General features: G+C 44.7%; 2 protein-coding genes and 1 non-coding gene across 12 annotated transcripts; 1 reads left to right on the top strand and 2 right to left on the bottom strand.

The window, feature by feature from the left end:
* Positions 1-27,908: 27,908 nt before the first annotated feature.
* ARHGAP40 (Rho GTPase activating protein 40) lies at positions 27,909-124,504 on the bottom strand. Of its 8 annotated transcripts, none has more exons than XM_059733211.1 (16): positions 124,080-124,504; positions 123,061-123,187; positions 65,661-65,863; positions 60,790-61,010; positions 50,575-50,653; positions 48,897-49,090; positions 47,813-47,978; positions 47,341-47,432; positions 47,131-47,208; positions 46,694-46,853; positions 45,549-45,631; positions 44,137-44,343; positions 43,138-43,278; positions 37,766-37,926; positions 36,758-36,813; positions 27,909-31,361 (listed from the first exon to the last, which is right to left on the bottom strand). In XM_059733211.1, the coding sequence occupies exons 2-16, from the start codon at positions 123,147-123,149 to the stop codon at positions 31,255-31,257; spliced, it is 2,037 nt and encodes a 678-aa protein (XP_059589194.1). In that variant the 5' UTR covers positions 123,150-123,187; positions 124,080-124,504; the 3' UTR covers positions 27,909-31,254. The 8 variants fall into 8 exon arrangements, with proteins under 8 accessions (XP_059589194.1, XP_059589193.1, XP_059589195.1 ...); XM_059733210.1 differs by having other exon boundaries at positions 124,134-124,504; XM_059733212.1 differs by having other exon boundaries at positions 124,362-124,504.
* Positions 109,434-120,997, bottom strand: LOC109282488 (uncharacterized). Of its 2 annotated transcripts, none has more exons than XR_009464336.1 (3): positions 113,963-120,997; positions 111,542-111,837; positions 109,434-109,796 (listed from the first exon to the last, which is right to left on the bottom strand). It is a non-coding gene; the product is annotated as an uncharacterized LOC109282488 (transcript). The 2 variants fall into 2 exon arrangements; XR_009464337.1 differs by lacking the exon at positions 113,963-120,997 and adding an exon at positions 113,507-113,951.
* An 89-nt stretch (positions 124,505-124,593) lies between the features above and the next one.
* On the top strand, positions 124,594-142,135 carry ACTR5 (actin related protein 5). 2 transcript variants are annotated; one of them, XM_019484420.2, is made up of 9 exons: positions 124,594-124,986; positions 126,505-126,734; positions 127,938-128,107; positions 131,738-131,955; positions 132,326-132,508; positions 135,447-135,569; positions 138,421-138,560; positions 140,220-140,352; positions 141,477-142,135. In XM_019484420.2, the coding sequence occupies exons 1-9, from the start codon at positions 124,609-124,611 to the stop codon at positions 141,732-141,734; spliced, it is 1,833 nt and encodes a 610-aa protein (XP_019339965.2). In that variant the 5' UTR covers positions 124,594-124,608; the 3' UTR covers positions 141,735-142,135. The 2 variants fall into 2 exon arrangements, with proteins under 2 accessions (XP_019339965.2, XP_059589199.1); XM_059733216.1 differs by lacking the exon at positions 132,326-132,508.
* The last annotated feature ends 2,044 nt before the right edge of the window (positions 142,136-144,179 follow it).

The following is a 144,179-nucleotide window of genomic DNA, read 5'->3' as shown; positions in this document are numbered from 1 at the left end:
CAACGTTTTTTTGGCTAGAGTGCCGAAAAGAACCACAATGCCTACCTTCGAAGGTGCCGGAGTGCTGGCATGCTAGAAAAACAAAACGAGGGCAGGGTGTACATGGCAGGGTGCACTGCGTATTAGTATAGTTACTAATCATAAATGTTGCCCTTTTTTATGGTAAATATCAGATTGTCTAAAAATTGTAAACCTGGTGACAATAAATAAAACTTGATACTCCCTTTGATCTTGTGTATTTGTTTTGTGCGGGTCCCCCCACAACAGCCCCCCCAGCCCTGCTCGTGCTCCTTGCCCCCCACCCAAAGCCCCTGCCTCCCAGCCCTGCTCATGTCCCTTGCCCCCCACCCAAAGCCCCTGACCCCTAGCCCAGGCCCTGTGGCAATCAGCAGCTACCCAGAACCTGGGCCAGCTGCAGCCGGGAAGCTGAAAACAGCTGCTGCCTCCCTGCCTCAACCCCAGCTGTCACCCAGCCCCAGCCCCGGCCCCAGCCCCAGCCCCAGCCGCCTCCCAGCCCCAGCCCCAGCCCCAGGCTCGGGGGAGGCAGCAGATACCGATGATGCTCCCCGCTGTGCTACCCTCACCGCCGTTTCTGCAGAACAGTGTGTGGAACCCAGCATGGCAGGGCACTGTGGGGGACACAGAAAGCTGCCCGCCGCTCCGAATTCCCCGCTGCCCTGGCCACACTTCCCCTGCAGGCGGGGGTAGCAGTGAGGGGCACAACCCTGTGTGCTGCCCATGCTGCTCCTGTGCACACAGGAGAAATGTGACCCGGGAAGCACGGAGCTTGCAGCAGGAGGCAGCTTCCCTATGTGGCTCCTCTGTGCGCTGCCACTCTGGGTCACACACACTGTGCTCCCAGCCCTGCTGCCCTCCCCTTGGCCCTCCGGACCACAGCGTGTGAGACCCAGCTGCTGCCTCCCTGCCCCAGCCCCAGCGCCGGCCCCAGCTCCAACACGTGCCAAGGAAAATGGCCTTGCATGCCATGCTAGGCACGGGTGCCGGGGATGCCAACCCTGCTCTAAGGTATATTAATGGAGCAACTCAGAACCTTTTACTTCACGTGAGGCCTTTAACGAATGTTTTCCCAAAGCAGTGGCTCTCTTTGGCTCTATGTATGTTAATGTTTCCACAGCATTTTTCATATTTAATAACATTGTTTCAGGACCAAACTCAAAATATTTCTCCTTGCCTGTTACAGTGCAGCATCACTTATGGCATATGGCTATCAAATACTTCTCTCTCATCCACCCCAGAATTGGTTGCATGTCTCTGGCAAGTGAAGAGATCCATATGCATGTATCATTTTACAGGTTTCACAATGCTTTTGATAAACCATACAACATAAATGTAAGAAAACAAGAATATAGGCCTTGCAGTGGAGAAAGTTTTAGGAGTCAGAGACTTTCTCTCTACTTTCTAAATGGACATGTGAATCAGCCAGAAGTCACAAATCCAAGTCAGAATTTCTCCAGAGTGTAGTGAATGGGTTTGGAGCCAGAGCTTCATTCAGCTTCCCTTCCATTGATAAAAATATTTCTTCATCTTTCAGCTATAAAAGGGATGAAACAAACAGTTGTAGAAGGCATGTGGATTCCCTGTTTTAAGAGGCTCTTGGGGTCCAGTTTCTTCCCATTACCCAGGTAATGTTCCTCTTTTATCCTTCAATGAAAAAATTGTTTCAGCATCAGAAATTTCTCCAAATGAAACTTGTTACCATGGTTTTCAGAGCAAGGAACCTAGTTTTACTGCAAGCAGCAACAAGCAACTTGTTGCAGCCTCTTGCCATAACTTCTCAGTTACTGTGATGTAGACTATAAAGACACTGTCCCCTGTGTCTCTCTATAAGCAAACTGCCTGGTACACTGGGAGTCCTGTCTCAGGTACCCTAAACACTTCCAGCATTCCAGGTTTTGTATAGCATCTCAAAGGTTAGCCAGAGTTCAAATGAAAACAGAAGTTTCCTAGAACTTTTTGCTTTAGCAAGACTTATATTTTCTGTCAGTGGTTTATTGACTTTGTGAATGTGATAGTAAATGAATATTCAAGAATATTTGTGGGGAAAAAGTTTGAATTCTTTAATACTCATGCAAGAAATTTAATTCAAGGAGTAATGTTCATTCAGGCAGAAAGGCAGCAGTGGGACCATCTTGTGCAAGCAGCTCAGCTTGATGTTGAATTAATTGATATGCATAATTATTGGCAGACATAGTCTGCAGGTGCATTTTAATAAGAGTAACCCAGGTTAGTACCCTAATAAGCTTCTCCAAAACCCATAATGAGCCCCAAGTACTCTACAGAAAGGAAACTGGATTTCTCTTCTCCAAGCAGGCCCCACAACCAGGGAAGATTTGTAAGACAACTTCACAAAAACTAGTGAGATTTCACAGCACCTACCTACCAATAACCAGTGTAAGGATGCACTCGAAAGCCTTTTATTTGAGTTTTGCCACTGATTCATAATACATGTGCTAACCTCATAGTGCTAGATATGGTGCAGGTGCAATAGATACTCTCTACTCTGGGGATCCTATGGTCTAAACTTGCCTGAGGTCCCAATACCAGTATTGGCAAGACCCTTCACTTCCATGCCTCAAGATCTTACATATTCTAAAACGGAAATATTAAAACTTACAAATTTCATTGGAGGCGGTGGCAACAGAGGCTAAATTCATTAATGTCTCTGCTTGGAGATGCACATATAGAAGAAGGACTGAGGTGCTAGTTGTCATAAATTTCCAACAGACCATTACAGGCTCTTGCATGTCCCTTACGGCTTGCAAAAGCTGTTTCAACTAATGGTATCAGATCCCTTTATGCTCCCTGTGGGATGCTGATCTCAGATTTTTTTTTTTTTAACAAGTGTTTTAAAACATACTGATGTATTTATTTGCTGCTTGAGTTAGCATCAGGTCTCAGGTGCAAAGAGGTGCTAAAGGTTATATGCCTGGCTCTGAGAAGGACTCAGCTCTAGGAAGAATTCAGGCTCATACTCAGGGGAACAATTCCAGTACTACAGGAAATGTTTAGCTACAGGGTTTGTGACAGGGGAAGAATTTCCTCCCTTTATCACATACCAACCCCAAAACTTCCCTTTCTATTCACCCCCTTAGCAATGTAATATTGATTACAGTAGGATGGAGGTCAAAGGAGCCTGTTAATTCTGCGGAGCTGAAATCCCCATTATATTTTGCCCTGATAAGGCTGCTTATAACACTGCATTGTGGACTGAACCACTCAAGTCTTTTTCTTTGAAACAAGATCATTGCCATACAAAATCTGGCACCCTGGCTTATTTATTATTGACCCGTCACAGTTTGAAAATGTAGCTTAAAATAAATGAGTCTGAATGCCAGTGAATCTGGAATTATTAAACTGCTTGGCATTGAGGAAATTGCTTTTCATAAACATCCTGAGCTCTTATGGGTTTCTTTTAAAGTGTTTAATACTGTGAGAGTCCAAGTTAATCTGAATCAATCTGCAACTGTATCGCTAATGGAAAGAGAAAAATGCATTATTGTTTGATATTGAAGAACTGGAATTAAAAGAAAAAGACTGTGAGGAGAGAAAGGGCTGTGTAATATCCAGACATTACTCTCTGACTACTTGCAACTATGCAATGTGCTAACAGATGGATGGAAATAGGTTATTTCTTTTTCTTCATACCCTATATAAGGTTTATTTTAATGTAATTGCAAATATCCAGTGATTTTATCTTCTGATATTGGCAGTTAATCAAAGTTGTCTTCACCGGACAGCTGTTGATGAGAAATGAGGGCACAGTCTCCTCAAAGAGACATTTGAAAAATGAGGAGGTGATTTGGTATGGTTTGGAGTGGGTTTCTAAACCACAGAAATATGCCACTCCTTCACCTGAATCTCAGGAGTATAATCCACCTTGATAACTGTTAATCAACATTAAATATCTGTACTCTGATATTAACTCTTAGAGGCCACAGCAGATGCTAGAGTCTTACTCTGAGAGTCATCATTCCCACAATGGAGAGATGGGACCTCCTGTTTGGAGTTTATAATCTGAGTTCATCTTCTTTTTCTAAAAAGGGATAAACATATTCTGCCAAGAGCAAGAGGGGTGAGAAGGGTTGTTCCTACTAAAAGGGAAATTTTTTTGGACTATCAAATCAGACCACTTTAGGAGGATGACCCAGATGAGCTCAGAACTCTTCTCACCTCCCGGTCACTTAGTAGGCACAAGTCCCACTTCCACATCTGCACCCACAACAGGGAGGCATGGGCTTCCCCCTTCTAAGTGAATGAAGCCTGGAAAGAACCTCAGAAAGTCAGCATGCAATGGCTACTACAAGGCTGTACAGCAAAGTGGAGGGGATGTAGTGTGAAACCCAGAAACTGGCCCACAATCTACTTTCTAAGTGTGTGTTTTTTGTTTGTTTTTTTTAAATCTTGATGACCATCTGTTTCATAGTCTTACCGTACAATCACCACATCCTTCCCAAATCCTGGACATCCTCCCTTTGGGTAAAAATAATTTTACTCAAAAATCCTGGACATCCTCCCTTCACTCAGCCCACCCCTCCTGAATTTCTGAAGGAATAAGTAATACCCTAGAAGAAGTGAGTTGGTAGATCTAGTCTAGTTGCCAATACATGTAACTACATCATATCTGATGCTTATTGACAGTCACAGCAGAGGTGTCAGAGACCTACCGAGCTATAGAGTGACCTCTTCTATTGCTGCCTTTCAGGTCAGCGCTGAGATTCAATGACCAAGCACAATGCTGCACCTCCCACAGCTTTACAACCTGAACTGGAAGAATTGGCCACCTTGCACCTTTCCCCCTCTAATGAGCAACTGGATAGGAAAGTGAAATTCCTTAGAGGTGATCTTCCATCCAGTCTGAGGAGGCTGCCATTGTTCCCAGCTCTTGTCACATACCAAACCATCAGTGCAAACACGAGAGAAATGAAAAATACAAGTAAAAAGCACAAACAAGAGTTGACCCTTTTAACTTCAAATGTGTTCATGTGCATTATTGCCTATACACTGCTAATGTGGGGGTAGGACTCCTTAGCATCACATTAAAAAAAAGGTAAAAATGAAGAGGATCTGTAGTTAGAAATAAATTCTTGTTTGCATTACAGTTACATTGAAGAAAATGAGTAGTTTTTCCCTCCCGGAAAACCAGAGATGTAGCCCAATCTGGGTTGCTATGCAACCAAGGCCTGCACATGGCTGATAACACTCAAGGCATTATTTGCTTGCCTCACTGCACTGACTCAGAACAAAGCCTGGCTAATGAAGCTTTCAAATGCTGTTGGCTCTGCCTTTGACGGTTCAGCACAGGTTCTCCCTGCATGCATGTGACAGTTACAGCAGCAACTCGACATCCCCTCCAACCACCAATGTCTCCTGAGCTTGGACAGGAAAAGCCCAACGGAAAGTGACAGACAGGAGCTGAAGAGAGTGGCAAAATGTCTGACAGATGTAGCTAGTTTTCAAAATGGAGGATAACTATACAAAGCGAGAGGGAAACAAAGGGCTGAAGAACCATCAAGAAGCCATCATCTGAAACAAGGCAGTGGATGCACTGGACATCAAGCAAGGTGCCCTCCAGCTTCTGTTTAAACACCAAATTGAATAGTCATATCCCACTGCAGCCACAGGGAATAGAAACCTTTCTAATAATAGCCCAAATAGGAGGAGGAGGAGACGGAGGAAAGGGGATCCTCTGTGTTGTGCACTTCAAATAACCCTACAACAAAATATGCATTAATGCAGAAAGGACATTTACAAATAAAGTCTTGAAAAACAGCTATGTCAAAATTAATTTAGTTTTGAACTTACTGAGTCCAGACATGAATGAACTGCAGTTTTTCTGGACTATCCCTCAGCCAGAGGAAGGCATATGGCAGACAGAAGAACCGTTCCCAGCAAAATAGTACTTTTCTCCACACATGGTTTCTCTCCACATAAGGTGAACCCATCTTGCAATATTTACTGCAGTTCCTCTGACCTTCATTGCTAAGCCCATTGCTAGCAAAACAAAATTGTCAGGGTTTTACCCTTTTTTCAGAAAGAGCAGTTAGGTTCTCTCCTTTCCTTTTATCTCTCTTTCCTAGCTGCCCCAGCGTCTGCCAAATCAGTTCTTTTCACAGCAGAGCAAAACATACAGGGAGGAAGAAGAAGGTTTTCCCTGCCCTATTTCATTAGTTTCTCATCTCTCTTGAAGAGACCATGTTCAAATCAGCTGGGCATATCCCGCAGGATCTCCTACCTGCAACTGTAGGGCAGTCATAGCACTGATGTACTCAGCACTTCTGTATTCTGGCTGTAAAAAGTATCCAGATCCATCCTGGGGTTTTACACTGCAGTACATCCCCTCTTGTTTCTTATTGCTTTCTAGGTAATGTCCACATCTGTGCCCCTATGGGCTTGCCTGCAAAAGGGAAGCTATCGTGAAATAGGCTTTTGAAAATATAAAGTGCCAGACCTGTTTGGCACAACACCCAGCACGGGCACGTGAGGCCACACTTTGGAAATGGATGAAGCTAATCACTCCTGAGGCTCTCTCAGTCCATCATGGATTCATTCACATGGGAAGCCACTGCATAACAGCCATTCCAAGCTATTTCCCCAGTAGACAAGCCCTCTTCAACATCCAGGAGTGTCTGACTCTTCCTTTTCAGGAGATATTTTCTCCTACAGTCTAATGTGTGTGTGCAGTAAGGGCAAAGGGGTGTTTTGTTTCTATTTCTGTAAGGGGAAAAGGACTGATTAATTTGTAGTAAAATATAAAGAGGAGCCATGTTGCCTCTTCTGTCAGAACCATGGAGATGAACAGTAGAAAGATGAAAATATAAAACAGTTCTCCCAAAGCCTGCTATTACTGAAAGAATCAAGATTTTTTTTTGTTTTGGCTGACAACTGAATTGACTCACAAGGAAGCATGTTGCCTGCAGAATTGCCATTTTTGATAAAGCCTTTGGGTTGTTACGGGAAGTCTCTCTTGCAACTATCAACCAGATGTAACTCTGCTTAGCTCAGGAAAGTCAAGAGGGAAGCACAACAAAAGAGATTACGGCTGCAGGCAAAATTATATAGCAAGAGACAATTATATGGCTCTGCCATTAAAACCAATGCATGAAAAGCTCTAAAACGCATGTCATTTGTGCCACTTCTGAAATCTGCAAACCCCTTCCCTGTCTGAATAAGGCTCTTTGAGTCCGTTTTTCTGTCCCAGGCAGGCAAAGTGCAGCCAGGCTTGATCGATTTGTTAATTACAGTAATTTTACCTTAAATACAGGCAGCTGAGTGTTCATCAAGTCACAAATTTGCCGTTTAGTAAGAGACCTCCCCCCAGCTAAATAATTAGGGATAATAATAAGTGGCTCATAATAAATGCAACACACAACAACATGTGCTAAGAACATGATGCAGAGTCAGGAGGGCTATTAGGGAACCCCCGTGACTATTTCTCCTTTTGAAAAAAAACAATGCAATATCCTTAATTGTCTCTCTTGAAAACCAGAGCTGGCTCTGTTGGTTTGTTATAAGTAATACACAATTATTTCCTTTTTGGCTGCCTCTTGTTGTGTCCGGAGAACGGCTTACTACAGAGTCATCAGCACAGACAAGAATAACACCCTCAAGTTATATTGTCTGGTATGAAAAGCTGCTATGTGAGGCAGCAGGCAGGACATATTATTTATTTACTTTCTCTCCTCGCAGCTTTCCAAGCTTTGTTAATCCTCAGAGTAGCTGGTTTACACACAGTTATTTTGACTTCTATGTCCTATACCTGCCAACATCGTTCATCGATCTGAATTTGCATGAATGTAATCTGATCTAGTCTAGACCTAAAAATATGACCTGATTGCAAGGGTTAATATAGCTGTATGAATACAATAACACTAGTTGCATTGATGCAGTTTGCCCTGGAGTCTCAGACAAGAGTCAGGCCCACTGATACAGAGAGGCTTTGCCTTAAGTAGGTAGCCATAGATGAGGCAAAAATCGCAAGGCTTGAATAGGAGAACAGCTTTCCAGCATTCCCACTACATTTGAAGCCCATACCAAGTATAAGCCCCTGAATGATCTTTAAGTATTCAGTGTTACCACATATTTAGGCAGTTCAGTTGTTCTCCCAAGGTAAAACACACAGCTCATTCAGCCTGTCTTTGTATTTGCAGTTTTGAGCTTTGGCCAGAAGGGGCACTTATCCCCGTTACACCTCTCTTGTTACCACATTACACTTTCCCTATGTCCACATGACAAAAAATGCCATTAAGCTAGCTAAATAGCTATCCACATTGTCATCTGATTTTATTGTTTTAGATTTTTTTCATCGTGGTAATTTAAAACACCTCCAACATGTTTTATTTTTAGCTCCTGAATTTGTTCCATGAGGGTTTTTTTTAGCCTTTTAAATTTTCAACGTGGATCTGACTTACATCCAAAAGCATGATTTTCCGTGCTTTGCAACTATTACACTGCCAGGTGCCACTTGGGTTCACTTGGTAATCCATGGAAATACATTGAATTTCTATTGCAATTCTTCAGCAAGACTCCGGGTGCTAATCTTGCAAATTTTTACTGGTGATTTAGTTGAAGGTTCAGATTATGAAAAATATAACTTTTTTGGATTCCAAAAAATTTGTTCCCTGTGCTAGCATGTACTTTGTGGCAAAGATCAAATTGTTATGGGTCATGCAGTTCAAGACTCAGGTTAATTAAAATTAGGTTTTTTTGGACTGGGTTTTTGGTTTAGCAGGGCAGGGAGGGTAGGGGTAACCCAGGTGGTAAATGTAACCCAGGTGGTACTCAGAGGACGTACCCCCTTTCTAACTGAAGGGATTTAGCAGGTGTAGTGCACTATGGGAGGGGTAGCCACTTATGGGGGAGCAGCTCTCCTCCTATCCCCTATAGAGTAGAGCCAAGACCAATTGGAACTTAACCATATAGAGGTTTAATAGGGAAAGAACAGGGTAGAATATAACACATATGCAGGGGGAGGGCAAAGGGACCCTGGGAGATAATGGTATCACACCTCCAGGCACCTGGGGTGGGGGGGAACCATGGGAGCAGAGGGGAGTCAAAGGGATTTTAGGTGAACGTACACATATAATAGAGACAAATCAACAACAGGCTTGGGGCACGGGGTTCACAAAATATAAGACGCAGGGTTTCCCAAAATATGAGGTCCCACAAAATTTGAGGCACAGACACCCCAGTGGGGCAGAGTAAAAAAGGCGAGGGGAACCCGCCTCCCCAGTGGGGATTCCCTTTTGCAGGTAACTTAACCCTCTGGTGCCCTGGCTGGAAATCGAACCCAAGTCAGGCAAAAACTATACAATTAAGCAATCAATACCTGGGCAGCTGCTGCTGCAGGCTGTAGTACCTCCAAGATCCTCCATGTGCTGTTTGCACACTAAGCTACCCAGCTTCATGCCGGGGGGGGGGGGGGGGGGGGTCAGAAAGTACCCAAGCTGCACACCGCTCCTGGGAGGGTAGGGGGCTGCAGATCAGGAGTGAAGGGCCCCAGCAGTGTATTGTGAGGCCTGTACTAAACTGTTATATGTGGCTGTTGCACCCAGCTCTGGGGTAAATCTCAGCCCTCCCCATACACTATTATATGCAGCTGTTATACTCCAAAGCTGGGCTCATATCTGCCATTCCCATGTACTGTTATATGTGGCTATTATACCCCAGAGCTAAGGCTACCCCATGCCATGCCTCTGTAGCACTGAGGGACTCTCTTGGACCAGAGGCTTCACACCACATCTGTCAGCCTTGCAGGGGGGCTGCCCATTTGGGATGCCTGCAGTACAGACCCCTGATGCCAATCCAGACTTGTAAGAGGGAGGCAGGCAGGTTCACTCTTGCAGGCCTTTGCATGAAAAGATTTCCCACCCCAACCAGCAGTGCCCCATGCAACAAGTGCCCAGAAAAAAGCATGAGGCTTTGTCAGGGAGGTGGGCAGCACTGTTTATTGAACTCATAGCCCCCACAAAAATCCCACAGCTCTCAAGCAAAGCCACCAACAATCCCCCCCCCCCCAAAAAGCAACCCAGCATGACCCAAGAAAATAAACCAACCAAAATATCAAATCTTGTTCTAAAACACCACCTGGCAGTAAAGAAACGGCAGGAGGTTAAAATTGTTGTGATGTGCCCCCTAGCACATTTTACTAGTTATAGCATAATAAGCCATTATGTGGTAAATCACGTCCACATTACTGAATTAGTCATCATAAACTAAGAAAGGAAAATTAAGCCAGGAACATTTTTAGCGGGTAAATGCCAATTACGTAGACAAGTGCCCAAGAGGCTTCAGTACCACTTGAGCTGCAAGTCCTCCCAGCACCCTATGAACTCTTGGAGCAGAGTGGAACCCGGAGTTCAACCCCACAAGGTCACTCTTTCCTCACAATACAGGGAAGGGAGGTAGTGGAGATTCAACCCAAGGAAGACCAGAGCCAAGAGCAACTGCTGGAGCCTGCCAGAGAAGTTGGTATCTGTAGAGCAAAAATGGGGATGCAGGGTTCCAAATTCCCCCCCTGACAATGTTGTCTCCAGCCTCCAACCCACATGAATCACTTTCTCCCACCCAGGCCCACACACTGATTGTACTTCCTGAACACACTTCCTCACATGCTGAAGTTGCTTCCCAGTGCTGCCCTCAGCACTGGGCTTTTCTGCTTCAGCTCTAGCTGCACTATCCATTTGGCTCCTCAACATGGGAGGGCAAGGTGGGGTGGGGCAGCATCTCCTCCAATCCCCTGTTTCCCAATGTCACAAAGGAAGGAGCAGAAGGGAATTTCTTCCCCCCACACTACCAGTCCTGGCATAGAACCATAATGGAAGCCAGAAAGATGACAGGAAGAAACCAGCTATTGGGAGGAGGAATACTGCTTCATATACATTCCTAGCCCCTCAAGAGTGGTGGAGGTCTGCCAGATCCAGGTGTTGAAGGAGAAAGAAGGAGAAGAAAGCCATAGAGGACATTGTGCAGATATTATTTGCTGCCTCTTCCCAAGAGGTGGGGAAGTGAAGACCACCAGTCACAAGTGGTCTCACAGAGGCCAGCTGTTCCTTATAGGCTTTGCGGGTTTCAGGCAGACATGGTTCTTTGGTTAGATATAATATCTTTTATTACACCAACTCAGTAGCTGAACAAATTATTCTTTGCAAGCTTTCAGGCACAAACACTGTTCTTCAGGCCTAGAGAGAGTTTGCTGGTGAATTGTATGCTTTCCTGGGTAGAATAGAAGCCAATATGCAAAATGCAGGCTGTAGTTATTAGATGGCAGGCAGGTTACAATGTGCCATAAATCCAATGTCTATATTTAGTCCATGATTTTTTGTATTCAGTAGATTTATGAAATGAAGTTCATAAGCTGTTCTACAAAAGGTATTTTGTAAATTTCCTTTGAGGATCAGAACTGAGAGATTGAAGAGAGAGTGGTTGTCCTGTGAGAAGTGTGCCCCTGCAAGTAGTTGGGTATTTTTGTCTTTGCTAGATTTTTGTCGTGCATTCATTCTGGTACACAGCTGTTGTTTGGTTTCTCCTACATATTTTCCATTAGGGCATTTAGTGCATTGGATGAGGTATATTACATTTCTGAAGGTGCACATATAAGATCCAGGAATGCTGATGGTTCTGTTCTGGGGCATAGTTATTGTGGGAGTGTGGAGAGGTGTTGGAAGGTTTTACATTTCTTGTCCTGGCACTGCTTGGATTCATTCAGTGTGTTTTCGGCCGTAGGAAGTTTGCTCCTGGTGATGAGGTTAGTGAGGTTCAGTGCTTGTTTAAAGGCTAGGATGGGTGGTTCTGGAAAAATCTGTTTAAGACATGGGTCTTCTTTTAGTATGGGTTGCAGTTGTTTGAGGATTTTCCGTATAGGTTCCAAGGAAAGATGGTAGGTCATAACTAAGGGAGTGTGATTTGTGGGGATTTTCTTTTTGTACTGCAACAATTCTTCATGTGGTACCTGGGTGGCTGTTTCAAAAGTACAATCTATCACTCTGGAGGAGTGTCCTTGTTAAGTGAAAGCCCTTTAGAGATTTGCAAGGTGACGACCACAGGTATTTTCCTCAATGCAAGTTCGGTGGTATTGGAGTGCTTGGCTGTACATTACAGCTTTCTTGGTGTCTTAAGATGATTGCTGGTTCTGTGCAGATATGTACATTGGTCCATGGGTTTCTTGTATATGGTGGTTTATATTTTACTTTTCTGGATATTGATCATAACGTCTAAAAAAGAAATGTTGTTGCTAGAGTATTCAAGAGAGAGTCTGATAGAGGGGTGATGATTATTGGTGCTATGTGAAGCTTCGGTACTTGATTCAATTCAGCGGAGATTCAGCCTGATTTGGTAGCCAAATCTCTGAATTCAAAGCAAACCATAGGTCTCTTTAATCTCTCCAAATCAAATCGGAACCCTTCAAATCGATTTGGAGAGATTTGGAGATTCAAACATAGACACAACTTTAAATGTTTTTTCAACATACCTCTAAGTAGCAGAGGCTCATGATCACTGCAATGCTAGGATACATGGAGTGGCCCACAAAAGCATGAGGGCTCCCCAGCGCACTCAGCAGCAGACCCTGAAGGGGACCAGAAGCACTTCCAGTCCACTTCCAGGTCCACTGGGGAGCATGCTGGGGGGCCCCCAGTGCCCCCCGGCTCAGTGACTAGTGCCTCCTGGGTCTGGGGGGGCACCTAGGGTCCCCCTGTGGCCAATTGCCATGCCAGGGAGGCATGGGGGGGGCCCCAGCATACTCCCTGGCAGACCCTGAAGTGGACTGAAAGTACTTCCAGTCCACTTCCTGGTTTACTGCCGTGCATGTGGAGGCCCTCCCCACACTCTTGTGGGATGCTCCATGCACCCCAGCATAGCAGCAATCATGAGCCATGCCTACTACCTCAAGGTATGTAGAAAAAACATTTAAAGCAGTGCCTATCTCTGAAACGGCATCAAATCTTCAGATTTGGATTCGGCTGAATCAAATGAGTGACAGTGATCCGAATCAATGAATCAAATCACTATCCCCAATTCAGGCTGAATCCAAATCACATAGGACCCGCTATGCACACCCCTAATGGTTATTAAATTTGTGATGGTGTAACCTGGGTGGTACTCCAAGAAGTACCCCCTCTCCAATTGAAGAGATCAAAGCGCACAAGCACTGTGGGAGGTGTAGCGACTCTCCTCCCCCTATAGAGCAGAGCCAGACCACCAATGGGGCCTTAACCATATACCTTTTAATGAGAGAACAGTACTGGGAACATAACAGGCATAAACCAGGGGTTATAGGGGACACTACAATGCCCCAAGGGGGCAGGATTCAACAAAGGTTAGACACTTACAATCATTGACAAAAGACAGGGTTAACAAAATATAAGACACAAACAACAGAACAAACAATACTGGTTGGTGAAATGCAAAAAGGCACAAAATACAAAATGTCAAATAACAAGGAATATAGGGCCAAGGTACCTGGAGCGGGGGAAAAAGGGAAAACACAATGACCCCTTTCCAGGGTAGCATGTATTTCATGCTGTTATTTCACACAGCCTAAGTCAACCCAGCTAGGACTTAAACTCAGATCTCCCACATGACAGGAAGAAACTCTACCACACAACCACCAGTGCTGATACTGCTCTAAGCTACAAGGGGTCTTGACCTTCCAGGAGCCCCGGCCTCACATTGACCTGCCTGGCCTCTTATTGGAGGAGCTGGAAGCATGGCTGGGAACCTCTCAGGTCACTGCTCAGATCCTTGCTGGAGTTGGGGAGCCTCTCCTGCTGGCCACAGCCTCTCGTAGGCAATCCTGGAGCCCAGCAGGGAGCCTCTCCTGCTGGCCGCACGCTGCACTGCTGAGGGTCCAACTGCTGCCTGCAGGTCCCACTCCTTTAGGTGCTTCTGGGGCAACTGCTCCCACCCCACTGGCCCAGCTCTTGCCAGCTCTTTGAAGCTCCTTCCTTGTGGTCCCTCACTAGTCTCCCCTGAGTCAGCCACGCTGCCCCTTTATCCCCCTCCAGGTGAACCAAGGGACCAATCAGGGGACAAGGAGGGTGAGTCTCTGGGGCCTGATTGGTGAGTAAAGGGAATCCCAAGTCCTCCAATCATCTTTTAACCCTTCAAAACCCCTGGGCCAAATCATTGCCAGATTGGTGAGGAAAGGGAATCCCAAGTCATAGAATCATAGAAGTAGGGTCAGAAGGGACCTTGTAGATCTTCAAGTCTGACCCCCTGCCTAGGCAGGACGAAAACTGGGCTCAAATGACCCCAGCCAGGTAGCCATCAAACCTCCTCTTAAAAACCCCCAGGGTAGGAGCCAGCACCACTTCCCTTGGAAGTTGGTTCCAAATCCTAGCTGCCCTAACTGTGAAGTAGTTCTTACGGATGTTTAATCTAAACCTACTCTCCAACAACTTGTGGCCATTATTCCTTGTTATCCCAGGGGGCGCTAGGGGAAACAAGGTCTCCCCCAAACCCTTCTGGTCCCCCCTAGTGAGTTTATAGACGATCACAAGGTCCCCCCTCAACCTTCTCTTCTGAAGGCTGAACAGGTTCAGGTCCCATAGCCTCTCATGTAGGGCCTGCCCTGCTGTCCCCAGATCATGCGGGTGCCCTCCTCTGGACCCTCTCAATGTTGTCCACATCCCTCTTGAAGTGGGGTGCCCAGAACGGGACACAATACTCCAGCTATGGCCTGACCAGTGTCATATAGAGGGGAAGGATCACCTCCTTGGCCCTACTTGAGATGCACCTGTGGATGCACGATAGGGTCCGGTTAGCCCTGCCGACCGTGACCTCACATTGTCGGCCCATGTTCATCTTGGAGTCAATGATGACTCCAAGATCCCTTTCTGCCTCCGTGCTCTCAAGAAGGGAGTTTCTCATCTTATAAGTGTGCTGCCAGTTACTACTGCCCAAGTGCAGCACCCTGCACTTGTCCGTATTGAAACGCATCCTGATTTTGTTAGCCCACCCCTGCAACCTATCCAGGTCTTGCTGCAGTCTTTCCCTTCCTACTAGCAAATTTAAACAGGTTGCTTTTCACCCTGTTGTCCAAATCGCTATTAAAGAAATTGAACAGTGCGGGCCCAAGGACCAAGCCCTGGGGGACTCCGCTACCCACTTCCCCCCAGGTCAAATATGACCCAACCACCACCACCCTCTGAGTATGACCCTTCAGCCAATTTGCAATCCATCTGACTGTGTAGACATCAATGCCACAGTCACCTAGTTTTTTAATGAGGATGGAGTGGTCGACAATGTCAAAGGCCTTGCTGAAGTCCAGAAAGACTACATCCACAGCAACACCTGCATCCAATGCTTTTGTGACCTGATCGTAGAAGGCAATCAGGTTTGCCTGACATGACCTGCCCCTAATGAAACCGTGCTGGTTGCTCTTGAGCATCATCCCCGATGCCGGCTCATCACAGATGTGCTCTTTGATGATCTTCTCAAAGAGTTTCCCCAGGATTGAGGTAAGACTGATGGGCCTATAGTTGCCCAGGTCCTCCCTCCTCCCTTTTTTAAAGATGGGGACCACATTGGCTATCTTCCAATCATCTGGCACCTGGCCTGTGCACCACGAGCACTCATAAAGCCGTGCCAAGGGCCCTGCAATAACCCCTGCTAGCTCCCTCAACACCCTGGGGTGGAGAACATCTGGACCTGCGGATTTGAACATGTCTAGCCCCTCCAGAAGCACTCTAACCCGGTCCTCCTCAACCTTAGGTATGGAGGCGCTCCCCTCGAGTCTGTCTTGAATCCTGATGGGGGAGTCCCTGTCCCTGCACAAGAAAACAGAGGTGAAGAATTTGTTAAAGAGGTCTGCTTTCTCCTCTGGTGCAACCACCAGATTGCCCAGCTCATCTTGCAGGGGCCCCACATTTCCCAGTGCCTTCTTCATGCTCCCTATATATTTGAAAAAGGACTTTTTATTATCTTTGATCTTGGACGCTAGCCCTAGCTCTATGTCTGCCTTAGCTTTCCTAACAGCCCCCCTACAGGCTCGAGCAGTGGAGGTATACTCCTCTTTGGAGATAGCCCCCCCCCTTCCACCGGGTGTACACTGCCTTTTTGGCAACTAGGCATTCCCAGACGTCCTTGGTGAGCCAGGAGGGCTTTTGCCACCCTTGCTTCTTGTTGGGATCGTCACCCCTTGGGCCCTGAGTATCATCTCCTCAAGGAACGACCACTCATCTTGGGCACTGAGTTCCCCTGCCCTCGAGAACCCCAGTGCCTCTCTCACCAATCTCCTCAACTCATTGAAGTTGGCCCTCTTGAAGTCTAGGGCTACCACCTTGCTGCAGACCCTTGACACCCTGCGCTGGATGGTGAATTCCAGCAAGTGATGATCACTGTCACCCAGGTGGTCCAGGACCTGGAGCCCCCTTACCAGATCATCGCCTGTGGCCAAGACCAGGTCCAACAGGGCATTTCCTCTAGTGGGACTGTGCACCTCCTGGGTTAAGTGGAGGTCCTGTATCTCGGCCAGGAACCTCCTGGAATGGTCCGACCTGGCTGACTGCTCCTCCCAGCAGATGTCCAGGTAATTTAGATCACCCATGACAACTACATCCCTTGCCTTAAGTGCCTCTGCAAGCTGGCCTGAAAATTCCCGGTCTAGCTCCTCCCCTTGGTTGGGGGGTCTGTAGTAGACCCCCACCATTAAATCCCTCTCTCCATGACCCCCTTGTATCTTGACCCAGAGCACTTCAGCTTGCCCCTCCTCTGACCCCATTTTGCTGGCAGAGGATGTGTATTGCTCTTTGACATAGAGCGCCACACCCCCTCCTTTCCTTCCTTCTCTATCCTGCCTGTAGAGCCAATAGCCCCTAATGCTAACTGCCCAGTCGTGGGATGAATCCCGCCACGTTTCTGTAAGCCCTACTATGTCTGGGTTTGAACTGGCTATTCTGATGGCGAGTTCCTCCTGTTTGTTCCCCATAATATGAGCATTGGTATATAGGCATTGCATAGCTGCATGTGCCACCCCCCGATTAGGAAGACTATCTGGACCCCTGTTTCTTACCTGGGCACTCCTTGCATGTGTCACCTGTCTTGCTCGGGTGGTGTCTCTGCGTCTTCCTGCGGCCCCCTCCCCCAGCGAGGCTAATTTAAAGCTCGCCATACGAGATCAGCCAACCTGGAAGAGAAGACACTCTTGCCTTTAGGATAGAAGTGAAGCCCATCCCACCCCAGCAAATCCCCTGCCCAAAAGCATGGGTCATTATCTAGGAACCCAAGTCCTCCAATCATCTTTTACCCTTTCAAAACCCCTGGGCTAAGTCACTGCCAGCTAGCCCAGCACAATGGAAAACAGAAACTGCAGGTCTTTCCAAATGATGATATCATCTATATATCTTAGGTACAGTGTGGGTTTGATGGTGCAGTTCTTGAGGAGTTCTACTTCCAGGTGGGCCATAAAAAGTTTGGCATACTGTGAACACATTTTTGTGCCCATAGCTTTGCCCATGATCTGGAGAAAGTATTCATTATTAAAAGTGAAGTTGTTGTGTGTGAGGATGAAGTGTATAAGTTCAATAATATCTTTAGGTCTGTACTCTGAGTTGTAATCTTGCTCTTGTACATATGTAAGGCAGGCTTGTACGCCATCTTGTAAGGGTGTGCAAAGCTTCAGTTGCCGATTTGATTTGGCAAAGATTTTGCCCGATTCGGAGGCCAAATCACCAAATCCAAATCGAATCAGAAGACCAAAAAACCCCCTCCAAATTGATTCAGAGACTCCAAATCAATTCAGAAAAGATTTGGGAAAAGATTCACAGATTCGGAAGGCAGTCTTTCAGGGTAACAGGAACTGAGAAGAGGGAGGGGGAGCAGGGGGGAAAGACTGACATCTGTAGCTGGCCAGTGACTGTGATCTTTTCCTGAGTTCCCTTCTAATCATAGTGCTCTGGGGGAGGGACATAGAAACAGTATATAAGCCTCTGTTTACAACCTTTCTGTCCCTTTTGTGAGCGGCTTCTGCCTGAGAAACAGTGTTTGAAAGGTACTACTGGACTGGCTTGACTTCCTAGTCAGTCTCCTGCTAGTTTCTGTTCTTGGAAAAGATTAAATACAGCTTACTAATTACTCTTGCCTAGAATGCCTCTTCTTATCCCTGTCCAATCCATTTCTTTCAACTTATTCTTCCCCCAAAAACCTCTTATTTGTTTTTGTAATTTTTTTTCCCCACACTTTAAATGCAAGCTGTGTTTTCCCTGGCAGTTTGATACATCACTGTGCAGGAAAGCACATACATTACACACACACACACACACACACACACACACACACACTAAACAGAGAAGAAGAAGAGATATTAATTACACGCACATACAGTAAACAGAGAAGACGACGAGACAGTAGTCAGAAAGTAATCAGAGAAGAGATATTAATATTATTAATTATACACACATACAGTAAACAAAGAAGAGCTAGTAGTCAGATAGTAATCAGACAAGAAGATATATTAATACACACACATACAGCAAACACAACAGAAAAGACATAATAGTCAGATACATACAGTAATCAGAGAAGAAAAGATATTAGTTAGTTATACACACACACAGAAGAAGAGTTATTATAGCTGTGCGCGCGTGCGTGCACACACACACACACACACACACTTTCCAACACAGCAAAGATTAATATGAAGAGTGCTGGAAAGGCAGGTGCCAGGTCTTCTGGCAGGAGAGGGAAAAGGGCTAGAGGGAGAGCTGCAAGTCTTTCTCCCTCCCCCCCCCCAACATAGATGCACCCTCTTTCCTGGCAGTGATGAGTCTTTTGCTGCCAGTGGGAGCAAGGAGGTGGGAGCAGTACATGTCCCTGCACCTGCACCATCTCCCCTAACACCAGAAATAGCCACCAGCAACAGAATATCTGTCTCGTCCATTCCAATTTCATCTCCCATCATGAGTTTCCCAGTGCCAGAGGAGGAGCTGGATCTGGAAGCAGGGGACCTGAGCACCCTAACAAAAGGATGGGAACCAGATGAAGTTCAACACTCAGAAGTGTAAGATGCTCCATCTGGGGCAAACAATCCCCAACATACCTACAGGCTTGGTGGTGACAATTTGACTTGCACCATGGCTGAAAGGGACCTAGGGGTAGTGATTGACCATTGCATGAATATGAGCTGGCAGTGCAATGCTGTGGCCAGCAGGGGAAACACCAAGCTGGCATGCATTAACTGTTGCATCTCATGCAAAACTAAGTGATTCTCCCACTGTACTCTGCACTGGTAAGACCACAATTGGAGTACTGCATCCAGTTCTGGGTGCTGCACTTCATCAAGGACATGGAAAAACTTGAGAAGGTCCAGAGAAGAGACACCTGTATGATCAGGGATTTGCAAGGCAAGACATACGAGAAGAGGCTGAGGGACTTGGGCCTCTTTAGCCTACAGAAGAGAAGGCTGAGAGGGTACTTGGTAGCAGCTTACAGCTACATCAGGGGCGTACATCAAGAACTCAGTAAACAGTGTTCACCAGGGCACCCCTGGGGAGGACCAGGGGCAATGGGTACAAACTCCTGGAAGGCCGCTTCAGGTTCAATTCCAGGAAAAAACTCCTTCACAGTCAGGGTGTCCAGACTGTGGAATAAACTTCCTCCAGTGGTGGTGTAATCACCTACCCTGGAAATCTTCAAAAGGAGACTGGACAGTCACCTCACTGGGGTCACCTGATCCCAGTTGTCTTTTCCTGCTTAGTGCAGGGGGACTGGATGTGATGATCTACAAGGTCCCTTCCAGCCCCTAACAGTCTATGAATCTATGTATAAGAAATTCTAGGGAACAAGAGGGAATCTGAGCTTGTGCTCCACACCCCTTAAAATTCCCATAGAGCCAGGTCTCTTTCTCCAGAAAGCACCTCGGAGGAGGTTGAAGTTGAGGTTGAGGAGGCTCAGGCAAGTGGCTCAGCTGAGGCAGCTCCTACTGATGTTGTGCCTCAACCTGCTGAAAAGGGGGATAAGACAGGAGCCCCACCCTCAACCCAGAAGCGGGGGAGTAGTGTAGTGTGGGAGCATTTTGAGGTGGCAGATGATCCCAGGTTTGCTATCTGCCAGCACTGCCAAAGGCAGATCAGCTGGGGGAAGGAGAAGAAACACTTCTCCACCATGGCGGTGCTGCTGGAGGCAGCTCAGGAGGATGCTGCTCAGGAGGCAGCACCACCTTGTACTTGCTCCTCCTTAGCCTGGCACCAGTAGGAGTGTGCACAAAGGGAAGTCCCCCTCTCATTCCAAAGCCCTCCTCCCCACAAAGCAGAGGCAGGCCACCCTGGAGCAGTGGGGGAAAGCCACAGACAAACGGGGATGCATTCCAAAGGTGAGCGAGGTCACCCAGAGAATTGGGGAGATTCATAGATGCTGGGGTTGGAAGGGACCTCAATGGATCATTGAGTCTGATCCCATGGCAGGAGATGCTTGCTCTGAATGGTCAGCCCTTCTCCTTAGTTGAATGGCCAGGGTTCAGGTGGCTCATGGCGCTCATAGCCCCATCATACCAAGTGCCCACATGCACCATCTTTAGCAGGATGGTGGTACCCTCCCTGTATGAAGCATGCAGGGAGTACTTTAGGGAGGAGTTGTACAAGGGAGGTCCACAGGTAGCCTTGCACTTCACCTTGGACATCTGGAGCAGCCAGGGTGGGTATCATGCCTACCTCTCCCTCACAGGGCACTGGTGCCCTGATCAATATGGTCAAGGCCGTCCATGATGCCAACTTTGTTGGCATCTGCTGTGTGATGCACAAGTTCCACTTCATAGTCAGGGATGCCTTGGAGGGAGACAGGGCTGCCAGTGATGGTGCCATCACTACCACCCAGCTTATTTAAAAATGCAGAAAGGTGATGGGCTGCTTCCACTGCAGCATCAAGAGGGTAAGATGCTGCAGGACAAACTAGCAGAGCTGAGAATCCCGTAGCACAAAATCATGCAGGATGTGGAGACTCAGTGGAACTCCACATTCCCAATGCTGGAAAGGCTGGTAGAGCAACAGAAGCACATCCATGAGATGGCCTTGCTCAGGGAGATTGGGATCAGCGGCCCACTTAAAACACAGTGGGATATCATCTCCCAGATCTTGGTGGTCCTCAAGCCATTCCTTGAGGCTACTGAGATCCTCAGCGCTGGTGATGCCCTCCTTTCAAATTCAAACAAGCACTGAACCTCGCTAACCTCATCACCAGAAGCCAACTTCCTACAGCCCAAAACACATGAAATGGATCCAGACCATGCCATGCCAAGAAATGCAAAACCTACCAACATATCTCCAGTACCGCCAAAAACTGCACACCAGAATCTATTACAGACAAGAATACACAACTACCTGTAGGGGCACATTTCTCACAAGAAAACCACTGTCTCCAGTCTCTCAATCCTGATCCTCAAAGGGAATTTACAAACCACTTTTCATAGACAGGCCTATGAACTTCAATTAATCAACCTCCTGGATAAAGAAACTCACAGACTTAATCTAGACATTGGATTTATGACACACTACAACCTACTTCACACCTGACTCCCCCAGGTACCTCTCCACTTTTACCTGCTACATCCCCCATACCCCCTATGCCAGCCTCTCTCTCATCCCTGATGCCTCTATTTCCATTTTCACTGACTGGCTTCCTTGCCTGCACTGCATGCCAGGCTCTGGCTTCTTTACTATTCCTTCCATCCAGGAGGAAAACACACACACATACACCCTAGATGCTTCCTCAGCCTGATGAAAAGTTTTTAAACCTGAAAGCTTGCAAAGAAGAATTTCTCCAACTACTCAGTTGGTCTAATAAAAGATATCAGATTGATCCTAAGAACATTGTCTGAGCTATGTCCTTAAACCAACATGGCTGCAACCTACACCCCTTAAACACACACACACACACAGGACACGAGTTTTCATTTCAGCGGTTTGAGATGCAGTTTCACAGAAACCTCTGCACCACTCTGCCTGAAGCCTGACAGGCCTCCCACATGCCTGCACAAGGGGCTATGTACGTGGCAGGACAGGTGCTAATGAGGGCAGCCAGTTAATGCCCCGCTCCCAGACCTGGAGGTGGCAGTTTAGTTTCTCACCAGCCAGCAGAGGAAGAACATCTCCCTGCTGAGCTTCCATTCCAGAAAGAACTTGGAACTATAAAGACTGGGGCTATACGGGGAGGAGGAGATCCCACACCATCCCTGGCATGACCTAAAACTGCACCCTGACAGGGTAGAGAGGCCTAGGGTGGACTGCCAGTGGTGCAGCAGCCCCAGGAAATGCCAGGACCGCAAACCTCCCTGGTGAAAGGCAGGTAGGAGCAGGAAGCACCTGATAACCTCCAGCAACGGCACAGTCCTGACTGGGGAAAGCCCAGACCTATAAGATCTTTGAGAGGCCTGAAGCTTACTGGTTGCAGTGGAGTTGTGAGGATGAGAACAGGGGCTACTATCCCTGCAGTTTTCACCCCACTGCAACTAAGACACACACAGAGTCACATGGCATGAGTTTTGCTTGTCAGCACCTTGAGGTGCAGTTTCCCAGAAACCCCTGCACCCATCTCCTTGAAACCTGAAAAGCCTCATGCCCTCAGAAGGGGCTACCATCTCGGCTGTTTTCATCCAAATCTGTCAAAAAATGACAAAGTTATAAGTATTTCAGTGATTCCCCATTATAGTCTATGGCCGAATTGCCGAATCTCTTCAAATCAGCGCTGAATCTTCCAAAGGCGATTTGGCCGAATCAATTCAGAACAGTGATCTGAATCTCTGAATTGAATCACTGTCCTCCAAATCAGCCGAATCCAAATTGAATACTTCCCTATTTGCACAGGCCTACCATATTGGTATGGGAAGTTGGTATATAAGCTTGTAACACCCATGGCAGCTAGAAGAGTATTGTTGGGAAGGTAGACTGTTTTGAAGTTTTCGTAAAAAGTCCGTTGCGTCTTGGACAACGCTCAGTCTTTGGGTGACAAAAGGTTTTAGGATGGATTTGATGAAACCTGATATTTCTTCAGTTAGGGTTCCATGATTGGACATTACGGGCGTGTCCACACCAGCGCGCACATGTCTCTTGCAGCGCAGGGAGAAAATTAGATCCCTGGATATCCAGGGGTCTAAAAAAATCAAAGTTGAAAAAAGTGGCACAGGCCAGGACCGTGCCCTGAGGCAACGAGGCTGGGTCCTCAACGGAAACGTTCTGGCTGCCAGAGCATCTCTATGGTTGGCCCCTCACCCTGGTGCTGAAACATACAGCGGGCCAGACCACATGTTTCAGCACCAGGGCTCCGATGCTGGTGATTAAGGGGTCGGGGGGCTGGAGAAAGGGGGAGGGAACCATGGGGGGGACCCCCAATAGCTCTACCCATTCCCCCAGCCTCCTTGACCCCAGACGTGGCCAGCCCCTCCCCCCACCAGCCCCACCCAAAGCCCCTGACCCCTGCCGGCCCCACCCCCCCAAGCCCCCCCATCCCTGCCCCCCCCACCCCATACTTTAAAAAAAAACAAAAAACCCAGGACTTACCGGCAGTTGGAGCTGCTGTGTGGCCAACTGGGGCCCGCCCACACAATGCAGGGCAGGGTGACAGCTCCAGTGCTCCCAGCCCAGGCCTTGCTGCCCCGCACCGCCCTGTGCTGCCCAGGGGGCTCTGCCAGGAGGCCCTGAAGAACCCACCCCTGCTTCTAAAGTAAGCAGAGGCTCTTTTTTTCCATTTTTTCCTGTTCTTTTTCGGGGGGGGAGGGGGCGTTTAAAGTGCTGGTGCCTGGGGTTGTGGGGGTAACCTTGGGGGCTGGGGGTGGGGATGGGTGGGGCACCCATTGGGGGTCTGGGGGAGCAAAGTGTGAGGCTGGGTGGGGCAGCCATTGGGTGGGCTGCAGCAGGTGATGGGGGATGGGGCCAGGTGGGGCAGCAATCGGGGGGCTGGGGTGGGGCATGTGGGCCTTGCAGGGGGGGTAGTAGCCCCTGCGGGGGCCATTTGGCCCCCATTGGGGGGTTGTACCCATTGGGGGCCAAATCCCCTATTGGGAAGCCAAACCCTTTGTGTACGGGCCGAGCCCCTTGTGTGGGGGATGACCCCCCTTTTGGGGAGCCAAACCCTTTGTGTGGGGGACAAACCCCCTGTTGGGGGGGCCACAGCCCTTTTGCAGGGGACAAACCCTTTGTGTGGGGGCCATCGCCCTGTGAGAGGGCAGCAAAATATGTATTCATGAATTCATGAAACTTGTATTTAAAGTTCACTTTATTACTATGATAAGAGATTTGCTTTAACACTGTAGATATATCAATAAAACATTGTCCAGCTGATCACTGTCTCTGTCTCAGTCTCACTCTCTCTCTTTATAGTGGTCTTTTGTTTTACTTGTGGAGGAACATGGATTTGGGGGTATTTTACAGAGTGATTTTGGGATTTTTTTTATCAGGGATTTTTCAGTTTTCCAATAGGGAACACCAGAATTCCTGCTAGGGAGGCCTGTGGCAGGATCCTGCCTGCTCAGAGCTGGCACCTTGGACCTATCTGGCTTGGCTGACCTCCTGGACAAATGGGGCCAGAAGGACATGCTTTGACAGTTCAAAGCAGGCCACCACACCTGGAACATCTTCCGGGTGATAGCTGCCCAGATGGCCAGACAGGGGGCACACATGGCAGTAGTGCCACACAGAGGCCAACCCTGCAACCACAGTCCACTGGCAGCTGACCCAGAGGGGCAGATGCATCTACTGGCTGTGCAGTCCCCATCTGAGTCTGGCAGGTGCATAGCAGGTCGAGCCAGGCAGCAGCCCCCACTGTAGACTGCTGCAGTGAGTAGAGGGTGCAGGGAACTCTCAAGGCTGCTTCCAGAGTCCAGCTGGCACAACAGGTATTGTCCCCAGGTACCAGTTGGCTGGGCCCCAAAAGCTCCTGAGAGCTAGTAGCCCTGCGCTACTTGCCAGAGTAGCTTTTTATACTGCTGGGGCCAAGACAGGGTAGCTTTTTATACTGCTGGAAACAGCACAGGTGCTGGCCCCAGGCTCTAGCTCCCCCTGGCTGCAGATCCAGGAGGAGCCAGGCAGGGTTATTTTGCCTCAAGTGGCACAATTTGTTCCACAACAAAGTACATGTCCGAGCACGTGCACTGAAGCAAAAAGCCCTGGCTCAAATTTGCACTGCTTCTATTTGAGCTGCTGCAAGCGCACATGCTTGCATGTGTAGATGCGCCCTGCAGGTCTGCCTGGGTTTCTGTGTATGTGGATTTTAGGGAGTATGTAAAAAGTCCCTGAACTGGGTAGTAGGGGGGGGGGATCAAGTTCTGTAGTTTTTCTTGTAGTTCAGATTGAAGTGATGTGATGATGGTTTTGAGTTTCAAGGTGAAGAGGGGAGTAGGATCTTCTTTTAGTTTTCCATAGTAGGTGGTGTCAGGCAGTTGTCTCTTGGCTTCTTTTATGTAGACTTCATGGTTAAAGATAATTATTGCAAGTTTCATACTTTCCTATTAGGAGAGTGGAAGGATGGGATAGAAATATTAGTGCCAAAGTTCACCCAACTTGAGACAGGCCTTATTACAGAAGATGTCAGACCATCCATCTATCAGCACTACCGGCTATATTACGAAGTTACCACAATGCTGGCTTTGTTTGTTTATATAGAGCTCCCCCTTCCCCACCAAGGGAGCTGTTTGAGACCACAAGATTTCCCAGCACAAGAAGCGCACACATTTACTTCAAGCTTCCACAGACATTGCTTTAAAATGTTGGGGTGGGTAGTAAACAGAAAAGACCATGGTATCTAATGAAAACCAACCACCACATGTTCAAGAAACATGCACTTTCCCTAGAATCATAAGTTATTTGGCACAACAACAAAAAGCATAAAATTGAATGAAAACTCCATGGAAAAAAATACAATTGATTTTACTATGAATTATTCTGCTCTAGCTGTGTCAGTGCTATCAGGTTATTTTTCCAAAACATGCAGATCTGCAATGTGCTAAGGAGTTATTGAATCATTAAAACTTATCCTTTAAAAAAAAAAAAAAAAATCATTGCATTTCCACACAATCTTTGGTCTTTGACAAGTGTTCATTTTAAATATGTAACATTTAACTTCTGTAAATAAAGTGGAACTAAGTATGCGTTTAACCAACATTTTGCAAGTCCCTTTCTTACTATTTCACATCACCTCAGTGTGCTTCACTTTAAACCGTATACAAAATAAATACCAGGCGTTTGTTCAGAGCAGACATGTAATGATCAATCAAAACTGCCCTTGAGGGTGGAAGAGGTTACTACTTTGATAATGTGGAAGATAAATGTACAGTCCAAGTTTGATAAAGTGGTGTTTTCCTCAGATAATCACTCTGAAACACTTACGAGAAAAACCTAAGCCTCAAACCTCTCAAAGTCTTATTTTCCTCCTGCTTGTTTCTGGACCACTTGGTGAATACCCATGTTGGTTGCAATCTGGTATCCAACACCATTACTACTCTTTAGACACAAGACGGCATTTGGTCAGTGCCTTACTTCAATACCCAGGTAACTGCAGTGTGGAATAGCAACCAAGTATAATTTAATTCTACCAAAAGTATGGGAGCCTTTAGCTACCCATCATTTCAGCCAGTCCTTAGCCAACTTCTTCAGAACAAGACTTGCCCTGATGAGTGAAGGTTTACAGAGATTTTGTTTTAAATTGGGAGTCTACTTGGTGGGTGAACATGAACTGCCTTTTTTAAGCCTGAAGATTTTCACACCCTCATTTATCATTAGGACAGGATGTTAAGTGACACCAGTGAAGTCTGGCAAGGTTTTGTTTTCAGAAAGTCCTTGGGAGAAAAAGTAGCCACCGCCAAGGAGAGGGGACTAGTATGCAAGTAGCAGGAGATAGAAACACTTTTAAAATTAAGTTATGGAAGCATCATCTAAGTTATGCTCCCCGTCTCTCCCTTCGGCTTTAGATGAAGAGGGAAACTGTAACAGGCTAAAAAGGGCAATGGGACTCCGAAATGGAATCGCCAGCCAACAGTCAGTTTTTCCCACCCTGTTAGAGGGCTCCCTTACCCGATGTCTCATCACCTGTGTTGTGTCTTATATCCCCCATATGACCCAGTCATATCCCAACTTGTAAGATGCTTTGGCTATTTGAATCCACCATCCAAACCAAAAGAATCCTTTTCCATAATAAGGAAGCAGAGTTCTTCCTGTCAATCATGACTTCTAGCCGGTGAACTGGACCACATGGGATTGGAAGCATTTGTCCTGTTCAAAGTCCTGACATGGACTGCAGCATTCAAAGGCCTTTAGCCAAGGAGCAGTGGTTTTTCCATTATTCCAATAGAAACAGTGGTCATCCTGATCTCCACAAGCTTAAATCTTCACCAGAATTATAGCTCTTCACTCTCAACGCAGACCACCCCCACTTATCAGATGATGAAGGGCTCTTTGTACGGAAGTGATTTTTGCCATACATCCCCTGACAGAGACCTACAAGAACCACTAGAATCTCCTCTTGGCCCTTCCAAGGCCACCACCCAGCCCTTCCTTTAAAGTGTTTTCTTTCCTTAACCCACTGCCTGCTCCCTCAGTGATCTCCTAGGATGTCCTGAACAAAGCCTTCTGCTGCTGCTGTGCCTTCTCTTCTTTACTTCAAGTCCACCTATGGAGACTCCCAGATTTGTCTGTAAGTGAAAGGTCTAATCCTGCAAATATGGAAGCAGTCCTACTGCTGACCAATTTGAATTTGGCCCAGTGGTTCCAACTGGTGTTATTCTGGATCTATATAAAGGTACAGCAGACCAGACTATAGGCTTCTACCCTTAGCAGAGAAGCATGAACATAAATGTTATCCACTCAAGTTAACAGCTGTTAACCCTTTCTGTGCACATAGCACATGTACAGGTATATACTGAACCCTTTCTACCAACTGAACTTGGGACAAGAAAGCCATTCACACATAAGTAGCCTTTTATTGTTTTTTATTGATTAACTGGGTTTTAAATATGGCATTAAAATGTTTAAAACTTTATTAAAATCCAACGTTCAAAAAAGACAAACAGGTTTTATATTATGGTGACAGTTCTGACCTTAGACTTGGTCTTTTCTACAAAAAGTTAGACAAATAAACAGAAGATCAGTTCTGTGGATAGAGGTAAAAAGTTTCTGATCTAGTGTTCAATCCAAAACTTGTTTCATACAACAATCCCTTTTATCCTTGTTTTTTGTAGCACTGATTTCACATTTTTGGTTTGCTGAGACAGTCAAACAAATGAACAGTTTCAGAAGTCACGGAGCAACGTTTTCTTTTCTTCCCACTCCCAAAATCTTATAATCAAATCAGAATGCACAATTATTACCAGTATGAGTCTGAACTAGCAGAATCCTACCCTTCAATGTATGCAAGCCTGCTGCTACTGTTATTTCAATGAGTCTTTGCACCAGGGAAGTCACCATATGTAACCTCACCATTATTTTTGCCTATACTTCATGTTTCCTCATGTAAGTGGCTTTAACTGTCTGAGAGCACATTATATTACACTTGCCATTTACAAGCCAGATGTTCAAAAGGTTAGGTTTAACTGGCATACACAAACCAGATATTTGTACCTGAAAAATAAAAAAGAAGTATTTGCATGTTTTATTAAAAGTGTGCATGTAAAGTAGACCTATATTTTGCATACAGTTGCAACCTTGTGGGGCAGGAGGGGAGGAAATAGACTAAAACTTGGCACACATCCCTCCCTACTCATATTAAAATCATTACCTCCCCAGCTAACAATTAACCAGCATTTCCTATGTTACTTTGCCATCTCTCTAAGCAACTGGGTTGTTTTGGGAGGAGATGCAAGAACTGCAGTCAGCTAGTGGATGTTGGAGAGTTCCTACATCCCTAATGAAGACGCACTGCTCCAGTCCTTGCAGAAAGTTATTGCAATTTCTCACATGTAATTACAGTAAAGTATTACAACAAAATTTACATGAGAAAAATGGAACAAAAAACACCCACATGAAATTAGCCTGTAGGTAGAGAAAAGAAGAAAGCTCATGATTTAGCATTTTGTCAAGGGCCCACCAACACCTGTACAGTACCAGCAACCCTGGGAGTCGGAACAAGTTCCTTTAAAAGCTTCTATCTCCCCCACTACTCATGCTATTGTCTTTTGAGGGCAAAAAAATGTGCTACAGTGCAGCAGGTATTGCTTTAAAAGGTCATTAGCCTTTTCTCTGTCTTTTTTCTTCTAATAATACTCATAATAAATCACCTTAGCCAAGGTTTTCAGAAGTGACTAATGACTCTGGGTCCTTCGGTTTTCAGGCCCAACTTTAAAGTACACTGAATTTCTGAAAACATGGAGCATTTCTCAGAAAAATCAGATCCCTATAAAAAGGTGATTAATTGAAATGTTCCCCCCACTCCAACCCATGGCATCCTTAAGTCACTTCTGAAAATCCCAGTTTGAATTCAAATGATGATTCTGACAATGAAAGCATTAGGGAAGTGGAAGAAAAGAAGATGACTCCTCCAATTGACTCATCCATACATCATAACTACATCAAAAACTCATATACAAACCACATTTAAAAAGAAAAAAAGATTCAGTATCAAAACGTACAGGACAAATATTAGGACTAGAAATGGCTTAGCTGTTTTGCCAGAATCTTAATCAATCTCTAAACATTTTTACTGGAATGAAAAAACAGAAAGAGATTAGAAGTGTCCTTACAGGACGATGTTGTGATTCCAAGACAATGAACCAGGACAGCTAAATATCCTCCTACAAAAATAGTACAGAGAATCTGAAGCTCAAATTGCAAAGGAAACATTTCAGCTAACAAAAGAGAATAATACTAAGATTGTCTAAAGCATGGCTAAGGATGGGAAAAGGAAGTCCTTCTGGAGCACATTGAAAAGTCAGGCCTGTCTGTCTGTGCCACACAAATAAGTAGCAATGTTTTAAGCACATTATAAAATTGATGAAGGAACTTTGTTTGGCAGATGGACTTACTCCGCGTTCCACATGCTGCAACAGTGTACAGTGGGCTTGCTTGTTCTTGAGGTATTTCAGAACAGCTGTGAAGGACAGTGACACTTCTGAAAGCTGCAGTCCCATTCCAGCCCAAAAGGGGGAGCAGGTCACATGCATGTGTGCACCGAACAAGGTCCAACTGTTTTGCATTATCCTTATTTCCCTGCATACCTACTGCGTTCAGGTTCCAGAGTCCTGGAAGAATATATCCAATTTGTCAACGGGCCCAATTCAGTACACACTAGTTAGCAGACATGATTCCAGTCATTCTCCACTACAGTTACCCTTATCCCTAACCAGAACTACCTGGCCTTTTTATGATGTGGCCAGGTCAGACTATAAGTCTCATATTAACACTGATTTGAAAATTCTTGAACTATACTGAAAAACATCCTTACATACTGATCCAGAATCCTTGCTACCTTTTACTACAGAAGTTTCACAGAAGACCAACCAACAGACAGATTCTGGCCCTTCCGTATTAGTAGTGGAACATTTCACCTGCTGGCATCATCTATTAGTTTCCACTGGACTAGAAGACCTGTTACCAATAGGACTTCTACAGATCCAGGGAAGAAGCTCCCTGTTAGTACATCTCCTATATCTGCTGAGGCCCAAAGTTTATCTTGGTTCCAAAAACAGTAATTTTTTCTTTGTGTACAGGTTTAACTGTAGTTAGTTACACAAAGAATGGCAGCTTTTCCTTATATTTGGTCATTCAGTTCCTCCTCCACAAAGAAAATTCGAAGTTGCTTAACACAGTTAGAGAAAGCTAAGACCAAAGGGTCTAACTCCCCCAGCTCCATCAAAAGTCAGTTGTACTTAACATAGATAACAGATGGACACTAACATTTACTGACAGTACTACAGCATTTGACCATTTCTTTCCTCCAAAACGAGGATGTGGTCAAAATAAGGAATTATGCAAATCCAAAAGGATTAAGAGGTCTTCTACCAGTTTCTCCACCAAGAAAAGGTCTTCCCCCACTTCCCCCTCCCTCCCCTTCAGCTCCATATTCACAGATACCCTGCTAAAGGTCAAAGAATCTGCAAGGTGTGAAAACCTAATGTTGACTCCTGTTGGTTACCAACTCTTATGCTAGTGTCAGGGTTAGTGCTCTCCTTTTCAGCCTGCTATTACTAAAGCAGTAAGACAAGGTTCTTTCCCTCCCAAGTCACAAGGATCCTTCATTCTGGGATGTCATGCTCATTTTTTGTAAATAGTTTTCTTCTGTCTCCCAGAAATTCAACTTAAATGCTTATTTTTGCTCATCATTTATTTAGATCATCCACGGAAAAGATGGATTTTGCTTTATAATCCATTCAGCATGAGGATTGACGTGGTACAAGTCCAAGAGGTATGTGTCTGGGTCCAAGCAATGTTCACCTGTTAGAACAAAACCACAATTTTTAGAAAGATTTTCATTGCTCAGTCCTAAAGCTATTCCATTTTTCTGTGCCTGGTATTAGTCACATGTATTTCAATACATACAGCCATTTAGAACAAAATCTTGATATGAATCATAGTAAGAGCTACCCTCATCCCCCCCTCTCATTTGTTTTTTTTTAAACAAAGTAATAGGCTTATTATGGCCTGAGCTTTTAGAAGAAAAATCATTGTTTGTGTTCACGCAACTTCACTCGCACACATTTGGAACACGCATGCTTGCAGATTAAAGGGTCACACACTTGCAGAATCCTGATAGTGATGGGTTTTGCACAGATATTTTGTTGCTTGTTTATGCAGCACTCCTCATATGTCACCTGAGAATCTATGCATGAACATTTGTTTAACTGCTTTGTTTAGGGAGCAATTTACTGACAATAGGTAAAAGCTCAAGCATAGACCCCATTATGCTCTTATGGTTTTTCCAGTTCCCATATAGGAATGACCTATCCCTGTGCAAAGAATTTTACAATAAAATGTCTGTACCCATACTAAAAAATTGTACTGCTTTAACTAACATAGCTGAAGAGGTTCAGTTTTGACAAGGCCTGAGCATGAACAGTCTCTGTATATGCACAAGAGTGAGAGCAAGTTGTAGCTCCTGTAAGACTTTAATTAAAATCTCCTCACCTGTATTACCAACGATATCCAAGATTGTCAGAGACTGACAGATTTATCATTTATTTGTAAACTGTGAAAGATGTATACATTTTTTTAAAAGACCAATTCAGAAAGAGGAGGTAGATGAGACACTCTTCAAGCAGGTAAAAAGAATATCTAAAATTAAGGAGTCAGAACTTGTGGTAGAGGTGATATTTTTTATTAGACTAACTAGATTTTTGCAAAAAAAAAAATTCTTTATTTGCAAGCTTTCAGGTACAAGCGCCCTTCTTCAGGATTAATTAAGGAAGTAGCATATTGAGGGATTTTAACTTCCTCAATACCCAATGGAAAAAAATATTCCCAAACATAAGATGTCCACAAGTTCTTAATATGTATAGAGGAAAAAAATATTTCAGAAAGCTGAGGAGACTAGCAAGGGCCCATCTAATCATGGAACTTGTTCTGATCAATAAGGAAGAACTGGTTGCAAACAAAGGTGACCAGAACCTTGGGAGGAAGTGAACATTATTATATAGAAAACATGATTTTAAGGTAGGGAAGACATAAGGATACTAAAACTTCAAGAGGACAGATTTCAACTGTCTTGGAAATAATAGATAATTAAGGAGATAAAACCAGTCCAGGAGGACTGAATGTTCTTAAAAGGACATAGAACTGGAATACCTTCTTGCTGAGCTTTCAGCATGGGGGAAGATAAGAACCACCACAGGAAACCAATGTCACTACAAAAGGAGCTTCTCAAAAATCAAGAGAGAAATATATAGACAATGGAAGGAATAGCAAGTCATTAAGGAGGCCTAGTAAGGAATGGCAAGATCAGGGAAAGTCAAATTTAGGAAATCAAAGGTGAAAGAAAGAGATAATTTACAAAGGGTATAAGAGGGTATAAAGCATGTCCGACAGAAAAAAAAGAAAAAAAAAATCAGAGAAACTGGTTCTTCCGTTCACTTTGAAGGGAGGCGAGGCAGAAGATATTCAAAGAGGATGCAAAGAAGGCAGAGTTACTGTATGATTACTTTTTTTTGTGAAGACTGAGATACACTGCAACTAGACAGCCAACAAAAATCATTATAAATAAAAGGGAAGAGCTTGGGATCATGAGAGTGCAGAGTGTTACTGAAAAAATTTGCATGAACCTGAATTGGTATAGCCTGACAACATTGACTGAGTGTGCTGAAGGAGCCAGCGAAGACATCTCAGAGCCCCTGCAGTAACTGCCAAAACAGAGATGACAGGATCAGCTCCAGAAGTCTGAAGAAAGGCTGACATAGTACCCATCTTTAACCAGGGGAATTATAGACTGGTCATCTTGCTCTAATACCAGTGTATTTAGAGGAAATTATAAATCAATTAATTTGTAAATGCCTGGAGGAGAAAGAGGTGATCACTAAATGGCAATACTAATTTGTTAAGAAAGGATGCTAATCCCACTGGATTTCCTTCTCTTGTCAGAGAAGCTAGTTGGGTAGGTATGGAAAGTGCAGTAGACATTATACACCTTTGGGTTTGACTTCAGTAAGCTGGAGTAAGCTTGATTTTCATAAGTAAACTGGATGAATATGAACTATGGTAGATAGAATTACCATTAAGTGGATATATAATTCGTTGATTAACTGCAAGCAAAGAGTAAATATAAACAGATCAATATCAGGAGGCAAGAGGTTTCATACTAAGTCACAGGAGTCTGTTTTGGTCCAGTATATTTAACATTTTTATTAGTTAGCTGGATTCAGAAAAAAAAGGAACCCAAAATTTACTGACAAGATTTGGATGACGGAACTGGGAAGGGTCGCAAACACGTTGGGAGGATAGGATCAAAGTTCCAAAAAAACATGGCAGAAATGTAGTGCCATTGCAAAAGCAGGATCTTGGCTTTATTAACCAAAGTATTGGGCACAAGACAAGGGAGGGTGGTAAAATTCCACTGTTTGCCCCTCATCTGGAGTACAGCATACAGTTCCAGGCACAACATTTTAAGAAGGATGTAGTGAAATGGCAGATGGATTCAGAGATGAGAAACAAAGATATAAGGGTTGGAACAAGCCATATGAGGAAAGGCTGAGAAAACTAGATATGTCTAGTCTGAAGAAAAAAAAAAAAGGATATTACAAATAGACATGATCGTTTTTGAACATTTGAAAAGGCTGCCATATAGAAGAGAAAGAATGCCATTTCAACAGAGGGTGGGACAGCTGAACACAAAGCTCTGTATTTAGAACAGAAAAACAGATTTAATTCTTAGAAATCTCTCTTTTTTTTTTTTTTTTTTTTTTTTTAACTGAAAGGACTTTAGGACAATGGAACAAGATTTCTAGGTACACTGTGGGCGTTCCTTCATTGGAGGTTTTCAAAAACAGGCTAAATAAGGATCTGTCTGGGGTAGCTTAGAAATAGCGTATCCTTCTACCTGCAAGGACTTAAAACTAGACTAACCTGCAGAACTAAAGGGTCACATAAATCGTCAGTAAAGCCCTGACCAAAGTAGAAGCAGTCGTATTTCTGATGAGGCATAGACAAATATTCTAAAACACTTCTCTGGAAATAAACTACTGCGGGGCCAGATTTTCCAGAGAGCTTCCATGGTTCCAATTGCCCTTGTTCTCAGGGGGAGCTGAACCCAACCACCAGCGCTGATTTCTTGAGAAAATCTGAGCCTTTTCTGTTCTTGTTCTATTACTCCCATTATATAAGTCTGACCAATACAAGAACCCATGCATCATATAGGGTAGGGACAGGCATTCAAAAAGCCAGGGCCTGAATTGATTCAATCTTTGCAGGTTAATCTAACCTGCCTAGATTGAACCAATTTGCAAGTGAATAGATATTCCCTCTTGACTCAGGAAATGCAGGCACATGCCTGCAGTGGCTCAAGCCAGAAGCCCAGGGGGCGCTAGGGCAGCCCTGGCTGCAGGCAAGCCGTGTTGGGGGGGTGGCCAGCCCCAGCAGTAGCTTGAAGTGAACTGGCTAGGGTCTGTGCCTGTCTCACTGGCACAGACCTGAGCTGGGGTCCATCTGGTGCTCCCCCCTTGCTGCTGCAGCGGCAGGGGTGGGGGCATGGCCAGACACTGGCTGTCATGGCCCCCTGAGGCAAAAGGGGGCAGGAAGGAGGTTTATTACCCCTTCACCCCTGGGGCACCACAGCCAGGGTATGCCAGCCCTGACCACCGCCTCTGTCAATCACTCCCTGTGCAGGGCAAGCGGTAGAATAACCCCCCTCCCTGCCCCCTTTGCCAGGCACAGGATGGAGGAGGAATAACGCCCCTCCCAGTCCGCATGGCCTAAGGGGGCCATGCCAGCCAGCCTCTGGCCACATCCCCACCCCTGCTACTAAAACAGCGAGGGGGGAGGGACCCTGAGGCGGGCAGCAGCTCCTATGATGATTTCCTGGGAGTGCCAGCCTCTTCCCAGTGAAGGCGCTGCGTTGCTGAAGACTGGTTGGTGAGAGCAGTGGCAGTGCTAGGGGCAGTTTAGGGAGCTATGGCCACCCCTCTGAACCCCAGTGCCACCACTCACTCCGCACAGCCTGTGGCAGTTCTGCCCAGCCCGCCCCCGCCCCCACTTGCAGTGCAGCCCCCCTCACCACTCCTAGAAAACCATGACAGGGGCTGCTGCCCCCATCGGGGTCTCTACCCCCTTGCCACTCCAGCAGCAGAAGCAGGGGCGCAGCCAGAGGCTATCCAGCATGGCTCCCTTAGGTGACAGGGGCACAGAGGGGAGTTATTTTCCCCCTCCCTCCGGCATCTGGCAAAGGAGGCAGGGAAGGAGCTTATTTCACCATTCGCCCCATGCAGGGAGCAATCAGTGGAGGCTTGCAGACCCCAGCTGCAGTCCCCCAGAGGTGGAGGGTAGACTAAATCTCCTTCCTGCCCTCTTTGCCTCAGGGGGCCATACTGGCTGGCATCTGGCTATGTCCTCACCCCTGCAGCAGCGAGGGAGAAGTGCCAGGTGGACACCAGCTCAGGTCTGTGCCAGTGGGATAGGGAGTGGGGGGAATTAAAACCCCTCCCTTGTCAATTCACTTGAGGCTACTGCTGGGGCTGGCCATGTCCCTGCCACTGAAGCAATGAGCAGAGAAATGCCTGCCAGGTCCATACTGGTGGCACAGGGGAGGGAGGGAACAAATCTCTTTCCTGCCCCCTTCGCCTTAGGGGGGCCAGCATCTGACCATGCCCCTGCCCACCCATATTCCGGCTAGGGAGCAGAGGAGCAGGGCCAGTCCTGCCCCACTGAAGCAGAGAGCACAGCCCTGCCCAGGGGTGCAGATCATGCTGGGATGCTGGGGGATTCTGGTTTAACTTAAACCAGGAAAGGGTCTGGGACAGAGGTTCCATAAACTGGTTTGATCTCAATCAGTTATGCCTGATACTACATTCAACCAGGTTCTCTCAAACCGGTTTCAGCCATTTTTACACTGGTTTATGTGCACTGAACTGATATTCTGTTAGAGGTTTAAACCAGCTCCTGCTCACCTAAACCTGGTTCTACGTAACTTTTCTCCCTAGCCATAGAAGACACAGAAGGCCTGAAACAGCCCCTGGATACTTTGGTCATTCATCCTCAGCAAGTAAGATCACCACCTTGATCACAATGACCCTTCCCCCTCCCCCAATATCCTGCCTTCTGCCCTTTCCCTTAATTCCCCTCTAATGATGATTATGCCCTCACACCAAAATCCACCAACATTTAGTTAGCTAGCATTAAGTCCCACTTACCTATATTGCCACCAACTTCATAGAGGAGCAAATTCATAGATTCAACAGAGCCGTTACTGCAAGAGACAAAGAAGAAACAGAACTCTGTGACTGGACTTTCTGCCTCGTAAACAGGATGTTCATATCACACATGGCTCTGAGGAAATAGCTCATGGTTCAAAGGCCAGCAAAGGTAAAGAGAGCCCCAGGCGACATAGGGCACTAAACTCCGCTGCTGCTCCTACAGTGTAACTGTTGGAGAGGTCACCGGAGAATCAACAGGAAGGGAAGACAGACATTCTTGGCCACTGTAGAGATCTGCACAAAGGACTGACAAAAGACTGACTCCTCAGGAGAGAAAAAATGGGCAAAACAATAAAATTAAATAAATAAAATAAATCAAATGTCTCTTGGCAGTGTTCATCTAGGATGAACTGCCCAATCAGGCAAGGATCATCTGTGTAAGGAAAACTGCAGAAGCCTATAGCAGGAATGGCAGCCATTTGGTAGTACATTAGTAGTTTTGCTTCCACAAAAGTAATCCACACTAATGGATCCAGCTGAACCTGGACATGCACCGTGTAAGGGAGGACAGGGCACGCAAAATCTTTCAAGCACACATCTTGGAAATACTGCCACACATGTACTTATTTGGATTAGCACTGGAGGGGATATTCTGGCCATTAACAGACTGTTCCCTCCTGGATTGCTGCAATCTTCAACAGGAAAGCCGAGAAAGACTTATCTGGAAGGCTATCCCTCCACCCAAACTGGCCTTTTGACATGGCAGTTTCCTTACAGCCTGTGCAATGATGCAATCATTCAGCATTTGTATCCACCATATGGATACAAAACACCCCAACTCTAAAAGTTTAAACAACAGTCTAAAAGGCAGAGCTGACTGCCAGTCACCATGTAGGTCTCTGCCCCACACCAGCTTTTATCAAGCTAAGGAGATAGGAAAAAAAAAAAAAGTCATGTGAGACCTGGACTACTTCATGTCTATTTAACTGAGAAGGAGCTTATTACCATTTGAGAAGGTGTACCGTGTTGACAATATTCCAGTTGTTCTGAGAGAGGCGTTTTTGAAACTGCCTTAGAACATCAGCAGCCTTGGTTCCACTGTTCAGATGAACCTCCATTGAGTCCTTCAGGAAGAGAGAAGTCTGGACTTGTACAATTTTGGAAGGCTAAGAAGTACAGGGGGAGGGAGAGAAAGAAAAACAGGTTTAAAGACTATAACGCTGGCATCAATTAACCATCCAGTTTTCTAACCAGGGGTGAAAAATCACCTGAAAGAACAAATTAGGTGTAATGTGCATGGGATTTAGTTCTGTAGCCCACCTCCCACTTAGATTATGTGGAGATGGGAAAATGCACAGATGTATTAAAGCAAACAAAAGTGATCAACACTGGCTTCCCTGTTATAGCCAGGAGTGGATCTGTTGATTTTGGATAGAGTTTAGAATCCACATGTCAGCGCCCCCTCGTGTTAAAAGTTAATATAAGCATTAGAAGAACTACAACTTATTGCATGCAGATTTTTTAAATGTTCTAAGACAGCAAATATAGGCAAATCTCAAATATTAATCATCTCCTACCACATAGTGCTTTTCCTGCTTACTTATACCTCTCTGTTCAATACTGAACAGCTCCCATTTCTGTAAAGCAGCAGCTTGCTAACTGCACTGTATAATACTAGATTCATAATAAGTCACCCAGACATTTAATTCAATTATTTTGAGATTTCTGAATAGTAACTAGGGGAAGGCAAAACTTGTAGGCGCTATGGTCAATATACCATTTGTGAACTGTGGCCCAGTTTCTCTAAAATAAAACATTCCATTTGGTAACTTAAACGGAATGTGGATAAACTCAGTCAGCACAAACAGGAAAGGATGAGGCATGAAACCTACTGCAATTCATTATGATCTACGGGTGCATCCTGCAGATCAATGCATGGCTGCACAGATGGTGTTCAGTGGGACTAACTGAAACCTGATGGGACTCTTCTCACAACTGGGTGGTGGGAATAGAGGGCTATAGGTTGTATAGGAGAGATAGAGTAGGGAAAAAAGGTGGGGGAGTTGCTCTCTCTGTCAAAGAACAGTACACATCTTCCCTAATCAAATCAGGGTCAGAGGGTGGTCAAGCAGAGTCTCTGTGGGTTAGGATCCAAGGGGCTCGAGGCGAAAGGGATCTGGTGCTAGGGGTCTACTACACGCAGCCGCACCAGGATGATGAGCTAGACCAGGAATTTTCCAAGCAGCCCGAAGAGGCTATGAGGTCTAGAGATATGATAGTCATGGGGGACCTTAACTACCCAGACATATGCTGGGAGGAGCAATCAGCTAGATCTAACCGCTCTCGCAGGTTCTTAACCTGTATTCAGGACCTCCACCTAACACAGGAGGTAAGGTGTCCCACCAGGGGCAACGCCTTGCCTAACTTGGTGTTGGCCACAGGGGATGACCTGGTGGGGGACCTCCAGATTCAAGGCAACTTAGGGGACAGCGATCACAAAATTATTAAATTCACTAACCAGCAATTAAATTCACTATCCAGGAAGCCCCTTTGGCTAGCCAGGGGCATCCAAGATACCTTAAGGGGAAAAAAAGAAGCGTACAGGAAATGGAAGCAGAGGGTAGCTAGGAAGGAGGAGTATATTTCTTTGGCCCGCACCTGCAGGGAGTCAGTCAGGAAGGCCAAGGCAACTCTAGAACTCAGGCTAGCATCAGGGATTAAGGACAATAAAAAGTCCTTCTTTAGGTACATTGGGAGCAAAAAAGGGTGCGGTGTACCATAAGACCCATACAGGATGGGCAGGGGGGCTTAGTGGCAGGGACAAAGCAGAGCTCTTCAATGAGTTTTTTTGCCTCTGTCTTCTTAAATGGGAATCTAGACAAACCCTCAACATACATCACAGACTCCAACAAACGGAACATCAGCCGACCAACGATCAGCGCCGACACGGTAAAAAGACACTTGGAGGGACTGGACGTATTCAAATCACCAGGACTGGAGGACTCCACCCACGGGTAATGAAGTGGGGGTCATAGCTGAGCCACTGGCAAGGATATATGAGCGCTCATGGTGCTCGGGTCAGGTTCCAGAGGATTGGAAGAGGGCTAACATCATCCCAATCTTTAAGAAGGGGAGGAAGGAGGACCCAGGCAACTATAGACCAGTCAGCCTTACCTCTATCCCTGGGAAAATGGTAGAAAAAATTACCAAGGAGCACATTTGTGGGAGCCTGCTGGCTAATGTGATGCGGAGAGGGAACCAACATGGGTTTTTAGCAGGCAGGTCCTGTCTGACTAACCTAGTTTCCTTTTACGACAAGGCCACCAATTGTTTAGATGCAGGAGTCGAGGTGGATGTTATCTGGGCTTCAAGAAGGCCTTTGACAAGGTATCCCATACCATCCTTATAAATAAACTGAGGGGATTTGCCTTGGATGATTACACAGTAGACTGGGTAGCAAATTGGCTCAAGGGTTGCACTCAGAGGGTGGTAGTGGATGGGTTGGTGTCAACCTGGAAAGATGCGGGCAGTGGAGTCCTTCAGGGCTCAGTTCTAGGGCCGGTGCTGTTCAACATCTTCATCAGTGATCTGGTTGAGGGGGTGGGAAGCACCCTGACCAAATTCACAGACGACACAAAATTATGGGGTGCAGCTAACAACCTGGAGAGGAGGAACCAGATCCAGGCCGACCTAGACAGGCTGGGGAAGTGGGCAGAGAGCACAGGATGCAATTCAATAAGGACAAGTGCAAGGTGCTGCATCTAGGGAGGAAGAACTGCCATCATACCTACAGGCTGGGAGGTGACCTTCTCAGGTCCAGAGGCAGAAAAAGATCTTAGAGTCACTGTTGACTCCAGGATGAACATGAGTTGCCAATGAGATGAAGCAGTTGGCAGAGCCAATCACACCTTGTCGTGCATCCGTAGGTACTTCACAAACAGGTCCAGGGAAGTGATTCTCCCTCTTTATGCGGCACTGGTCAGACCACAGCTGGAGTACTGTGTCCAGTTCTAGACGCCGCAGGTCAAGCAGGATGCGGACAACCTGGAGAGGGTCCAAAGAAGAGCCACTTGCCTGATTAGAGGCCTGCAGAAAAGGCCCTATGAGGAAAGGCTAAGGGACCTTAACCTCTTCAGTCTCTCCAGGAGAAGGCTGAGAGGGGACCTTGTGGCAGTGTACAAATTCTTAAGGGGAGAGCAACATAAAGTAGGCAATGATCTGTTCACCAGGGTACCTCCTGGAATGACAAGGAACAATGGCCATAAGCTACTAGAGAGAAGGTCTAGGCTGGACATTAGGAGAAAGATCTTTACAGTCAGGGTTGCCAGAATCTGGAATGGGCTCCCAAGGGAGGTGGTGCTCATCCCATCCTTGGGGGGGGGTCTTCAAGAGGAAACTGGACAGGCACCTGGCTGGGATCACATGACCCCAGGGTTGGTGACTCTTTTCTTGCCTGCCAGGGGCAGGGAGTCGAACTACATGGCCCACTGAGGTCCCTTCAGACTATGAATCTATGATCCTGAGGAAAGGAAGGAAGGAGAGCAGCAGAGTACAAACCCTGGACTTCAGAAAAGACGACTCTGATTCTCCCAGGGAGCTCATGGGTAGGATCCCATGGGAGGCCAGTCTGAGGGGAAGAGGAGTCCAGGAGAGTTGGCTGTACTTTAAAAAAGCCTTACTGAGGGTACAGGAACAAACCATCCCAACACACAGGAAGACTAGCGAGTATGGCAGAAGACCAGCTTGGCTCAGCAGGAAGCTCTTCAGTAAACTAAATCACAAAAAGGAAGCTTATTAGAGGAAACCAACTAGGAAGGTAGACAAACAACTAGGAAGGTGCATAAGAGTATTGCTAAGGCATGCAGGGATAAAGTCAGGAAGGCTGAAGTGTAATTTGAGTTGCAGCTAGCAAGGGATGTGAAGGGTAACATGAAGATTTATACCAGTATGTCAGTAACAAGAGGGTCAGGGAAAGTGTGGGTCCCTTACTGAATGGGGGAGGCAACTTAGTGACAGAGGATGAAGAAAAGGCCAAATTACTCAATGCCTTTTTCACTTCAGTCTTCACAGGCAACATCAGCTCCAAGACTACTGCACCAGGCAGCAAAGTTTGGGGAGAAGGTGAGCAGCCAACGGTGAAAGAACAGGTTGGGGACTATTTAGAAAAGTTGGACATATACAAGTCCATGGGGCTGGATGGGATGTACCCAAGGGTGCTGAGGGAGTTGGCTGATGTGATTACAGAGCCACTGGCCATTATCACTGAAAATGCATGGTGATCAGCAGTGGCAATGCATAGGGGGTACATGTGCACCCCCTGAGAGTGCTGGTGCACCCTGTCAGGCCACGCTCCCTGCTTCGGTGATGGGCAGGGGGGGCAGACGGGAGCACTGGTGCCTCACCCTGCGAGCGCTGGCTGGGGAGTGGAAGCACCGGATGAAGTGTCGTAGTTATTTCCCAGTTGGTGCAATTGGCTGTGGGGGAACCCCACTGGTCGTTGACTGGTCGCTGGTGGGGCACTTGCTCACCCTGACTAAGGTGGCACCAGTCGCCCATGGTGATTGGGATAGGTCCCCGATGGTTAGAAAAGGGCACCTGTATTTAAGAAAGGGAAAAAGGAAGTTCCAAGGATCTGGGGGTTACAGTGGACAATGAGCTGAACAGTGCACCCTTGTTGCCGAGATGGCTAAGGGCACACTGGGCTGCATTGGTAGGAGTGTTGCCAGCAGGTTAAGGGAAATTATTCTTCCCTTCTATTCAGCACTGGTGAGGCCACATGTGGAGTACTGTGTTCAGTCTTGGGTCCCCCACTACAGAAAGAATGTGGACAAACTGGAGAAAGACTCTAGCAGAGGGCAACAGAAATGGTGAGGGGACTTGAACACATGACTTTTGAGAAGAGGCTGAGGGAACTGGGCTTATTTAGTCTGCAGAAGAGAAGACAGAGGGGATTTAATTGTACCCATCAGCTACCTGAAGTGGGGTTTGAAAGAGGATGGAGCTAGACTGTTCTCAGCAGTGGCAGATGACAAAACAAGGAGTAACGATCTCAAGTTGTAGCAAGGAAAACACTGGTTCTTATTGTTGAGACAGGCTGGTAGGTCTGCCCTGAGCTGTGTCAAGTTTATACCAGGGTAGCCAAGAAGATACAAGTCAACCACCATTTTATGCAAACTCCCAAATGCATAAACACCTAGCATTTAAGATGTTTGGTTCACTGTTGCTGGGGTTTGGTTCTTTAATATGCCAGCAAGATAAAGTTTTATTCTTTTTTAAATAATCCCCTGGTGTTCACCAGTCCCTCCTGAAAAGGGTACTTCATAAGAACTCATTGAATCCCATCCTCTGTGATCCCAGCTTTTCTGACTGTCACTTACTTCGGCTTCATTCTTCTCTGTCTTGTCCTTGTCCGTATGAATCTTCCGCAGCAAGTTTTTGATTCGCTTGTCATAAAACTGGTACCTCCTGCTGCTGGTTTCATTCATTTTTCTCACTTGAGCTACCAGGAAAGAGGAGACCTAAGAGAAATGAAAACAAACCAATAAATATAACAACCATCAATATACCAACCCTTCTCTCTTTCCATTTCAGAGCCAAATGGAAGCACTAGCCACTAGTTAAACATGTTTCGCAAAACTGACTATGAAGTTGTTCACTGCACTGCAGGGGATAGGGAGTGCCATAGCAGGGTGAACGGAATCCTCTCTACCCCTGTACTTTGCATCCCGATTCCAAATCTACCTGCAGAAAGATTAATATCTTTTGGAGGCATTTTATACAGTTTCTCCTGAAACATCATTAGGAGGCTAGATGAACACCTTGCCGGGGTCGTTTGACCCCAGTACTCTTTCCTGCCATGGCAGGGGGTCAAACTTGATGATCTACTCAGGTCCCTTCCGACCCTACAAACTATGAAACTATCACCTATTCTTTAGTCTCCAGTACTCAGGGTAGGATGTGGGGGTTAGTTTGTGGCACACTTGCCAAAAAGGTTGGCCCCTACTCCTTTAGAGGAACCTTCCAGCTTCTGTCCCCTTACAGAAAGAAGTGTATTTGTGGCTTCCACAGATTTTTACCAAAGTTGTGCTGTTATGGTCTCAAAATATATAGAGCAAAATATCTGCAAAGAAAATCGGTCAGCATTGCAGACAGTTGTACGGTGAATTGGGGAATCCCCCCCCCCAACAAACACTCTATAGACAGTGCTTTGCCTACATGGCTTGGGAGCAGCAGAAGACGGCAGCTTAGCCAAAACTTTCATTTACAGAATTCTATTTTCTTTGTAATCTCCAGGATTATTTTATTGTGCCAAGCTTTGACCCAACCTGACTAATGCCCATGTCGATACCCTCCAAACAGACTGCCAGGTGACTTACAGTCCAAAGGAGATCTTGGTAATGGATCATCATCCGCACAACATTGGCTGCCCCTTCTGCCAACTGTTTCTCCTTCCCTTCTGGGACCTTGCTGGGCAGCGCCTTGTGCATGAAGAGATTCGGGGCAATGACCATGGAAACGTTCCAGAGATTCATTTTGTTCTTTTTCTCCCTGGCAACCACTTTACTGAGAAATTCAAGCAAAGCCTGACAAGAAAGGAAGCCAAGTTGATGTTTTCAAGACATATTAACTTTAACATATAGCAAACCAAAGTGAGTGCTATGTCTTCACTGGGTTAATGTAAATAACCTTTCATCTCGGGAGACTTACGTTCAAAAGCTCAGAATAATTCATTGGTCTTGTCCTAGCATTAGGATAACATCAGCTTATAGTACAGAGATGTGTGGCGACTTCAGTGAACCCAAACTCTCAAGAATCAGATCAGATGATGAGGTTTGTGCAAAACAGGAGGTCATTTTCCCTGACCTGTAGTGGCCCACCTCCCTTGGGTTCACTCAGTTTCCCATCCCAAAGACCCTCAAAAACTCACAGCTTCTCCCAGGTGAGGTGGATAACTTCTTCCCTGTTCCTACGTAAAACTACAATATATCCCAAATTTGTCAAATGATCCAGATTTCTGAGACAATCTAGCCCAAGAAAAATGACACGGTTTTGTAGAAAACTGAATCAGGATTTTCTTACGGAGAGGCACAATTGGGCAACAATGAGCTATTGGTTGGGATCACTGATATGGCTTCTGCAGTATCCATGACTCATGAAGAACACAAGGCCAATCAAATGCCCTGCACTGCTACAAAACTGACCCAGAAACAGCATTTCTTTTTCCAAGGTAGTGTTGTGAGTAAAGAGGGGATTTCAATGTATTCTGATTACAAAGGAGTAGAAAGCTAAAGCTTTTGCAACTTTTTCACTATTAAAATGACGTCAGGATACGAAGACACAAATACCAGCTGCACTGAAATCCTTTTACCTACTCTCCAAGGCCCTGTAGTCAACAGATAGTCTAGGTTGCCGTAATAAGCAACTATTTTGTTTTCCCTCAGATGCCAGTATTTCACCACATTCAAATGGGAAGAGCAAGACTGTCAAGCAGGAGCATAAGCAAACATTTTCACACAGGCATAAATGCCTGATGCTTCTGCAATCTTGTACAATACAGCAATCACATGCTTATAGTTTGCACCTGCTAAATGATATGTGGGAACCTTTATTTTGCCCCAAGCATTCACACCCACCAAGTTAATGAAGCTGGCACAAGACTAAATAATGCAATCTAGATTAAATTTCTCATGGAAAGAGGAGTGTAAAGATAAGTTCTCTAGGTAGGTACATGGAAGGATATCACATTTTTCCCCCCTAAAGTTTTTTAGAGCCTTTTTTTCTTTATTACCTTTAAGGTGCTTCTGTTGGGCTCTGGCAGAATCAGGATGAGCAGGTTGAGGGCTTGCAATCTCTGCTTCAGGTCTGGGATATCTAAGGAGAGAACATGTTCTTTGCCATCAAACAGCAACAGCTTAAGTGTGAAGTAAACAGAGTCCAGGTAAAAATCTAAACCCATCTGGCTCCCATATGGAACTGAAGCTCTGAACAGGCTAGTATCTTATTTTGAAGCTCGGGTAACTGATATGGGAGAAGCTAAGGTAACATTTTCTAGCATGTATGTGAAACTTAGAAGCCAAAGCCAACAGGATTCAAGCACCTGACTCGATCCTTTATGAGGGTGGGAGTTTACGAAAGTTCTCCGTGGCACCCAAATAAGTAACGATCTACATTTCTTCACTGCTTATCCAGGAACCGAGTTAAGTTTTACTGAATTAATTCAACTCATAACATCTTTGTTAAGGAAATTACATATTACAAATAGGTAATCTAATCTGAAGCACCGAGGTAGCAATTCACTTTAAAATTCCCCATGAACTTTATAGTGAAGCTATAAATGGCACCCCAAAAAAAGTGAAGAACTTGGGGAATGGACACATTTTGAAGAAAACATTATGAAAAATTAAGAGAAATTAAACACACACACACTACTTCAGCAGCTGCAAAGCTTAAGGCCCACAGATGGAAAAGAATACAGATCTATGCACTGTGCCTGATTCTGTCACTGGCCTACTGTGAGACCCTGAGCTACTTGCTTCCTTTCTCTATGTACCTCAACTCCCCCTTCTTTTCTTTAACAATGTTGGCATCTCAAAATCCAAATTCTTTATAGAAGGAACATTCTTTCCAGACATTTGTAAGGACCTGTACAACAGTGCCCTGATCTCACTTGAGGCTCAAGGTACTACAACTATACAAATAAATAATGATAGTAAGCTGCACCGATATGATCATGTAAAAAGCTCTATACATAAAATTCTACTGGAGATGAGTAAGAATTCAACATTTAGCTAACTGAGATTGCATACACCATGGCCAGCACTACATAATCTCTAGCTAAAACGAACGTGTGACACACCTCTGAGGGCATAAGACAAACTTTTATAAAGAAAAACACAAAGCTACAAAGGCCACACTGCCTGAACAGGGACTTACTTTGCACAGCAGCAAAAGCAGGCAGATATTCTGCCATCAGCAGAGGAGTGGGCAGCTCTCGAATGAACCTCTTCAGCAAGCCAGATATATCATTCTGATGAACCTCTTCCCAGTGGAAAAGGCCAGAGTAAAAGTCACTTTCCAGCTTTTGTTGCAAATTCTGTAGAGGGAAAAAAATCTCCATCACTTTCAATAAACAGGCACAATAAGAACACAAGTTGGACCTCCCATCCACAATCCAAAAACTTCAGGGTGTTAGCAGGTAGGGTAAAACTGCTAACAGACTCCAGCATTTTGAAGAAAGTAACTGGGAGGGTGGGATAGAAGAGAAAGTGGTGGGGACCATTCCAAAATGGATGTGCATACCGAAAGTAAGGCCTGTGCAACAGTCACTTGCTTACACCCCTTACTTTAATGTATTAACAGAAATACTATACCTTGATTCTGGTCTGGGACCCTGAAACTCTAAGGATGCCTTCAGTGTCAAGCCCCTTCTTTTCTAGACATGACAGCAGCTGAGAAAAAGGAAAGCAAGCTCTTAAATGCAGAAGACCAGATGTCAGTCTTTTTAGACCTAGGTTTAAGGCCTTGAATACTTCTCAGCTCTTGAAGCTATTGTATGCAACTGAAACTGGAAGGTAACTTACTGCATGGAGTATCAGTGGGACCTTGGCATTGGGGATGAGTTTTCGGTCATTTTCCAATAAAGTGTTGAGTGGAACTCCAAAGAGTCGATTCTCTGCAATAAAGACAATGTATATATAAACAGTTGTCAAGAACTGCAAAATAAGAAGGGCCCTGTCTTCTAGTCGAACTGGGGAATGCACTTCATTAAATAATCACTGAAAGGAAAAGGAGACTAGATGCTGCAGTACCATCACAAGTGGATATGGGAAACCCACACAGAGCAGAGAAGAAACAATGCATACGATTCAGATCACAGAAAGACCCACAGAAGTCTAGCATGTCTCAAGGGCACTTATTTTGGATTTATATTCTAATGCAAGAGCACCTGTAGTGAGGTTGAATGTTACCAAAATCCTGTTTGCTTGATAATGTTAACAGAAATAAAAAGATCTCAACTTTAAAGAGACATTAAAGACAAGAGATTGAGCTGACCTGTTGCTTTCAACTTTATGGCCTTATTTCTCTTCAGCTCCACACCTAAGACATCACAGAGAGCTGTCAACTCAATTAGTGCCAGTGTGGGGATCTTCTTCATGTCCTGCGGAGATAAGTCTCCAATTCTGGTCACACCCAGCCTGCCCTTGCGGAGCTTAAATTTCTAAAGAGAAAGAATGAAAGAAAGTTCCTAAGTGCCAGCCCAGATGGCTCTGCTGGCTTTATCGTATGAAATGTTTCTAATATTGCCTTCTACATTTCCACTTGTAAACCTGCCTGTCACCAGCCCCAGACTTCTGCTCACAGCAGAACCAGGATATCTTTGTATCTGCAGTGAAGGTCTTATCCAAGCCTTCATCTCCTATGACCTCAAGTGCTGCAACCCCTTTCTCTACAAGTTTCCCCAGAATGACACAGTGTCTGATAAGACAAGGCTGGAAGAGGGAAATCCTGAGCAGAATGGACTGAATATGGTAATTTAAATATGTTAAATGGGTATTTTAAAATAATTAGTAAAAGGGATTTGTCAAAGAGAAGAACTCATTTCCACCAGCACCATTTTCTCTTCAGCTTTGCCTTATTCAGGAGCCAAAGCTGGTCAGGCAAAATAAATTGCACAAAACCATCCCAATCTATTCTACCATTTGAAAGAAGGCTCAATAAGATTTCTGTGCCATTCACCAATTCTGTTCCTCTTGACAAGGCAAAGATGTCTTCAGTCCAGTATCTCTAGCCTGCTTATTTTCCTACTCCTACTTTGCAATTTCTCTCTCACTGAAAGAGATCCAGACACCAGCAATGAAGAGCTGTAGGTCCTGCAGCAGAAGTATTGTTCCAAGATTCTTCCTTCTTTCCTGAGCCCTACCATAATAATTGCACTTAGTTAACATTGCATTAAAACACATGGATAGTTCTGCTCTGACTCTTACACAGAGCTCTTTCTAATGATAAAAGAACCTGTTCAATCAAGTACCCTAAAAAAAATAAAATAAAATAAAAAAATCAGAAACTAAAATTCCTAGGATCACCCCAAGAAAGAAGGGGACACAGGAAGTTCAGAGAAGTGCCTCATGGCCCTTACAGTTACGGTATTCTCCTCTTTTATCCGCCTGGATTCGGGTAGAGGAGATCCCTTGAGCAGAATGGCCGCTTGCTCCGAGTAGGCAACGTCCGTATTGAATATCTCCTCTTTTCCAGAGCTCCTAACCATGTCTGAGAAGTCCTGAAGTCCCCTTGCATCTGCTACAGTCAAAAGCATGGTTTTAATTGATAGATCTTGAAAAGCAAAAGGAAATGTGTAAGTAAACATAAGAAGATGTATTAAACAAGTTTGTGACACCACAAAGTTCTCTCACCAAGAAAGTGCTAACTTCATGCAACATTATCCGAGTACTGGGTGAGGTCTGGCAAACCCATGAGAGATGAAAAGCTTGAGATTAAGGGAGAAGATAGCCAAGCCCATTACTTCCCCCTTTCTGGATGGCACTGACCTAGGCATTACATATTAGGGCTGTGCGAAGCTTCGATCACTGATTCGATTTGGCGGAGATTCAGCAGGTGAATCTCAAATCAATTTGGAGAGATTTGATGATTCGGACGTAGACAGCTTTAAATGTTTTTTCTACATACCTCAAGGTACCAGGCACAGCTCATGAACACTGAGATGGTGGGGCAGATAGAGCATCCCATGGGAGCATGGGGAGGTCTGCAGCACGCTCGGTGGCAGACCCAGAAGTGGTTCAGAAGCACTTCCAGGTCTACCGCGGACCACACGGGGGACCCCCCTGTCCCCCAGCTCTGCAGCTGGTGCCTCCTGGGTCTGGGGGGGCACCTGGGGTCCCCCTACGGATGACTGCAAAGCTGGGGAGGCAGGGTGGGGGAGCCCTGCCACACACTTGGTGGCGGACCCAGAAGTGAACCAGAAGTACTTCAGGTCCACTTCCAGGTCCGCTGGAGAACATGCAGGGGATGGGGGGGGTGGGCCACACTCCTATGGGACGGTCCATCCATCCACCTGACTATTCTCAGTGCTCACAAGCCGCACCCGATACCTTGTGATATGTAGAAAAAACAGTTAAAGCTGTGTCTATGGCCAAAATTGCTGATTCTCTGAATTGGCATCGAATCTTCAGATTTGGATTCAGCTGAATCGAATCAGGACAGTGATCCAAATCAACTAATCAAATCTCTGTCCCCTGAATGAGGCTGAATCTAAATCGAATGTGGTCCACTTCGCATGCCCCTATTACATATGGCACGTTACACAAGATAACATACCCTTCTCAGAATCCGATACTGGAGGCAGAACCATTTGAGCTAAGCTAATCTAGAACCTCTTAGAATTTCATCTCTATCTCAGTGTCCTTGTTACTTTGGGCAGAGGGGTCACTACAAGGTTTTGGTGAAAATTTCCAGGTGGACTTCAAACTGCAAACAAATTCTACCCTTCCTCGCTTTTTAAATTCAAGACCTATTAGGAAAACAGACTGTTCTAAATACTGTCCTTTGCACATGCAAACAAAGAAACTGGCATACACACTCTGCTACATGCTGCAATTGCTTATGAGGGTAGAGATTTCCTTATAAGGAAAGTGCTCCAAATGTAGCTTTTAGTTTTTCAAATCTACAAAAGGACAGTATGACAGAATACCTGTTTTTATATGAAAACACTCATCATACTGCTCTTCCAAAAGTTACTTCACCCTCAGCCTTAAGGAAGTACATTAGGGATAGACAAGAAGATAAAAGCTCTTCCTTACATTTGCGTGTGTTGCCTGAAGACCCCAAACTGTGCTGTGACCTAGTTGTGCCTGATTCCTCTGTTTCAGCTACCACCTCCTAAGGAAATAAAAAACAGAATGCGCTTGGTACACCCTGCTGTATATACAGAAAGCAAGTATGCAGCATCCTGGCTTGGTGGTTAAGAAAATTGTTCACTTGCACTAAAGAGCTACTTAAGTACCTTTAAGTTCAGATGTACACGGCCTGCTGCAGAAATGAAAATCACTTTAAAAACTGTTATGAAATTGTTAGAAGCTTCTGTTCATGACCTAAGCTGCAAAAGCTGTAAATTCTGCTCCCCCCAGCCCCTTACCCTCCCAACAGCACAAAGTCTTCCATTTACACCTTGCCATCCACCATTAGCTGGATGTTCAAGTCATCAGTAAATTGCCAATTCAGACCCTATCAAAGCACCAGCAGCTAATTGACATATCTGCTAGTTTTGGGTCTGCAAGCCAGGCACAGTATAGTCAAAATGAACCCATCAACAGTCAGTTTTCAAAGTCCTTTTAATTAAATACCACTTAATTAAGGACTTAAGGCTTAAGCAACATAATGTTTCATGTCCTCTGCTCTACAATAACCTAGCCCATTGCTACAAGTTAAGCAGGTCCCAGAAATGCAATGCAACTTAAGTTCGTGGGGAAGCACTTGTAACATGAGGATAAACATGCTAATGCAAACTCTTTGTTGACAGAGCTGGCTGAAAATAAAACAAAAACCATGAAGAAATATTTTCATTTAAATATTTTACCACAAATGCTTTTCAGAGCAACTCCAACAAACAACATTATTCTTAGTTTCTGGTTAGCCTGGGAATGTAAACACAAATGCATGAAGTGTCACTGATATTAAGTGAAGTAAATCAAGTGGAAGTAAAGAGATTTCCTTTTTTCTTGAGCAAGAGATGCAACTAAAACCACACACATAGCTGGACCAGTGACTTAGCAACTACAGTGCCAGTGAATAACAAACATACTGCATGATCTTAGAATACCACAGGGTTTCCATTCTGGCACGCCTACTCTGCAAATAATAATCCATGTGTGCATGTGAAAAGCTATGCTAGAAATCCAAGAAGTTTTATAAAAGTTGTACACAGGAGTTGAAAGCCACTGGTGCATGCACACAAAATCATAGGAAAATAGGAATGGAAGGGACCTCAGGAGGTTGGACTAAATGACCTTTTGCTTTAGGCAGGTTCATCTCCAACTACACCACCCCTAAGTGCTCGTCTCACCTGCTCTTAAAAGCTTCCAAGCTTGGAGATTCCATTACTTCTTTGGGTTGCCTGATGCAATACTTAAACCACTCCATTGCAATAAAGTTTTCCCTAACATCCAACCTTAATTTTCCTTGCTGCAATTTAAGGATGCACCTTATCGTCTCTCCTAAAGTCACAGAAAATAGTCCATCTCTAAAGTTTTTACAAGTCAACCTCCCCACCAGCAGCGTTTTCTTCTCCAGACTAAATAAGCCCAGTTCTTTCAGCCTCTCCATAAATCACATGTCCCAGTCCCCCATCAGAGACTCTGGAAAAGAACTCTAGTAAGGAAGTTATCATAGTGAAACGAGTTAAAACTCCCTATTTGTCAGACCTATATCAGAACATAGGTTCTTTTTGGGGGCTACAGCCTGCTCCTCCTGAAGTCAAAGACTAAACCTAGTATCTATTTAAGTTTTGGATCAGCCTCATAGTGCTTTATGGGGCCGATAATTTGAATAATTTCTTTCGTCTAATTGTCATTAGAAAAACAGCATTATAAATAAAAGGAAATGTGCAAGAAGGTTGCAGGGAGACAGCCTTATGTTCAGACCATGGGATAAGCAGCCAGCAAATTCAATTAATGCTCAGAAAGTCTGCATAGGAAGCAAAGTAAGATATCTTATGGTTAAGCCACTGAAGTGGGATCAAGACCTGGGAATGCTATTAACTTTGTGGCTAGGGACAGAAGTTACACTTAAACTAAGATCTGGTTTAAGTGATCTGGTTTAAACCTCTGACATAGGGGTTGTCAACCAGGGGTATGTATACCCCTGGGGGTATTTGGGAAGGCCCCGGGGGTAAGCAACAGCAGCACAGAAAAGTGGGGCAGCACTTCTGATTTTTCCACGAGGAGCCTCCCCTCACTGGATCAGTCACCTGGGGATCCTCTGCCCCCCCCATTCATTGACTGCTGGGGGACTCCCTGCTTCTTGACCAGCCACCAAGGGTACACCAACCAAAAAAGGTTGAAAACCTTTGCTGTAACACAAACTGGGTTAAGTCATCAGAAACTGGTTTAAACCTGTAACAGAACAGAAGTTCAGTGCATATAAACCAGTTTCAAAATGGCTGAAACTGGTTTAAGATAAACTAGGTTGAATGTAATATCAGACTTAACTGATTTAGGTCAAACTGGTTTATGAAACTTCTGTCCCAGATCCCTTTGTGGTTCAAGTTAAATCGAGTCCCCCAGCATCCCAGCATTTTGCAGTGCTGGGCTGGGCTGGGCTGCCCGCTTCAGAGGGCAGGGCTGGCCCCACCCCTCTGCTCCCTAGCTGGAACAGTGAGGGCTAGCTCACTGGCCCTTGCAGGAAAATCCCTACCAGGGTCTGGGGCCTGGAACAGGGTTCAACTTCCTATCCCCCAAGCATGGAGCTGCCCTGCCCTGCTTACTTAGTGCTGGCTGCGACTGTGCACTACAAATCCTGGGGCACCTGGAAGCAGGAAGAGGACATGATGAGCAACCCTGCTGCTGTGAGTCTGGACTTCAAATTCCAGAGACCTTGCAGGCAGCAGGAAGGGGAAGTGAACACACAGCCCATGCTGGCCATGTGCCTGAGAGCTGTGCTCCAGTGCCCTCCAGTTTCTGGCTCAAGTCACTGTAGGCATGTGGCTGAATTTCCTGAATCAAAAGTTAATGTCTGTTCATTTTCATATTGATTCAATCTTTGCAACTTAGACTAACCTGCAAAGAATAAATCAATTCAGCCTCAGTCTTTTTGACTAGCTGTACTTAGCCTGTGTGACTGGACCGGGAGGGCGGGGGAGATGACACACAACAAAACAGCTCACTTCTGTGTCTCAAGTTTCCTCACCTGTAAAATGTGGATAATACCAAATCTACTACACAAAAGGGGATTGTGAGAATGAATTTAGAAAAGGAGAGCCCTACAGAGATGAGGAAAGTGAAATAAATGCTAAAGCATATATTTACACGGTCCTTCAGAGACTGCAAATACACCACATCTGACACCAAGGACAAAAAATGTCCCATTAAAAAGTTCTGTGGAAAGAAGAACGCTCTCTTTTGGTCTTTTCCAAGAACTACTGAAGAAGTCAGTCTGACTTTGGATCATGGCCTATGAAAGAGCGCCAATATTTTTTTTAAACCGTTCAAGATCTCAGTACACAGACTTGGGAGGGAGAACAAACATTAGAAAAAAATATGATGATTCTTCTTTAATTATTTGAATTGAAGATTTGCTGTTTCTACTGCAATACAATAAAAAAATGCAAGGGATTTTTGTTTACATAAATTGGATTGTTTGCATCAATGGATGCAGGTGTCACAGTAGATGTAGTCTTTCTGGACTTCAGGAAGGCTTTTGACACTGTCTCCCACCCCATTCTCATTAAAAAGCTAGGCGACTGTGGCATTGATGCCTACAGTCAGATGGATAGCAAATCAGCTGAGGGGCCATACTCAGAGTGGTGGCGGATGGGTCATATTCAACCTGGAGGGAAATGGGCAGTGGGGTCCCCCAGGGCTCAGTCCTTGGGCCCACACTGTTTAATTTCTTTATTAGCGACTTGGAAGATGGGGTGAAAAACACCCTGTTTAAATTCGCAGACGACACCAAGATTTGGGGTGAGGTAGGCACACTAGAAGGGAAGGACAGATTACAGCGGGACCTGGACAGGTTACAGGGGCGCACAAATGAAAATAGGATGGGATTCAATACTGACAAGTGCAGGGTGCTGCACTTAGGCAGTAGGAACCAGTAGCATATCTATAGGCTGGGGAACTCCCTTCTTGAAAGCACTGTGGCAGAAAGAGATCTTGGAGTCATCATTGACTCCAAGATGAACATGGGTCGACAATGTGAGAACACGGTCAGTAGGGCTAACCGCACCTTGTCGTACATCCACAGATGCATCACAAGCAGGGCCAAGGAGATGATCCTCCCCCTCTGTGCATCACTGGTCAGGCCACAGCTGGAGTACTGCATCCAGTTCTGGGCACCACATTTCAGGAGGGATGTGGACAGCATTGAGAGGGTCCAAAGGAGGGCCACTCACATGACCTGGGAACAGCAGGTTAGACCCTATGAGGAGAGGCTATGGGACCTTAACCTGTTCAGCCTTTGCAAAAGAAGGCTGAGGGGGGACCTGGTGGCCATCTATAAACTTACTAGGGGGGGGGACCAGCGGAGTTTGGGGGAGACCTTGTTCCCCCGAGCGCCTCCTGGAGTAACAAGGAATAACGGCCATAAGTTGTTAGAGGGTAGGTTTAGACTAGATATTAGAAGACACTACTTCACAGTCAGGGCGACTAGGATCTGGAACCAACTTCCAAGGGAAGTGGTGATGGCTCCTACCCTGGGGGTCTTTAAGAGGAGGCTCGACGTTTACCTGGATGAGGTCATTTGAGTCCAGTTCTCTCCTGCCCAGGGCAGGGGGTCAGACTAAAAGATCTACAAGGTCCGTTCCGACCCTACATCTATGAATTTCCCTGACATTTTAGGTGCTTACAATTTCATCATTTCTTGCAACGGAGGCAGAAAAACCCCAGTAAACATAAACACCAAGGTCTTGGCAGCTCAGCAAAAGAGATGTATTTTTTAAAGAGAATACTTTAAAACACACTTGCTTTCAGTTCTTCTTGGACACCCCAGCCAACCCATTCTGCTAGCAAGTGGATCTTTCAAACACGTAGAAGTTCCATATATCTAACCAAAGCTATTAGAAGACTATTTTGCTTATAATTAATAGTGGGAAGGAATGTTCTGTTACTTAAGTTTCAAGTTATTTATATAGGCAGGTTTAGCATTTTCCATAGTTCACTTTTAATAAATGTCATTTTAAAGCAAGAGTTTAAATGGGATACCAAATGCATAAATATTTGTAACCTAACAAGTGTGTACAGAAAATTATATTTACGAGCTCTTCAAATGTTTTGTAAGCAATGGAAAAGTGGATTCATTTTAGGAGTCATAGAAATCATAGAGAAATAGGACACTGGAAGGGGCATCCAGAGGCCATATAGTCCAGCCCCTTCCCTGAGGTAGGATCATCCCTAGCCAAACCATAATCTAAACTCTACATAAAATTATCCTCAAACCTGACAACACAGACCTGAGAGCCTAACCCGCCACAGGTAAAGCAGGGAAACCACAGCAGCCAATGTTTTGCTTCTATGAAATGTTGTCAGAATATGCTCAAAAGATCCCGCATATAGGAGCCATGCCCCCCACTACAGAGCATGAATGCCACATGCCCCCGAAGGCTGAGGGGGGCACCTTGACCACCCACAGGCAGCAGCAGTGGTGGGAATGTGACAGTTGCAAGCGGGGAGCTCCCACAGGCAGCCACAGCGTTGTTGGCGGTGGGCAGGGGGATGGCGAGCGCCAGCTGGCAGTGGGCGACCACCCACAGATGCCACCAACAGCATTGGCAGCGGCCAGCAGTGAGTGGCAACCACCCACAGGCACTGCTGGCAGCATCATTGGTGCTTTTCGCAGAGGGTGCACAACCAATCTTAGGGGGTGCATATGCACCCCCTATGCATCACCAATGCTACAGAGGAAAGCAAAAATCCCTACAGTCGGTACCAATCTGACCATGGGGTAAAACTCCTCTGACCCCAAATATGTCAATTAATCTGACCCTGAGCAGAGGGGAAAGATTTCCTAACAAGAAACTTCTGGCTTTTGTCCCAGAAGCAGCACAGGCACACCCCAGTTAAAGTCACGAGCAGGTCCAAGGAGGTGATCTTCCCCCTCTACGCGAGCGACCTTGGTCAGGCTGCAGTTGGAGTACTGTGTCCAGTTCTGGGCACCGCACTTCAGAAGGGATGTGGACAGCATCAAGAGGGTCCAAAGGAGGAACAGCAGGGCAGGTCCTATGAGGATAGGCTACGGGATCTGAACCTGTTCAGCCTCCACAAGGGGAGGCTAAGAGGGGATCTGATGGCCGTCTATAAACTGGCCAAGGGAGACCAGCAGGCAACGGGAGAGTCCCTGTTCCCCTGAGCACTGCCGGGAGTAACAAGGAACAAAGGCCATAAGCTGACAGAGAGCAGATTCAGGCTGGATATCAGGAGGCACTTCTTCACAGTCTGGGCGGCTAGGATCTAGAACCAGCTTCCAAGGGAAGTGGTCCCTGCTCCTACCCTGGGGGTCTTTAAGAGGAGGCTAGATAGACACCTTGCCGGGGTTGTTTGACCCCAGCATTCTTTCCTGCCATGGCAGGGGGTCGGACTTGATGATCTGCTCGGGTCCCTTCCGACCCTACTACTAACTATGAAGTTCCCAACCTTGGCTGCAGCTCACCCCCAGTTCCTCTGAGGAAAGCTTAAACACACCCTGACACACAAAACTTTAATAGAATTTCATTTAAATCATTAAATGTAATCAGCATTTTAAAATAGGAGTACCTACACTGGACTCCCAAGAACAGTTACTTTATTTACACATACAAAAACATGTTCAACATCACCCCCTTGTGCATCAGCAAAAACAAGTTGCTTTACACATTTACATCTCTTGGGACTCTGTGCAACTGTCACAGAATTATCTAAACTTAAATGTTGGTAGTTATAGAAGTCAACAGCAATTACTATTCAGCTTTGTTCAACTTTCCAGGGTATATTTAAAACACTTTTATACTTTTTATTATATTCATTTCAAACAGACCAGATCTATTTTATATTTAGACCAAAGACCACCTCAATTAAGGAAAAAGTATGTTTTGTAAAAATGAAAAGCTAGTCTCAGACTGTATAAATGAGTATTTCAAATCTCTAAGGCAGCAGCAGGTGGCAGGAAAGGAAAGAACCGGGCAAGTTCTATTATGTAAAACACACATGGGTGAATTTATCAGCAAGGACAGTTTCCAGAACCCATAATGGAGATAGGTTTAAATGACTGTTTTATCTATATAGTTCTCAAGTAAGATTAACTACTCCTCTAAAAACTTATTAGAATCAATTAACTGGCAAAAGGGCTAAGTAATCCAATGACTCAGGTTAATGGGGCTGTAGTAACAAATGCATTACAGAACATATGCTAACAACACATCTCTCCCTTCTACACACTGGGTGCATCTACATGTGCATTAAGGTACTGTTTCTAATGTGCAATAAATTTAGTACCTTCAGTGTAAGGTATTAAGTAATATGCATTAGGCTGCCTTAATGAGCATTAACAAATGTGCATAGTTTTTAAAGTGACACTTAATACACAATAAGCTATATTAACGTGTATTTGCATTATTGCATGTTTTTAAGGGACACTTTAATGCACAGTAAAATAGACTACTGCATATTAGAGTGCAAGTGTATATGTGCCCACTAGCCACAAAAACTCAACACCAGATCATAGATAAATAAATATTCTCCTTTGCATTATGTCCACATAGTTTAATTAGACTGTGAATTCTTTCAGGCAAAAATAGTCTCCAACTACATAAACTCCCTGGCCTGATGAGGCCCCAAATGCTACTGGAATACAAATAAAATACCACATGGTATACTCAGGAGTAGGTTACTTCATAGAGTCTTACCACCCTCCCCCCCCAGTCACAGAAGCTGAGAACTTACGTAAAATGTCTCAGACCCAAAATACAGTAAATAATATCCAGCATCACAAAAAGTTTCCATCATGAGTGAGGGTAATAGAGATATTGCTAGCAGTCTTCAGGAAGGTAAACACTCCAGAAAGTACTCGGGCAGGAGAGTAGCTGGCAAACTTGTGCTGTTATGACTTATGCCACTTCTGATCTGTGGCTAAAGAGTGAAGCCTTCTAGCTAAAAGACTGAGTCAGTCACCTTTCCCTACCACTACATTCACTTCAAAGGAAATCTTTAAAATCCCAGATTCTATAGCATTACTTTTACTGCACACCAAATGCATAAACTCTATGGGTGCATCCAGACGAGCCCACACATGTATTTTGCCGCATCTCAAAGCAGTTTTTTTGACCGTGAACAAAAAAAGCCCATTCCTCACGCTGCATATTTGCGGCACAGGCTCAAAATTTGATACCTGGATATCCAGGTATCAAAATAAAACACAGGGGGAAAAAGAGGGGTAGGGTGTGGTCCCCGACTATGCCCCGAGGTAACCTGGGAGCCAGTCCTCCAAATAGACACTCTGGTTTCTGGCCAGAGCATCTCTATGGTGCTCCTGCTGCCCCAGCACGGAGGGGCACAAACCCTTAGCATGCTGGGGCAAGCAGAAGCACGGCAAGGATCGGGACCCTGGCACTGTCGCAGGTAATCAGGGACATGGGGGTAGAGGGGATGTGGGTGGGTTTGTGGAGGGGTTTGAACAGAGGCTGCCACATGCCTGCCCCCCTACCCACCCCCTGCAGTGCCGCTGGCAGCAGCCAGCCCAGCTGTGGCCCAGCTGCAGGCACAGCCAGCAGCGACATTGTGCCATGTGACCCAAGCTCTGTACATGCTGAATGGATCCAGCCTGCTAGTGCATGGCTTTGGACATGACTGGGAAAGCCATGCACTAGCAGGCTGAGCTGGGCCAGGCCAGGTCCATTCAGCATGTACAGAGCCCGGGTCACACAGCACGGTGTTGCTATTAGCTGTGCCTGCAGTCAGGCCACAGCCACAATGACTGCTGCCACCAGCACTAAGGGGGGAGCAGATGGAGGGGCAGGCATGCAGCAGCCCCCATTCAAGCCCCACTACAAAGTGTGCAGCAGGACCCTCGCACACCTTTGCAGTGGCCATATGTTTTCTCCCCGCACACACCGCGGGTCTGGCAGTGCTATTGCCAGAGGCAGGACCCAGTCCAGCACAATGACCAGTCCGTGCGAGTGACATGGGGCCCCAAGTTACAGCCTGAGTTGCCCGGGGCTGCCTGAAGGTGCACAGGCTCATGCTGCGCTGAACCAGACCTGTGATGAGCAGCATAGGCGGCACCAGGTCTGAGGCAATTATATATAGTAGTCTTCTGTTTTAATTGTGGGAGAACATGGATTTTAAATAGTACTTTAATGAGTGAATTGGGGATTTTTTTTTTTTTTTAAATCAGATATTTTGCAGTTTATAAGTAGGGAACAGCAGAATTCCTGGTAGTGAGGCAACTGGCAGCACCCAGGCAGAGGTGCCTGCTCAGAGCTGACACCCGGGACCCAGCTGGAGGTGGCCAACCTCCTGGCCAGTTGGGGCCAAAAGGACATGCTTGGACAGTTTAAAGCAGGCCACCACACTAAGATGATCTTCTGGGAGATAGCTGCCCAGATGGCAGGGCGGCAGCACACGTGGCGCAGTTCCACACAAAGGCCAACTGTGCAGCCACAGCCCACTGGCAGTTGGACCAGAGGTGCAGATGCCTCTGCTGCAGCCATGCAGTTCCCATCTGGGTCTGGCAGGCATGCAGCCTTGGGGCCACATGCTGTTGCAGGGGGCAGCAGGTCATAAGCAGGCAGCAGCCCCCACTGCCAGACTTCTGCAGTGGGTAAAGGATGCAGGGAACCCTCGGTTAGGGCTGCTGCAGCAGTTCAGCTGGCACAAGAGGTAGTGTCCCCAGATACCAATTGGCCATGACCCAGGAACTCCTGAGAACAAGTAGCCTTGAGTTACTTTCCAGGGCAGGTTTTTATACTGCTGGGGCCAGCACAGGGCAGGGTTTTATACTACCCTGTGCTGACCCCAGGCTCTAGCTCCCCCGGGCTGCAGATCTAGGAGGAGCTGGGCAGGGTTATTTTGCCCCAAGTGGCACAATTTGTCCCACACCGGAGTGCTTGTCCAAGCATGTGTGGAGGCAAAAATCCCCAGTTCAAATTTGTGCTGTTCCTATTTGAGCTGCTGAAAGCACATGTGCCTGTATGTGTGGACGCACCCTGTGAGTTCAACTTTGCTGAAGACTCAAAAAGGTGACAATACTGGTTTGGAATAAAATAAGTCTGTCTCCATAAAGTCAAGGCAGCTGCATGGAAATACTTCAGAAGAGTCAGTAAAGCAACGTACCCCAGAATTTATCACTCCAAAAATATCTCGGACATCACGCACAGGCTGTTTGTTCTTCTTCCGACGAGACCGTGAGTAGGTATCCAGCCTTCTCTGCACAGCTGCAGCCTGGGTCTTGGTCAAGGTAGAAAGAAGCACAATATTGCCATTGTCTGCAGCATTATCCCCAATCAGGTCAGAGAGGCCTGCATCCTGTAGCCATGCAGCTTCAGCTTCTCCCTCTGAGGGGCAAGGGATGAAGGACAGAGTCAAGGTCAAAAAGCAGGGGAGGTAATGATTCAACATAACTGATACAGTACAAAAGCAAGGCTTGGAAGGCATTCAGACATGTCCAGTGCTTTGTGGTTCTCTTCCTTAGTACAAAAGGAATTACAAAGCCAAGAGAGCTGCTGGGACTTCAAGCCCCAGTCCTGGCTTAGGAATAGGTATAAGTCAACTACCCCAGTGAAGCACCAGAGGCATTCTCCCCTGCCCCCACTCCCAACAGTCATTTGGGAAACAAGGACCATACCCACAACACAGACTGCCCTTTGCAGCAAGGCAGCAAAGGTATGGCCCCACTAGCACAGTCCTCTCTGTAATAAACAATAGCACTTGGCATATCTGCAGAGAATAAGCTCTACACTCTAGTGAGTGCAAGGACTGTGCTTTTAGCTGAATCTGATAGTGAATTCCCTTTCAGAGGACAAGAAGGAAAGGTTAGTGCCCTCTCCCTCTCCTTTGCCTAACGTGGCCTTGCATGAGCCTTGTTGGGGGGGCGGGGGGGGGGGGAACACGACAGAAAATAAGTCTTGTATAAAGTAGCACAATGATTGATTTCAACAAAAAGTTGGTGCCAGTTCATACCAGGAATGAATCTGACCTACTGAACATCCCCTAGCACTATCAAAAGAGGCATTCTCTTACAAATAACAGCAAAAATATTCCACATGTGGCTTTTATACTTTCCCTTGCTATTGGATCTCTAATTCTCTCTAATTCTTAAAGGAAGAACTGGACCAGGGTATGTAGCTTAGTGTTTTGAACTGAGCTACTTTAACTCCCAGAGTCTGCCTAGAATTATATTTACTTTTTAAATTTAAACTATACTTAAAAGCACAGGATCATTTTTGTGGCCGTTACTTTTTACTGACAACTCATTACATTTCAAAGAGGCCCAGCCACCCTTATAGTATTTCTGTGTGCATTAAATTGACTTCATGTTGTGTTTTATTCCTAAATCCATAAAAAACAAAAAAAGTTATGCTCAAAGTGTGTTAAATTTTCCAAGTGATACTGTCAGAAGCCAGAAAATGCTGAAGGCAAGGTTGTTTGCACAAGCTTAACAGTATTTCTTCAAACAAAACAGTTAAACTCCAAGTACAAGAACACAAATCCTTTCTTCTGCATGCATGCTCCTTTTCTGAGTGCAGGTCAGACAATGCATTCAAGGTGGCAGCTATTTGAACTCTGAGGAAGACTACTAATGTGTGGATCCATGCTTTATATACTGCATACCTGTAGCCCACCGCCTACCCCTTACTTCAAACCAGTTTTTGTTTACTACATGCATTCTGTGTACTACAAGCAGCTTCACAGATGTGCATGCTTATTTACAGACCCAACTGGAAAATAATGGGTTTCAAAACCTAGAGCTGGGAAGTTGTCTTCCCCTTGTAAAAAAAAACAAACAAACAAACAAACAAAAAACCCTGTCGATGAAATGGAAAAATGCTGGCAAAAATAAATGCTGGGGAAAATTCCGCTTTAAGTAAAAAATGGCTTTTTCACAAGTAATTGAAAAAATAAAATTTTGGTCCCAAGCTCTATAAACATTTGCACACACACAAGTAGTGCCACTGAACTCACTGGGAACATATGCGTGTTTAAACTTATTCATTTAACAGCAGAACTGCAGCCTTAATCCAACTGAAGAATTTTGCACAGCACCCTTTATTTTGAAATTTTAAAAAGTTTGGTAGGAGGTCTGCCGGGGTGGGAGGGATGTCAATTATATTTTAGAGGTAGGTGTTGGGGGCAGGGAGGAGGAAGGGGGGAGGGAGGGGAGAATAAATCAACAATGTTTTCTTGCAACTTTTAAAAATTTTTCCAAATCCAGTCATATAACAGGATGTTAAGTCGATAAATAGAGAGAGGTAGAGGTCTGATTAAATAGTCTTCTATTAAACCCTGCTGGCCAATGCAAACATCAGAATCCCTTAGATAACAATGTAGCCAAATAACTTCTATTTAAATATCCTTTAGCTAAATTGCTGCTAGCTTGAAAGGAAACAAGTATGACTGGTTGATTGTCTGGGAAACTTCACTGGGTGGAACCATCCAGTTAGCTAGTTTATAAATTTTTGGCCAAGGAGATTTAATCTGGAGAATAAAGATAAACAATGTAGGTGTTAAGTAGACAACATTCCCAGGATGCATCACTGGAGATGCACCACTGAATGAAGAATATGGAAAGTGGGTACTTTAAGAATGCCAATTAAGATCACTGCATTTTTCAAAATGCAATTTAGCCAAAAGTAATATTTATGAAGGAACGCACTCCTTCCGAATTACTCTAAGAGAGCTACCATCCTGGAGTAGAGAGGGGCAAGTTGTAACTCAAAAATATTATAGGTAGGAAAGGCCCAATACCTGACGAAACAGGCTTGACAAAGTCAAATGGAAAGGATGTTATTGGAACCATTTCTAAGCCATATCAAGTCACTGGGCTGGACAGATACAGCTTGCAAGCTTTTCAGCAATAACAACTTTCTTTTCAGTCAAGCTCTGATTTTCATACCATGTGAGTTTATTTTGACCTCCTACCATGTTCTCTCCATTTCTGGATGGGGAAAAACCTGGCACTGAAACATTCCTCTTTAAATGTACATGCTTGTGACATGTCAGAGGCAGATACTGACACAGACCCTGGACAAGCCAAGAGAGGCGGCACTGCAAGAAAGCTAGGATTCAAGTACAATTTCAAAGGAATGGAGAAAACTACAGACTTCTGTAAACAACTCCACAGAAAGACTTAGGAGCAGCATTAGACATGGGGAGAGAATAAAATAACCAGAAGTGACCTGGATAAGATTACATGAATGCTGAAATAAGCCTCTCACCAAGAGTTAGGGGTGATCATAACTCATTTTTCCAGGTGAGAAAGAGGGGGGGGGGGTGTTTTCCAGCATTTGCGTAGCACCTAATTTGCACAGAGTCTGTGTGTTTTGTCTCCACTGTATGAAGCTATTTCCAAAGTTTGAGAAACATGGCCTGAAGCAAATTCTGTCCTGAAGGTGCTTTAAACCATCAGCTGAACTGCCAACTCCTTTTCCTTTGCGCTTCAGGATCTAACAGGTTTGTGGCTGGCCTCCTCAATGCTTTGTGTAGCTGAGCTCAGGCTGCAGTGCCATCTAGTGGTCTGTAAAGACTGTAAGAAGCAGGTAGTTTCAAAAGTTTGAGAATTTTTCCTGGACGCAGGCCATTAGAAGCTAGCAGGCCATTTCCCCTTCAATAATACAGACCATTACATTTTGCCTGGCTCCCCTGTATTAAACCAAAAACTTTTGTTTGATTAAAGCATATGTTCCCTGATGTTATTCTGGTCTGCAGGAATCAAGAAATGGAGAACCCACCACTTCCATGGGAATTCTTTCCAGTGATTAATCACCACACTATTAAAGCTCTTTCTAGCTTCCATTTCCAGCTATCAGCTCTTGTTCTGCCTTTTTCTCCTGAATAAAAAAGCCCTTTAGCACCCAGTATATTTTTTCCCCAATGAAGCTACCCACACACTGTAAAAAGTCTCTTCCCTTTGATAAGGACAAATAACATTAGGATGAAATACTTTAAAGGAATCCTATGTCTCCACCTCTCACTCAAGTTCTGTGGCTCTTCTGTACATCCTCCCAAATTTTTATAAAGCTACCTCTTTAAGATGTGAATACTAGAACTGGACAGTATTTTTCATGTCAGCCTTAGGGACAGAAGTAGAAAACCACCTCCCTTACCCTACACTACTCTGCTGTATACTTCAATAGCCCTTCATGCTACAGCACTGAAACAGGAGCTCTCATTCAGTTGCTTATCTACAGTAGTTCCCAAATCGTTTGTCAGGTCCATCCAGGATCCAGTCCCCATTCTATAGACATGAGCTTTTTCACAGCACCTGAACTTGCTTTTATTTTTTTATTTTTATTTTTTTAAAGTAAAATCACAGTTGCACAGATATTTTGTTTGAATGGATCAATTTACCAGCTGATCCAAATTGCCCTGTGTGGCTACCTTATCTTTGTTATCATTTATAAGCCATCATGTAATCATCAAATTTTAAGTCGAGTGATCCAGAACATAGAAAAATACTGAATAGATTCATTCCTAGTATCAATTTTAATGAAAGAGGTTAAATTACCTCCCTAATCCTAAACACTATTATACCCTAACACATGAGAAATAGTGCACTGTTAAACACTGTTCAATAAAAGGAACCTTGCATATTAATAACCCTGGGTGTTTACTAGGGCTCTTTCAAGTGACACCACCTCATAAAATTAAAGGTAAAGAGGACCCCTCTGATATCCACCAGGTTTGCAAATTAAAGTTTGGCATACTAAATGATGAGCCAAGAGTGTAGTACGTGCTGCACAATTCACAATCCACCGCAGTACGTGCTGTACAATTCCCTCCATATACCAGAATCTTTAGTGAGATAAGCAATTTAATTTAGCTTTCAAGAATGTGTACACACTCAAGTTATTTTTTGAAAAAGTGGGATGTGGTCCTTAAATATTGTGAAAAGTTTGCTCAGCAGGATTACTTTCCCTCTCTATTAATGTCACTTTTCTTTCCCCTCCCTCCTTCCATATTCAAAAGCAACAGTTCCAGCAACCTACCCTCTGGGGTTTTGACTTCTGCAAGGCTGCATTCCTCTTGCTCTGCTTCAGTGCTTTGTTTGATGTTCTCCACTTCCAGCCAAAAATTGTCCATTGATAAGTTGTCCAAAGACTCTACCCTTGAATTCACACGCTCCAACACTGGGGGCTCCAGAGAACTCTTCTGAGGAAGCAGGCTCATCTGGCAGGGGCAATTTCTGGTGCTAGGGGGAGATGAGGGGGGAGAGAAATTAAATAAAACACTACCCTCTAAACTCAGCATTCATACTTAGTGAGAATACGTCAGTCCTCCATGATTAATGACTGCAACAACCAAATAAAGATAAGTGCTAGACGCCCTATTGCTTTTGTTTAGTGATAATAAAAGGCTGAAGGCTAGAAACAAGCTTATTAACAAGCCTACATGCTGTATGACGTGAGTGGAGGCTGTGGCAATACAAAATTCCTTGTCCTGTTTTTCCAATGACTGAACAGGGACCACTCTTCAGTATAAGCAAGAAGCAAACAAAATCCCCAGCCAGCTCAGTTTGGAGAAGCTTGCAGCATCTTCAAAAGTGCCAGTTTCTGTTCATTTCTTAACATACACTCTTCTCACAGAGTAAGACTAGGTGATATACAATACAATATCATACATCGTGTAAAGAGCAAGCAAAACCACTTAAGACCTGGTTCAAGGCCTTACATGAGACTAAGAAGGCATGTGGAGTTCTCCTACAAGGATAAGAGTAAAACAGGGTAAGAAAATGAATGGTATTCGAGTTTCAGGAGACAAAGCCTAAAAGTCTATAGGAAACAGGAGAGAACATTACAGGGTTTGAAATGCAACTGATATTTGTTTTAAAAACAACTATCACCACACAACTGGATATCAAAATCACTCGCAACCAGCAGATGTCCATCAGAGATTTCTTTGCAACTTAACTAAACTAGCCCTGATGTGACATCTGTCAAGTATCAGGCTGTTAAATTAACTGATGCATGTCCTGCCATTATTGAAGTTCTTGCATTTCAGAGAGCTGTCACTAGACACAGGAGCAACTCAGGACCAACTCTTGCTGTTTTATCTCAGTTCTCAAATGACTTGGCATTTGTTGTCAAGTTCAGCCCTGAAGTCATGCAATTATGTGAGAATCTGAGCTTTCAACAAAGATAGTTTCAGTCCTCTCATAACTGAGGAAAGAAAGTTTGAACATATGAAACCCTAAGGGTTCAAACACAGGCACTCAGAAAAAGAAAATAAAAGGGGAAAAATTCAGGTTTTAAAGTGAAATGATTTTTAGGGTTCAACTTACTTTATTTTTTGACAAAGAATCATATATAGCTATGACTTCAGGAACAAGAATTTTTTTTTTTTTTTTTTTGCTATTTTCTTATTACCTATTACATCAGCAAAAAATGTAAAATTTATCTTCCCTGATATCAACTCCTCCTGCTTATTTCTTATGGTCATCTTTCAACTTCCTCATGTTAATATTGATAACTGTCTGATAATAAGAGCCCAGTGCCAAATGCAGCCTTCCAGTTGCTGTCATATTAAAGACTTTTGACTGTTTTCTACCCTCTCATAATAGGATGCCTTTGCAAACCCACAAATTTGTCTTCGTAAATGAAAACCTGCTTAATGAAGCACTTAAGACACTCCTAGGCATATGGAAAAGGTGGAGGATGACAACGCAAAATAAATACATTTGCAGTTTCAGAAAGAACCTTGCTTGATACGATTTAGAGTCCAAACTGGCAGCATTGCTAATTTAGCAGTTTCGTCACTAGAACTGATATCTTTTTTCCAGATCTCTCTCGCTAGCACTGGAACGGGTTACCAGAGAGGTCGTGGAATCTCCATTCTTGGAGGTTTCTAAGGCCTGGCTTGACAAAGCCCTGGCTGGAATGATCTCGTTAAGGATGGTCCTACTTTGAGCAGGGGGTTGGACTAGGTGACCTCCAGAGGTCCCTTCCAACTGGACATTAGGAAGAACTTCTTCACACTTAGAGTGGCCAAAGTCTGGAACGGGCTCCCAAGGGAGGTGGTGCTCTCCCCTACCCTGGGGGTCTCCAAGAGGAGGTTGGATATGCATCTAGCTAGGGTCATCTAGACCCAGCACTCTTTCCTGTCTATGAAGGGGGTCGGACTCGATGATCTATTGAGGTCCCTTCCGACCCTAACATCTATGAATCTATGAAACCCTATTTGCCTATAAGCTGAGAATCAAAACGTACACAGCAGACTGGAACAGATTCATGTATGATCTGGAACACTTGGTAAACAGTCTAGCAACAGGTTTTCCTGGCCAGTTTCTACTTTCAGGAGTTGGCAACACTAAAAATAGGGACCAGGCAAAAAGCAGCTTCTCAACACTAACCTCAAAGCATACTCAAATATCTCCATCCTCCAAACATGCCTGCCTACCTGCCTGCCACATGACAAACTGCTAATCCAAAAGCCACTGGAAACCTCTCCAAGTCCACAAGCTTAACTTGAAATAAGGAAATTCCCTGTGACCCCAATGAAAAAGTCCTTTTTTATGCAATTAATAGAGTCCATTCTAAGGCGTGGGCTACACAGGTCAGATCAGACTATTCCAAGAATCCCATAAAATCTACTACTTTAAGCCTAGCATACTATCAACCCAGATGAGCTACTGCCCCCGGGATATATAATCGGTACTATATGATATTACCCTCTTTTCCTTATCGTAAAATGCTGTACTAGTCACAGCCAAAACAAGCAACTATCTTCATACCATATGTAGGTCTCAAAGAAATGAGAAAATGATCATAAAAGAAAGAGACTTGATAACCACCCCATGAAAGGAAGAAATGAAGATAGGCAGGGTAAGGTGGTGAGGAACTTATTTTTTAAAAGATTAAACAGTTTTGCTTGGTATTTCCCTGCACCAGTGCCAAATGTAAGTAACGGCCACCCCATTAAGCTAGTTTCAGTGATCAGATCTGTTTATCATTCTGCATGGATGAAAGGCTTCACCAAGGAAATAATCTAGAAGAACAAAAGAACGTCGCATGGCTCTGTAAAATGGTAGTAAGTTGGAGCCAAAGAAACAAAGTCTCTTATCTGTACAAACACAGATATTTATATATAAATATGTGCAGAAGTAATTACATTTATACCTAATTACAGTTAAAATACACACACAAAACATCTGATCTGAATTTTGTTTGACCCCACTGCAGATGAATGAAACTCATGCACACGATCTAAACAATGAATTTGAGAATGTCACTTTTGCCCAAGGGAAACAAGAAAACTCCAAATAAATCCACACACTTCTACGCCAACACCCACCTGAGTACAGAAGAGCCAACAAATCTGTTGGCCAGACAGAAGATAAGATAGTAAAAGCAGTAGAGGAGAGAAAACAATGCGCTATATCCATGGTTATGCCATTAATGATCATCTCTGCTCAAACACAAATAAACCATGACTTGTGACCAAGTAAATAGCAGTTTTTTAACCTCAATTTGGTCCATGACCATTCTTGGTTCCATACCCATACACACTACAAACAGATTTGGAGTAAGCTCTGTGGAGCAGATAGCGCTATGGAACACAATGGAACAGTTGGACCTACTTAAAACATTTATCTAGGCCTCATTACTAATATTGTCTGGGCAGCTCCCCATCTTTAAAATGTTTTTTATTCCCCCATAACCCTGCCACAGAATGGAAGACATATCACAAATTGAGAATTGAAGCATGAGGTCATGTTATGACCTCTGCTGCAGAGAAGGAACTTGAACCAAGCTTGGAGTCCTAGGCTAGTGTCCCAAGTACTGTTTCATCCTCTCCTATTATAGAAAACAAAGAAAGCAGCAGCAGTTAGGCTCAACATGCACTGAAGGCAACTAACATTTTCCTTTCAATTTTCTAAAGAAAAAAGAGAAGTTAGCTGCATACTGTATTGCTTTTAGAAACCCAACTGAGGTAGAAAGTCACCCTCAGATTGAAGACTGGCCCCGGCTGACTTGTGAAGACAGTGAGTGAGGAAAGAACATTCAGTGACTTGCATAGAGAGCAGTAGTTTAGATTAGAGGTGTAGATTGTGCCGTTTTAATGTTCACTGGCCAGCTGTGACTGAGCAAGGAGTAGGCGGAATAACCAAGTTCACTCAGACTCACTGCAGTCATAAAAGCGTAACACTTACAAAATTAACCAACCATGAGTAAATTAGACAGAAAAAAAGGCAGGTTGCAACATGCACTGTAAAGAAACTGTTCTACAGTGACGTCAGCCACATTAATCTAACCTTTCTGCTTCAGTGTGTTTAATGGTATATGAGAGTTTCTAGCTTACAAAAATTAATTGTAGAGAAGACCTTACAACACACGGAGCATTGAGAAGGAATCTAAAAAGGACAAGGCCTTGAAAATCAGCATAGAGGGCCATTCTATACAGAACAGTGTAGTATCATGGAAAGGAGCACCAGGCTGTATAGGAGTATCAGATACACCAGAATAAAGTCCATGGTACTGATAATCCTGGGGGGAGTGGGGGCGGGGGAATAAATCAGGGTAAGAAATGGAAGAGAAGTGTGGCAGATGGCCCAGTTCAGCAACCCTTGATAATAAATGGGACTTAGGCATAGGTCTGAAAGCTTACTGAAGCAGCAAGTTGAGCGGGACAGATGAATGAAAGGTCAGCTACCCTTGGGATTTCTGCCAAAGAAACATCTCACTAGTCCCCCTCTAAGATCCTCAGGGCAACCTTAGGCTTAAAATGGCAGGAAATCTAGGGGCCTTTGTACACACCAGAAAATTGGCCTTTAAAGCAGCTTACATGCCCTTTTGCATCGTTTTAATGGTGTTGTTGTTTGCATGTTCAGCAGCATATTCCGCTTTAACGGCATTACTGTTTGTACGCTCAGCGGCGTATGGCACTTTAAATGACTTTGGTACGTAGGAAGATAAAACACCTCCAAGGTGTTTCAATTTGCTACCTAACCAAGTGCAACAGTGCACAGGGCGCTAGAAGCCAGGGACCCGGCAGCAGCCCATGCAGGCAGGCTCCACTGAAGAAGAAAAAAAAAAAAAAAGCAAGCAGTGAGCCTGATTTTTTTTCCCCCCAGAGCCTGCCTGCCTGAGCTGTGTGGGGACCCAGTGGTTTCCTCCAATGCTGTGGTGCCCTCCAGGACAGCCTGGGTTGGGTGCCAGCAGGCAGATGCTGCCTGGGGGGCCCCCCTCACACAGCTCAGGGACCCTTCGGCCTGCCGACAGCTTGCCCACCCCCCCACTGCTGCCCAAAGAGGCAGGTAAGGATCAGGCTCCCACACCACAGGGGTTTAGTTCGGTTTAATCCCCCCCAATTCATAGCAGTGTTTTTAAAAACCCACTGTTTCAATTTAGGGAGAACTAAACCGAATTAAACCCCTGTGGCGTGTACAAGCAGCCTAGGAGGTTAAAAGGTAACCAGAAGGTGGTGAATTTTAAAGATACACTCTCTCATGAACTTACTAGGACTAAAAACTCTTTATATTACCCTCTCTGCAGAGGCCCTTGTTCCTGGATACTGGTGGCTCCCTAGACAATTTTTTTAAAAAACCCTCGATGTAGAAGTCCAGGATTACAACACTATGAGCCGGTGTAATTTTCATTCTACTCCTAGACACTAACAACAAAACTGAGTGCATCATAAACACTCATGTAACCCCAGGCACTTTTGAAGCTTATAATAAAACTAAACACAGGGTTGCTATGTGTTCACTTGGTTCCAAGGTTGAATCATTTCACCCAGAGCGCTACTCTCAATGAGCTTGCAACTCCTTAGACTTCTGCCCCATTTTCTCAATGCCCTTTCCATACCAAGAACTCAGATGCATCAACAAAAAGGTTTCCTCCAATTGTGTTGAAATGCTTAGAAGAGGATGCTCACTGTGAACTTAAGCCAAGAAATCTGACCCACTCTAAACAGTGTTCCAAGCCTAACTAGGGTGGGGAAATACAGAAGGTGGAGGGTTTGAAATCTTCCAAATATTATAATATACAAGACATAATCAACTACCACCTATTTTAGAAGCATTTCTAAAGAGCTGAGCTATGCCCACAGGTGCACCTGGAAAGAAGGAAGAAACAGACAGGTGAAATTTTGAAACTACAATGGAAGACACTGTGCAGGCGCACACAAACCGTGATCCACTCGGAGGAGGAGGGATCACCAGGATTCTGAGTCAAAAATCATCAACTTAAAATAACATTCCACATGGAATAAGAGTTCTAAAGAGGGAAAAACCACAGCCAGTGGTAATCTGACAGGTAAAGTCATTAATTCAAAGGAAGACACAAGACACCTACTAACTTCTGTTTTTCAGTCTTGAGAGAGAAGCCAAATAGCTCTCACAGCAGTACCAGATTTCAAGAAATGCATAAGTACCATGCAATAGAAAAATGAGTCCCCTAACTTGCTTCCAAACTCCAGCCTGGAGTCAATAGTTCATTATTACTGAAGAGGTAAACTACCGAGTTCTGCCAGATGTACATGCAGAACAGATTCATTAATCAGCACTCACAATGGGAGATTTTCCCTTTTCTTTCTGAACCTTTTCCTCTCCCACCTGAACAGCATCAAGGCATTAGAAAGCAGCCAAATCTGGACAGTTAGGCATTTTCCCTCCAATGTGGGTCCAGTTAGGATATCCAGTCTTTCACCTTCCTCCACTTAAAATATAGTGAATACAGAAGTGGTATGGCCAGGATACAAAGCACTCTCGCTATGCTCAGTGGCAACATAGTCCATCCTTCAAGGAATAGTCCAACATATAATGGAGTTTGGTATGGCACATACTAAATACAACCCCTTTGTCTCAGAGGTAGAGAAGCTTAGTGAAGTCAAGACATTTAGCCAGCATACTTAGAAAGGCCAGTTGACCAGTCAGGTTTATTCACTTAGATTAACACACTCCAAAAAAAACCCAGAAGAGACTGTTGCAAACTATTTAATCCAATGCCTGACCTTCTGCTTAATACCAGACCTGCCGAGTTGTGCACCCTGCAGTCCTAGGAACTTCACTTCATAAGTGAACAGAATATTAAAAAAATAACACTCAACTCCCCAGTGCGCTCGGCAGCAGACCCAGAAGTGGACCAGAAGCACTTCCAGTTCACCTCTGGGTCTGCTGGAGGCTCAGTGACTGGTGCCTCCTGGGTCTGGGGAGAAGCGGGGGAGGAGGGGCACCCAGGGTCCCCCTGCAGCCAATCACCAACCCAGGGTGGCCAGTGCACTCCCCGGTGGACCCAGAAGTGGACCAGAAGCACTTCCAGTCCACTTCTGGGTTCACTGCCGAGCACATGGGGGGGGATACTCCATGCACCCCAGTATCACAGCGCCAACAAGCTGCACCTGCTACCTCAAGGTATGTAGAAAAAACATATATAAGCTATGTCTATGGCCAAATCACTGATTCTCCAAATCAGCATCAAATCTCCCCCCACCCTCCTCTTCTGCATATCATCATATATCGTTTTACCCAGTCTTATATTTTCTAAATATCTTCTGGGCACATGCAGTGTCCAGACATATCTTTTTCTCAAAATAGTAACCCTCAATCTCAAGATCAGTTTTCCAAGCACTACAGTAACACTTTACACCACAGCACTAATAAGCACAACTTCAATGCCACCATGCCTAGCTCGGGAAGAAAAACCCTAGCTCAGGGAGAACTTCAAAAAGCAAGAGGAAGACCAGAGAAACCACAGGTCCCTTTCAGAATCCAGAAGGCAATGTAGATCAGGCTGAAGTATTTAATACCTGTTTTTAACTTCAACCTTAGAGACAGCTGCCAGATGATGGAGTGCAGTTGGCAGCAGAAACAATGCTGATGGAAGATCAAATGTTGAAGAACTTAAGGACCAAGCAAGTAAGATCTCTTCCACCAGTGCCTCAATGAAAAACTGGTGAATTCCAATCAACAACAATGGGAGAACATAAGCAGCATGTGGGGGGGCCTCAAGGCAACTGTCATCAGCACCTGTGAAGGGATGCTTGGATTCTCTACCAGGAAACATAAAGACTGGTTTGATGAGAATGATCACCTCTTGGATCTCCTGGTGAGTTGTAAGCGCAAGGCCTTTTGTGCTTGGCAAAAAAACCCACCAGCTCCAAGCAAAAGACACTGAATTTCCAACAAGCCAAGACAGAGGTCCAAAGGAGGACTCACAAAGAACAAATAGTGGGAAGACAAGGTGAAGGAGATTCAACATCTCACTGACATCCACAATATGCATGGTTTCTTCACTACCAAAGCCATCTATGGTCTGAGTACTCGGAGACCAACCCCCTTGAGACCTAAGGATGGAGGAGAACTGATCAAGGAAAGGGGAACCACCAATGCCCACTGGAAGGAACATTTTGAAGACCTTCTCAATCAAGACTCTATTGTTAACAAAAGTGTTCTCAACTCCATTCAGGAAGGCAAAGAAGAACAAGGCATGTGGAATGGATGGAATCACCCTGGAAATATTCAAGCGGGGGGGAGAAGCTCACACCATAGCTTCATGCCCTCATCTTAAGGATCTGGAATGATGAGGAAATCCCAGATGACCTCAGGGATGTGACAATCTTCAAAAAAGGAGACAAGTCCAAATGTGGAAACTACAGAGGGATAGCCTCACTGTCCACTATAGAAAAGATCATTGCAAGAACCCTCCTGAATTGTCTGTTTCCACTTGCTGATGAGCTCCTCCCACAATCCTAGTGTGGGCATCAAGAGGCACAACTGACATGATCTTCACAGCTTACCAGCTGCAGAAGAAATGTTGGGGACAACAAAAGCCTCTCTACATGGCCTTCATTGACCTCACAAAAGCTTTAGACTCTGTCAGCCAAGAAATGTTTGTGGAAGATCCTTCTAGAGTACAAATACCCACCGAAATTTGTCACCATCCTCTGCTTATTCCATGACAGTATATGAGTGATGGTTCTCAGTATGAATCCATCATAGATCCCTTTGAAGTTAAAATGGGAGTTAAGCAAGAGTTTCTCTTTTCTGCAACACTTTTCAGTATTCCTTGCTATGATGCTGTATCTGACCACCATCAAACTTCCAGCTGAAGGGGAACTAACCTACTGAATGGGTGGTAAACTATTTAACCTCAGTCGACTCTGAGTCAAACCCAGACCACCCCAGTCTCAATAACTGAGCTCCAGTATACTGATGACACTGTAGTGTGTGCTCCCTCAGAAGCAGACCTTCAGGCAGCTGTCTACATCTTTATCGAGGCATACAGGAAAATGGAACTGATGCTTAACATTCAGAAGACTAAGGTCCTCCACCAACAAGCTCCTAATGAACAGTCCCTAGCTCTGGTAATCCAGATCCACAGTGAGACTCGAGATCACTGAGTATTTTGCATGGGTGACTAGTGCCTCCCAAGTCAGGGGGGCCACTTGCCAACACCCAGTAGTCAGTCAGCAACTGAGGGGAGGGTCCCCCCACAGCAAATCCCACTGACCAGAGGGGCAGGGGCACTGCCAGATGAGCACAATCGGCTGTGAGGGGGACTGCAGGGATTGCTTCACCTGGCGCTCCACTCTCTGGCTGGCGCAGTCGGGGGCGGCACCAGCACTCTTGCCTGCCCTGCCCCCTGCTTGGGAACGCTGGCTATCAGGGGGTGCACTAGCACCCCATGCCCCCTCTATGCATCATCACTGGTATTTCCCATACCTCAGAAGCCATCTCTTGCAGAAGGCTGACATTGATGAAGAAATCCAACATTGCCCCAAATGTGCAAGTGCAGCCTTTGGACACCTAAAGAATGGGTGTTTGAAAATCATGACATCAGATCTGAAACCAAGCACATGGCTTATCAAGTAGTCATGATCCCCACCTCGCTGTGTGGAGCTGAGACATGAACAACATACAGGAGACATCTAAAGTTGCTGGAGAAGTACCAATGCCACTTACAGAAGATCCTCCGAATCCAGTGGGAAGACAGATGCACTAACATTAGCATCCTCCTACAAGCCAACACCATGAGTATTGAGGTGATGATCATTTGACATCAACTTCATTTGGGCCAGCCATTTCCAACTCCAGACTCCCAAAGCAAATTTTGTTCTCCCAGCTCAGCCAAGGCATATGCCCAAAAGGAGGGCAGAGAAAACACTTCAGGGACATCCTCAAGGCCAACTTAAAAAAAATGCAACATTGATGTTAACTCATGGGAGACTCGCCCAGGACCACCCCAAAAGGAGGAATTCTGCAGCAGGGATCTCAGTACTTTGAAACCTTGTGACAACAGGAGATGGAAAAATTGGGAGCAGCAGAAACAGCAAGTCGCAGATCAAATAAAAAATCCAGCACCACCAACCCCACATGGAAACGCATGTCCGAGCTACAGTAGAGTCTGCCAATCCCAAAAAGGCCTCAACCACCATCTTCAGACATACAGCTAAGACAATCATTCTTGACTGTGAGGGATTGCCGAAGAAGACATACACCAATTGACCTGTGGTCTAGCTACATCTTCTCTAAAGAAAGGCAATGTTTTCCCATTCCCACTATGCCTATGTTTTGCTTATAAAGAAGTTTAAAGCTGTGCTCAAGCACATGGTTCAAATATGATTTGATCACATGCTGTGATCACTTACAAACCTAAAGCCACATTCTTGCTTAGGACAAATGCTTGGATGAAGCAAGAACTTGATTTTTTCCACCTTGCTTTGCCAGACTACAGTAGAATCCAGTTTGGCCACAGAAAATTAAACCATGTGTAGTTTTTAAAATGTTTAGTGAAGTCAGTATAATCTGAGCCTTTGTTTACCTCTCCCAGGTTGGCAAAACTTAACCAAATTCAAAGAATTTCTCACTGACTCACAAATCCAGCTAAAGGAGAGAAAAAGCACATGCAAATATCAGAGTAGTGCGTTACCAGGCTGCAAATCTCCCTCAACCAAACATTTATGTTATCAGAGTAGGATTTACAACACTAAGATATGAAATCAGCAAGCAACAGTAGTGGAGCGTACCATCTTCTCCACTCCCATTTTTGTGGCCACTCCACACACTTGTGTATTCTCAGCTTCTAGCTGCATCAACAGCCCCATTGTCCTCCCAACCTCTGAGACGGATCATTACTCCTATTTCACACATCAAAAGATTGAGGCAATTTTTTTAGTGATCTGACCAATGCCAAAGCAAGGGATTCAAGGTGCCTTGTTCCTAAATCCATACTAAAGCTTTCAGGAAATGTGGCATCTATGTTGAGAATAGAATCAAGGTCAACTTTTCTAGCTCCACAGTAAGACCTGCAAGAAGACCCTTGACTGCTGCACACCTCAGTCCCCACCCCCCACCCCCCCATAATAAGGAGACAAAAGTTACTTGTCTCTGAGAAGAGAAACAACAAAAACAAAAAAAGTGTAGCTTATATGGTTTGAGATAGTTTTGGCCAAGCCACTATTGAGTAAGGATAAGAATGAAGTCAGGATTATTTCCTATGCAATCATTCATTTATTAAACAAAACCCTCTTTGGAACTACAAGCACACACATAACATGTTATTGGTACACTTTGTCTGTTTTACAACAACCCCACTGTTAAACTTTTTCAATGAATGTAATAATCAAAATAATACAGGTCATCAAGAGTTGAGCATGTCTTGATATAACCCATTATAGGAACAGACAGCAACCATCCAGAAGGGGAGGGGGAAAAGCATAGTTTAGTGCTTGGGAAAAATGTTCTAGATCGCAAGTTGTGAGGAGGTCACAAGCAACAGACAAGAATGCGTTGACCAAACAACATAATAAAAGGACCAGAATGGTGCACTGAATAATAAATAGTTAACTGTAATGCTTAAATTTAGGGGGTGTGGAAATTATGGCTCTGCCCTGCCCAAAGTAGAGGTGTCACTAGGAATTTTTGTGCCCTAGGCAGAGATGCCCAAAGGAGGGGGAAAGCACAATGGAGAATGGGGATACTCCGAAGTGTCTGAAAACACAAGAGCTGCTGCCACAATGTGGGCTCTACAGCAGCTGCCATTCTGATGCTCCCTCTAGCATAGGCGCTGACTTTAGTTTTTGTCAGTGGCTGCCAAGCTCCGCACATGCCCAGAAGAGGCAGCACATTAGCTGGACTTGGCTCACCCAACATCTGTAAAGATCAGGCGCTTTAGTGGGGCTTTATTTAAAAATAAAATAAAGCTGATTTAGAATCAGCTTTATTTAAAAGCAAAATAAAGCCCTGCTGAAGCGCCTGTTTTTACAGGTGCTGCAGAGCCAGGTTGAAGTAACACACTGCTTCTTTGGTAAAATGTGAGGGGTTTTTTGTTTTATTTTTCAGGTTTTTAAATTTTGGTTAATGTCTCCAAACAGCCACATAGTTCTGACATGTAAAACCAAAATGGCTGTGGCTCGTGCTTGCTGAGCACCAACTTTTTTTTTTTTTCTGGTGAGTTCTTGAGCACCCATGGAGTTAGCACCTATGCCCTCTGATCAGTGCCTGGGACTCATGTCACATTCACCCCACACCTAGTTATGCTACTGGCCACAAGCTTCTTGTATGAATTTGTCAAATAAAAGAGTTGTGCATGTATTATATAAACTACATTGCTACTATTAAGAGCCTCTCAGACAAGATCTATAATTTAGCAGCAAACACCAAGACAATAATAAAAATCACAGTGAGAGAAAAGGGGGGGGGGGGGGGGGGGACCACAGGGAACAGTTGACTATATGCAGTGTGGGTTTATCTGAAGCAGCTGCCAAGGACAGGTTAACCTCGGCAATTGTTCATATGCATAAACAGTTTCTGTATGTAGTTTGGTCATCTTATGGAATGTTACTAAGCAAGTTCCAGAGCTGCCAGCTTCCGACGTGCAGAATAGGGGAACTCAGCAGTATTAACGCGCGCAACCTTTATCTGCTTGATTTAAGGTAAGGTTTAGCAATGGCAAAGGGAGGGGCAGCCTGGGAAAGAAAGCTGGATCAGCAACTACCTTTTCTCAAGAACGTTTGAGCAGAATAGTAACAACATCACCAGATAAAATGAAAGCATCTTAAATCACAATCCAATGCACATTCCATAGTTACCATTGCTAGAGCACACGACAATTCAGAGCAATTAATTCAGAGTAACAGAATTGTTGGCATAACATTTTGCAAACATCATTTTGATTGTAGCATTAGATTTTAGGTGCATGACTAGCACAGGATATTTAGTTGTGCAACATTAGTGTTTTACATCATCATTAGACCTAGGTGAATTAATTTAACATGTTGCGATTTGAATTCAAACAGTCCACTGAATATACAGTAATGGGAACACTTCAAATTCTAGCACCTTTTCAGATGGACAATACAGACATTCTATATCTTTCTGCAAGGAAGGTTAGGAACTAAGGAAAAGTAAAAAGTTAGTTTAATTGAACAACACCCAGATCAAATTATCTGGTAACCGAGTTGTTCTTAAAAAGAATGCAACACAGCTACAACACCCAGTTTCAAGATGAAATAAGTTGAGAACCAGTCTATTAAGTACTGTAACTGTTACACCTGCATAATTTTCCTTCAAGCAATTTTTACAAACGTTTGCTTGCGTGGGTTTTTTAGGATGCACATTCCTTACCGGTTACTGTGTTATAAAACAAAACAAACAGGAAAGAAAGACAGACTATTACAGAGAGAAACAGACTACTCAAAGCGTTGTGGACGGCAGACCCAAACAACTAAAAATAAAGAAAAAAAAACTTCCTACCAGTCAAAGGAATGGATTAGATTATCCTAACAGTAACAGAAATGTAATTTTACATTGATAGTTTCTTTAAGAGGAAACAGATTTTCTATATCTAAAGTGTTCAGCTAATTAGCAGAGTCTAGTAAGAAATACTGCAACACTACCTTTGAGGCCTAAATATATAGGGTAAGTCTGTCAAATAAACACACTGACTAGTTCGTGATTACACATTATCAAAAATTTAAGACACCAAGGAAAACATACTAAATTTGCTTACAAGCATATAGTTCTAGTCTCCTGCATAGTTTCACTAGCAATTTTAGAGACTTCTTATAAAACCAAACATATTCAGCTATCGCTGAACCCTGGGTGAGGAACCTTTCCAACACCACATATTAGATCCCTATGATGCTTCTCCCCCCAGCCCCAGATACACAAATCCCCCAATCAGATGCTTCTTGCTTTTACAATGTTTCACTAGATAAATTCCAACATTACTGCCTGAAACAAAACTCAAAATGAAACAATAGCAACTTAAAAAATACTATCAGAAAATTATCAATGGAAAATCCAGACAATCAAAACATGTTTTAAGGCACTCTTAAGCTTGTTAAGATTTCCTGTTTTAGCTTGTTTCTACTAATTTAACCACTGTGCTGAAGTCCAGTATCATTCTACCGCTGCCTTCCAAACTAAACTTGACCACCCAATGAAAATATATCCTAAGGAATGAACATTCAGTACCTGCAAACTCTAGAGACAGGTGGGTGGCTAGGAGACTGAATTGGCTGCAGTACAATCTGGGGTCTAGGAATACGAGTTCTGGCAAATCCAGAAGCAGGCTTTCCAAGTTTATCCATGTTTCGGTGGTTGCTTTCTTTCAGTCCATCAATGTCACTGATAGCCAGAGCCAGGGAGGAGCAACAGTCCCCTGCATTAGAGAGATCCACAACTGACTGCATAGAAAGCAATGCCAACACACCACCCACTTGTACTCAAGAAATACTGCCGATTGGATGGCAATTCCCTCCTTCTCCTATCCGCCCAGCAGCAGTACAGTAATAAAAGCATGGTAAACATACCTGGACTTTTAATGCAGAGCTATGCAGTCATTCCAAGGGCTATAATCTGCTTGGAATGCAGCATGTACCTGAAGGACACTGCAAAATCAGCTTCTAGCATTTGACAGTTGCCTTGTTATACAGTCTGTGCAGAGATGCTGTCTACTCAAGTTCTCTCATCGACTTATCCAAGGCAGATTGCAAACAGGAAACATGCCAAAACCATAACTGGTTAAATAACCAAATCTTAGCCATGTGAAGAAAAAACACACCCACCCCCCACATCTTAGTGGTATAAATCCCAGCAAACAGATTCAAAGTGGGAGGTGCTCCCCTCTCAGTAATCTCAGTTGACAGTGCCATTTGAGTAGAGACAACACAGAGGATTACTGGAAGCGAGTACAAACAGACAGTTTGTATTACATGAAGCAGCTTCTCAGTTATACAGCTGTTTACAGACACTGTACCTTGGTACAGTACTGTGTTCAGACCCTGCTGCCTGATGATTCTGGCATCTGAAAGAACAGTATTAACAGGATTACAGTATAACTCATACCCATAAGGCATGGTGCAAACCACGTCCTGAAGCCTCATTTAAAACAAGCAACTTGCAAACGATGGAGAGGGTGGGAAAGAGCAAGTGAGAGGATTTTAAATAAAATTAAGTCATGTTCTCTCACTTCCCTACCTTTCTACTTCAAACTAACAGTTAACTTTCTCTACCCTTTAATAGACTTTGTTCTTTCAGCTTTTTTCCCCACCCTTCATTCTGTTGTTCCAAGCATTTTTCCAGCTAGATTTTCATTAGCAGAGTTTTAGTTCTCCCTTCATTAACTTTGAATGTTAAAATAAAGAAGAAGGAGTGGAAAACAAGAGAGTTACTCATTTTAAAGTTTATGCAGGAAATTCATGCAAGACTGGGCAAATACATCAATCTTGGCATTTCCCAAGTTTCCTAGGACCAGATAACCTCTGGGGGGGAAGTCCCTTCCAGCCCTATTTCTCTATAATTCATTGACTCTCTGGATTATTCTGCTTACTAGATCAAGAGAGAAGGGCACTATCTGTTGACACTCTGAAACAAAAAGCTTATATTTCAGCTTTGAGTTAATTCTACTTCCTGGAACAAAGACAGACAGCCATTATCATAGCTCAGGGCCTTCCCACATACTCCCGGGGGTACACATACCCCAGGGTGACAACCCCTGTTATAGCTTACATACTAGAAGATTAACTGAAATGTATATGTCGGAATCTCTAATCCATGGATCCACATAAGCATTTACCCCATACCCAGTATGCTCCAAGAGCAACCCTATACCAATTTATTTTAGGTCCATGATGACTCTGCATGGCACTTCAGCCCCATCTGGATTCCCCTGTAGAACTAAGGAAGTAAGTGTTATGCAGGAGAGGGAGGGGAGGTGCAGAGAGGGGTACTGTCTGTAAAGACTTTGAATTCAAGTGAGTTGCAACAGTACCCATGATCAACCATTCTGGAAATATGTAAATGAAAAAGCATGCTCAAGTTTGCTTTTAAAGAAACGGCTCCCCTTCCTCCAATTCTTCTCTCTTCGTAGTTTAATGAAATGCACTCAAAAAATCTTTATTTAAAAAGTCATTCCGGACCTGGGTGGATCATAACAAACTTCAGCCCAAAACAATTTTTCTAAATTGCAAGCATGTAAAAATTGGCACTAAAGCAAAAGCCCAGAGTTGTCATTTTAACTACAGTTTTCATAATAGTTAAAGCTAAATTATATATACTGTACATGGTGCACTTTATATTTTTTAAGTGACATTAAAGAATGTGACAAACTTACAGGCCAGGGAAAGCAAGTCTAGTCCACAAAACATATACCTTTGCAAAACTAAAGCTGCAGAATCATTTACAACTCTGTGCTTCTCTGGGGACTGGAGCTACGATAAAGGTACTTGTAAGGGCACTTCTGATAATAAAAACACCCCACTGAAGCAAGCAACAACATGCAGCAGCTGAGAATCTGGAGGTCAGGTGCCAAGGGCACTATGCTCTCTAGCTCTTTCTTTGTCTCTTAGGTAATCCTGTCATACAAAGGAAAAATTCACATAACCAATAATAATGATTAAAGACCATATCTCATTCCAGTCATCTCCTCCCAGTAGTTGTAAACAGCCTTCACATTTTTCTGTTTTCTGAAAGCTTGTTATCAAAAGACAAGTTACCTGTGGGTTACTTCATGATATTATGAACTAGCTTCATTGTCTTGATTTTCTTCAAAAAGGCAAAGACACTAGCTGATATTTAATTGGGCAGGAATGTCACAAATTTACTGGATATAGAATAAACTGAAACAAAAACATGTTTAACAGTTACACAAAACAAGAAGAAATTACTGAAAGCACAGGATCTATACAAGAAATGAAAAACTACATGAAGTATATATGTACCTAAGTCCCCAATACCTCGCACATATTGAAGTGGGTGAAGGTACCCAGCCTTTTCCCAATATTCTTTGCACATTGTTGGTGTCTGGGAAGGATAATTATCAAGTCCAAATTATTTCCAAATAAGGAAAGAGAACAGAAGAGGAAGAGAGAAAACAGAAATAATTAATTAAACTTCCCTCTGCCTGGGTTTCTATAGTCTAAATCAGATCTCAAATGAGAGTCTGAAATCTGTTCAGTTAACCTTAAAGAAAGTTTAGAATTAAACTCCCACTTATCTGGCCCTGGTCCATCCTCAGTTAAGTATTTGGGTGAAAGTGTAGAAGCCAAAAAAGAGGGAAACAACAAGAATGCTTGGGCTGTTAAAAAATATAAAAAGGCTTCAGCTCCAGCATGAGATACCACTGCATATAGCCTGCCAGCCCTACACAAAGTTTAGCCTGTTCCAGCATATCCTGATTTTATAAATGTTTAGAAGGTGAGGGGAATCTTGGCTTCAGATAACCGAGATTGGTCAGACAAAGCACAAAAGATCTGTAAAACTTTAGGTAATTCGCCAAGCAGACATCAGCAGCACCTCTGCTCTGTTCCTGGAAGCTGCATTTGCATTCTTGTCCTAGTAAGATTCAGCAACTGCCGGCAACATCAGGGGCTACTGGACCAGGCCCTAACCAAGCAAGAAAAGGTTAGTATCCCTGTGTGTAATCCAGACACTAGACCATCTGGTTCTGAAGGCTAAGAGCAGCCTTTCAGATCGTACAACAAGCAGGGCCCTCCAACAAGCTTTCAGTTGTAGCAGAATGTGTTAAACTGGAGCTTAGAAAGCAGGTTCTGCACCATTTTCTAGTGCTTCTTTCCCCAGTTTGCCATTACATCCAGGTGCAGTTGCATAAAAACAGGAACTTTATCTTAGCTCTTTATCTGCTTCTTTCTTAGATTAGTTTGCAGTGACTACATATTCTAACACCAATATAAGCTATCATATTGCACTGTACTAACCTATGTATTGCACAAACTTATGGGTTCCGGCTCTTTTTATTGCAACAAACTGAGCCAACTCAGAATAACTTCCCAATGAGCTATGGGAGACTGCCAATCTTTTTTGGGTACAAGTGGAAAATGTGGGAAGGTACTGGAAGACTGGCAGTGCCCAAATAGGTCTAGCTAGTATCTGTACTGAAAAAATTATCACAGCAGCATATGAATTGGCTTAAACTCAAGCTTTATCCTGTACTAGCTCTGCCAACTTGGGCTCAACACAAGCAGTGGGATTAAGGACTCAAGTTAGATCCTGCAGAAACAACAGTAGAGGAGAAAGGGATTTGGTGGTAGGGGTCTGCTACAGACCCCCACACCAAGGGGAAGAGCTAGATTTGGGGCTCCTGAGGCAGCTCTCGGAAACCATAAAAACTAGGGAGGCGGTAGTCATGGGGGACCTAAACTACCCAGACATCTGCTGGGAGACGCAGACAGCAAAGTCCCACCGTTCACGCAGGTTCCTATCCTGTGTACAGGACCTCCATCTGATGCAGGAGGTACATGGTCCCACTAGGGGGAATGCCTTACTGGACCTGGTATTGGCAACGGGGGATGACATGGTAGCGGACCTGCAGATCGGTGGTCACCTGGGGGACAGTGATCACCAAATAATAGAATTCATCATAAGACGTCGAGTGGGTAAGGTAACTAGTAGGGTAAAAATGCTAGGCTTTAGGAAAGCTGATTTCAATGAACTCAGGCGATTAGTCAAGGACGCACTGCAGAGTAGGAGTTTTGAAGAGATGGGAGCCCAGGAAGGGTGGCTGTGCCTTAAGGAAGTGATCCTTCAGGCAAAGAGGGAGATGATCCCGATGCGAGGAAAAAGAGGGATGGGGCCAGAAAGCTTCCCTGGCTGACCAGAGAAATCCAGAACAGCCTACAGGCTAAAAGGGGAGCATATAAAAAGTGGAAACAGGGAAAGATTACCAAATAGGAGTATACCTCCTCTGCTCGTGCTTGTAGGGAGGAAGTTAGACAGGCCAAAGCTACCATGGAGCTGAGGATGGCATCCCAAGTTAAGGATAACAAGAAATTGTTTTTCAGCTATATAGGGAGTAAAAGGAAGGCCCAGGGAGGAATAGGACCCCTGCTAAATGGGCAGAAACAATTGGTGACGGACAGGGGGGACAAGGCTGAACTCCTCAATGAGTTCTTTGCCTCAGTGTTCCTAAGTGAGGGGCAAGACAAGTCTCTCACTGGGGTTGTAGAGAGGCAGCAGCAAGGTGCCAGACTACCAAGCGTAGACCCTGGGATGGTGCAGAGTCACTTGGAGGAACTGGATGCATTTAAGTCAGCAGGCCCGGATAAGCTCCATCCGAGGGTACTGAAGGCACTGGCTGACGTCATTGCACAGCCACTGGCGGGAATATTTGAACACTCATGGTGCACAGGCCAGGTCCTGGAGGACTGGAAAAGGGCCAATGTGGTCCCCATTTTCAAGAAGGGGAGGAAGGAGGACCCAGGTAACTATAGGCCAGTCAGTCTCACCTCCATCCTAGGCAAAGTCTTTGAAAAAATTATCAAGGCTCACATTTGCAAGAGCCCGGCAGGACAAATTATGCTGAGGGGAAACCAGCACGGGTTCGTAGCAGGTAGATCATGCCCAACTAAACTAGTCTCTTTTTATGACCAGGTTACAAAACACCTGGATGCAGGAGTAGGGGTAGACATCATTTACTTAGACTTCAGGAAGGCTTTCAATACGGTATCCCACCCACTGGTGAACAAGTTAAGAGGCTGCGACTTGGATGACTACACAGTCCGGTGGGTGATGAATTGGCTAGAGGGTCACACCCAGAGAGTCGTAGTGGATGGGTCAGTATTGACCTGGAAGGGTGTGGGCAATGGGGTCCCGCAGAGCTCGGTCCTAGGACCGATACTCTTCAAAGTCTTCATCAGCGACTTGGACGAGGGAGTGAAGTGTACTCTGTCCAAGTTTGCGGATGACACAAAGTTATGGGGAGAAGTGGACATGCCGGAGGGCAGGGAACAGCTGCAAGCAGACCTGGACAGGTTGGACATATGGGTGGAAAACAACAGAATGCAGTTCAACAAGGAGAAATGCAAAGTGCTGCACCTAGGGAGGAAAAATGTCCAGCGCACCTACCGCCTAGGAAATCACCGGCTTGGTGGAACGGAAGCGGAAAAGGATCTCAGAGTCCTAGTGGACTCCAAGATGATCATGAGTCGTCAGTGTGACGAAGCCATCAGAAAAGCTAATGGCACTTTATCGTGCATCAGCAGATGCATGACAAACAGATCCAAGGAGGTGATACTTCCCCTCTATCGGGCGCTGGTCAGACCGCAGTTGGAGTACTGCGTGCAATTCTGGGCGCCGCACTTCAAGAGGGATGTGGATAACCTGGAGAGGGTCCAGAGAAGGGCCACTCATATAGTTAAGGGCTTGCAGGCCGAGCCCTATGAGGAGAGACTGGGGCACCTGGACCTCTTCAGCCTCCGCAAGAGAAGGCTGAGAAGCGACCTTGTGGCTGCCTATAAATTCATCACGGGGGCACAGAAGGGAATTGGTGAGGTTTTATTCACCAAGGCGCCTCCGGGGGTTACAAGAAATAATGGCCACAAGCTAGCAGAGAGCAGATTTAGACTGGACATTAGGAAGAACTTCTTCACAGTTTGAGTGGCCAAGGTCTGGAATGGGCTCTCAAGGGAGGTGGTGCTCTCCCCTACCCCAGCGGTCTTCAAGAGGAGGTTGGATATCCATCTAGCTGGGGTCATCTAAACCCAGCACTCTTTCCTGCCTATGCAGGGGGTCGGACTCGATGATCTATTGAGGTCCCTTCTGACCCTAGCATCTATGAATCTATGAACAGGTAAAATAAAACATGACCTTCCTCCACACTGACTTAATTCCTTCTATCTGAAAAACATTGTTCATTCTAGGGTGAAGGATGAAGTGTCACACCATGTGAAACCCCTCAAGTAGGAAAATGATACCTTTCTCAAGCAAAGATACCCTTCCATAAAAGGGAGATACCTTAATGCTTCCTCCTCCCTTTCATAGATCAAGATAATCATCAAGAAACATAACAGATCACAGACTTTTTTAAAATTAAGAGGTTATTATGGTTTTAGTAGTTACTAGAGACGTGAATCCAATTATATTTTCCTCAGCTTTTTTTGGAGTTTTGCTAAAGCAGAAGAGTTAGCAGTGTGGTGAGGAGTAGACACAAAGTATTCATGAGGTCTGCTAAATAGCAGACAGCCACAGCCTTCCCAGCAAGGTGTACTGCCTCAGCTGTACAACAGAGCAGAATAACAAACACCTACAGTAGGGATGCCAAAGATGGCTGGCAAGTTGGATCCACCCCAGGGAACACCATCCTCTGGCCCCCAGTGCTGCTCAGGGCCTTAATTGACCCACACATTGTCAGAACAGCCCCACACACAGAGCCAGAGACATGCCTCACAGCACCTATCCTAGCTGGTCTGGGATCTGTACCACATGTGGCACGCCCCCTGCATCTCCCCTTTGGTTTTCACAAGGGATTTTGGACCAGCCATAGTGGAAGCAGCATCCTGCATGCACTGGATCCAGGGTGGGGAGCAGGGAGGTCCCAATATGGCCTGCACTGCACCATTTATCCGGCCCATGGGACAAAATCAGCTTGATGCCCCCTGCCTGACAGCAACCCTGTAGAACAGCAGCTGCAAAGGTTCTCATACTCCCATTAACCCCCTGAGCATGTACATTTACAGCTCCTCAAAGAGCTCATCCAGAAAGACAAGCAGAGCATGGAGCTGCTTGCTACATACTGGGGTACTCGTTCAGAGTTTGGGCAGTAGCACAATTGGAGGGGCAGGCAGGGGTGGTGGGGAGGTAGGGGGGAAACAAGTACCAGCCATGTGCGCCAACTCTAAGGGGGTGCCAGAATGTATCCCTTCCCTCCCTGGAAGTCTATGCTGCCACTGCAGGTGCAGCTGCTTTACCATAGGAGGCAAAGGGCGAGCACAGCCCTGCACCTAACAGTGCATCTGGGGGCGCAGAAGGGGAATTAAGGTTCACTGGAATGGCACTCACTCCCCAACACCCTTCAGGGAGTCTTTACCCAGAAGGCAAAGCCCTGTGCCCAATAGCATATTTAAGGGAGGGGCAGAGCAAATGAGGGGCCCAGAGCTGCTCCTGCCACCTGGCTGCTGAAGGCAGCCCATGCTGATACAACAGCAGCTGCAGCAGCACCTGCCTCCAGTGCAGATGGAGACAGGTAAGAGCTTGTTCTCCCCTCAATACAACTTAGTCTTCAGTAGTCAGCATATTCCCACCCACACATGCCACCTGACTCTGCCCCAGGCACTGAAAGAGCTTGCTATGCCTCTGCATCAGAGGGAAGAGTGCCACTTTCAGTAAAACCGAAACACCACAAAATGTAGCCATCTGACTTCTTTACTTGGAAGAGTCATTGCAAATGGCAGGCAGGTCAGCCCTTGCTTACTGGTGCACCCTCCATTATCTGAACTTCAGCTACCAAAACAGCATTTTTTTAAACTAAATGTCTAGTATTGCATAATAAGCTTTAATTAATAGACTACTGCATCCCAACTCTTCAGTTTAATACAGTAACTCCTAACAGTTTCAATTATCCCAGCAACTTTTTATTAGAAGATAATTATCCAAAATAGCCAAGGATGGACTGTATAAGACTTAGTCTGACTGCAGCCTCAGCCTGGATGTTGGAGAACATAATCCTCCATTTGTGGCTTCATAATCTGCTTGACCATACCATAAATATTGTGAGACAAAGAGGATTAGGGCTTCAGATGGGAAATAAACAGCCGAAGTAGATGACTCTAAGTGGCAAGGATTCCATTTTCATATACACAGGCCTCTAGTCTTATAATCACAAATTACTTTTCTTTTTTGTTAGAGTCATTGGTGAGAAGGAATCCAGTAGTAGGTATGGTTAATGTAGTGTAGTAGAATGGGAATTGCCATCAGCTCCCCTTAGGGAATTCAGGGCATTCTGGTTTGTGCATTTGCGGCTTAGATGCAGCTTTGCCCTTCAACTAAACTGTGCTGCTGATGGCTTTTTTTAAACAGGTAACAGCAATTCAGAATTTTATTTGCAAATCAGGAACAGAAAGTGTCCAGGATGGGGAAACCCAGAGATAACTGGAAAGTGAGGTGTTAGAGCAGGCCAATAGGCCTTGAATGAATATCAATATCAAATAAAAGATCTAAATGCATTTCTGCAACCAATATTTTGGGTTCTGATTACTGATAACTTGACAGGCGTGAGAGTAAAGCTCTAAGGTTCACATTAAGCAGCTCTAAAATGTTTACCTAAGAACAGATTTATGTCTAGTCACTACAGTAAATGATTAAATTTAAACCACTCAAAACATTTCCACTGCTCAAGGAAGAGCTGTAACAATAGAAGGAAACTCTAAGACACGGCAACTATTCTTAATATGCAAAAACACTGATACTCTGATGAATGAAGCTGTTTATTCATCTAGCTTAAGTTTTCGAAGCCAGGATAAAATTACTGATCTTAAGTTGATTTCTTATTATGACCTTGTTTAACTAGATGTTCCCCACACACCTCTTACATCCCCTAAGGAAGAACAGACAACAGCAAAGAAGCTTGTGACAAATGTGTCTTGTAGCAGATTCTCTCTTCTAAGCTTCACCGTTTAGCTCAATGACAGAAGGAAACAAGAGCCACTGGTCAGCTATGCTACATTATTTATTGCTCAGTCAGAGCTTAGGAGAGCTGTTACCTAAACTTTTTGGTTAAACCTCCCCTCATGAACAATTTCATGAGCCCCATATATCCAGTTACAATTGTTTGTGCACCTGCAGTTAACAGGGGACAGGGACTTGCCTAGCTTCAGTTGCTACACAGTAACTGTCCCTGAACTTGACATTATCCAGAGGCTCAGAACAGACATCACGTTTTTCCTTAGACAAATTGTGCCTGTGCTTGTCCCAAAACAAAAATGGGATTAGCTCTATATACATCACCTTCCTTATCAGGGTTTAGTGAGTGGCCAAACATACTGCTTTTCTGTCATTGAATCAATGACACAATCCCAGAACAACTGTTCAAACACACTTCCCAATATCCCAAGACAAACTGGTAGCACTTCTTAACGTGTGAAACTTTTTAGGGTTTGTCCTGGGAGAGACAGACAGGCAGACATCTGAACAACTGCACTTTGTCCTAGGACAAAATAGTTTTTCCAAGAACAAAGGTGAGTTCTCTTTGTAGCCAGAGAGGGGTAAACCAAGACAATTTATCCCTGAAACAGGTCTAAAATTGTCCAAGTTTAGCTTTTCATTTAACATGAATAATTATGGACACAGGAACACACAGGTACTCCAGATTAGCTGAGGCACAGTTAATAGGGGACACACAAGGTAATTGCAGGCAAGGAGACATCAGGCCCTCCACAGGGTTTACAACATCACTTTTAACTGCAGGAACTGCTATTTTGGGAATCACTGGTTTAGGATGTGAGCTAAAAACAATGGTGGCCTTCAGATCACCACCACCTGCCGAGTTACAATATTATTACTTCTGACAGACAGACAATACTGAAGTAAGCAGAAGGTGCAGGGGTTGGTAATAGGTTGGGGACTTCACTGTATTTATTATCCAAACTCTGTACAATTGTCATGTATTAGCTCACAGAGGACTACTGTCCCCAGTATAAAACGTGTCCATGTAACTGATGGTCTCTACAGAACAGCCAAAAATTGACCATGCTGCCATCTCCCACAATTTAGTGTCTCTCAAATGTAACAGAGTGCAATGTTGGATGCTTGTACCCTACTGCTTCCATGGTTAAAGAGAAAATACTGACTTCATTTTTCCTCTGAGCTCTCAACAGAGAAGTAGATGAACTGGTCTGCTGACAAGGACAGTAACATAAATGAACCTGTTATTTCTTCTCCTGTTGCCTTGTTCTCCATATTAGCTGCAGAGAAGTCAATACTAGAGGTTGTCAATTCACTTACTTCCTCTTCCATAAATCACAAGAAATCCACACACAGTTGGATAGTAACTAAGAGCTGAAATTATCATGAGTAAATAGGTATCCAGATTGTAGCTGTATTGGTCTAGAGGAAAAAGCAATCAGGACTTGTGGTACATTTCCAGACATCCTAGGAGTTTACAGTTCAACAACAGCTAACCACAGTACTAGGAAGGACTACAATCCTGCACACAGCATTATTTTTCGCTAATATGAGCTCAGTTGCTCAGAGATCAGCCCATGCTGTTAGCTCAACAAGAGCTTTGCCATTAATTTAGCGGAAGATGACTGAAGTAAAATTCAAAAGGTTTTGAGGTTGCACATAAAACATGACAAGATGTTCCATGATGAGATCCACGCTTATTTTCTCATGTGCCACTTGTGGTATGAGAGAACCTTCTGCTCCGATTCAAATAAAAATATTAAAAATGTTGACCTTTGTTTCCCCCTTTCAAGACTTGAAAATTAAGATGAGTCGGTTGCTTCACTTTATCCCAGCCTGGGATCTTCACAACAGCCAAGGGAGCAGACAGTGTGGTGGGAGAAACCTCCCTAAGGTCCGTTGTCTAGCTGTAATTTGATTGACAGACAACGCGGGTAAAGAAAGACAGCTGTTTATTTGCTCGAGCAAAGACCATAAAGCCAGCAAAAGGCAAAATGGCCCCCCCTCAAAGGTGAGGCGATCTTTTATACTTCTTACAACAAAGCAAGACCATATGGTTAACAAAAAGCAATACTTGGGGCGGTGCTCTACAAATCTTTGTAACAGCATATTTCTATTAAGCTGAACTAGCACTTTTTTAAAAGCTAAAAGTTAAGTAACAGTAACATTATGTTAGCAAAACCTTACACAGTAGAAGATACTTCTCAAGGACACAACCAGTAAGCTCAAACAATGGTTTCTCTGTCTTATCTTACTTCTTGCTGTAGCTGATTTTTTTTAGCACACAGATTCACTTTTTAACTCAGAAAATGCTTGTTGCAGTTAAAATGATTACTTGACACAAGCAAAGGCCTAGCTATCATTCTGCCTTGTGGTCAGCTGCATTACTAGGCCATAGGTCATGTCTTGTATTCAGCTGTAAAGCTAATACTTCTTAATAATCCAAATTATTGTAAACCTAACAGTATGCTTTCAGAAAACTATTCTATTTCAGGGTAATGACAAACCTGCGGACTACAACTGATCCTTGCATCAAACATTACTATAAATGACAGCTGGGACCAAGCTTGTTCCCAGTACTATTCACTGAGAATGCAAAAACACATATATTATTATTATTTTACAGTACAGCTAATCAGTCACAAGGACTGTGGAAGATGAAAAAACAGATATGGGCATCTTCATACCCCCCTCAGCAAAAACTGAACATCTTTAGAATTCTAAATCTTAATAATCCAGTGCAAAAAAGAATAAGCCTCAGTGACCAAGAGCAGGAATTTCAGGTTCTGCTCTTTTCTCTCTTTACCCCTCACTCCCCAAAATACATCATAGCAAACAATTGACTGACATGGATCTTACAGTAAAAGCCAATTAAGGCATGTTGCATACATGATCTAAATAGAAGGATATAGTTTTGAAATGAGAAGGAAACCTGAAAGAAGGAGGACTAGGGGAGGTGGAGGGGAGTGAGAAATAACCACATAAATTTTCATCTGGAGACAAAGTGCTTTACTATGGAGGATTTACAGACTGGGAAACTGATGCACAGAGTGGTGGAGTTGTTTACTCATGGCCATACAGGTCAACTTTCTAACCCACTATCTATTGCTTTTAAAGTTGTTAGGGATAAAAGATGATGCAAGTCTACAGGTCAGGACAGGAGACTAGAAAGCCAGCTTGTATGTAGAACTCATTCTCTGTCACTAACTTGCTATGACCTGGCAAAATTACTTAACGCTTCTGGGTCTTTAGTTTATACTGAATGTAAAATGTAGCTGTGATAGTTACTAGGGCTGTGCGACGTTTCGCTGGGTGTTTAGCTTTGAAGCTGTTTCGAAACATTTTGAGATCGAAACAAAACAAAAGGCTTCAAAACAGTTTCAAAATGGCACAACATTTCAAAATGTTTCAAGTTTCGAGGCTGGGTTTACTTGGCTTCAGCTCCGGTTCCAGCTGGCAGTGGCAGCCTGCTGTCATCTGCATATATCCAGGGCCCCACACCCACCAGGAGGAGTCTGGCACAATCCCACAGCCCTCCCAGGGGCACAGGCCCCCATATCTGAGCATGGGATGACAGGAGGTTGCCACTGCTGCCTGGGGCCAATGGCAGCAGCAGCCTTCCTGGCGCTGGGCGCGGGCTGTGCCCAGCACCGATCCCAGGTACCAGCAGCAGCCTCATATCATCCGGCGCACAGATTCAGGGGCCTGCACCCCTGGGAGAAATCTGGCACAGCCCCGCAGCCTCCTCACCCCGGATCTGTGCACTGGATGAGAGGGGCTGCAGTTGCCGGCCAGTGTCACGAGTTTTGTTTTGAACAGTTTGAGGTGCAATTTCCCAGAAACCACTGCACCTATCTCCTTGAAACTTGGTACGCTCCATGCCCTCAGGAGGGGCTACCATCCCTGCAATTTCCATCCAAATTAGGCAAGAAATGACAAAGTTTTAGGCATTTTCATGATTCCCCATTATAGCCTATGGGCAAAACATTGAAATGCGTCGAAACAGCAAAACAGTTTGGATGAAATGAAATGGAACAGTACTTCGAAACTAAATGACATGATGAAACAAAACACTGTCCCTTCGAAACAGCGAAACGGAAGTTGAAACAAAACGGTGCTGTTTCACACAGCCCTACCTCACAGGAGTATTTTGAAGCTTACTTTCTTTAAAACTCTTCATTAAAAAAAAAAATCACTTCATGAAGTGCTAGGGATTAACAAAGTAACAGAACCCCCATTTTATACCGTTTGGCAACACTGAGCAAGTTCTAGTTTCCCCATACACTTATCTAATTTCAGACAGATCCGATTGTTTAAGGAAAAACGTTCATGTCCATTACATAATGTAAATAAACTTAGGTTGATCCTAGTCTTTTACTGCATTTCAATGTCATTACTGAAAATTTCAAGTAGTCCGCATATGCACTGATAAATCAGTATCCCTGTATTCACAGGTGTCTCACCCAGCAGCCAAGTCATATTTCCTTCTCTTTAATGAAGCCCACTCACAGAAAGGTTTTGGGAAAGCAATCCTTGGGCACATCCAATTATACGATCACTTTGTTAACATTGTTCTTTTGGTGAGGTATTGTTACTGCTAGTAAAAAGGCTCAGAGTTCTATTTTCAAACAAAAATACTTTTCCTTCATATTTACTAGAGTAGAATAAAGGTTCAAGATTTTCTAAATGACCTTGCTACTTTACATTGCACAGTGCTGGTAAAACAAATACTCTATTCGCATACGATATGCTTACTCAATTGATTTATAAAGCAGATTTAAATTGCCACTCTTCAAATACAAAGGTGCGATTGCATGTTCTTCTCTAAGGTGTACAGTACATGCAGACACAGCCCAGGGACAGAGAGAGAGAGAGAGAGAGAGGGAACAGTTCAATGGTGGCATTAAGCTAGCTTTGTGCCCCTGGGGTCATGGGCAAGTAGGGAATTGGTGCAGCCCCCAACATAACTGAGCATGTCGCTCAGGACACCACACGTACTTATGCATTCAGCAGGCTAGGCTGGGCTGTCACAGCTATTCAGAAGAGCAACAGGGCCATACTGAACTCCCTCAGACCACTTAAACAAGGAGTGTCAAACTCAAATGAGATGACAAACTGGATCCAGCCCGGGGGACCAGACAACCACATCCAGATCTAGCCTGCAGCTGCTCCTTTTCCAAGCTCTATATGTTTGATGCTCCTGCCTTACAGGACCCTCCTGCCCACAGCACACTCCCCTGCACTGGGGTTTGCCTGAAGCTGTCTGAGCTTAGGCAATACTTGTGCAAATGGGGGAGTGTTTTTGCTTTTATTATTCCTGTGCATCAGAGTAGTACAGATACCCTTGTAGCAAAGACTGTCTCTTTCTTATTAGAAGGTGGTAAAAGACAACACTGAAGCCAATGGGCATGCTTATGAGAAACAAGTGTTTGAAGGATTGGGCCTGCAGCTGCTAAAGACCACATACCTGTACATACAACACCTGCAAAAGATATTGAAAAACCCTGTGAATTGAGTCATGTTTCCTTAAACCGAGCCCTAGAAAAAACAATGACAGTGGTTGAAAGTTGATTTGCAGGATTAATAATTTCAATACTTTTAAGTGCTAATTTATTCACAAAATGAAGACATTCCAAGACCCTGTCTATACCTGTGAAAATAAGACATTGCAGCCAACCATTCAGTAGTATAACTGGTGAGGGTGAAGGGGAGAGATGGAGTTAACTGGGACACCAGCCCTGGGTGCCGATTTGGCAGGGAAGGAGAGAGAAAGAACAACCCCTCACACTGCTGGCCCAGCTACCACTGCCAGCAGCAACTGCTGCCCCAGCCTCATGCACTGCTGCCCTGGGGATCACAGGACTTCCCAGCTTCATCTCTTCTACACCATTTTCTGGAACATTTTTAGCTTGCAACCCTTGAACTTCACAGTCCATGCATTTAAAAAAAAGCCCTCTTCTGAGTGTTTCAGTATTGCAAGGAATGCTTCCAAAGAAATCATGAACTCAAGTCCAAATGAAATTACAAGTTAACAGCCATTTCTCCCTAACAGGTTAAAAATCACAGGTATTGCATCTCTACCCATTCAGCCACTCCAAATTACATAAGGCATTGCTTTGCAGAATACATGTCAGGATCTTACTCCAGGATACTCTCGGAGTCCCAGAATACATCAGTTACAGGGCCTGAGAATCTATCAAGCCTCAACCCTTCAGTACCCACCACCCACATAACACACTGAGAGCCCTGTGAGACTGGTGCACATAAAACATTGCTTCCCCAACACACAACCATCCCTGCACTTGCCTCAGATGGCAGAAGAGAAACCACTGTGTTTCCAGAAGGATTTCTCCAATGACAGACACCAGGCCGCCAACTCTAAGTGTTAATCAAGAAGTGTTATGCCACTTGTTAGCACAACAACCTTGTGTGCATGCAACCATTAAACAAGATGCTTCCAAGTTGTGTTTTTTTTCAATGGGTCACACCTAAAACATTAACTTAGAAAAAACATGTAGGATGCATGGTAAGGGCAGTCTTAGTGACAAAGTCCATTTTGGGGCTTTTTAAACAAAATCATTTCCTTCCACTACTGAGGGTAGGAAAATTCTTGGGGATTTTTTATGGCTCAATGCAGAACACACTTTCAGGAACAAAGCTAGTTTTTGGTCACCCTCAGTGAAGTACCATACACAGGCATTTCTCCATCACTTCCCTACTGCACGGACATTATATTATATCATTTGAAGCTGGTGCTATATACTGGATCCCACATTATAATTCAGTTCTGGTTGTATTCATATTTGCATGAAGCAGGAATAACTTCATTCATATCAGGAGTGACATCTGAAAACAGAATAATTCCCTTTATTAAATATTTATGTGGTGATCATGTCCTAAGGCTCTAAATACTGAACAAACACCAATCAAGACACAGTCCCTTCCCTCAAGGGCTGACACATTCTTATGCTTCTTCAGAACACAAGTTGAGAAAATTGTACATAAGAGAAGTTTCTGTACCCTGGACTTGACTCCTCAAAAATCTCATGAGTCACATCCTACTACCCCTCTGCACTAGGCTTATGGAAGGACAGTGTTGGGCAGTTTAAGAGTAATGAGGTCAAAGTATTTATATTTTAACTCCTTATTCCATTCAACTCCTGACTTCTGTACAAGAACAACATCCAATCACTCTTGCTCCTGATTCCTAGCCTGCCAGAGGTTTGCCAGAGTGATCTCCAAAATGAACAAAACACAAAGTTCACCCTGGTACTACTTCTATAGCATTATTTTGCACCTATCTTTCACTTCAGAGGTGAAAAAAAACCATGCCTCATGCCTAATAAAGCTAAAATAGCCTTTCCAAAAATCAAGTCATAGTGGATAATGTTGGTTTTGGCTCCTATTTTGCTTTGATTCTTTTGAGGAAGTACAGTTGTGCAACAAATAACTGACCACAGCAAAGAGCCATACCAGAGACCTTCTGCTTTCAATGTGGTTGTTATAGCACACACACCCAGACATCCTTCTTCAAACAATAAATAAATACTCTTTAGTTAGTGCAGCAGGATGCTTATGGTACCACCACATTTTACCCTAAGCAATGCTGGGGAAGATGGTTATCAAAGTCAGGACTATCACATCAAGCTGGAGTTATAGTCAGCATAAAAGCAAAAAGGCCTTTGACCCTCTTCTGCAGAAAAAATTTGGCTAGGTCCTGGTCTAGATTAAGATCAGCACTGAAACTTCTCCTAAAGGGACCCAAACCCGTATTCCATGGATTTTCCAACTGCCACCTCCCAACATACTCCCTCAGCTTGCATTAGGAAAAGAGCCATTTATGATGGCTTCACACAGGCTACAGAGTCCCCATTTGCTGGGAACACAGGGCCACTGGATGGCTCCTTTACACTGAAAGATGAGATCAGGGAGCACCAAAGAACCCAGCTGAGTGTCATGGATCCCAGGCTTCATGAGAACCTCTACTGTTCCCAGAAGCTTCCTCTCCTACTAGTTACAGAGGAACGACAGCCTTTGGAAATCCAGCCACTACCTTTACTTTGTTTAACATTCCTGTGCACAATCTGGAGTGAGTCCAGATATTTTGGAGCTTTTTAGCCAAACAGCTGCATTTTAGATCAGCTGTAGGGATGTATGCACGGCAGCTTCACGCCTACCTTCCGCCACAAGGCAGGCCAGGATTTCCTTCCACTCTGCTAGCCCTGTTGTTTTCGAACATTAAACATTGTCTAAGTTTTACCCTGGCTGAGAAAAACAAACTTTCCTCAGCCTATTTATGTTTATTTGTTGCCCCAGAAGGATATCCTCTCAGTGCCATTACACACTGGCCACCTGTTACTTTGATAGCGGGGCTTGAAAAATACAAAGATCGTTCTTCACTGGACAGCTTCAGAGAGGAGCTTCTCCTTCTCTAAATGAAGTCTTAAATAGTTAATAGAGCAGACAGCTGCTCCACAGCTCTGCACAAAATGTGCTCCCATCCCCAACTCAAAATTAATGTTCTAGTAACACAAAGCAATATTTCAGCTGTTACAAAGCAGAAATTAAGCTCTAGCCATGCTCAAACACTAGTACATATGCTGTAGACAGCTCCCCCACCACCACCATTTCAATCGGTAGTATAACAGCAAAAAATCACACACAAGATTACTACTGCAATGGCATATATGGAAGAAGGATCATATTTGTAACAGAGACATTTTAAATCTGATCCTCATGTCAATGACTGACTATTTTTCCACACAATCAAGCAATGCATGATATCTGCCTGTTTCTAACACCAGGCAGATTTTTTTTAAACATGCATTTGGATTCAGTTTGATACTCTGAATCATTTTCCTACTTCATATGAAAAGATTTACTCCTCACATGCGTTCTATCTAAAATACAAACCTTTTTGTGAAACCAAAGTAAAATGTGGTGCATATATGCACCTACTCCTGATAAAGAGATTGAGTAACACAATTAACTTTTAAATAATAGTATACTTGTGCAATTAGAGCTCTCTTGTACAATTTGAATTGGGAAAATGGAACAAGAAGTGAAAATATCCACTTTGTCTCTGTTCCAAGTTCACATAGCTCAGAAATTGCTTCCGTTACCCTTCCATTACACAGTGGCCCTTTGCACAATGGGACTGGTTTCATAGCAAGCGGCACAGGCCTAATTTCTGTAACAAGCAGAAAGGATGTTTTCACAGACATTCAAGATCACTTGCTGAGGGAATATTAGAGAAGTGTTGTCCAAGGAAAGAGGTTAAAAGTTGCTGAGCACTTTGACAGAATCACCTTGTTGTACAAATTGGTTGCGTGTGTGCCAACGGAACACCACACAACACGGGACCTTCAACACCAGAGCACAGATTTGTCCCGCTGCAACTGAAGAACCAAGTCGTTAGCCAACAGCAGTAATAGGGCAGCTGCTCTGGGAGCCAGCCAAAGCAGTGTGTGCATGCAGGCATACACATACACACACTCTGCAGATGTTTTATGTAACTGTCTTTCCACCTGATGTTAATGGACTTACAGCACTTCACATCTGCTGAGAACTCTGGCCCTTTAAGTAAAACCAGGTAAGTGACATGCTAAATTATTTTTGAGATGCTCACACAGCTCCTATAGTAGTTTCTTGAATTAAGCCCAAAGAGCTGATGGAGGAAAATACCATCTTTATAGTGGTCATCCAATTCGCTCCAATACACATGTATCTGTATTTAATTGACATTGGTCACAGGCACCAGAGAAGCCAAATTCCTTCAAGTGCAGATAGGAGCAGGAGATAGAAATACTTCTGACATGGAGGCCAGGTTTGTATTTCCCTACTAAACCAACAACTCCAGCAAAACAGCTGCCACTAACTTAGACACTCAGGCAGACAGGCCTAGCAGAAATAATTGAAGACCAGTAGTATCAGAGTTCTGATAAGCCGCCCAAAGTTTCCATTTCCTCAATGTGCAAAATGGCTCTCATCCTGTTGATGAACCACACATAGCATGTACAGTGTTTGAACAGTAAGCAGAGGCTTTTGTAATTGCCCTTACTGCTAGCGCAGGGATTCTCAACCATGCGGCGGAACCCTGGAGATCATGCATGGGTGGGCAAAAACCTGGCCAGCAGTGGACTCCAGTTCCCTGCAGCCCCTGCCCGCATGGCTGAGGCCAGTCTCCATGGAGACCCAGCCACAGCTGGCTGTGATAGTGCAAGGCTAGGGTTGCCATGGAGACCAGCCCCAGCCTGCTGGCAGGGCACACAGCAGGGCAAGGCAGGGGGCTGCTCCAGAGCCTCTGGGATCTATCTTGTGGTGGGGCAGAGCAGAACCGTGATCTCTAGCCTGCACACTCCGGGCAGGGACACACAAGTAGCAAATGGTAGCTTTACCCCAGCTCGGGACCATGCTGTCACCACTGCAAGGAGCCAGGGCAGAGCTGCAATCTGCAGCCTGCACACTCCGGGCAGGGATGGCTGCAGATCACAACTCTGCCCCTGCTCCAAACCAAGATGTCACCGCTACAAGGAGCCGAGGCAGAGCTATGATCTGCCACCTGCACGTCCCTGCCTAGAGCATGCAGGCTGCAAATTATGGCTCTACCCTGGCCCCGACCAAGCGTCCCCCACTGCAGGATCCCAGCAGCTCTGGAGCAGCCCCCTGCCCCTGCCAGCGGGCTGGAGCTGGTCTCCATGGCAACCCCAGCCTCACTATCACAGCACATCTGTGCCTACGGTCTCCATGGAGACCAGCCCCAGCCATGGAGGCAGGGGCTGCTGGGAAATGAAGTCTAGCTGCTGGCTGGATCTGCCATTTTGCCCACCCCTGCTTTAGATCCTTTCAAGTGTTCTGTGGGGTGCCACGCAATGTTAATAGTTAGATGGGCAAGCATGATTTGCAAGATAACCCCAGAGATTTCAAACCTATCGGGCTTTTCTACGTTTCAAGTACTGTAGCTGTCATGACTTGTCTTTAGAGGGCCAAAAAGTGCATGCATTGCCATCTATAAACTGCCTTTATACTTTGTATTTTAGTAATAGGTCTCAGCTGACCATCTCCATATTTATTTCTCAGATTTCATTAACATATTTAATTTCTCTAATACTCCCTTAGCAAGTGATCTTGCTGCTGGGCTCTGGAATGGGCTCCCAAGTGAGGTAGCCTACCTTGGGGATCTTCAAGAGGAGGCTGGACAGACATTTGGCTGGGTGATATAACCCCGGCACCCATTCCTGCCCGGGGGGGGGGGGGGGAGAGAGGAGGGGGGTCACACCTGATGATCTGTTTAGGTCCCTGCTGACCCTTGGCACTATGATACTATGAACAATTCCAAAATAATTTGAAGGCCAAAACTCAACTTCAAGATAACAAAAGCTCATCATCTTGTTTAAGATTTAGTAATTCTGGTTTTGGGGTGAGAAGGAAGAATTACCTTGACAATAAAGACCATTATAGAAAATGAAAGTCCTGTTCCTGGCCTCAGCTAGCTTCACCCACAGCTGGCCTTGCCCCCCTGTCGCCACCTGCAGGGAGCAGGGCAGGGGGAACAAGGCCTTTCGTCTCTTGTGTCCCTGCCATCATGGTGGTGCTCCGCTGTGCCACCACCTCCTGTCCAAACACTTATTCGCACTCTGATCGGCTGTTTCAGTCAGCCAATGAGAGCACGAATAAAGCATTATGGACAGACAGACAGAATAAGGCTTTTATAATATTAGAATAGGCTGCCACCAAGTCACCCCTGAGCCTTCGCTTCTCCAGGCTGAAGTCCCATGCCTCTCAGTCTCTCCTCATAAAGTCTGCTCTCTTGACCTCTTATCATGTGCATGGCTCTCCTCTGGACCCTCTCAAGCTTCTCCACATCCTTTCTAGAGTCCAGAACTGGATGCAATACTCCAGCTGCAGCCTCACCAAGGCTGAGTAAAGCGGGAAGATGACTTCTTGGGTCTTGCTTGAGATGCATCAGTAGATGGCAAGCCAGAGTTTTAGTTGCTTTGCCGACTGTGGCATCACATTGGTGGCTCATGTTCATCTTGTGGTCAATCATGACCCCCCAAGGGTCTTTTGATCATAGTGCTAGTAAGTGTAAAACTAAGTGTAGATCTAATCCCATCTGAATATACTGATGTGCCTATACTAACATGATTCATCTGATATCAACAGCAAAGCTTCCTTAAAGTCTCCAATTTAACAAAGCACTTAAACTGTGAGCATATGAGTAATCACATCCCTGTGATCATATACTTTTCTGAACCATTGGCTGAAATTACGTTTGGAGCTGCAATTCACTGGATTTCATGCTCAGACATTAGGTCTGTCCTGTCTTAATTAAAAAATGAAAGAGAAAGCAAAGCTCAAAACACTAAACTTGTAAACTTACACTCTTTTGTCCCAAACTACATAGTCCTCAAATGGAAGTAGCAAATATCTCAGGAGATCAAACAACAGCCCTTTCATCATTTTAGATTAAGAAAAAAAAAAAGGGGGGGGGGGCTGGAGGAGTCAATAAATGCTTAATTTCAACCTGCAGTGAGCTTCTCCTGCTGGTTAATCCATGCTGTAAATATCTGGGGGGAAAAAATTGATAATCTAAGTGCCCTGTCTTGAAAATTTTTCTTATGGAAATGAAAACTGTACTGCTACTGTTCTGCCCCCTGGCGATGCAGTAATGAACTGCAGTCTTACCGCATCTAGTTGAAAATGGGCTGCACCACAGAACAGGATGATGATAGCTGCTTTTAATTGAAGGCAGATGTTATTATCCCATGGAAATGCACAAACTGCTCGTGTCATTACACAAAAGTCCTCAAGATAATGACATAAGCATTCACACTATGCAGCCACTACTCATCCACACATCATAGGTATGACAGAGATATGTATTTCTTTTTACTTTTTAAATAGATGACACCTTGACAGCATATATATTACACATCATTCCCAAAAAGGCTTATATGGATGCAAATTCAACTAAGAGAGGCTTTTTAATTTAAACTAAACATGCTGAATGCTACACGTAGCTCCCTTATTCAGCATGACTTGAAAGCACCAAGGTCTTCAACAAGTTCACTATCTCAGCAAGTCAAGCCTCCGGTTTCTACCTATTTAGGATCCATATGAATTCTTGAATTATTTTCCAAGGAGCCCAAATTTAGGTCGTCTCCTTGTAAGATCCGTGTGGTTATGTACACACATGTACATGCACAATACCAGTCACCAAACAACTAAGCAGCAAAGTATGGTGTCTTATTTAAAAACCAGATGAGAGCGCCAGCCAGTAAAATAGCAATGTTCAACATCAACACAAATACTATAGCCAGTAACTGGCAACAGGATAGGAGGCAGCCTGCCATTGCCTACGGGGCCAACTGGATACAAGGAGTCAAATAAAGGCAGCAACTCACATTTTCAAAACTCATTAATGGATTTGGATACCAAATTTAAAATTAGTCAATTTTTCTGATAGCTTTGTTACAGTACTTTTTGAACAGCCAAGTACCTCTAGAAAGGCAAAAAAAGCATCTGGGGAAAAAGCAAATGAAAAACCCACGCATGCACACACAACACTTTTGAAAATCATGATGCACAACACCCTACTCCATTTCAGAGCTATGTTATTTTGCTACACTCCTCAGTTTTTATAATCCCAGTGCTCTTCTCCAATATCTATGTATCTAGATCTAGCACTTGCAGAGCCTACACTTTCACATCAGGATAGGATACTCCTATGCATGGCAGCATCTTGTGGATTTTTTTTCTTATTTTGTATTGATTATTTAATAAGAATTAGTAGTAGTTACTTGTATGATCCATTCACATTCCTCCTTTCCTCAACCACACGCTGCACTTCAGGCTGCTTTAACTTGCTCTCAGCAATGATTCAAGGGACCATTCACCAATTTTTCCTCATACATGAACTCCAAGGACAATTTTCAGCGTTCGTTTTTTCTCCCCCTAAACCAACAACAGAATCCTTTTCTGGAAGGCAACACATTTTACCAACATACAGCTAAGCCTCATAGTATTCCTATGACGCAGGTATTCTGCAGATAAGACAAAGGCAGAGAGATTAAGCAATTTGCACAAGGTCGCCCAGGGCACCTGCGGTAGAGACCGAGACAGGCACACAATTCTAGTCTCCCAGTTCCTAGCACATGCTTCAACTTCAAGGGTATCTTACAACCCACCGCACACTGAACTCTGCTCTAACAGTCATACTGAGCCCAGGTTCCAGCTTTTCATTGTGAAAACCAGGCTACATCTAGTAATAAAAAATTACTTGGGGGGGGGGGGGGGGGGAAGAAGGGTCTCCCCCATTAAAAATCTGCAGCATTTAAGCTTACCAAAATAAAAGTCTGTGAAACGATAATCTTCTACATAAGGAGCTTGGACTGAAAGCCGCTTTCTGAGCCTGCAAAAGCCAGCGTTGGTGCCTCTGCTACTGCCCCTACACTGCACAGCCAAGTGAAACCGAGGCAACGATCAGCCGCTTAGGCACCAAGAAAACCGAGATGGATCACTTCAAATTTCCCTCTGCGATGCCCTGGCAGACTGAGCAGAAGGAGGTCAGGGGAAACGCATGGTAGGGGAAAAGGCTACCCGTCCCGGAGCATGTAAAAAGCTACCGTGAAACAAAAAGCAACAATAGGAGTGGGGAGGTTTCCGATCCAGCAGACAGCTCGGACCCAGGTGGCGGGCGGACCTGCCGCCGCGGGCTGGCTCCTCGGCGGGACCCGGGGCGCAGGCGGGGGCTGCACGGCCCGTCCGCGCCGCTTCCCCGCGCAACCCGGGCGGGCCCGGACCCGGACCCGGACCCCGCTCCGGGAAGTTCCGGGCACAGAGCAGCCCAGGCCAGGGAGCCCCTCGCGCAGCGCCAGCGGGGACCCCAGCCCGTCCGGCAGGGCGGCATCCCGAGGTCGGCAGGTCCCGCAGCCCCCGCGCGGGCTGCGGCGAGCCGGGACGGAGGCGCCGCGCCCCAGCCCCAGCCCCTGCCCCTGCCCCTGCCCCTGCCCCTGCCCGGTTCGTACCTGCGGCGCGACCGGGAGCCGGCGAGGAGCGGGGCAGCCGGAGCCTCCTCAGTGCTGGGCGGTACGCAGCTGAGCGGAGTCTACAGCCCGCGCCTCCACTTGTCGCGGCCGGGGGCGGCGCCGGCGCGTTTGAAAGGAGCCGGTGGCTGCTGCTGCTGCCGCTCACAGAAAGCGCCGAGCACCCCCAGGCTGGGGCCGGCCGCGCCCGTGCGCTGAGAGCGATCCCGGCTGTGGGGCGGCGCCTTCCCCTGCCCCGCGCTTACACTGCGAGTGGGACGCGGACAGACTTTTGCCCCCTCATCCCAGCCCCTTATTCAGGGCGCTGTGCTTGACGCGTGCCCTTGTTTTACATTGTTACTATTAAACATACGTTTCTGCCTGAATGCTAACGCCTGGGTGAGCCACATTCATTACCAGCAACCTCTGTGTAAAGATGGCCTTTGAGAAGGGAACTGGGAACCGGCGACAAGGAACCAGCTGCAGCATCATGTGCGGACACGAGTGACATGAGCTTTGGAGGGGCTGACAAGACAGCAAGAAGGCTAGATCTTGTGTCATGAAGCTCAATAAGCTATCTCCCTTCAGCTACAGTGACTCCAGGACTGATTTTTTTTTGCCTACTTCCCTGTTTGTAAACCTTTATACACAACTGAGCAAACACAGGCACATTCTTATAGTTGTATTTGGTTTGCTTCCATCTTAAACTAAACAATAAAGGCCTAGCCTATTAGTAAAACACCTAGTTTTTCTTCAACTGGAGAACAAGTGTGTTGTGTTATAGATGATGTGCCACACCATCACCATCTGTACCCTCAGCCCCTTTCCAAAACCCTAGATCAGCCCAGGGGCAGTTACTCCTAGGGATGAGACTCAGCAGGACAGATAGAGTGAAGAATCATTTCATTTCTTGGCTTCTTTTTGTAAATTAGCTCTTTAGCCCTGAACCTGGCCACTACTGAATGTCACAACCCAAAGGTGTGATTTTTTGTTTGTGTGTGTGCTTCGGCACTGCTAAATTATTTTCTCGCCAATTTGTCGCTTTCTTTGCACGGTAGAGTTCTCTGCTACAAGACAGAACTCTGGTGCAACGGGGGATTTCCCGCCAGATTATAGCTTCTTTGCAGTGTACATCTCTTTTGCATCATAGTGATACACACTGTAAAGAAGTTCCCGCCATTTGTATTAGGATTCGCGCCACATTATTGGCCCATTCCTAATGTAGGCACACGTGGCGGTTAGCGATTGGCTTGCTAGCCGTACAAAAGGCTTGGGTAGTTTCTGCCCAACTCGGAGGAGGGAGGATGAGAGAGATTGTGTGTGAAGATCTTCAAGTGCTGCGGACCCAACGCGCCTCCCCTAAGCAGGCAATAGAGGCAATAGAACCGAACCTACGGAGCTTTCGCTTCTCGCCTCTCCCCGTTGCCGAGCGCAATCCTAGACGTATCCCTTTCCTGTAACTTCGGACCCGCGGAGCCTAAGTAACTCTGGGGAATCTTTTCGAGTCTAACTGAACCAGACCCGCGGAGCCTGAACAACTCCCTGGGAGCAATCGATTTGTCGTGTTCCTCTAGTGAGGATCCAAGCGAGAGCTGTGCCTGGAAATCTGTCCAGCCTACACCAATACCATCTTTGGGTGTAAGTAAATCATCTTTTCAATCAACCATTATGCCTCCGTAACTAATTCTAACTCGCGTGCGCTAAACTGCCCCGCGGTTCTCTCCAGCCCCACGTGCCTGGGCTGCTGGCCACAGCCCGTGTGCAACGAAGACGGGCCCGACTTGCCCCCGGCTCACACATGGCGACGGGAATGAGATCGGAATCGCTGCCGCACATGGCGACAAAGGTGGGATCGGGGCGCGTCCCGCACACTGAGATCCCTGCATGGGCAGAGCCCAGTGGTGGTTTAGGTAACTGAATTAAATGTACAGCCTTGCCCTTGCAGTACTGTGTTAAATGGGCTGAGCTCAGCAGAAAGTTAGTGCTGCACAGGGACCATATGAATCGATCTTGCACAACATTTAGTAAATGCAAGAGAGTGAAGCAAGGTCATCATTATAATGAAAAATGATGCAAACTCAGCATCAGATTTAAGTCTGCCATGGTTCCTCCGCTTTACCTATGACAGGTTAGGGTGTTAGATCTGTTGTGTCAGAGTTGATAGTAGTCTTATGCAGTTTAGATTATGGTTTTCATGGGATGGTTTTGATAGGGATGATCCTGCCTTAGGCAGGGGGTTGAATTAAATGACCCCTTGGGAGCCACTCTAATTAAAACACCCACAGCATCTGGTGTATTCAGCATCTTACTGGGTGTCTATAAAAGTGCGGGGGGGGGGGGCAGACAGCTGCTCTAATTCAAATACGGCAGTATCACATGTATTCAACATCCCCATGTTTCAAAATGGTCACAGGAGTACTTTTAACTAAAGCTCGTTTGAGTTTTAAAGTACCCCAAACACTGTTTTGAAACACGGGATGCTGAATAAATGTGATGGTGAGGCATGCTGGAGCATTCCAGTTAGAATGCTCTAGCAGACTCCGTGATCCAACGTGTTCTAATTAGAACTAGGTTGGAGAACGTGTACAGGTGCCCATTGAGTCTGAAATTCAAACCTGGTTAATACAAATAACACCTTGTTTCTAGTGACAATCCTGTGCTTAATTGATGCTAACCAACTATAAGGGAGATTGATTCTCAGCGAAGGTGCCATTGCACTCTGGGTTGCCTTAAGATCCTGCCACAAGTGCCATAAGATGCCACTGTTAAGTGTGCAAACATGATTCACAAGATAAATGCAGAGTTCAAATAGGAATCCCTAGTGTTAAAAACATTGATCTTTTGGGGTCTTTCTGAGTTCTTTGCAACAGAGCTATAGTTTTTCTGTAGTAAAGGTGTGAAAACTAACAGCTGACATTTTCTGAGAGGTGCCTTGAGTTTAAGAAGTTGAGAACCACTGCTACATGTTATTTCTGTAGTCAGATGGGGTCACTGCTCAAATGTATGGGATGTATATACACACACAGATGCCTTTAACAGAAGTTAAATTCAGTAGTTTCTACTGCTTCACCAGAATATGAACTGTTAAGATGCATATGTCAAAGTAACAGCATGTGAAATGTAGCTTGAAGAAAATAGGGAAATATGAACCTTCCAACTTTTCTACCTCCTGCTGTTCCATGTTCTACTGAGGCAGGGTCGGAGCCTTTTTGAAGAATCAGCTTTGAAATTCTAGTGGAAGGGATAAAATCATGTTGCTTTAGTCCTCCCAACTGCACATTAGAACTCAAACCTACATCAACCTTTCAGCTCCTAATCTTTTTTTTTTTTGGTATGTTTCCCTCTGTGCTTCAAGGGAGGAAAAATGTCACTAGTTACTTGAGAAGCATGAATGCTAAGCAAGACAACCTCCTGCTGCACCTGGAAACTCTCATTAAAAATCAGTTCTGCCCACTGGCAACAACCTTAAATATTTAAGCTGGCCCATCTTCCTGAAGCCGTGGTGGCAGACACCTGCCAAGCCAGTGGCTGTGGTACACACTCAATACCATAAACTTGGAAGAACAACAAAGCTTCCTCCAGTCTCTTGCCCTAGTGACACTACAGTAATCCAGACTATGAGGCAGTCTTTTAGTCATCAACCAGGGAATGTTCTAAAAGGAGAAATATTAAAGCCCTGCTATTCACCTCCCAGCAGTCGGTAGTTTAAATTAGCACCAGACACAGGGGGAAGGGCACATAAACCCTTTCTAAACAAGTGGCCTGGCTAAGTGAAGAAAAATGAATAAGTATTATTAAAAACCTACCTTACTGGAGAACTCCGAGGAGACGCAATACCTCAGGGGAAAACAAAGTAAATAGGCATACAAGGCCTGCTGCATAAATAGCATAGGTTAATACAATCATTTACAGTCCTTTCACATAAGTCTCTGGAGGTAACATAGGTACAGGACACAACCAGCAAAGCCAATTTTCTTTCCAGTGGCAATCTCTTTTTTTTTTTTTTTTTTTTTTTAAATGGCTTAATAATATTAACCCTGTCACTACAGAGCAGTGGAATACATATAGATGCTTGTTAGTTTGTTGCTCTTTTAATAAATTGTCAAGAACTTCCTAAATTCAGTGCAGTAGCCAGTTGCCTTTCTACATACAAGGTGATCACTGAGTATTTACTTGGGGTGCAAACTTGTAGATCACCCCAATTCCATCCACCACACTGGCTTGTATAGTGCTACCTGGCCTAGCATCATTTGAACCACTTTAAGTTTTTGACTATCATGCCCCACTGGAACCCAACCTGGCATCACATCAAGATTTCAAAAAGGAGATACCAGAATCAAGAAGTAGAGCAGTCATGTGCTAAATATTTCTATATATCAAACCATAACAAATCTGTTAGGAATCTATGGTAAGTTTGTTCTATATTTCAGAACTGAAAACTTAAAAGAGTTTGCTAATCACCAACTTGAGGTTTTACAAGTTTGAAACCAGAAGAGTGAAGACCTGATTAGAATAAGAATTAGAATAGTTTTCAACAGCACTGGAGCATTCTGTGCTCACACACCAGTAAGAACTCTTACAGACATACATTGCCGTAAGCATATCTTATTCAAAATGTGAATTTATTACTGGTCCACTCAACCAACCACACATTTTCTTCCTTGATCTAACTAAGTGTATGTCAGTCTATATCTTCATAGGCTGAAGGAGAGGGGTAGGAAAACAAATCCAAGCAGGGGAGCAGTACAAGAACTGGACTGTAGGTGAGTCACTGTGGTCCTTTCAATTGGCCCACATGAAGGCAGCTGTGATGACTTGCATGGATGCCAATCCATAAGATTTTTTTTTTTTTTTAAAAAGAAACCAACAGGCAAAACTGATAAATTCTTAAACCTTTACTCCATCACGACAGTTCAAAGACACTGAGGAGGTTATTTTTCATGGCAATAATACCACTTGTTTTATTTGCACACCATGGTCATTCTCCCTTCAGATGAGCAACGGGGATGGTTTATCAATTTGTTGCAGTGCTTTTACATCTCTCAGTGACGGACACAGTCAGTTCTGATTTCTCATTTCAGATAATCCCAGATTTTCGCAACCCTTCCACTCAGCAGGACAAAAGGCTGAGCTGGGTAGATATCCAAACATAGCGGCAGCAGCTGACTCTTCAGGATATTAGCAATCTCAAGCATTTGGCAGCCAACATTCCAGATGAGAGACAGCAGCAGAGAGCAGAGTAGCTGATGCAAAAAAAGGGGGAGAGAGTTTCTTGGTGAAGACAATCTTGAACCAAATGGCATTCCCCAGGGGATATAAAAACTTCAAGACCAGAAAAAGCATCTAGGTTCTTCCTCTTTCCCATCTCACCCTACCAACCCAGCTGTCAGGCAACAATGGGCTGATTTAAATCCCAACCCTTCAAATATACTCATGGATAAATTCCTGAAGACAGGCAGAGTCCCACTGAGTCTGCTTACAGGATCAACACACACAAGGCTAAGATCCATGGCAGGTTTATATAGGCGTATATTCAATATCAGTGTGGTGGAAGCCCGCAGTCAACTGCTTTGCGTGGTGCATTGTGGGAGTGATGCCATAGGTGAAGGAAGAGAAAATTATTTGTGGAGGGCTGAGCTAGGCGGTGGGTCGCATGAGGGCGGAACAGCTGTGAAGCCCCTGGCCCAGGGTCATCCCTGTGCCTAGCTCCTCTGCAGCACTGGCCCCTGCAGCCCAGCCTGGTCCGGCCTCATCAGCGTGGCATCCTGGGAGCTGGAAGCCATGAAGCCGCCTGGCAGCAGCACCCGCCACTCCCAGTAGCTGGTGCCTGTGCTTGTGTGTACTGTCTGCTGTTGTCAAGTACCAAAACTGTCTTGTAAAAATGGTAGAAACGGGTCCGGGGGGTCAGTACAGTCCAGGTCTTGGAAAGTATCCCTATTTGTTACATTGTAAAGTGGGTTCCCTTTATGCAAATTTGAGTTATGCACAGTTTTGCAGGAAAGAATGTACAGCGTAAAAGGGAGGAAAATTCAGTATATATTTCGAGTATATATTTAGAAAGCATTTCCTGTTCTACTGATTTGTCAAGACATCACAGGAGCAAATGATGTCACAAATACTTGGAGTACAGAGAGTACCACATTCCATATTCCTGTCCCAAGTATCTAATGCACAATATTTCTAGGAATAAGTGGACAAGACCTGAAATCAGGCTTCCCAAGTAAGCAAAGTAGTAAAATATTTTGATTTTGAAGACACAGAACATATTTATTTTAAAATGTATTTGTTCCATAAAAGGGGATGTGGAACAGATTTTATGAAGTATGTATCAGCATAATGAAAATGAATGTATCAACATATTCTATCAAAGATGTATACAGAGTTGATTTTCTCATCTGAATCAAAAAAAAAAATCAAAGACAGAACTGCTGCTTATGTGCTGTCTGCCTTTTAAATTACAGACTCTTGGTAATGTGCAGAGTATTTTTAACTTATGACAGCACTTGCATTGTGCACTTTCAAAGCCTATACCTATGTCACCAGAAAGTCTGGCAGCAGACAGCAGCCGCTATCACTAATCCACCAGGACAAGTGCAAATCCTGCTATTTCTGTTTGCACTAAATTGTTTCATTCAGCAGCTGTAGCACCAGAGCACCCAAGGAAGCAAACAGCTGTTGAATGGAACACAGCAACCAGAAAAAGGTACAGAAGCATCTGCATACTGCCAGGTGGCTGCAGAAGACTTGGACTACTTGGCAAAGATGAAGTAATTTTGCCATCTAAAAGAACCATCTGACCATTACAGGGAACAATTTGGGGGCAGATGCACAGTTTTTCTAGCAGAACTCTAGTAGGCAAAACCTTGTAGTGTAGACTAAGCCTTATTTTGCACCTTTAAATGTCATGCAAGACAGGAGCAACTCCAAATGTGCAAGAAGTTTAAAAAATAAAACAAAGCCAAACAGCAAAAATGACTGTCCCACTTACCATCACAGCAGAGTACAAGGCATTCTTCTCATAGCAACATGGACTCATTCCCTGCCCCCAAAACAGACAGTCTGAGATTGCAGCAAAAAGGTTTTTCAGTTTTGGACTCTGATAAGCAGACTTGGGCACTCGTTGCCCCACAGGTGCACTTGACTGTATATCCTTTGGGAACTTGGTACTAGCCATCTCTCTCCAGCCTCTCTCTCTTGCATCTTCATTCTCAAATTTAGGGTCAGCATTCCCATCAGACTGATCAGAGGAGGGCTCCCTTATTACTTTGATATGGGGTAACTGGGCTGAAACACATTTTAAACAATTAAATGTGAAGTAACTTTGTGAAATAGGGCAGAAAACAGTAGTATTCCATGCCTCTGTTACTTGCATACTAGTTAGTATTCAACAGCAATGTTTAAAATATAGCTCTGCTGGAGTGTGAAAAGCTGCACTATGAAATTTCAAATGTACTGTCACAGGCATTTTCGTTTAAACGTATTCAGGTTACAATTTAGACATTTTTTCTTCTCTCTGACTACATACCCTACAAGTTCAAGTCTGAGTCCAGATACGTTCTAAGTCATCACCACTAGTAAGTAGTAAACAATTTGCACTCCAAACTAGATAGTTCCAATAGTACGAGTCTCAGCAAGTATAACCAAGTAGATTTTAGCAGGCAGTGCTGTTGGACTATCCTCCAATTTGCACCTCACCCCATAGTTGTTCCAACTCCATGCTACACTAGCTAAAAGGATACAACCAAATGAAGATGTAATTAAAAGGAAGACAGTTTCAACATAACCATTTTACAGGCCTCAATCCTACAAATATTGGAATACATGTGTATATCCTTACACAAGTATTTAAACAGTCTTAGAATTACTTGTGTTTAAAGCATATGTGCAAATACATACTGGACTGGAGTAATTGCAATTATTCTAGTAGCAGAAATGTTTTATATCAATGCACTTTAAATAACATTACCCTTGCAAAACCTGGTTCAGGTCACCAAAATGCTGTTACCTAGAACAGCCAAGTCTGCAAAGGACAACACACAATGGAAATGCAGTACAGTTAATATAGTTATTGCACTAGATTTTACCTATGTAGGGTATATACAATCTTTGACTTTGTCAGAATGTGAGCCATTCTCGCAGCACCATTTCCATGCCAACCAACTAAGTTTATGTTAACATAGCCATTAAACAATCTAACTGACTTCTGAATAGACACCACAGTTCAGTTCAATTAGCCACAGTGGTAAATTTGGGGGCTAACAGAACAGGTACTTCTATTTACCTGGTAACCAGAAACCACTGACATATAATGTATACTTGCCCTAGTTAGACTAGAAAGATATCAGTTTTGCAATCCTTGACAGAAAGCAATCAAGCCATATAATCGAACACATTAACAAGTGCTTCCTTCAGAATATCTGCACCTACAGCATGAAAAAAAAGTTTTGAATCTGTTTCAGAGCAGAGAGAATTTATAATCAAAATGAAGTATTGTGCACGCATGTGTGTGCAAACGTAAGAAAAGAAAAGGAATTATAATCTTCAATTATAAGTAGCTTTTGCTCCCCTGCTGCCAGGCTGCCCAACAAAATCACCATCACTCCTCATATGGAACCTACTAAGCAGCCAGGCCCCACAATAATCAAGGCAGGCAGACTAAACCCATGAGAGCTAAAGGCATGTTTTGTGTTAGATTTTATTTTTATTTTTCTTATCAGGACAGTGCCCTAAAGACAGAATCACTGTTTCTGAACCTTCAGTTGATTCCTTCCTCCAATTGCTTACACTCCAAGATTAGAGCAAACTAACGAGGTTTCATCTCTTTGAAGATATCAGCAAGCCTGCCATTAGGCTAAAACAATGCTCATTAGCTGTAATCACTTCAGAAGGAAACAAAATATCAATAGTGAATCATAAAGTGAAAGAAACATACAAAAATAATAAAAGGATTCACCTTTCCCTCTTGCTAATGCTTCCTTTCAGCCCTCATGCTGTTTGACTAGGCACTAGTGCTGGTGCTTGTGAACAATATCACAAGTGAGTAAGAAGGAGGATAAAGACAGATTAGTTGAGGTTTCACCATAAAAAAAATGCGCACACAAAAGCTTTCTCCAACTCTCTTCTTAAATTAAATCATTGTTTTTTCAGGGATAGATTAACCCAACCCCCCCACCACCATAAGAGCTCTGCCACCAAGCAGCAACACATCATTCTAGTCAGATTTTTATAGCTAACAGAAGTTAAATTGAGTTTGATTCTCCACACAGTATCACTTGTTTCAATAAGAAAACTTTTGTCCTCTTGAGACAAGCTGCATTCACCTAAAAAAGCCACACAGAATCCTCAAAGGGAAGGCTAATGCTTAAAATCTCTATGCAAAGGCATTTATATATCTAATACTAAAACTTACCTTCATTGAGTAAATGCTGCAGCCAGATAATCAGTAAGATCAGCAGTAACCCAAATGGCAAACAAAACCAAAAGAAAAGAACAGGAAATGTCAAATCATTTACCAAAGGAACCAGAGGATACTTCATAGCTGGTTTCAGGTCAAGCTAGGATTAAACAGCTTACTTACTCTGCTTCAGAAACTACTTTTCATAACTCTTATTACATCACAGCATTAGTCACAACAAGACTGTGATGACATTCTTAGCACAGCTAATCTGAAAAACAGTCCCTCTACTATCCAGGAAGGAAACAAAAAAGACGGAGTGTAGAATGAGAATGAAAAATTAGAAAGCATCTGATTTAACTGCTCCTTATTAGTATCAATCAAATATAAATTAAGACAGCTTCAAAACCTGTGAAAAATGTAATCAAAGGTACTTCAATGCCTCATATAAAATAGGTGACAAAACACTTTAGATGATTAGCATACCTTCCAAGAAAATAAATCAATAAAACAAATCAAACTAATAAGAAAGCAACAGAAAAGAAAATGTACATTCAATTAAAATTCCTTATGTTAATCTCTTTCATTTGGCATCAACAAAAAGTCTAATGGACATCTTTAACTTTTGCTGTATATTTGACATTATTTAAGGTTCTCTCAGTTCTTTTTATATTAGTCAACCAGGACAATAATTGTCTATTCTACTTTTTTAGTGTTTTCTTTTATTTTTGTAAGCCAGGCAAGATGATTATTTTCATAGGAAACATACTTGTAAACTAACTTTTAATTGTAAGTGATTCTGTATAGCACTTAAAACAAAAACTGAGACTTCTCTCTGATGTTGACCAATTTTGTAACTGTGGGCAAAAATCACTTAACCTCTCAGTGTGCATTTCTCCATTAGTAAAATAAATTACCAAGCACTTACCTCACAGGGGGTTTGTGTTACTTAATTAATTGCTTGTATAGCACTTAGAAAACCTCACATGAAAGGGACTATCTGTGTGTGCATTGTTAACAATTGCATGCATTTAACACTCCTGTTTGTGAATATCTATGTATGGTTTTATATAATATGATATCATATGGGGCAAGCGAACAGGGGAAGGAGGTTCACAAGTCAGTTTGCCCCCTACCCTGACTCTGATGGAGAGCCTTCAAGCTTGGTGAGAGAAAGCAGGGAAAAAGGAACCTTTCAGGACCAAGGAAAAGTAAACAGGCCACCTTACAGGCCAGCTTATTAAGGCAGTGACGATGCATAGGAGGTGCATGGGGGTACACATGCACACCCTGAGAGCGCTGGTTCACCCCCTGACAGGCCACACTCCCTGCTTAGGTGACAGGCAGGGGGGGCAGGCGAGAGTGGCAGTACCCCACCTGCGAGTGCTGTCTGGGGAGTGGAAGAGCTGCAGCCGTTTCCGGTAGCACCACAGCTGCTTCACAATCAGCTGTGGGCCCCCCCCACATCGGTGAGATTGGCCATGGGGCTCCCTGTCGGTGAGAATGGCCACAGGGGGGACTCCCCCCGGTCGCTGACTGGTCACTGGGGGGGCACATGCCCCCCTGACTAAGGTGGTACCAGTCGCCCAAGTGCTAAGGAAGGTACTCTTGGAAGAATGGCAGTAAGAGAGAGAAAGCAGATTCTAGGCAGGACCACTCACCATCAAGGTTTCCACCCAGGTCTGGGTTTGGCACTGTGGAAACTGGCTTGCAGGTTCCTTCCAGGGATGGCCAGGTCAGGGGGTACCTGCAGTGCAAGCGGTGCCTCCTGGTGCTGTCTCTGAGGGAGCAGGCAAGAAAGCTAGAGGAGGAGGTGGTAAGGCTCCAAAGCATCCTCCATCATGAGGAGTTCATCGATTTGATGCTGGAGGAGACCTCCAAGACTGTGGAGGAAGAATTGCCAAGGGCAGCACTAAAGAAGGGAGAGGACATGGACTCTGAGGAAGGTGGAAGCTTGTGACCTCTGGCAACAAGCAGGAATCTTCATCTCCACTTGCAGGAGTTTGCCTGGAGAAGAGCTATGGAACCCTAGCAATAGAGGGGGAGGACAATGTTCCATTGGTGGAGGACAGGACAGACCTCCCCAAGGTGGGGATGAATGAGACCACTGCCATCAGAAAGAAGAGATGGGTGGTGCTGAAGACTCCCTTCTGCAGGGAACAGATGCATCCATCTGCCAGCCTGACCTGTTGTCTTGGGAGGTCTGCTGCTTGCCCAGAGAATGGATCTGAGATGTCATGGATGGATTATCAAGACTCATGAGGCCCTCTACTACCCCATGCTGCTCATCCATATGGGCACCAATGATACTGCCAGGGGATACTCTGAGCATATCAGAAGTGACTATAGGGCTCTGGGTGCAAGGGTGAAGGAGATGGGGGCTCAGGTGGTATTCTCCTCAATCCTTTTGGTCAAGGGAAAGGGCCTGGGCAGGAGTGGGCGCATCCTGCAGACCAAAGCATGCCTGCTCAGGTGGTGTTGCCAGCAGGGCTCTGGCTTCTTTGACCATGGGATGATGTTCCAAGAAGGACTGCTAGGAAGAGATGGGAACCACCTGACAAAGAGAGGGAAAAGTGTCTTGACAGACAAGCTTGCTAAACTTTAAACCAGGGTTGCTATGGGATGGAGACCAAAGCCCTGAGGTAAGTGGGGAAGTGGGTGACCTCGTAGAAGCACAAGCAGGAGTGGGCAACAGGGGAGGCATTCTCATTGTTCCTGAGAAATAAGGGCAATCGTCTAGTTACCTTAGGTGCCTGTACATGAACGCACACAGCCTGGTTAAAAACCAAAAAGAATTGGAAGTCCTTCTACAGTCACAGAATTATGACATGATTGGAATAAAAGAGACTTGATGGGAGGTCACATGACTGGAGCACCACCATGGGTGGCTATAAACTATTCAGGAAGGACAGGCAGGGGAGAAGAGGAGGAAGAGTTGCACTTTATGTAAAAGAGCTGTATGATTGCTCAAAGCTCCAGTATGAAACTGGAGATAGGCCTCTTGCAAGTTCTGGGTTAGGGTCAGAGAAGAGAGAAACAAGAGTGATGTTGTGGTGGGGGTCTGCTATAGGCCACCAGACCAGGTGGATGAGGCTTTCTTCAAACAGCTAGCAGAAGTTTCCCCAGTCACAGGCCCTGGTTTTCGTGGGGTACTTCAATCACCCTGACATCTGCTGGGAGGGCAATACAGCAGTGTGCAGGCAATCCAGGAACTTTTTGGAGAGTGTTGAGGACAACTTCCTGGTGCAAGTATCAGAGAGGCCAACTAGGGGCCATACTCTTCTTGACCTGCTGCTCACAAATACAGAAGAATTGATGGGGAATGAAGTCTTGGATGGCAACTTGGGCAGCAGCAACTATGAGATGATTGACTTCAGGATCCTGAGGAAGAGAAGGAAGGAAAGCAGCAGAGTAAGGACCTGGACTTCAGAAAAAACAGATTTTGACTCAGTCAGGCAATTTATGGGTCAGATCCCCTGGGAGGCCAGTCTGAGAGGGGGAAAGGAGTCCAGGAGAGTTGGCTGTACTTTAAAGAAACCTTACTGGAACAACCCATCCTGATGTGCAGGAAGACTAGTGAGTATGGCAGAAGACCAGCTTGGCTTAGCAGGAAACTCTTCAGTAAGCTAAATCACAAAAAAGAAGCTTATAAAAAGTGGAAACTTAGACAAACAATGAAGGAGGGATATAAGGCTATTGCTTGGGCATGCAGGGATGAAGTCAGGAAGGCCAAAGCACAACTGGAGTTGCAGCTAGCAAGGGATGTGAAGGGTAACAAGAAGGGTTTCTACAAGTATGTCATTAAAAAGAGGAACAGAGAAAGTATGGGTCCCTTACTGAATTCAGGAGGCAGCCTAGTGACAGAGAATGTGGAAAAGCTTGAATTACTTAATGCCTCTTTCACCTTAGTCTTCACAGGCGAGGTCAGTTCCAAGACTACTGCACCCAGCAGCACAGTTTGGGGAGAAGGTGGGCAGCCAGCTGTGGCAAAAGAACAGGTCAGAGACTATTTAGAAAGCTGGGCATATACAAGTCCATGGGGCTAGATGGAATGCACCCAAGGGTGCTGAAAGAGTTGGCTGATGTGATTGCAAAGCCATTGGCCATCATATCTGAAAACTCATAGTGATTGGAAAAAGTCCCAGATGATTGGAAAAGGGCATAGTGTCCATATTTAAGAAAGGGAAAAAGGAGGATCCAGGGAACTGCAAACTGGCCAGCCTCACTTCAGTTACTAGAAAAACCATGGAGCAGATCCTCAAGGAATCCATTTCTAAGCACTTGGAGGAGAATGTTATTAGGAACAGTCAGCATGGATTCACCAGGGGCAAGTCAACCCTGACCAACCGGATTGCCTTCTGTGATGAGATGACTGGATGTGGGGAGACCAGTGGATGTGGTGTACCTTGACCTTATCAAGGCTTTTGATACGGTCTCCCACAACATTCTCGCAGGCAAGCTCAGGAAGTACAGGCTGGATAAGTGGACTGTAAGGTGGACAGAAAACTGGCTGGGGCATTGGGCTCAGAGTGTAGTGATCAATAGCTCGATGTCTAGTTGGCAGCTGGTATCAAGTGAAGTGCCGCAGGGGTCAATCCTGGGACTGGTTTTGTTCAATATCTTCATAAATGACCTGTAAGATGGCACAGAATGCACCCTCAGCAAGTTTGCAGAGGACACCAAGCTGGGCGGGGAGTAGTAGATATGCTGGAGGGGAGGGTTAGGATTCAGAGGGACCTCAACAAATTGGAGGATTAGACCAAAAGAAATCTCATGAGATTCAATAAGGACAAGTGCAAAGCCCTGCACTTAGGATGGAACAATCCCATGCACCAATACAGGCTGGGAGCTGACTGGCTGGGCAGCAGCTCTGTGGAAAGGACCTGGGGGTTACAATGGACAAGAAGCTGAATTTGAGCCAACAGTGTGCCTTTGTTGCAAACAAGGCTGATGGTATACTGAGCTGCACTGGTAGGAGTGTTGCCAGCATATCTATTCTGCACTGGTGAAGCTACGTCTGGAGTACTGTGTCCAGTTTTGGCTCCTCCACTACAGAAAGGATGTGGACAAATTAGACAGAGTCTAGTGGAGGGCAACGAAAATGGTTCGGGAGCTGGGGCATGTGACTTTTGAGGAGAGGCTGAGGGAACTGGGCTTATTTAGTCTAGAGAAAAAAAGACTGAGAAGGGATTTCACAGCAGCCTTCAACTACCTGAAGGGTGGTTCCAAAGAGGATGGAGCTAATCTGTTCTCAGTCATGGCAGATGACAGAACAAGGAACAATGGGGTCCTATACATGTACAGGAAACCAGTGCCAACATACTGGAAACACAGTGCATTGGAGCAGACTTGATTAATCAAGTTTGCTGGACCATGGAAATAAATGTGCTCCAGCAGACTCAGGCATCACGTGTATTAGCATTCCCACACTGAAAAATTGTGGCAGGGCACTTTGAACTCAAGCTCATTCAATGAGCCTTAGTTCAAACCACCCCACTGCCATTTTTCAGCACAGAGGACACTGATACACGTGACACTTGGGCACTTTTAGTTAAAAGCACCCCCCATAATTAAAGCACCTCCCATACCATACTAATTAAAGCACCCCCCATGCCTACTGGAGCATGTGTAAAAATGCCCAATGTTTAGGTTACATCAAGGGAAGTTAGATATTGGGAAAAACTCTTCACAAAGAGGGTAGTTAAGCTCTGGAGCGGGTTACCCAAAGACGTTGTGGAATCTTCATCCCTGGAGATTTTTAAGACCAGCTAGACAAAGCCTTAGCTGGGATGATATATTTGGGGATCATCCTGCTTTGAGCAGGGGGTTGGACTAGATAACTGCCGGAGGTCCCTTCCAACCCTAATTTTCCACGATTCTATATCTGTCCCTTTAAAATTAGTCTTTTAATCATGAGATCTCAGTGTGCTTTACAAATTCTCATTAATTAAACCAGATACCACTCCTGTACAGTGGAGAATTCCTATTATTCCAACTTTGTGTAGTGGGTAAGCAGATGAATAGAAATTAATTAAATCCACTTTCAAAGATGGCAAATCCCTGCAGCTCCCATTGCCCATGGTGGAAATCCTAAGTATTTCTGAAAATCAAGCTATTGATGACTTGTCTACAGTTGCATGGTGAGTCAAGAGCAGGCAGGGGACCAGGATCCAGGACTGCTGACTCAGTCTTCATTCTAACAACACCTCTCCAGTCACAGTACACCAGAGTTTAATTAAATATTTCTAAAGAAAAAAAGTAAAGAATAAAAACTTGAGCTATAATATTATAGATTCATAGATGATTGGATCAGAAGGGACATAAGCAGATCAGAGTCCTTAAAAAAGTTTGGTTTTCATGACTTTTAGCTGGAAGGGCTGGAAAGAAAATCATAGAGATAGGAGTCTCTACTCTGGGTATAGATTCACAAGACTTTACCTGGGTCTGGGCTTGCAGCTTGGGTACTCAGATTAGTTAAGCCCATCAGCAAGCATTCACACCGCAGAAATATACTCTTCTCATACCCATATAACTCATGCTGCAATAGCCCAAGTGAGGTGCTAGGATCTCCATCCCTGGACATTTAAGAGAGCAGGTTGGACAGACATTTGGCTGAGATGACTTTATTCAGGGATGATCCTGTCTTGAGCAGGAAGCTAGACTGCATGACCTCATTAGGTTCCTTCCAGTCCTACTTTCCTATGATTTCTAGGAGCATGTTCTTCAGTTCATAATGCCTCACTAACTCAAGTTGTTCTACAAATTATTTTGTGGTGCCTCATGGAAGAGTTCATCTGTCCTGAGCCATAATCTCACAAATGGCAGCCTTCTCAGTACTAGCAATTGACTTGCCCACACCAAATGATTTAGCCCAGTGGTCTCCAACCTTTTTAAGTATGAGATCATCTTTGACATTTAAAAGCAACCCAAGATCTACCGTGCACCACCGCCAACCCCCACCCCACCCCAGCAGGTAAGTCTGTGGGGAGGGAAGAGTGGGGCAGACTGAGGCAGAGAGAGAAAAAATTATTAGGGGGCATGCCTCCCCAGCAGGTAAGTCCCACCCCGGCTGGGGCCCCACTCAACTTACCCCTGCTCCTGCCTCTGCAGCACTGTCCCTCGCTGCGGGGGCCTCGATCTAGTGCCTACCCCTTCCCTCCCCCATGGACTGACCTGCTGGGCTGGGGCACGTGCGTGCATGCACACGGGCGCCCAGCCCTCACCCCAGCCTTGTACAGACTCCAAGAGGCTCCGAGATCTACCGCTGGATCAAGATCCACTGGTTGGAAGTGGCAATGCATAGTGGGTGCACATGCACCCTGAGAGCACTGGTGCATACCCTGTGAGTGCTGGCCAGGGAGTGTGAGCACCAGATGAAGTGCCATGGCCACTTCCAGGAGCACTGTGGCCACTTCCAGGAGTGCTGCAACTGCTTCCTGGTGGGCGCAATCACTGACTGGTCGCTGGGGGGGGGGGCATGTGCCCCCCCAACCAGTCACCCATGCTGGTTGGTGACCACTGATTTAGTCTCTCACCTCAGTCAGAGACAGTCAGCTTCCAGATAATAATATTAACCCAATTCTGCACTGGTATAACTACTCTCATTTGTGTATCCTTTCACTATTACAGTTTATATGCATGTGGCCAAAGCTATTGTTCCTGAAATAATTCTAGAAGGTGCCTTGGGAAGAAAGGGTCCCTAAACTGCCCTGGGCTATTGATAGCATTTATGTGCCTATAATTTACCTACCACAAGGAGCACAAGAATATGTCAACTGCAAAGGATACTACTCAATCATTCTGCAGGCCTTGGTTGACCATAGTAGCATGTTCATGAACACCTACATGGGATGCACAGGCAGAATACATGATGCTAGCAGGCTACGGAGTTTTTGGTGTGTACCTGTTTGGACAAGAAGGGACCTTATTCCTAACTGTTAGCATGTTTAGTCAAGAAGGCATCTGTGTCCATTTTAAAAAACCTTTAAAGAAACCTTCAAATGCCCACTGCCCTTTTCAACGTGTCTAGTAAGCAGCTACAGGATTGCTATGCAAAGTTAATTTGACTGACAGAAGACAAGACTGTACTGTCATTTGCATGTCAATGTACTTGAAGTAATTAGTACTGTGGCATGTTGCATCCTGTACAACAATGGCAAAGAAAAAGGAGATAGCTTTTAATGGGACTCAGCTCATGACCCTGCTGGCTTGCAGAACCTCCCCAGGCAATCACAAAATGCACCCCTCATCCCTGCAGCTAAATCAAGATGAGAAAGACAAATAAGGGTGACCTTGTGTATCCACAGTTGCATTGCATGAAAATACGTATGAGGAACTGGGATACCATGGGAAGGATAGCAATCAATTTGTTTGCTGTGATTTTATACAATTATAAAAGAATATGAGACTTCTATAGGAGGCTTTGAATGCAAATCTCCTGTCTCTTTCTCTTTTCCCAAGATCTCATATGACCACAGTGACTACAACCCAAATTCTCAAGCATCATCTGCCAGGAGTGGGTATAAAGTCGGTGAATCTTACCAGGATACTGTACTAACATGAAGTTTGCTGACAACAAAACAGCATTCCCTGACTCCTCAATTCCATCCCACTCTTGCAATGCATCCCTCAGAAGGCCATGTACGACAATGATCAACCAAGGAACTTTTTCCATTCTCTATAGCCAATGGGACTTACAGAATACAGGCTTTTAAAGACTACGCTACTGTGCTTGTTCCAACCTAACAAGACTTTGGTATGACAGAGGTATAAACTGGGAGCTATATGTGTGAAGACAGGGACTCATGCTTTCTATTCCTGTAATCTCAGCTTTGAGTAATTGCTTTTAGCAGTGATCCATTTACTCACTGTTAGAATAACTCACTAGTAGTATGTTTAATATTTCTCACACTTTAAATCCATCTGGGATAACATGTTTTAGGGGAAGGGTAATGGAGGAAAGGTGCAGGGGAAATATTAAGGCTTCTACTACTGGTATCCTTCATTATAATAATTGCCTTATCAACCCGGTACATCCCCACAAACCCTCTCCCCTTTATGCTGTAACTTCCTCTGTCCCCTCAGCAATAACAAAGTTGGCATTAGCCTCTTACCTATATGTAGCTGAGTCCAATGCCACTTCCTCTCGACTCCATTCCTCAGGCTCATCTCCAAACCGTTCCTTGGGCATCCTGGGATCCATAGTCCATCTGTCCACATAGTCTGTTCCAGATCCACGTCCTGCTCACAGCATATGGAATTATTATTAAATGAATATGGACAGAGATTAAAGAGGTGAGAGACCAGGAGTGAGACTCCTACAAAGGCACTGCTGTTAGAGAGTTAGCATAATTCAGTGAGGAAGGCACTGAATAGTGACTTGGATTCTCTTGTCAACTGTCACACATTGCTGTGTGACTTTGGGCAACTCACTTTCCCTCTTTGGGCACGTCTTGTTTATTCAGACCAGTGGTGCTGAACCTTTTGGCCCTGCAGGCTGGATAAGCTGTGCCAAGTCAGTCTGCAGGCTGAATCTGGTCCATGGTCCTGACCATGCAGGGCTGGCTTGGTCGAGGCCTGATCCCATCATCTGGGGCTTGGTAATGTGCAGGTGGGGGGAGGTAGCAGTGTTAATTACTGCTGCTCCCCCACTACCAACTTTCTGGACCCCTGGGGAGCCCCACTGACCAGATGGCATGGCTCTGTAAGATGGATGTGGCACATGGACTGGTGATTGAGCACCTTTAATTTAGCCTAATTTTGTTGACCGCAAGCTGTCTTAGACTTCAGATGCATCTAGCAACAGTGGAGGGGATTCTCCTTTTTCTCTTGAATCCCCAAGTCCTGAACTCGCATTGTTATCCTTTCTCTCATTCACTGTCTGCGCTAAGCGGCTTCTAGTCCTCTGGGCTGCGGTGAAAAACAAGCGATCACCTCGAGAGCCTGCCCCCGAGCGTCAGCGGTTCTCAACCTTTTGCACCTTCTGCCCACCACCCATTTTGTCAAAAAACCCTGGTCCCACCACGATAAAAACAAAACTCCTCTTTCCCCAAGAAGTGTTTTTTTACGTTTACGTGCATTGTAGGACCATATTAATCATGAATGGAAATGTTCAAATGAGCTGAAGTCCCACCGACAACCTTCGCATCCCACTGATTGAGAAACACTGCCCTAGAGCTGCACGGACCGAAGGCCGTGGTCACCGGCAATGCCTTGAATGATCTCCAGGGCGGCTAGTTAAACGATCACGGGTGGGTCTCGAGGTGACGCACAGCCCCATCTGCAGAAACCGAAGGTCTTTCCAGTGGGGAGAGCAAGCTGCAGGCCTGCTTTTTCCTCTGCTTTCCCTTCTCCCTTCTGGTATTTTACTGCGGGACGAGATCCTGCTCTTGTTCCTAACTATGGACGTATTCACCGACACAGCATCATGACGAAACGGGCCCGCGTGTACTTGACACACGTGACTTTCTGCACGAGGCCGAGCGACACCCAGCTCCTCCCGTCGGCGCCAGCTCCGCCTTCCCCGGCTCCGAGCGGCCTTCGCTACTGCCCGCGGGGCGGGGCGGGGCGCGGCGCGGCGCGGCGGCAGCGGAACGCAGGAGCCGGGCGCGGTTGCAGGCCGGGCGGGAGGCGGCGCTGCGCTAGGCCGGGCCGGGCCGGGGATGGCGGCGGGGCCGGGGCGGGTGTTCCCGTTCCGCGACGCGCGCTGGGCGCCGGACCCGGTGCTGGAGCCGGGCGCGGCGGTGCGGACGCCGCAGCCGGTGCCGCTGGTGATCGACAACGGCTCGTTCCAGACGCGGGCGGGCTGGGCCGCGCCGGGCGCCGCCGAGCCGCTGCTGCGCTTCCGCTCGCTGGCGGCGCGGAGCCGGGGGGCGCGGGGCGCGGCGGGCGCCGAGACGCAGGTGGGCAACGACCTGGGCAGCCCCGAGCCGCTGCGCTGGCTGCTCCGCTCGCCCTTCGACCGCGACGTGCCGGTGCAGCTGGAGCTGCAGGAGCTGCTCTTCGACCACGTCTTCCAGCGCCTCGGCGTCTCCTCGCAGGTGCCGGGGCCGGGGGCCGGGGCCCTTTGGGAGGCCCACTGGGCCCTGCGGGGGGCGGCTTTAGAGGGCGTCTGCCAAAGGGGCCTTTCCTGGTTGCTTTCTCCCCTGGGGTTCCCAGCGCTCGCTGAAGAGGAGGCCCCTTAACATGTGCCGGCCCTTTTCTGCTCTGTGAAGTTCTTCCGAAGAGCCTGATCCTTCGTCCGCCCCTGCTTTTCAACAAGATCCGGGCTCCTCAGTGCCCGAGACATGTTTGCTAGTGCAAGTCAGGGTCTCTGGCCCCTGCCAGATGTGCAGGGAAAGACCTGATTGGATCTCCTTGTACCATCCACGCACTGGCACTTCCCGCTATCGTACCATACGCACATGGCAGGAGGCACGATTGTGGGATCCAGCATCAGATGCCATCGCACCCTATCGCCGGCGCAAGGGGACACGGGATCGTGGTTGCAGGCTCCCCCCTGCACCCGCAAGGAACAAATTCCCACGGCTAGGAGCTCAGTGTGACCCTACGGCCTGGAGCACCATCAGCTGCTGGGGCGCCTGGCTGCACGTTCAATTAATGGTGTCATAGGAACCAGCCACCAAGGTTGGTACAGACATTGTACGGTTACTGGTATAAGTAATCGGAAACTGGTCTATACCCATAACAGAATAGAAGTTTGGCGCACACAGACTGGTTTAAAATTGCAGAGCCCAGTCTAAGATTTGCCTCCCAACCCCTTGTCCTCACTCCCCCTGCCACCAAGGGGCAAAACATAGCCGATTAGGGTCGGAAGGGACCTCAGGAGCTCATCTAGTCCTGTTCACTACCTATCTAAACTACACCACTTACGGAAAGCCACATACCTTAGATAGAGTCCACCTCAGGCTTTTTGAATGTCTGTACCTAGCCAGAATTATTTCATATATTTTATGGAATCATTTTATGGCTTATTTCGGTTTTATGACACCATTAATTGCTTTAACATATGGCTGGGTTGCAACTTAAGACGCAATTAACTGGCTAATCAGGTCTTAAGCGTAATGTGTGGCAGGGGCCTTTGTCATTTACACACGCTTCAAAAAATCTGTTGTCTTTCCTAAAGTAATTCCCAGGATCCTTGTATAGTTCAATTAATGGTAGAAGCTATGGTGTAGATAGGGCTCTGGCGTTTAGTATTGTGTCCTTTATATGTGGAATGCTTTTTCGTTGCTCTGTTTTTATTTTGCATTGTTGCTGGTACCTGTGAATTATTTGGCCTTCAGCAAAGGTCAAGGGTGACCAGTGGAAGTTCTAAGCAGCTGAAGATATGAAATGCTGTCATCACTCTGTGGTCTCTGTTGAAAATAGTTAGGATAAGATCTATCTGGTATCACTTTGATCAGGTCCCCTTTTCCTAAAAAGGCAGGGTTTTGCAGGATATGTATGGGCAGTATTAATCTGATTCAACTATTAATCTCATTCATGTGTTAAGAGAGTGAATGTCCATTATATTACTCTCCATAATATTACCTTCTCTTTCACTTGATCACCTGCAGGGTTGTGTGGACCATCCAATCATTTTAACAGAAGCTGTGTGCAATCCACTATATTCAAGACAAATGATATCAGAGCTCCTGTTTGAATGTTACCAGGTCCCAAAGGTTTCCTATGGAGTGGATAGTTTGTACAGCTTCTACCACAACAAAAGGCAGAACTGGCCTTGTAGTGGTCTAATAATTTCTTCTGGTTATCAATGTACACACGTTTTGCCAGTCTTGGAAGGAAGGTGAGTTACAGACCTGTACAGTGCTGCACATCTATTTGTATTTTGAGTACTGAAGTGCAAATGGCAGAGACAACAAGTTCTGTCAGTGTACCATGTTGTATCTTGTTCCAGCATTTGCTTAAACCTGAACTTTTTTAGGCCCAGTTTATTTTACAACAAGAGACGACATTTACCTGAGATGGCAAAATTTTGAAACCTCAGCTACAATGTGAATGTTAGAATGAAAAAAAATCATCTTTGTAAAATATACATGGTGCAGCTTCGTTGTTATTATGTGTCAGTAAATATATCCACATATATGAAAAAGAACAGAATCTCTTCCTACAGTAAAATACCAGGTGTCCAGTACATAGTAAAAAAAATGGATGTGTTTTGTGTTTTAAGGTGACTCTGGGTGACTGAAAATGCTATTTCAGATCCCATTTTTGCCTTAATGATAAAGGCTAGCCCATATACTAAAGAAAGTGGGCCTGTGATCCTTCAAGAAAAAGTAAATTCTTGTTCTAGTCATATAGCAGGACAGTTGTGCAATATTTCACAGGATGAGGAACAGAAAAGACCATTTCTGTCTCCTCTGAAAATCAGTTACTCCTTCTTGAAGTAGGAAAAAGTATTGTCTTCATCTTAACCAAAAACACTAAAGATTTCTTTTTCACAAAATAGTCCTGGCAAAGCGATTCCCTCATTCTCCATGGTTAATGACACATAGGGTAAAGATGTATACTTCATGAGTTGTAGTGAGAGAGTCTTCATTGTAGTATAATAACCTCCGCAGGGGTCTTTTATTCAAACTTTTCTTGATCAGTTTTGCTCCTTCTTTTACTTTGCTGCCAGATTCTTTTAATGGAGCTGAAACTAACATGCTGTATGTGTTTCAAGAAGTCTTGTGACCATTTTTAAGATTTTCAGTTCATAGGTACTGAAGACATTCAGTAGGAACAGAGCAGTTCTGGCAGCCATCCTTGATATATTTCTACTATAAAGTTCTGCAACCACAGACCCTTCTTAAAAAAAAACACCTTGGGAGTTTTGAAGCTGCCTATAGGTGGTGAGGGTAGCAGACCTGCTGAATCAGTGGGTATCTATGTATTTTAAGGACTCTAGGTATTTCTCTGTCTTGTAGACTGTTGAGTATTACTTGTCATCCTTCTGCAGTTATGAACCTTTCCAGTTTTAGTAATGTCTCTCTGTTTGGGTTATTAGATTAGATGCTAAAAACTGCAAACGTATCAATCTTGGAGGATGCCAGGCAGCTGTGTATCTTCAGCGCCTTCTGCAGCTAAAATATCCTGGGCATTTTGCTGCCATAACTCTCAGCCGCATGGAGGAAATACTGCATGAGCACAGTTATATTGGAGAAGATTACATAGAAGGTAAGGCTAGCAGTAACTTGCTACTATGCGGTTTTCATTCAAACTTAGTCCTATCCTCTACATTCTTCATTGCCAAGCAGGCAGAAATATTGTTTGCTGAGATTCTTGCAGCCTTCCTGAAGGCTGACTGGCTTTCCCCAGCACTTTCTCCACCTTCATCCATGCATAGTAAAAGGCCAGTAATTACAATCATGCCCAGCACCTGCTCTTTGGGATGGTCCAGTTCAGAGTACAGCAAATTAGAAATGTGAGTAGTCAGTGCCTGGCAAAATGGTCCAGTGTGGTAGATGATGAACTCAGGATAGATCACAGGTGGGCAAAATACGACCTGCAAGCCTGATCCCACCCACCAACCAGATATGGCCTGCCAACTGGCTGAATTCGGCCAGTGGCTGCCCCCGCAGTACTCCACGTGGGGCTGAGTCCCACGTGCTCCTACCGGGGCAGCCCACACTGGGGCATCCCACCAGCCATGGCCACAGACAGCATGCAGCTTCTGGCGGGTAGTTCCCAGTGCAGCTGCGGCTGGTCGGATGTTCCTCTGCTCCCCACGCCTCAGTGGGAGCTTCCCTTTCTGCCCACCCGGAGTGACGCGGCAGGAGTAGGAGGAGGAGCTGCCACTGGTGGTGGGGGGAGCAGAGCAACACCCAGTCAGCTGCAGCTGCACCAGAAACAGGCCCACTGGAAGCTGTGTGCTGGCTGGGGCCTATAGGGCTGTTCTGCTCCTCTCGCCTCCAGCTCCTGCCACGCTGCTCCAGGTGGGGGAAGCTTCAATCGTGTGGCTTCTGCCCAGCGCATGGAGCTTCGGCTCCAGCTTCCAGTCACCTTCCACCTGTTCTGCCTGCCCACCTGCAGGGGCTGCTCATTGAGCCAGGCAGAGGGCGGCCAAGAGCTGGAGCTCCATGCGCTGGGCAGGAGCCTCCCACTGAAGCTTCCCCCTGCCTGCCCAGAGCAGCGTGGCAGGGGCAGCAGCAGCTGGAGGCAAGGGAAGTAGAACAGCACTGACCAGTGCGCAGCTTCTGGTGCGGCTGCAGCTGGCAGGGTGCTGCTGTCTTGTCCTCCCCTCCCCTCCTGGTGACAATGTGAGCCTGGCTGGCTGCAGCCATGCCAGGAACAGCTTCACTAGAAGCTGCACACTGGCTAGGGCTGGGGTCGGCAGGTGTGGGTGGGAGCATGGCACTGGCTGCCCCGAGCAGGGCTCAGCCCCACATGGAGCACTGCAGGGACAACCCCTGACTAGGCAAGCTTTGCTGCATGCACCCCCTGCGTCCTTCTCCCTCCTCTCCCCTCCCCCCCTGCTGGTGCCCAGGCAGCCCCCCTCCACATGCGCACCCCTCCTCCCCCCCGTCACCTGATATAGATTGCTCCCTTCAGGGCATTCCGTTTCCATTGACATTAAATCTACAACATATTGGAACCACATATTGGAAGTCACATTTGAAATGTGTAAAAACACATTATGTTGTAACAAGTCCAATAGCAAAAGAAGCATATTATTATACTCTAGTATAATAAAACAATAATACAATAGATAGTTTTTAAAAAATATTTAACTTTTAAGTGGAAAAAGCATAAAGATAATTATCTGTGGCTATAAAAATGTAGATCAGACTGGGTGTGCACCTGCTCTCACTGAAGACAAGAATTTTGATACTGATTTAAAAAGGGATAGAACATGGCCAACTTAATTTTGATGTTACCCTCTTTCAAAACAGTGGAACTAGTATCAGATGAATGTGTTGTAAGAGTAATTATTGCCCTAAACATCAAAGAACTGCAAATTAATATGTGTTTGTGTATTTTATAAACTATTTTGTCAATGAAAAAGAGAGCTTTGGGAGCAATTATATTAAATTACTTCTCAAGAAGGCAGAGGTAGACCAATCAGATGTAACAAGCAAGTCAGATATTAGGTCTTGACTTTGCTTGCCACAAAGGTCATTGTTTTTACTAATTTTAAGAATCAATAAAATATGGGTTTTGAACATTTTGAAAAACGGTCATAGAGTGGTTCCAAGTCTTAATATTCCTGTCTTCTGTTGAACCCACTGCTTTCTTCTGAAAATGTACTTTGACTCTAATTGAGGTATTAACTGCAGACTCCTGTACTGCCAACATGCTTTCCCCAGGACATGTTGCTGGTGGCGGGGGCTGTGTGCTGTGGGGGAGTGTGTGTGTAGGCTGCAGCAGTGGTCCCCAACCTTGTCAGACCCAAGGCACCCCTGAGAAAATGTCAGCCTTTTGCTTTTGCTTCTGTGTTCGGCTGTTGAAAAAATAACAGCAATTCTTCTGCTGCATAGAACTCAGAAAGACTACAGTAGGATAGTTTTGGTTCTGGATTTCTATTTGAAATCTTAGGGTTTATCTTGTAAATCAGTGCTTGTACACCTAACAGTGCTCAAGTTGTGCATCACCCTTAAAAGGATCTCGTCACACCCTGGTTGAGCATTGCTGGGCTACGTTCAAGCAAAGCCAAGCTCTTAATCAGTGAAAGAAGCATTGGTTCATTTTAGTAGTTTGTATCTGCCATTTCTGAAAATCCATTGTTTTAGGGCAGAACTGAAAGCTTTGTCTTGATTAAGACAAATCTTGATCAAGAGCTGTGCCATTGGCCACTCCCTGTGATGCTATGCAGTTTGTTGTGACTGGGGATTTCTTTTAGCCCAGACTGGGGTCTCTGCTCAGCCCCTTGCCCAGCTCTGTCATCGGAACGTGTGGAATTCAGTTTGGAGACAGTTTCCTCCCATCATTCTTTCCTGGTTTGATCTAACATGGGAGGAAAAAAGTGTTTCCTGCCTTCATCTGGCACCCTTTGTCAGCAATGAAAAACAAAGCTAAAGTAGACACAATTGAAATCAGAGGTCTTGTTTTCATTTTCAGTGAAAACACTTTCTGGAAGAGAGTTCATAAAAAAAGAGAATGTTTAAAGTTAGAATTTGATTTTGATTTTATTTCAAAATCATCTTTACTATATCTGTTTAAACATTCTGTTATGATTTTTTCCCTCTGAAATAATTCAATTTATCAGTTGGATTATTTCAGAGGGGAAAAATCATAATATTACTTTCATTTTTGCTTTTGTTTACTACTTGCCATTGGTGGTGATAAACCAGTCAATTTTTGATGAGTTTTGTTCTCTGCTGCTTGTGTGCACCCACAGCACAGTTTTAGTATGGCAAACAGCACATTTGATGAGCAAGAAGGTTTCATGTACCTTCTTTCACATTTCTTAAATGAAAAAATTCTGTGAAGTAGTCTGATATTTTAGAGAGGCTGTTCCCAACTTTAGAAGGAATGAACAGAGGTCCAGCTCACAGCTAGTTTCATGTCTTTTGCACACTGGAGATTCAGGGGGCTAAAAGCCAGATTGGAAGATAATCGCACTGAATGTGATAACTAATGTTTTGACACTGAGAAGAGATGGTACTTTGAGGAGGGAGCAGATGGAGAATAAGGGCTGTCCAGGGTTTCCAGACTAAAAGTCTCAAAAGGTTTCTAAACTAGATTTTTACCTCTTACTCTTTTCTAAAGTCTGAACTTGCTAAATGCAGTGTGTACAAGGTAAAACGTCCTATGAGTTTGACAAGTAGGCTGTGCTTTCAAAGTTGTGCTTTCAAAAAACTTCAACAGAACTACAGAAGTGGAGGTCTCCTGAGTATTACGAGAACAATGTTCACAAGATGCAGCTGCCCTTCTCCAACAAACTCCTGGGCAGCACACTGACATCAGAGGAGAAACAGGAGAGGAGGCAGCAGCAACTGCGTCGACTTCAAGAGCTGAATGCACGCCGCCGGGAGGAGAAACTGCAGCTTGACCAAGAGAGGCTGGACAGGTTGCTCTATGTGCAGGTAGTGATGGAAGACAAGTCTGCTGTGTAGTATTATGTGTGCGTGTGTAAGAATATTATTTCCAGAATGTTATCTAAAGAGCATATGTCACTGTACTCCAGGTGCTTGGGTACCCTGGAGATGGGCATGTTAAAATTGATTAGAGATGCATGACTTGGTGGATGCCTCCAGATCCTCAGTGGCACTGTCTCTTGTGCAGGACATTGAAGGCTGTTACCAGTTTCCTTTTTAAGACCACAGGCCTCTGTCACAACAGGTAGAATCTTCTGCAGAATTAAGCTAAGGAGAAGCATCCAGTGCATTTCACCGTGTTTAACTGACTTGCAGTGTTCACAACAACTAGTTACCTAATGGTGTGATCTGTCTGCAGGAACTGCTAGAAGATGGTCAGGTGGATCAGTTTCACAAAGCTCTGGTGGAGCTGAATATGGACTCTGCAGAAGAACTGCAGTCCTACATCAACAAGCTGAGTCTGACCATTGAGCAAACCAAGCAGAAAATCCTGCAGGCAGAAGTCAGCATTGAAGTGGATGTTGTGGATAGCAAACCAGAGGTAGGACAATGTGAAGGCAACAGAATTCATTAATGCATGTGACACACTAAAACATACATATGCCTGCAAGTGTGTTTTGGTTGTCTTCTGACTATCCTTATGGCTGAGCTACTCTTACACACTGCAACTATGGTAATTTGACAACTGCTTTTCCCAGCTTGACCTTCCAGCTCAGCCATTGGAAGATACAGAACTGACTTCATAGCAGTTGCTTGAAATTTAAAAATCTCCGCTGTTCTCAGAATTCAGTCCCCTCAAACATCCATTAATTCTTTAGATTTGTGCCACAATACAACAATCAGATTGGTTATCCCAGTCTGTTTGTGCTTCTAATGTCAGTTAAAATGTACAATTGTATGGGACACTTGATAGAGTTTTTTTTCCCCCCAAAGCTATTTAAGGGGATGTGGAAAGGAGAGAGTTGTTTAGTTGGGTCAAGTGCAGAGGGGATGATTACTTTCTTTCCTTTCTCTTTAGTGGAGCACAATGAGGGAAGAGGCTATACTGTAAAACTGATATAAGGCATTTGGCAGCATATTGTGGCCACTACTAGATGCCTCCTTAACATCCCAAACCAGCACCAAGATTCACCTGTTGTATTAAATATGATGAAAAAAGTGGGCCCAAAAAGTGAGAGATTTTTAGCATGACCCTGTCACAGCATAACATTAAACAGGCAAACAAAGTTTGGGGTATTGAACATTGCCTGCTTAGTTCCTTGACAGGCAATCACCATAAATTCATAGTCTTTTATTAAAGGTACAGAAAAAGAAGAAAAAACACGTAAAGCATATGCAGTGTAAAATATTATGTAAGGTTTTCTTTCATTTTAACATGTCTTATAAAGAGTTTGTCAGAGAGGGGGGGAGTTCATTTTGATGGGTCTTAGTGTAAAACGTGGTGGTAGTTTTCCTTTTGGTAATTTTCCTTTTGGGAGAAAGGGAAAGTTATTTGAGATGGGGTAGAATTGTTGGTCTTTAATCTTGTTTTCTTGAAGAGAAGAAATAAGACCAACAAGACAAGTGATCGCAAATGGCAAGTAAAACGAACAGCAAAGATAGATACAGATCTTGTTTCTGATTCTGACTCTTAGTTCTGACTTATTGCTAAAATGCCTGGTAGAGCACACTGTCCTTTCAGCCACTTCAGGACTGCATGAGTCTTGAAACTTCTAGCAGGGCTGCCTTTCTGGTTAGCATGTAGCAAAAAAAGGCAGTATTGGCTAACTTGAAGCCAGATTCTTTTTTCTTTTTCTTTTCTTTTTTTCAAAGAAGGCAAAAGGAGAGTTCTAGGAAAGAATAATTAAATTAGAGAAGGAGACGGAGCAGGTTGTAACTGGTACCTACACATCTATGGGCTGCCCTAGATCTACAAATATGTGCACACGCAGTGGCTGCGCTTCATTTGGTAGGGATTGTGAAATGAGCATCACTAATAATTATAGTTGACTTTTCTCAGTCTGCTAACTAGTCTTGTCCAGTTAGGGGTCAACTGACTAAGACTGCATGAGCTCCAGTTTTAGGGTATTTGCTTTGTTAGTGCACAGACAGGTCAGCTGCAGTAGAGGCACAGAACTGGGTCTCACTGGTCTATTGAAAACTTAGCAGCCATGTTCCCTTTGACCTTTCAAGTATGATTCACATTGTGCAGAAGAGATGATAATACATAATCCTGTGATACCTAGTGTGAGAAGACCCACAATTATCTGCAAAATATACTCGGGAAGATAGGAGCAGAGAAAATCAAGGAAAGAAAGACAGGATTCAGATGTGGTTAATTACATTCTGTGCCTGCCCTTTACATAAACCACACTTTCCTATCTTTTACTAGTATTTCTTTTCTTCTTTTGTATGTTTAAAAAATTGAGACCAAACTGACAGCATCCATTTAGAATTAACTCTGCAAAAAAATCCATCTAAGTTAATCAAAAGGGTTTTTTCTTTTTAAATACAAAGGCTACTAACATACCTAAGCTTTTACATTTTAAAGGTCATACTTTTTCACTTGGGTATTTGCTAGATGTTAAAAAATAACCTGTTTGGTGTGAGACAGGCAAAACTAACTCCCTGGTTACAAAACCCCAAACCAAAATTACTGTTAATGTTAAAGTAAATAAGGTAACATAAAAATGACTCCCAGTTCTCACAACAATACTGTAGGATCATGGGTAATGATGCCTTTAGAGGCAGGCACCAAAGAGCTTTGGTGGCATGTTCATTCCTGTGTAAGACAGAATGGTCTTTGTAGCCTTCAAGGCATAACCAATGCACAGACAGGCTGCTGCCTGAACATAGGCAGCTGCCAAGATTTGGGTGGCAGATTTGTAGCCAACAAATGTTTATTTTCCAGACCCACATAAACAAGGCAAGAAATTGTGATAATTATAGAGCAGCTGGAGGTGCTGGAAGTTGTATCAAAATGTAACCAGCTTAAAAAGCTGTTCTAATATGATTTAATGTATGCTTAAGTTAGCACAACCACTCTTCTTATAAGTCTGGTTCAGCAGCATGAATGGTCAGCCCATTAAATAGGAGTCTTAATTTCTGAGCTGACATCTCAAACAGATGTTAGAAAGAAACTGAAGAAACATTGTTTTGTTTTGTTTTTTAACTCCACTGCTTTGTTTTTTTCCTCAGTATCTGAGAAAATGTGCATTGTAGAGATGAGGTTTCAGTGAATAGGGCTGAATCATGCGAAGAGGCAGTCATTCTACCAAACCCCAAGTCTCATATTTCATTCAGGGGATACCACCAAAACTAGTAGAGTTGGCAGTGTCATCTTGGTCCCTTTCTCTGGCTTAGTCTAGTCATTGTCTTGATGTCTGTAGGCCCAACAGTCACAAAGTGGATCTCAGAGTCTATAAAACTTCATCCTTTTGTATGTACCTGCCACATCAGTGTTCCATGAAATAACTGGTCCTCTTTGTTTCCTCTCCTAGACCCCAGAACTGGACCCACTGGGCAGTGAACAGTCGCTGGAAGATGTGGACAGCATTAATGAATTTGAGCCTTTGTTTGCTGAGGAACAGCCTGAAGTTGAGAAGCCTGTTGCTGCAGTGCAGGTTAGACTTCTATAATAACTCTTTACTACAGATACATTACCTTACCAGTTGAGGCCATTTGTCTAGCTAGGCTGTTTTCCTGTCTCCGATAATAGTCAGTGCTGGTTGCTTTAAATGCACAGTCCCCCTAAACATTATCCTATCAGGTAAACATCTTCCCAGCCATAGTTGATGATAGGTTTACATTCTGGAGCAACAAGATTGATGACCTATTTCTGTCCTAGCTACTGTAGCTGCAGATGGTTTTCTTGCTCAGAAAAATCTGATCGTACTTCAGAACTTGTTTACTACTACAGCCGTAACAGAAAGGCAGAGGGGTACTAGAATCTTGCATGTTTAAGCTGATTGAACAAAATTAGTGAAGAGAACATCATTTGCAGGTTCTGAGAAGCTTTTGCAAGTGATGACTTATGCAAGAGAAATATGTGATGTGATGTCATGTTTAAAAAAGAATTGATTATTGCCTTTTCCTGTCAGCTTAATACATTGTACTGATGCGTCGTTTAACTGTGTTTTCTTTCAAATGTCTACATGGGTAAATCTGGGTACAGTAAAGCATGGTATGAATTTACTTCTCACTAACTGTCTATGGCTAAGGACAGGAATTACACATAAACTGGTATAAGTGATCAGAAACCAGTTCAAATCTATAACACAACAAGTCCAGTGCATATAAACCACTTTCAAAATGGCCAAAAGCAGTTTAAGATAACTGATTTAGGTTTAGTTGGTTTATCGAACGTCTGTCCCAGATCCCTTCCAGATTCAAGTTAACTAACAGTCCCCACAAACCTCTTACAGGGTGGGCGAGCTAGCCTTGGCCCAAGTTGGCTGCTCCAGTGGAGCAGAGAGCGTCCCTTGGCTTCTGGCATGGGCCGCTATGGGCATGTGGATGCATTTCCAGAATCAAAAGTGAACGCTTGTTCACTTGCTTAGTGGTTCAATCTACACAGTTTAAACTAACCTGCAAAGATTGAATTGATTCAGCCTCAGGCTTTTTAACTGTCTGTACTTAGCTTATATGGACACACTTGGTATGCAATAAAGACTTGTTTACAAGGGAATGCTTGGGGAATGAGAATCTGATTTAATTTTTAAAGTAGATTGTTAAATTACACTGTATTTGGAATTAAGGTGACATTAATTTGATTTAATTTAGTGAATTCAGTTCACTCTGAATTAATTTTCCTGCCCAGACAGGTCCTTAGTGCATAATAAGAATGTCTATATAGGGTATTAGTGTGACAGATCCTGTGCTCTGAATTCATACCTCAGCATGTCCTAACTTCCCTGTATGAACACGTCTAGAATGAGTTAGCTGATAACACTGCACCTGACAGGATCTTCAAGAGGAGGTTAGATGAGCATCTAGCTGGGGTCATCTAGACCCAGCACTCTTTCCTGCTTATGCAGGGGGTCGGACTCGATGATCTATTGAGGTCCCTTCCGACCCTAACATCTATGAATCTATGACTAGATTTCAGTGTGTCACTTCAGACCTGCCTACATAAGAAACAAACTCATGCTAACTATAGTGATTTTTTTAATGTAGTTTTTACTAACAGTGTTCTGGAATGGTTTCCCTGGTCAGTGTGGGCAAACCTTTTGTTTTTCTTTGAGGACTCTCATCAAATCTGTGCTAGTAAGCTCTTAGCCAGCATAGGGCAATGTCTCTAATATAGTTCTGCTCTATCTTCATCATGAAAACATGATTTTTATGTTGGTGCTGGAGCTCTGCTAGCAAGTTCTGATGACAGTTGATTGCAGCTAGAATGAGGGTTTCCAGTGAGCTTAGCCATGTTTACAGTGAAGAGACAACTGGATTAAACAGCTGTGCCTAAATTGTAGAATTTGATACCATTTGGTTTGACATAAATGCAATTGTAACAGGGTTGAATTGGGATGTAACCCAAGTGTGTGATGGTCTTTTATTATGCTAGCTTTGAGGGCTTAGTTAATTCTGACTGTCGGTACGATTGATGGCAGCTATAGTGAGAGCACTAATATAGACTACACATTAAGGGAGGTTTTAGTTGCACTAGTTTTCTTCAAACTAGAGCCTTTACATACCTGGTGCTTTTTAATATCTCCAGCAACCACCTTCTGGAAAGATGAGCAGAAAGGGATGCAAAGTATAGATAGACTATGCATTACAACTCTGTAGTCCCTCAATATGAGTAAAACATAGCGGCTTCTTGTGGACATTAAAAAAACCCAACCAAACCGGTGCTTTATTTTAAACTTGGTGCGTTCTCGCACCAAGCCCTGTGCATGCCCAGAAGAGGCAGTGTGTTAGTTGGACCCAGCTCACCCAACTAATACATTTTAGTGCGTCTTTTTTTGGCACTTTTATCTAATAGCTGATTGACTTGGTTTTAGATAAAAGCAACAAAAACCCCAATGAAGTGCCCGATTACATACAGACACTGCAGAGCTGGGCCAAAGTAACGCGCTGCTTCTTCCAGTAAAGCGCAGTTTTCTTTTGGTTTTTTTAAATGTCTGTAAGCAGCCAATATGATCTTGCTGTTTGATGAAACTAAATATAGTTTTACCCTATCTTTAAGTATGCTGTAGAGTCATTCAAAACCTGAGCAGTATTGCATTTCAGGAACAGAGGTAAAACTTGAACTTGTCTTGTCCATATTACAAGTCTAAATTTGTGAGAGCTGGTAAAGGCCACTGTCTTGTAATCAGGTTCTTCAACATGATACACTTTCATAAGGTGGACAGGATCTAAAATAGGTTTGCCTATAAGAAGTGAAACAAGGCAAACAGTGGTAAATAAAAACTTACTTAGAAAAACTGGCAATATCCTATGAGGAATACTCTTCTAAATCTTATGTTTTTAAAGCCCGTGTTTAACCTGGCAGAGTACCACCAGCTTTTTCTTGGTACGGAGAGAATCAGGGCTCCAGAAATTGTTTTTCAACCCTCACTAATAGGAGAAGAACAGGCTGGCATAGCAGAAACGATGCAGTATGTCTTGGACAGGTGAGTTCACAAAATTGTTGGGCTCCCGTTTACTCTTTTTGATGCCACAGGAGCTTTGCTTTGAGGAAACAGAATTAAGTTTTCTTTTTGGTTTAGCCTAGTGTAATTCCAAGTAAAAAGCATTTAGATGTGAATATTTAAGTTCTTTACACTCCCTTGAACAAGTCTCTTTATTTTGGTTGTCACAGTTTGTGGCACTACAGTATTTGCTTGATTACATATGTGACAGGGGGCCATTCCAGGGCCAGGTCTCATGTCGGCCTGCCCACCTAAGTAGGGCAGTCTGTCGTCATGCCTGCCATGACTTGCTGTTCCCAGAACTGGTGTATAAATATGGGAGGCTGTCCATTTTACTGCCCTGATGCCAGGAGGTGCTGTGCATGACTCCGACCTTCCCTTATCGTGTCCCATGCCTCACAGATGGCATCCTTGATTTGCTCTATGCTCTGGCTTGTGGCTGGGCCAAACTCAGCCCCTTGCTAGGCCTCAGTCATTTGTTCATTCACTCCGCCACATCAGGCTTCATTCATGCCGCCCGCCGCCCCCCCTCACTGAGGCCTCTTACACTCTGCCCTCTCTCACTAGGCCTCTTGGATACTGCCCCTCACTGAGCCACACCCAACCTACCCTGTTCTCCTCAGCAACCGCATAAGCCATCAGGCTTGCATACTCACTCTCCTTGGGTGGCAGGCGCACAGCCTCTCGAGCCCTCTCGCAACCCTCATGTGAACGGTGACCAACTGGTTCACCTTGCCCTGGGCGGAGTTCTGACTGCTGCTGGCCCAGCCCTGTGGGCCTGGATCTAGAATGGCTGCCTCATCAGGGGTGGCCCACACTTGCCAGTTGCCTGCTCTCAGCCTCAAAGTAGCAGGCACCCAAAGGTGCACTGCCATACACCTTCACCCTTCAAATGGCTATCCAAGGGGGGAGGAGGGTCTCCCTGCTGCTCACTGTGCAGGCTCATCCATCGCCTGCACCAATCCACTAAGTGGTGAGCACCCTAATGGTGCCACAGCATACTTATTCTACTAGTTGAATCTTTGTTTTGGTGGTCAAAGAGCACTTTTTAAAAACCTGATTAAAAGAGAAGTCTTTGTGTTCAGAAGACTACCATGCAAATCTGGATAAGATTGCTACTCATTTCAGTAGTCATCTTGTGTTGGCCTAAATGAAGAGAGATGTTGGCAAAGATCCTTTGTGGACTGTTCCGTGAAATCACAGTCCATGTGGATTGTAGAGACCTAGGACCAGATAAGTCCAAATTAGTATAAAGGAAATAGGTCAGGCACTACCCAGAGGAAAGGAAATGTTTTTTTTATCAACATTAAGTCACTCCCAAAATATATGATCAGAAAAACAATCCAGCCCTAAAAGAAGTGTTCTAGTTTCAGCTCTGCTTAATTCTGGCAAGGGTTGAATATGATTAACACTATTCCTGGACTGGGTCCTATTTTTAATGATTCCTCTGCCACTTCAGTAAATTTCTAGATATCTGCAGAAAAACAAATATGAGCACCGGGTTTGACATTTGTGAAGCAAAGTCTGCAAACAATCTCTCACTTGATACTGAAACACTTATGTTCTCCAGAGCTAGTCACATTCACTCGATTGAGATTCTTCACAAAAACTAAATTGAACTCACGTATTTTGTTCCTGCAGGTATTCCAAAGAGCAACAGAATGTGCTAGTTCAGAATGTCTTTCTCACTGGTGGAAATGCAATGTACCCCGGCCTGAAAGCCAGAATCCAAAAGGAACTACTTGAAATGAGACCTTTCCAGTCATCTTTCCAGGTACTTTCATTGGCTGTGGAAACTCATGTGATCACACATAGAATTTAGGTCACCCATATTCAAGAATTGTGTATTCAAATTGAAACAGGTGCAGAGAACAGCTAGTAAGATGGCCAGGGGAAACAAGAATTTATTGTAAGAGAAGAAACTAAAAGAGCTTGGCTTGTTTTTCTAAAAAAATGTAGGCTGAGATGGGAACATCACTGTTTTTTCTAAATATATCAGGGAGTAAAGACCAATTAGCATCAATCCCTCTTGAATACTGTGAGCATACAGGCTGCTGGCAGATGTTAAAAAAACCCCACAAAACGCACTTTATCGGAAGAAGCAGCATGTTAGTTTGACCCGGCGCTACAGTGTCTGTATAGATCAGGCGCTTCAGTGGGGCTTTTTGGTGCTTTTATCTAAGGCTGATTCAGTCAGCTATTAGAGAAGTGCCAATCCCCCCCCCAAAGTGCCAGATCTATACAGACATTGGGCGAGCCTGGTCAACTACTCTGGCACCTCTTCTGGGTATGTGCTGGGCTTGGCACGGGAGTGCACTGAGTTTAAAGTAAAGTGCCATTTTGGGGGGTGTTTTTTAATGTCTGCAAGCAACCATGGTGCCTAGCACATTGGATCTCCTAGGTGCTTATTATTAGTAATGGGGTTGTGAATCTACTGGGGCTGTGCTAGTAAAAGGAGGTGCTTTACAGGTTTCTCCAGGACAGTACTAGCTCTAATTCAGCATCTGTAGTGCCTTCTCCTCTTCCTGTCTTAAGCTCCCAGTGCATTTTACCACCAGCAGCTATTCTAAACTTATGTTTCCAGATGTGCCTGGTCCTGTGATAGTTTGTGAATGGGATGTATTGAACCACTTTTATTCATAAGAGTTCACGAAACCTGCTCAATGTAGATGGCCATTAGTGAAAGAAGAATATTTTAATCCTTCCAAAACTTCCAGAGCAGAGTCAGTCTTACTCATGCTCTTAACTCTAATGTTTAAAATAATGTAATATGCAAATTACATATTAAACTAAAGTATTTCTTGTTTCCTTAAGGCTTATGGGTTTTCAATTGCAGATTCCTTTTCAGCGTTCACCCATGTTGACAAAGATCATTTTATTGTGTTTCTTGCCATACAGGTCCACCTTGCCTCCAGTCCTATTTTGGATGCCTGGTATGGTGCCCGGGATTGGGCTCTGGAGTACATGAATCGTGAAGAAGGGTGGATAACCCGAAAGGATTATGAAGAAAAAGGTGGAGAATACCTCAAGGAGCACTGTGCTTCAAATGTTTATGTTCCCATTCGCCTCCCAAAGCAGGCCCCACGGACAACAGAAGCTCTAGCATCCAGCAAAGTGCTGGCAGCTAGTGTAAGCAATTCTAGTGACCAGGTATAGCAGGGAACCTTTAATTACGCAGCTAGTGTTAACAAGATCAGATTCTGTGCAGTGGAGCAGTTGTTATCTTACATAGACTGCAGACTTGAGTATTGCTGGTTGGGCACAGAGCGCTTGACATCTCAGGTGGGAGGTGCATCTCTTGAATGATCAGGATGAGGAGCTGCTCTATGCTACTAAAGCAGTGACTGGCTTTATCGCAGCACTGCAGTGTGAATGGTGCCAGTGCAGAACATGGAACTGGCTCTAGCTCTATGTGGAACAGAACAAAAGGACAGATGAAAACAGAAGATAAATATTTCAGATGAAAAAGACAACCAACCTCACAGAATCTGGCATGTTTCCTATTACATATGATGTATTTTATAGCATTTCAAATTAAATTTACTTTTTATATTGTGCTCTTCTTAAAATGCCTTTTTTGGAGAAGCAGAGTTTGTAATGTGGTACGAGTCCAGCAGGGGTCTCTCTTGCCCAGTGCTGTATGAGAGGTTTGTAAGATGGCCAACACGCATCACTGGTTTTAAATTAAGAGGGCAGAAAACTGAACAAACTCAGTGGCACCAACATTTGCTTGAATCGGTTCTTCTCTTTTTTTTCCCCCAGGCACTCCCAGAAAAACCACTACAGGAGAAAAGTATAAAATGTACAGCCCCACATTTCTTCCAGTCATGAAAAGATTTCCTTTGTCCCAAAGGCTACAGCCCGATAGGATTGTCATATCCTAAATTAAGCTTAAATTGCTTTGGTGGATCAATGTTTGGGCACCAATAATAGATCCACTGTCACTTATTCTGCTCTCCCATGTAGGAATTTGGTGTCTGTTCCTCAACCCAACATAGGCTGTCAGCTTTAAACTGAGTTGTAAACCCACTATAAATGCATCCTGGCTGCAGCTTTCTAGGGAGAAGGGTAAAGTCCTGTAAATTTTATAGCAAGGAAATGGGAATCAAAAAAGGTTTGTAGCCTGTGCATTGAGGAAAGACCTGTAAGAGTTTTCATTCTCTCTCTCTCTCCACCAAATAGTTATAAGTAACACATAAATATGGCCAACCAAACCCTGATCTTTGGGGGGTTTTTGGCAGACTGTATGTGCCTGATTTCTCAGTTTTCTTCAGACTCTCTTTCATATACACATCATCCCAAATCACAGAGTTAAGCATATCAAGGAGAGAAACTCTCAACCCCTTTTATCTGAATACATAAAGATAGTTACATATTCATTAGGTCACAGTGAGTGTATCTACACATGCATTTACTCCAGCCTAGATTTACTGTGCAGTAAAATACTGTACAGTAAGAGATTTTGGGTAGATGTCTATACACACGGAGATTAGAGAGAAGATTTGCTTCCAGTTTCCTGCAGCCCTACAATGTGCCCCTGTGGCCACTAGGGGAGTTCCAGGCTCTCCCTGGGTGCTAGCCCAGAAGCTGGCAGGGAGCACTGGTCCAGGAGGCAGCTGTCTCCTAGTCTTGGGAGGCTGCCTGCTGCTGGGCCGGGAACAACATCCCCCTGCCCCGACAGCTTCTGGCCCTGTCTTCCTGATCAGCTAGCTTGAAAAGAGCTGCAGGGGCTGCGAGCTGCCCCACTGGCAGACTGGGGCAGGGAGTTGGGACCTGTCCATCTCCTGCAGCTCTTTCTAATCCCTGTGCCTTGGTCACCTGATTGAGGCATGTGGTTGGGACCAGCTCCTGATTATGACACTTCACAACCAGCCCCAGGCTGCTCATGGAAGTTTGCCTGTGTGACCCAGATCTGGCTGGGGACTGCCTGAAACAGGACAGTACCCAGCCACCTCCAGACTGCATGTGCTTCCCTGTGCAGCCTGGGGCTGGATGGAAACTGTCTCAGTCAGGGGCAGGTCAGAGCCAGCTCCAGGCTGGGTAGGGAACTGTTACCATGCAGCAAGCTCCCAACAGCAGCTCTGTGCTGGTGGAGAATAAACTCCCCAGCCTGTTCTGCCCTAGGTCCGCACTGGTGGAGCTGGGTGGGGAACAAACTCCCCAGTCCCTGCCTGCGGGGAGCTCCCAGAGCCAACTCCACAACTGCAGAGCCACTGCTGGGAGATGCTTATCTCCCAGCCTGAGCCCTGAAGTTGCAAGGCTCGGGTTGAAAGACCCCCTCATCTCCCAGCCTAAACCCTGTGACCACGGGGCTTAGGATGGGAGATAAGCACCTTCCAGCAACTGCCCCACAATGGTGGAGCTGCTGCTGGGAGATAAGGGTCTCCCAGCCTGAGCCCTGTGACTGCAAGGCTCGGGCTGAGAGATGAGGGTCTTCCAGCCTGAGCCTTACAACCATGGGGCTTAGGCTGGGAGATGGGGCTTAGCAGCCTGGCAGTCACAGAGGCGCAGCTGGGAGATGAGGCTCTCCCAGCCACCACTCCACGATCTTGATCTGGGAGCAGGGGGCTTGAAACTCCCTGCTGCCAGGGCAGGCGGACA

Source organism: Alligator mississippiensis, chromosome 9, assembly GCF_030867095.1.
Source record: "Alligator mississippiensis isolate rAllMis1 chromosome 9, rAllMis1, whole genome shotgun sequence".
In the NCBI taxonomy this organism is placed as follows: domain Eukaryota; kingdom Metazoa; phylum Chordata; order Crocodylia; family Alligatoridae; genus Alligator; species Alligator mississippiensis.
The sequence above is the reverse complement of the archived record's forward strand: the minus strand, read 5'-3'. Positions and strand labels throughout refer to the sequence as shown.

Excerpts from the sequence above, each read along its gene's own strand:
- ARHGAP40 (XM_059733209.1), bottom strand. The coding sequence starts at position 80,304 with ATGCAGTCAGTTGTGGATCTCTCTAATGCAGGGGACTGTTGCTCCTCC. Across the intron at positions 65,864-80,086 it reads CCTGTCTCTAGAGTTTGCAG|CACCAGAAATTGCCCCTGCC; the intron begins GTACTGAATGTT and ends ATCTCCCCCTAG. Across the intron at positions 47,209-47,340 it reads TCCCACTGATACTCCATGCA|CTGCTGTCATGTCTAGAAAA; the intron begins GTAAGTTACCTT and ends CCTTTTTCTCAG.
- ACTR5 (XM_019484420.2), top strand. The coding sequence starts at position 124,609 with ATGGCGGCGGGGCCGGGGCGGGTGTTCCCGTTCCGCGACGCGCGCTGG. Across the intron at positions 138,561-140,219 it reads ATGCAGTATGTCTTGGACAG|GTATTCCAAAGAGCAACAGA; the intron begins GTGAGTTCACAA and ends TTGTTCCTGCAG. Across the intron at positions 140,353-141,476 it reads CTTTCCAGTCATCTTTCCAG|GTCCACCTTGCCTCCAGTCC; the intron begins GTACTTTCATTG and ends CTTGCCATACAG.